This window comes from Lagenorhynchus albirostris, chromosome 16 (assembly GCF_949774975.1).
Source record: "Lagenorhynchus albirostris chromosome 16, mLagAlb1.1, whole genome shotgun sequence".
Classification (NCBI taxonomy): Eukaryota; Metazoa; Chordata; class Mammalia; order Artiodactyla; family Delphinidae; genus Lagenorhynchus; species Lagenorhynchus albirostris.
Window position 1 is genome coordinate 71,239,121 of NC_083110.1, and position 144,179 is coordinate 71,383,299.

Here is a 144,179-nt window from a genome sequence, read left to right on the forward strand (position 1 = left end):
AAGTAGCGAATAAGGAAAAACACTGCCCTTCAGGGAGATACAGGGTTAGGTTCCTGTGATCCACTTCTTCCAACATTTTTGCCAACTGATCAATATATAATCTTGTTTAATTTGTGCTTCTGTTTATAAAGAAACCTTATTTAATATATACATACACGTGTGTGTATATATAGTTATATATATATAGTTATATATATAGTGTGTGTATATATATATTTATATATATATATAGTGTGTGTGTGTGTATATATATATATATATATAGTTGATCTATGTAGGTGATTCACTGACATTGAACTCACAGCCACCAGCACTGTAACTCATGCCTGAATGAAGCTTATCTAACTCTCCATTAGGCACGTCACAGTCTTCTCGAGCTTAGGGGTACCAGACAGAACTATGCTAGGAGGCCTTTTTAAACAGTGAAATCACCAACAAATAGCACAAAAACGTGAAAAACACAGCACGAAATAGACTGCAAAAAAGACATTTATGAACACGCGTGTCCAGTGACTCACACCTTTCACTGTTTTATGCATGTCTGCACATGACGGCAAAAGCACCTGTGAATACTGATTTGGGGGTTACAGATAAATTTTACTGAGGAAGTGAATACAGAATTCACAAGTAATGAGGGTCGATTGTGCTTGCTAATCGAGGTCAGTCCTGCTTCTCAACTGCTACTGGCCTCTGGTCTTTTGTGCTCGACTGTCCCCTGAGAGTCCTGGTTGTATTTATTTAGCATCAGCGCGCTCCCCATGCTGGAGTGGCAAGCCAGGACATGGTGAAGCCCTGGCCCCGGAGGAGAGGAGAGCAACTGGAGTCAACCCTGGACTCACAGTTTGTAACTCATGGGACTTGGGCAAGACGTTTCACCTCTTTAAGCCTCGGCTATCCAATCTGTACAATGGGGTTCGTGATGCTCTATCTTGGAGCCTTGTGAAGATCTAACGAGATGACTTTGCAAAAGGCTGTGGAAGCAGTAACTAATCCACAGATGTGCGCGATTTCCATGCTTTCCTGATACGCTTCGAGCGAGGGAAGGCAGAACGCTGCTGCGTTTGAATCCTGACAGGCACTGACTGCCTACGTGAACTCGAGTGAGTCACTGAACCTCTTAAGGCTTCAGGTCCCGCCCTGTGAGATGGGGATGATACTAACATAGTGTGTACAGGGATGCTGTAAAGATTCAAAGAGACATGCAGGTGAAGCACCTTAACTCCCAATGAGTGTGGCTATTCCTTCCGTAATGAGTGACTGTGCCCCTCCTCTGAACTGAGTGGATTGGGCGTGGGGGAAGTCACGTGAGCCTCAGTTTCTTCATCCTTAAAGTCAGGTAATAGCGCCTCCTCCAGTAGTGGGGTGAGAAATAAATGCCCCAGAGCTTCAGGGCTTCTTTCTCGTCTCCCCTCTTCTGTTGAATCCTTCTGGACCTGCGTCTCCTCACTTGTTAAAGGGGAGTAGAAGCACCTGCTCGGCCAGGTGGTCATGTGATTGGATGAGGTACTTGACCGAGAGCACCAAGCACAGCGCCCAGCACCTGGGGGCGGCAGTGGGGAGCATGGTAAGTCCACCCTCCTTCCTCCGTCTCCCCTACAAGTGGGTCCCACAAACTGCTGGACAGAAATAAACAAAACTTAGCTAACTGGTTTACGGAGAACGTGAATTTCAGGAAGACCAGGCTCAGTGATTCCCAGGAGGACGCCTGGCTTAGGGGAGGAGTTGGGGGGGGCGGTGGCTGGAGCGGGTCACCCTCTGGCCCAAGAAATTTGACTCTCTGGAGAGCTTCACATGTAAACCTCTGGGTCAAACTGGGGCAGACCTGCTGGGTTTGGAGAGCTGGCGGGGTGGTGCCAGGGGTCATTTGTCTTTAGCCTCAGGAGATAGTGAACTCCAGGACTCCTGAGCAACAGGACCGGGGACAGGGAGGGACGTCCCACCATCCTTCTGCTTTCTCTCACCCAGCTTCTAAGGAAATTCCACTGCATTGTATTTACAAGGCGTCCCCAACTGTCAGCTTCCTTGAACACAATGTATTTAATAAAAAGCCATTAGGCCTTGTAAAGCTGTCAGAAATCTAAATGACACTTGTAATAAAATCTTGTCAGTGACCTGTTCCGGTTAATCAGGTCCAGCGACATCATCACCCGCGGATCTGTCTGTTACTCGGGGCTCTAGGTATATTTAGACAGCTTTATGATCCATGCAGATTTGAGTTATTAAAATTGTACAGTTTTGCAAGGAATTTGGGATTTAATAAAGCAGCAGAGAAACTACAAAAGGAGCAATAACCTTCCCAAAGGCCAATCCTCCGAGTGCCGGGGGCGTGTTCTCGGGCTAGTCAGTAGGCACATCTGATGCCAGGCGCTCACAGGGGCGATTTTATGTATCTATAACGTGTGTATCTGGCATCTGCAAGGCTAGAAAATATATTACATGATACCCAATGACTTCAAGGTGGTGAATTGTGCTTAAATGTAAAGATTTATGGATTTATTCAATCACAAGAAGGCATTACCACCGATTGCATATTGGCTCTATTAAACCTTTTTTTCGAGAAAATACAACCGCTAGATTGTAAATATCTTTGGCCCTGCTTACCACCTGGGTAGTTTCTGGGGCTCTCGTGCCTTTAAGGCATAACTTTACTTATCTTGAACTACAAAAGTCAGGCTTCATGTAACAATCAGGATGAGACAGACAGACAGACGCAGACAAGGGTTATCCATTTGCTCAATAATCTATAAATTTAGACTCATGGGGCAGATATCCAAGGAACGTATTGGGCGCAAGACGAATAAATCACACCTGGTCTCCTGGCATACAATGGCACAGCGCTCCTGATATTTCAGTCAAATTATTCCATTTGTTTCTAAAGATATTTTAATCCCACATGACCTCAAACTTCCCGTGAACCAGGGCCTGGACCCAAGGCCGCCCACGGCCTTTGCAATAAATCCGTTGTCTCCCTTCTCGGCCCTCAACCCAGGCCCATAGATCACCTCTCCCTGCATCTTGCTTCAATTACTCAATTAACTGCAGTAAAGTTCTCGTAGGTTTTGCAGATGTTGCTTTATTATCAAGGCCTCAGACGAACAGGAGAGTTCAGGAGCCGAGGTTATAGGAAGGTTGATGGGGGAAGGGCTGGGATGGGGCATAGGGGATATTCCCAGCAATTGCTGGGGGCCGAAGCCCCAGAGAGGAATATTGTCGTCGTCCCCCCCCCCCCACCGCCCATTCCGTGTGCTGTTAAATGCCCTTTACTGCTTGGGGAATTTGTGATGTTATCTCACTGAGAAACTGCTTGAGAGAAGCAGGTATTCCACCTTCCGATGAGATAATGCTGTGATTAACAGATGTTTAATTGGGCCATTTATCAAGAACAGGACCTGCCCCCAAGTCAGTGAGCTAAGTAAATTATTACCCACCCTGCAGGTGTTGGACTGGCAGATCTATTACTCTTCTCGGAACGGTCTTCAGAAGATTTTATATGAAAAGATGATTTATTTCCAAAAGGAATTCTATTGTGCTGTTATTTATCCAGAATGTAGCCTGGTTCTGCCCGGCCCCTCTTCCTTTATGCACAAAAGAGGAATTAGAATCACGGAGAGGGTCAGAGCCAGAAGGATGCTTAGAAATCAACTAGTACAACCCAGCCATTTGACAGATGAGAGCACTGAGGCTTGAGCAGACAACGTCAGACTGTACAGCCAGTTAGCAAATTGGCAAAGGTGTTTCCCACCTTTTTTTTTTTTAAAGTGTGGTTTCTCTAGCTGATGTTAATAGAATTCCGAAAAAGCCAGAATTTAACGGTGAACAAGACATTTTTATACTTTAAAATGGGATTTCTCAACCTTGGCTTCATTGACATTTTGAGGGGATCGTTTTATAGCGGGGGCTGTCCTGGGCATTGGAGGACGTTTACCAGCATCCTGGCCTCTACCCACTAGATGCCAGTAGTATACTCCCTCCCTGATAAGACAACCAAGAACGTCTCCAGATATTGCAAATGTCCCCTGGGAGGCAAAATTGTCCCCCGTTGAGCACCATGGCTTTAAATATTGTCATCATTATCATCATCATCATCATGAAATTAATAATGTGAATACTAGCAGGTAAGATCTGTTGAGTGCTAGACATGGCTGAATGCTTCATGTACATTCTCTCAGTTCATCTTCACACTAACTCGATTCTGTGGGTATTAGTGTTACTCCACTTTACAGGTGAGAAGAGTCTAGGCTCAGGGAGGTTAAGGTTTGCCTAAGTTCACGCAACTAGTAAGTACCAGAGGTAGGGCAAGCCCTGGAACTCCCGTCCACACACTAAACAAAGGATGAGGCTGCCGGATTTGGACTTGTTATTAAGTGATAAAACTGTACAAATTCGTTTCCTATTGTCCCTCGTAGCGAACGTCTCTTTCAGAATGTGTTGGGATAATAAGTCATCGTGTCTCCACATTACAAGGAAAGTAAAATGCACCATGTCGCTTGTCAACGGATGCGCTGGTTTCTCTATAGATTACGGGGTAGCGTCGTTCTGGCAACCAGAGGAAGCACTATGGTCATCCACGTCGTGGACGAAGGCACCCCTGGCTGTAACTACACAACAGAATTAAAAGCATCTGAACGACTATATTTCAGGGAGCACATACCTCTTCTGCTGTGTCCAAAATTTCCAAAGAGGCTCAGCCTGCTCTTTTCCAATAGGCTGAGGCAGGTGGCTTCCCCAGGCCTGGGAGCTGTCCGACACCTGGGAAATCCCCAGGTGAAAAATGGCGAAGGCCACGGCTCTAAAGGTAGAGCTGGTTTCATGCCAGGAAATAAATTATATGTAAAACAGTGACGTGAGACAAGACACCACCAGGTGGGGGATTTGTTATACCGGTAGCCACAAGTGTGTCCGGGCAGCTCTGAGGATGGGATCTGGGGGTAAAGTAAAAGGATGTCTTTGCATGAGTGTAAATAAAGCCCACTTCCCCATCCCACATGTAGCAACTCTTCCAGATTGTATAGGCTTATGCTTGGATTAATCTGATTTTTACTTCTATTTCCCTTTCACCCTGATTTCTTCATCTCTTTATTTTATCCTGTTATGAACTGTATGTGTATGTATGTGTGTGTGTATATATGTGTGTGCGTGTGTGTATAGATCTGTATGTATAATATAGAGAGAGTCTTTGCGGTAAGTCATGCCAAATCCTTCTTAAAGAGGAAAGTATAAATAAGAAAACCGTGACAGTATAACAGCTCCAATGAATAGGTTTCACTACGGAGTTTTAGGGGCCTGATGATCTCTCTGATCACTATGGAATTCCCTCTTTACCAGACTTTCTACCAGTGCTTCCAAAGGCCACCAGGCGCTGTTGGCACCCTGCTGTCAGAGCAGGCGCAAGCCACCGGCAACACCTCAAGCCAGATGCGCACCCCTGGACTGGCGGGGCTGCTGAACCGTCTATTTACTTACTTCCACCTGTTTTGTGTTTTTCATTCCAACAAGACTCCTTGTCTGTCAAGAGAGGCTGTGCATAAAAATGCTGCCGACTCTAAAGCACTTTTCAAAACTCAGGCTCTCTTGTCTGTTCTCATCCTAATCATTTGCTGTAATTTTTCTAGCCAAGCTAAGAAGATGTGCAGGGGAAGTAAATTCTCATATGAATCATACTGAGCTCCAGACTCAAGAAAGCGACGGGAAACACTGGTATGAATCCTAGCTCCGACAGAGGCAGGGGGTGGGGGGGAGAGAGACACCCCATTGAAGGCCATGTTTTCTGCCCAGGGCATACATTTTCTTCATCCCACATGGAAGATCAAGGGAGATGAAATTAGATAAAGCCAAGAGAGATTAAGAGCTTGTTCAGCAAGGGACCAACTTTGGATTTAAACCCCGACCTAACCCCAAACCCAGCATTTCTCCCTTTACGTTTCACCGCTAGAGGAAGCCATCCCAGACCCTTCTGCGTGCCAGGCCTTGTCCCTGGTACTGTGGATGGGAAGAAAAAGACGTCCCCACGGGGTTTTCTGGGAGGCCCTTGGCCTCTACCGCTGGCATCTGGGGTCTCTAGTGGGGACCACCCCCGCCACGTCCCCTCCTTGTAGCAAGACCCCAACGGAAGGCAGGGCTTGGCCCCATCCTTTTCTTTTATCAGTGTTGTTACACTCATTTTTCTCTGCCAGACAGGCATCTCCCTGGTTCCCTGGTCCGGCCGCCTCGCAGCCGCTGTAACAGGCCGGTGGCGGGGCAGGCTTCCTACGTCCCTGCGGATGGGCTGCAGATGGATCTGGCCTCAGCTGTGATGGGTGAGGAGGGACTTGCTAAGTTACCCCTGACAGCTGCCGCCTCTTCCGTCTCCAGGTCCAGCCTGAAGCCACCAGCTCATAACACACCTCCCCACCGACCCGCAGAGAGAGGAGAGGAAGGCAATCATTTCAGGTCCCGAGATGTGAAAACTGCCTGTGTCGGCCTCCCACCCCCTGCAGCTACCCTTTTCTCCAGCCTCCCCGAGGGCTCAGCGGCTTTTTATCTCGAGGGCAGGCTGCTCTGGTGGCTCCTGTATCTGGGGGTGGGAGGGGGTCATGGAGACTGTTCCCAAAGGAGGCGAATGTCAATCACGTTCCCCTCTGGGAAGAGGGAGGGCATTCTATTTTAAGGGAACATTTGCTGGATTTGGCTGCTGTAAAAATCCCTCTTGAACACAGCCCCGAGCTTCTTGTGAGTGAAAGGGGTGGTGGGAACTGAGGCTCTCGTGGTAGGGGCAGAGAGCAGGCGGAGGTGGGTGGCGACGCTCCCATCCGAGCAGACAGAAGTCAAAGCCATTCCTTCCCGGACGTTTGGAGGTCACATATCCTGGGCTTCAGGGTAGAATTGATAACTTGGCCCCAAGCAGCGTTGGTAATCATGCGTATTCACTCGTTTACCAAATCTTTATTGAGCCCCTATTGTGTCCCAAGCACTGGGAGGACTGTAGTGCTCAAATGGCCAGGCGCTGCCTTCGTGGATTGTGTAGATTAGTGAGTGTCAGAGTGTTGATCAGATACTCCCACAAATAGGTATTTGAAGGAGAACTGGGATAAGGGCCATGAAGAAAAAGAACTGAGGAGGGGACCCTGTTTGGATTGGGCCGCCAGAGATGCCTTCTTGGAGGAGGGAGCTGAATTCTGAAGGACTTGAGCTGGGAGTAAGTCGTTAAAGGGGGGGAAGAGGAACGTATGTGAAGGAGCAGGAACAGGAGGGGGCTTGCTTCATTTGAGGGTCTGGAAGGAGGGCGGCAGCGAGGGCCGGGCTCCCCAGGGTGAAGCAGACAGAACTTTCCAGAACTTGCCGAGATGGCAAAGGCTAGCTGTATGCACAGCTGTGAGGTGGCCGCTCTCTGGTGCTTCCCTCTGTGGCAGAGCCCTGCACCCAGACGCCTGGGCTCAGCCCCACCCCTGTCCACCAAGCCTTCTCTCCAGAAATAATCTCAGATCATTGGCTTAAATTAAAAGAAAGAAAAAAGGAAGAAAAGAAAGAAAGAGAGAGAGAGGGAAAGAAAGAAAGGAAAATAGAAAGAGTTGTTGAAGGAAGGAAGGAAAGAAGGAAGAAGGGGGAGGAAGGAAGGAAGGAAGGAAAGAAGAAAGAAAGAAAGAAAGAGAAAGAGAGAAAGAAAGCAAGAAAGAAAGAAAGAAGAAAGAAAGAAGAAAGAAGAAAGAAAGAAAGAAAGAGAAAGAAAGAAAGAAGAAACAAAGAAAGAAAGAAAAAGAAAGAAAGAGGAAAAAACAAAGGTTCCTAGACTATGTACCTGTGAGGAACAGAGATGAGCATGAGGTGATCTCTGCCCCAAGATGCTCAGAGCCTCATTAATCTGCCCCCATGGAACCATCTGCAAAACCCCAGAGGTAAGGGCCCAGCAGAGGGAATTATGGGAATTCAGAGACGACCACGTGGCCACCAGGGGAAGTGGATGGGGAGTTTCTTATTGGAGGTGGATTTTTGCAGATTTACCTGGTGCCAGGTTCAGGGAACCACCTGGAAGGGAAGTCCTGTGTCCCCTCTCCAGGGAGCTCTGTCTTTCAAGCCTGATGTCTGATAGGGAAACAAAAGGAATTTTAGGAGCAGGGAAGAGAGTCTTGGAAAGATTGGAGCCCCTTTATGTGGAAGAGCCCACGCTCCTTGTGAAAACAGAAGGCTCTTCCCTCTGGTAGATTTTTCCTCCTAGCTGTGAGACGTGTCCTGTGCTTTGAGGAAAGCTGTCAGGACAGGACTCAGCATCAGATGGACAAAACCAGAAAAGACCCCCAGATCTTGCCCCTAAAGAACTTCTGGAGGAGAGTGGGACTCAGATCCCACCAAACTGCTTCTTTATAATGTCTTAAAAACTCAGTTCGACTCTCTTTCCCTGGTCTTTAGGGCAGACGATGTGCAGGTCACTCTGCCTGTGCCTCAGTTATCTTATTATGAGCCCATCCATCCCCACCTCAGGGCCTGTGACCAAATATGTGAACGTGATGGTGATATGGCCCTCGAGGGTGTAGTGGGTCCCCGGGTGCAGGCCCTGCACTCTGGTCCCCCACCATCCTGCAGGTGGATTCCCTTAGTGTCCTGCCTTTCCAGGAGGGGGCGCTGACCTGAGAAGGTTCATCCCTTGGCCAAGGTCACACAGTCACCCTAATGACTTTGAGACTCTGACGGCAGAGCCTGTCCTCCCCAAGGCTCTGTGCTACCCTAGATTGTCTCTCCCAGTATTTTTCTGGTGCCCCGAGCAGCAGCTAAAGCGCGGTGTGGCCGGCCGGGTGGAGCCCTCCAAGCAGGTTCCTTCATGAGCCCCCTCAGTCCCATTTTACAGACGGGAAGGATGTCGCCAAGGGCAGGAGTGCGGAGGGAAGTGGGTAAGTGAATTGCTCCAACCCCGGGGGAGCTGGCGGAGGCCAGGATAGTCGGCGGCGGGCGCAGGCCAGTTTCCACTCTGCTGCCTGAGCCTCACTCTTCGGGCCCAGCTGATAATTGCTCGTTATGTCCTTAATCTGGGCACAGCCGGGCCTGGCAGCAGAATTGCATCACATCAAAGCGAGCTCTTCAAAGGAGCAGAAAGCTGGCCCCTGGGGTAATTAGCAGAGGGCCTATTCTCTCCTGCTTAGGACAGTTGGAGGGGTTTCGGGCAAGGTCCAAACAGCACGAAACGAGGCTCAGAATTGTCAACTCTGCTGAACTTGGACGAGCAAGGTGATGCCTCCAATCGCCCAGTGTATGTGTGTGTGTGTGTGTGTGTGTGTGTTTCTTTTATAAGCTGCTAAGACAGTTTTCTGCCCGCCTGCCCCAGATGCCCTGATCAACTGACTGTCCTCTGCTTCCCTGGAACCCCGTGGACCCTTTCTCTAGACTGCCACGTTCTAGAGGAGCTGGAAGAAAACACACATTCACGTGCACATACACGCACACACACACTGATCACCACCACGGCCCCAAAATAAAAGCCTAAAGAAGGCGACACAACCTTGCTCGTGCAGAGAGGTGTTCAGACCGCATCATTGTGACTCATTTCCCCCAGCTGCCCGCACGGAGGAGCCCCGGATGGCAGCCCCGACTTGGGGGGTGTTGGTTCACCCATCAAAGTGGAACTCGGTCAGGGGGCAACAGGCCTGGCACGAGGTCTCCGAGAAAATCAAAGGATACAGCTGCTTGCTGAGCGCGACCCGCCTCCTCCCTCACCCGGCTGGAGGGGACAGGCGAGGTGATGTTCTGTCTGTAATCCCATTTGCAGCCCCTCTTGCACAGCCAGGTAGCCACCAGCACGGCGTGGTGGTGCAGAAAGTGCTAAGAGACGTTATAATGGAGTCCGGTGCCTCTTCATGATGACCTGTGGGGCACTCAGGCTAACAGGTCCAAGTGAGTCTGCTATCTGAGAAACAATGGTGCTGAACTGGCCCGCGGGGGACCAAAGACCCTTTGCATGTCTGGCAGGGGGAGTGCTGATTCCAGGACTGGTTGGTGCCAGAGAAAGAGATGTTTCTTTCATCCCTGCTTTAATAAATGCAAAGTTTCACTTGCTTGAAAGTTTGGAAAAGAATTCATCTTACCCATCTCTTAACCATAATTGAATAATAGATATCTTAAGTAGCGAGGTCATTAAGGTGGCAAAACTCTCCTGAGCTAAATGAGGAAGGCGTTCTCAGACACTGAACAAAATCCATCAGACTGGGGAGTGGCGGGGAATCGTGGTACACGGGTGCTTTGTATTTAACGGAAATAAAGCCATCGGCTTTATATTTGCCGATAATGCAGACTGTAGCCTAACATTGTCTTCATTTATAGTTTCTGAACATGGGGCTTTCTTGTATCAGTTATTTTGCCAACAGTGGGACATAAACGATTGAGCAGACACTTGGAAAGTCAGTAGAGAGTGGACATTATTACTCCCCCATAAGAGGCCCTTGTGGCCCCAGGAACAGACCCAGACACTATTGTTTCTAAAATGACTTAATCCAAGGCCATTCCCTTTTAGATGTCTCTCCCCCCGGTTTCAGGCTCTCTATCCTGCAGCCAGCTCCCATCCACGTTGTATGATTCATGAGCCCCGTGCTGCAAGCATGAACCTTTAAGATTGCTTCACAAAGTACCTGCAGCCTCGCAATCGTCAGTGTGTGAATATACCACACACCGACTCCATGTCCCCTCGGTCTGTGTGTTAACTATATGGGAAGTCACATGGGGCACTTCTGGGAGTGGTGAGACTTCATGGAAAGAGGATGTTAAGACCGGGGTTTGAGTCTCACTGGCCAGCTGGCTGAAACTCGGGCAGGTCAGCCTCACTTTGCTTGTCTCTACAATGGGCTTTGGGTGGTGTGAAGCCATCTAGAGTGGGGATGCGCCTTCCTTGGTGCTGCCTTTCCTTCCTCCACATGTGGGCACTGAGCTGTTTGTCTACAAGACTTTCCCGCTCTTCAGCTGAGTTTCCTAGAGGATAAGATGTGAGCTAACTTCTCTGTGTTTAGGAGCAAAGTGCCTGGCTCACAGCAGGTGCTCAATAAATGCTTAGTAAATAAGAGAGCGCCTACTTGGCCTACCTTGAAGGTGGAAACATGTGGATTAAGGGTACAATCAGGACTGACTAAATACTTCATGGCCCAGCGCAAAATGAAAACGTGGGGTTGCTTGTTCAGAAATTATTAAGAATTTTAAGACGGCAACAGCAGAGCACTGAGACAAGTGCAGGGCCTTTCTGAGCACTGGTCCCTGAGCAATTGCACAGATCATATCACCATCGTTATAACTTAATGGTGCTGTATCAGTCTGCTTGGGCTGCCATAGTGAAGGTCCACAGTGGGCACCTTAAACAGCAGAAGTTTCCTTTCCCACTGTTCTGGAGGCTGGAAGGCCAAGATCAAGGTGTCAGTGGGGTTGATTTCTTCTGAGTCCTCTCACCTTTGTAGATTGCCATTTTCTCCTTGTGTCTTCACATCCTCTTTCCTCTGTGTGCATCTGTGTCCTAATCTCCTTATAAGGACACCAGTCAGAATGGATGACCCACCCCAAGGACTTCATTTTAACTTGATTACTTCTTTAAGGACTCTATCTGCAAACAGGGCCATATTCTGAGGTACTGGGGATTAGGACCTCCACATATGTATTTGGAGGGGGGAGGTGCAATTCAGCCCATGAGAGGTACTATCACATATAGATGCTTTATAGTCATCATTCTGAATTTGGTTTCAACCACATGCTATTTCAACCTACCCTGTAGAGATACGTGTAACACCTGCTTTTGCTGGTTATAAAAGATGAAGAAGTAAAGCTCACCATTATCCCGCCATCCAGAGGTTAATGTTTTGATGTTCATCCTTTCTGTCGTTTGTTAATGTGCATATTGATGGTACCGACTTAGATTGTACCATTTAGGATCTTACTTTTTTAGTTCATCATATGTCCCTAGCCCACCCCACTGAATATTTTGAATCGGTTTTGGGAATTTTAACAGTGACAAATCGTATTGCAGATTCATCCAAAATTCGCAGATGCTGAAGTCACCTCCCAGGTCAATAACTCTGCCCTGGTTCACACAGATGATGCCATCTCTGGAGACACCTTGGGGCACTCAGACCATAGGGCAATAACCCCACCCAATCCTTGCCGGCCAAGGCATTTCTTGGGCCTCTGTTGGCTTGGCAACGTGGAGCAGAGAGGAGGGGGTGAAGAATAGGATTGTGGCTTCAAGGAGGAGTCTCCATCTGTCCACAGTGGTTTCAAAGCTAATTACTACGGATGTAATGGCTCAGCATTCATTCCTTAATATAGTTCCCTCAAGAAAGAACCATTTAGTCCACCAATTATTTTATCTCTTTTAGGGCTACTTTCTTAATTGCAAAAGAATCTAAAAATACAATTGGCATACTTGATATGTGCAGTATCTTGTTTAGAAAGTTAGGCTGGGAGAAAGAATGCAATTAAACTGTCAAAATGTAATTGTGTCTCATAGTTAATTTAAACTGGCTCATTCCCATTTACTTTTCATGGTTTTGGAGTTAAAAGCAAAGAAAGTTACCAGGACAGCTGGTAGTTATGAAATGAAGATGTGGGGCTTTGAGCACGGGTAGCTGCGTAGTTGCTGCCGCTCTCAAATGACTTTGCTTTAATAATACAATCTGATGTTCGATTTCCGAGATACTGGAAGTATGGAATTAGCCAGTTTGGGGCACAATGGACCGTTCTGATTAAAGAAGTACACTCTGAACTGATAGTAACTCCAAATCTCCCCAAAAGAGCAGGTGTGTGTGTGTGTGTGTGTGTGTGTGTGTGTGTGTGTGTGTGTGTGTGTGTGTGTATTTTCCTGGGTTTCTGCTGTGTCTAGGTGGCTCCTGACTTATTTATAAGTATAACTGAAGGATGATTAGTTCAACAGAATGGGCATTCTTAGACAATTTCCTCAAAGGAAAAAGTCCCCCATCCATACAGGCTGGTTATGGAAAGGCCATTTCTTCTGGAAATGCATATGAAGCACTGATGTAATGTCTTGGACTAGGCTCCTGGGAGCTGGAGATGGGCCTGACTTGGTTTCTCTCCTCAAGCAGCTTGAAGACAAGTTGGGGAGACAGAGCATTTTGATTGAATATCGGAAGCACTGAGACAGAGGTAGGAAAGAATACCTGGGAAGCCACTGAAGAGGGAAAAACGCCCTGATGGCCACACACACCCGCTAGGATGTGGCAAAAAGCGTACTTCGATTCAGAAATATTCAGTTGCTTCCTGTGCTTGGGGCATGATCCAAACCTCAGCACAGAGCTTGTGCTCTGGAAAGGTTTGGCCAACGAAGGAGGTGAAATGAAAGAATGAAAAGTGAGCACAGAATTGTAGGTGTTCCAGAAACGTTCGACAAATGAATGAAATGAATTGTAAAAGAGATAAGTACTGAACACTACAAAGAACGTCCAGATGAATAAGACAGGGCCGTGGCTCCTGACCATGGAGGAGACGGAGTGGGGACTGGTGGGGAGTGGGGCTATATTCATTTTTTAAGTCACCTCTTTGTCATAGCATTTTCCCTTTTATTAAAAACCTAATGCATGTTTACAAGGACACAATATCACTTACGTGGTATTCCTGTCCAAGATGCATAACCTGAATCTAATCACAAGAAGATAGCAGACAAGCCCCAACTGAGGGATATTCTGCAAAAAAATAACTAGCATATAATCTTCAAAAATGACAAGGGCAAGAAACACAAAAGAAGGCTAAGGAACTGTTCCAGGTTAAATGGAAGAAGAAATGAATTTCCTGATTTTGATAAATGTACCATTCACATATTTAGGGGTAAGGAGGCACAATGGCTGAGGGAGAGAGAGGGATGGAGGAATGATAGAGCCAACAGGGTCAGATGTAATCATTTGGTGAACCTGTTTCTGGAAGTTTCTTGTACTCTTCTTGCAACATTTCTGTACATTAAAAATAATATCAAACTAAAAAGGTTTTAAAAAATACAAACTAAACTTAGAAATGTTGGAAAATTTAGAAAAGCACATGGTAGCCAAAATAGAATAACTCAATTTCGTCCTCCAGAAACCACCGTGCTCAATAAGTTGTCATTCCCTACCAGTCTTCCCTCTGTGCTTTTGTACAGCGTTTAGAATGTGCTGGATGACCTTTTAACTGTGCACTGCATGACATCTTTTGAGTACTTCTTGTGGTTATGGACACACATCGTCAAAGAGGTCTGCCTTGCTTACTAACGTGTTTGGCTTGGCGATAGGGGTCATAATCCTGATACGTGGGCATTTGACAAAGCGTTTTGGTGGCATCTGCTGACTGCTTTCACCATAACCGGTGGGCGCTGCTTGTGTCCTGACAGTCACAAGCCCTGGACGTCATTCCCACACTGTCCTCTGACGCCACTCCAGCCACTGGTCTTTTTTTGGTCTTTAAAGCAAGGTTTCCCAACTTGGCACTATTGACATTTTGAGCCAGATCATTCTTTGTCGTGGGAGCCGTCCTGTGATTTGCAGACATTTAGCAGCATCCCTAGCCTCCCCGTGACCTGATGCCAGTAGCACCCCCCCCCAGATGTAACCAAAAACGTCCCCAGACATAGCCAATCATCTCCTGGGGGGGCAAATTGGTCCCCATTTGAGAATCACGGCTCTAACATCAGAGACCACAGAGGCAATGGAATTCCTTCCGTAGCTCATGTCCTCATTGGAACTGACAGGGTTGGATCATCGGCAAAAAAGAACCCTGAGTCCAGGGTCACTCCTGCCTCAGCTTCCTCAGTGGTTAAATGGAGGAATTAGCGCACCTGTTCTGCTACCTCTCACGAGATCGAATGATACACGTTATGCCATGAATCTGTGCAGGGTTTGTAAATAGATGGTCTGCAAGATATTTCAAGGTTCTCTCTCGGCACAAGAATAAAATATACAGTAGTCACTGCAAACTCAAAAGAATACTTAACTTGAGGATTTATTATACTCATCTTCAAGTTGCTTGCCAAAATACCTACAGTTATAGAAAACTGTGACAGGGACAATATTATCTGCTTTCACAAAACCTGTTTTAGTTTACTTCTGGGTGTGCAGGAAGACTCCATTTTCCAGCCTCCCTTGCAGCTAGGTGGGCCACGTCACTGAGTTCTGGCCAATGGAATATTGGTAGAAGTGAGGTCGCCACCTCCAGCCTGGTCCCTAAAACTTCCTCTGTGGGCTCCACATACTCTTTTCATTTATCAGTCAGCCAGATTCAGTCCAGTAGAGAACTCTGGGTGCTGGGGGATGATGAAGCCACTAGTCAAAAGGAGCCTTGGTTCCTAAAAAATCTGTGTGGAATGTAGCCCCTCCCCAACAGACTGTGAGAGGAGCAAGACACAAAACTTAGTTGTATTAAGTTACTGAGATTGTTTGTTACACAGCAGGATAGACTTATCCTGACTCACACAGGTAACTAGAGATCAGCACTGAGAAAAACCCTAAGGAAAAGGTAGAGCAAATCAGATGCTATGACCAGTTATTCATGGGAAGAATTCACAGACTTCTCTGAGTAACTAGAGTGTTCCTGCCTCTGTGCCTTTGGTCATCTCATTTCTACTCCTGGAATTCCTCCCTTTACTCCAGCCTCCACTTGGCAATATTGTTTGTTCTTTCCAGTCAAGTCAAGGACCAACTCTTCCAGGAAGCCTTCCCTAACTGCCTAGCCTAGAAGTAGTCTTTCCTTCCCATGAACTCCAGTTCCATCCTGTAATGTCCTCATGGCTTTGTTTTACAGCTATTTGTCAACATTTTCCCTTGAACAGAACTGACCTTTTTAAAGGAATACCCCATGTACCATTCACCTTTGCACCCCACCCCCAAGTCCCTTAAACACAACAGTATAATGAAGTCAAAACACCAGCATACTATTAATCAGGCATAGGTTCAATATACACACCCAGAATCAACCTTAGGAAGCAAATTATATTATTCACATCACAACATTTGTTAACTGCTTACCCAGTGCAGGGCTCCATGACGGTCCCTGCCATTGACATAGACCCGTCTCATATAACCCCCACCAAAGAGCCTGCAAATTTGGTATCTTTATTATCCCTGCTTGGCAGTTTTCCCAAAGCCACACCCCAGAGCCCATGTCCAATGCACCACAGGTGCTCTGCCCCCCAAACTGCCACACGCCAATTACTTCTTTTGCCTTGTCATCTCTGAGAATTATCATCGGACCCAGAGGAAAAGGTGAGAAGTGAGACACAGCCCATCAACTGTAAAACAGTAAAGAGGGTAGAATGAGATAACCAGGTGACTGTGGCTGCCGCTAGACAAACACTCATGATGTGATCATCATGGTTTTGGATACGACCCGACCATGCCTCACCTTAACCAAGAAAAGCAAATGTGGACTTGGTCGAGCTTCCCTGCCACTGACCAAGAAGCCAGACACCAATGGAGACGGAAGGAAGAGACTGTGAAAGAAAGAACCACCACCAGAAGGTGCAATCAGAATTCAATTCAGGACAGAAAAAAACGGATTTTCCAAGGTTGCTTCACACAATTTCCTGCTGTCTAATACTGGGCTTGGAATAGCTCTTCATACAATCCTCAGCATAAAATAAATCCTTCTTTGATGCCCTTTTGGAAACAGCAGCATTGCTTCATGAAAACATGTTTTGTTTTGCTTTTCCTTATACTTACCAGGTATAACTACTTTTGCATTAGAATGTGTATTGCCAGTACTGCCAAGGCAGGTAGACGGCAGCCTGCAAACTGGTTGTGGCCTCACTCTTTAATGGTGAAAAGCAGCCTTGGGCATGTATGCTGCCCTTGGCCATTGAATGGTCTGTGGATGTCAGTGTGAAACATAGGCCCGATTCACTTTCAGATCTTGGGACTCCTCTGGAACGTGCTGGACGTTGGTCCTAACTTACAAACCCTGGCCAACCAGGTGGTCTCTTGTGTTCCACCCGCTCTGCTTGCTTTCCAACTAAGAAATAATTTTGAGGGAATATCAACTGAAAAGAATTTGGACGCTTATAACCTGGGATATTTTTAACAATGGTACCAGCTATTTAGCCGGTCAGATACAGTGCTGAATTCTGGCCTTGCCTCTTACGGCTGTGTGACCTTGAGCAAGTAACTTAACCTCTCTGAGCCTCAATTCCTACCTCTAAAATGGGGAGAATAGTAGTGCCAACTCCACAAGATTATTGTGAAGATTTGGACCATCAAGGCTTACAGCAGAGTGGCCAGCACATAATGAGTGGTTAATAATGACAGTTTTTATTGCTGTTGCTGTTGTTATTAGCACTGCTATTGGTTATGTGCAATAGCACACGTTGCTCTTGTACACTGGAGAGTATATGCATTCGGTCCTTTAGATTGAATAGAACTGCTCGGATGAACACAACACATGTGCTTGTTTGCGCTCTCGTTTATTTGCGCACGTGCGCACGTGCATACACACACTTGGCAGGACATCTTATCCTGGCTCCAGGGCCCCTGGGCTGGGCCACACTGGCCAGCACAGCTCGAGTTTCTCTGTCTTGCTCCTACACATCCGCCCTCCCCTTTGCGCGTCATTACCTTTGAGCCATCTGGTTATTGCAGCCAAGTTTTTACCTCTCCTTCATCACCGGCTCCCTCCTCACTGCCCACTCCAGCTCTCAGCAGCCCATAATCTTCTTATCACACTTCATCCGTCCACTCCTGTCTCCGCACACTGTGCTTTTCCCCAACTCACTCCAATTCTCTTTCTGAAGCTCCCCATTTTCCCCCTGCTGTCTTCTCACTCACTTTATCATTTTAAATCTGGCCTCCGGAAGCCTTTATCTTCCACATCCCTGGCAGGTACAGGAGTCTCCCTTCCAGCTCTTTCGGCTGAGTTTCCCCACCCTGGGCTGTGACGGATCAGGCAGCTTTGCTGGCGGAGGGCACTACCGCACTATCGAGCGAGGGAGTGGGTGTGGCTCCGTATGCAAATACGTAATGTCAACAGCTGAGACCCATGAGCCAGGCGCTATTCCTGCTCATACGCACTGCCTGACTTAATCCTCACCACATCACTCTGCCTATTTTGCAGGTGAAGAAACTGAGCAGCAGAAATCAAATGACATGTTCAAGGTCAATTAGCCAAGAAGGGAAGAGCGAAAGCCAAGTCTAGCTTGGGCAGATGCAAAGCCCATACCACACGGCCCCAAGGAAGAAACAGACAGCCTGGGACTGAAGGGGACAGATGGCATAGCCAGCCCACTGGTGCTCAGATCCCGTCATTGTTAGAAAGCAACAACTTTCTGCTGCTGGGCTGCAAAGTGGCAGTCATCTTCTCTGGGATGGGCTCCATATCTAAATCCCTTCCTTAGTTCAACCCACACAGAGGTGACTTTCTTTGCACCTGCTGTGTGCCAAGGAGTGACAGGGCATCGCTAAGTGGAAACAACATGGTCTCTGCCCTCAACTAGATGGTGGGCTGGAGTAGGAGGTGACAGAGAAGCATGAGCAGAATGTAGCATGTTGCCCCGGCTCTGGGCCCAGAGGAGAGAGGAGCTCATCCTACGGGGGAGGGGAGGCTCTGGGAAAGCTTCTAGGATCTGGTGGCCGTTGAGCTGGGTCCTAAAGAATAACAGGTGTGGGACAGTTTGTTCCAGGGGTCACATGTGACCTGGGACCATTGGCTCCTGGATACACAACTTGGAGGCTCCATGTCAGGAGAAAGGTGACATTTGGGCAAGAACCAGCAATTTGAAGTCTCATGGGTCTTCCTTTCAACAACTCCTCCCTGAAGCACTGTGGGGTAGTGATTATGGGCTCTTGCTAGGGGCAGATGGACCAAGTCCTAAGCCTTCCTAGCTTCCTATCTGTGTGATTCACTGTGCCTCCGTTTCTGCATCTGTAAAATGGGACCAATTCTAGTAGCTCTCAGTTCTAGGGCTTGCACGCAGTGAATGCTCATTCAATCAAAGCCTTAGCATCATGACCGTCGTCATTCACCATTATCATTTCTGTAGTCAGCACCCGGGCAGGAATAGGGAGGTTAAGGTGCTGCGGCAAGAATCCCAGCCTCGGTTTCCTCCACTGGGCCTCTTTAATGCCACAGCGCCTTTTTGCCCGCGTCCTCCCTTTAGCTACCTTCTAGATTTGTAGGGCGGATCGTGTGTCCCGTGAAAGGCTGTGTGTAGGAGAGAGAGCTAAGCGGAATGGAGCTCCATGTGCAGAAGATGCCCGCTTGTCAACCAAGAGGGATTGGGTTGTCTTAAATCTGATCTCAGTTCTGCTGCTTAGTAACTGGGTGGCTTTAGGCAACTTCCGTCATTTCTGTCAGCCTCAGTGTCCTCTTAGCTCATAGGGGATTGAGGAGCATAAAGGAGTTACGGATGCGTGTTTCTGGCGTGGTGCATTGCACCCAGAGAGCCCTTAGTGCGGGCACTATGGTCTTCTTCCCCCTCCTCCCTGCCCCTTCCTTCCTCTTCTTTCTCTTCCTCCTCTGCCTCTTCCTCTCTCCTTTTCTTCCTGTAAGCCTCCCCACTTCCCCTTTCTTGCCTAGACTGGCTAAGGGTTTCAATCGGCTTCTGCGGCATCCTCCCTTGGGTACTCTGGTTAGGACAGCCAGCAGAAAGCATGTATTACAGCCCGCGTGGCTAACCCCCCGGCTAACCATCTGATTATGGCAAGAGGAAAACAAAAGGCCTGTGGGCCTGTGGCTGGGCCCGGAGCTCCTCAGATCTGAAAGCAGGACATCGAGTGTCAACAGGGCTGCATCTGGGTGGCAAGACGCTCCAATCCCATTGGACAGAAACTCCAGGCTGTCCTAGGTGCTAGGCTCCTGTCACAGCAAAGGATGCCTCGAGTCCAGAGCCTGCAGTGGTGCAAGAAGATGACACACTCAACTTGGAATGATCTGTGATTAGAGCCACAAACTGCAACACAGTGATTCCCGGGAAAGCAGAGCTGTTCTCTAGTGTTGGACGTTCTCTCTGTCCTTCAGCAACCTCAGCATGTTGGTTCACTTTTGTATTCATTCAACAAACGTTTATTGGGTGTCTGCTCTGTACCAGGTGCCCTACGTAATGAATATATACTGGGGACTAAAGTGGACAAAAATCCTTCCTCCACCGAGGTTTCTACTTAGACGGGAGACAAAAAAACTCAAGTATACAAACATATAACCATATAATTACAAATAGTAGTAAATGCTGTAAGGAAAACAGGCAGGGTGTGAAACGGAACATAATGGGAGGACACCTCCTTGAAACATTCAAGGAAGGACTCTTGGAAAAGGTGACATTTAAGCCAAACGCTAAGGGATGAGAAGGACCATTGCACAGGAAGTGTGGTGGCAGGAAAGGGCTGCAGCAAAGGAATGGGGTCAGGGAAGGGGTCTGTGTGCTGGGGGGACCCAGGGGACAGGAGAACTGGGGCAGAGGTAGAAGGAGATCATGCAGGGCCTTGGAGGCCGAGGCAAAGCGTCCGCATTTTATCCTGAGTCGGGGCAGGGGGCATTCCTGGCAGGATTTGAAGTAGGGGGTGACATGGATGTTAATGAACAGGGACCACTCTCATAGGCAATAGGAATCACACTTCACCCACCTCTGCCTCACTCTGGCTTTTCAGAACCTACTTGGTAAATGTGTGGGATGTTAAGGCCATTGGACCAGATCTTGGTCTCATCCATCAGAGGATAAGGGGCCTGTGTGGGTGGATAATTGGGCTACCTAACTTGGATGGAGACTTGCAATGCTGAAATTCCAGGGTGTGTCTGTTCATTAAACACTTAAACAGCACTTACTATGGGTTAGAGTGACCCTAAGAGACAGGTACAATTTCTAGGGAATGCCATCATTTCTCTGGGATAAACAAAAATATATCAAACCTCATTTTTGAGCTCCACCCATTTGGAATTTGCTACCTATTTCTGGGCAGTTCTGTGAGGCTAAGATGAGGTAATGAATGCAATGTGCTGACCACATCGTAGTTTCTTAAGAAACAGCCGTTTCTCACCCCTTTGCCTTTTGTCTACAGAAAATAGGTTTCCCAAGCAGGAAAAAAACAACAACAAAAAAAAACCCCACATATAATTAAAATGATAGGCACTTTGCAATTTGGTTAAGGCACACATTTCAATCACTTTGGAAACACCCATTCAGGCACAATTGCTGGGCTAATTATAAATCACTCCTTTTTATTCATTAAGCCAGAGTCCCCGAAGGCGCCCACAAAGGTGTGTTCTGTTGGACTAATTCAAGGCCCTCTTGTTTGACAGCCCTCCTTTGTCATTCTAGTGTTGGGGGACAGGGCTAACAGGTGTCTAACAGCTCAGCAGGGTCATATCAGGTTCTTACTGAAAATGCTTAAATTTCAGAAAACACGCTTGGCCTCACACTTGGCCAAGTCCATATGAGGCGAAGGGGTGTTGCAACGGGGCTCCTCTAAATGGACAGATAAAATGTCTCTTTCTTTAACATCAGTCCAAATTGGAGAGGTTTGAATATTTAATTATTAAAAAGTGTTATTTCTTTGGATGAGAAGTTGCCCCCTTAGAATGGGCCTGATTGGTGAAACTCTGCCACAAACTGGATTTTGTGGTCTGAGAGTATATTCTAAATTGCCTACTTGAAGTTATCCTGTGCAAGTTCCTTGCATTAAAAAAAAATGAGTGCAGTGCTTTTGTTAAGTTATAAACAGTACCTTTGTGGTGGAAAAAAACTACACCCATAAATATTATTTTAAAAATGTAAACATATAGTGAACTCGAATGCTTCTATACATAATCCAGCCAGATCAATTTAAAAGACCTTACATTGGTTGGTCACAATTTTTAAGTCTAAAGGGCACAATTATCTGAATTCAATAATGATTCAAAAAAGAGAGTTTTGAGGTTCTTGGGGGTATTTTTTCCAATTGATACTTATCAATCAATGGAACAGACTCTGGAGTGCAGGAGCAGACCCACACATATGTGGTTAATTGAATTCTGACAAAGGTGCAAAGACAATTCAACGGAGAGAGGATGGTCTCTTCAGTGAACAGCGACAGCGCTGGCATAATTTAATACCCGTATAAACTAAAAATCAACCTCAGTCCATTCCTCACACTCTAGATAAAAACGGACTCAAAATGAATCGTTGATCTAAATATAAAATGTAAAGATGTAAGACTTTTAGAAGAAATGACAAGCGTATTTTGTGACACCGGGTAGAGAATATTTCAAAACCAAACTCCTGATCCATAAAAGAAAAAAATGATAAACTTGAACTCATTAAAATTAAGAACTTCTACTCTTCAAAAGACAGTTGAGGGCTTCCCTGGCGGCGCAGTGGTTGGGGGTCCGCCTGCCGATGCAGGGGACACGGGTTCGTGCCGCGGTCCGGGAGGATCCCACATGCCGCGGGGCGGCTGGGCCCGTGAGCCATGGCCGCTGAGCCTGCGCATCTGGAGCCTATGCTCCGCAATGGGAGAGGCCATAACAGTGAGAGGCCCGCGTACCGCAAAAAAAAAAAAAAAAAAAAGACAGTTGAGAGAATTAGAAAACAAAACAAAACAAAAACAAAACCCACCACACATTAGGAAAAAATATTTGCAAGTCACACATCTAATAAAGGACTTGTACCTATAATTCATATAAAGAACTCTCAAACCTCAATGAGAAAACATTTAAAAATTTCTTTAAAAATGGGCAAAGTATTTGAATAAAAGTCTTCACCAAAGAAGATGTACAGTGCAAATAGGCTTGTGAAAAATGTTCAAAATCATTAGTCATCAGGGAAATGCAAATTAAAACTATAATTTAGAAACCACACATACTTATTAGAATGGCTTTTTTTTTTTTAATCTGAAAATGCCAAATGTTGGCAGAGATATGGAGAATTAACGCTCTCATACATTGCTAGTGGAACGTAAAGTGATACAGTCACTTTGGGAAACAGCTTGGCACCTTCTTATTAAATTAAACATACACTAGACATATGACTCAACAATCCCACTCCTAGGTATTTACTCAAGTAAAAGAAAAACTTACGTTCACACAAAAACCTGTATGAGAATGTTTATAGAGGCCTTATTCATAATAATTATCAAAGCTGAAGACCATTCACATAGGCCTCAACTGTGGAACGAACAAACCTCAGACAGATCCTCACAGTGGCTACTCCATTAAAGGTAACATCACTCTGGATGTCACATGAATCTCATATGATGTCATAAGAGGGGTACTTCACCATTGTAGTATTTTCCCCCAAATCATCATCTAATCATGAAGATAAACTCAAATTGAGAGACATTCTACAGAACACCTGACCACTACTTCTTCAAACTCTCAAGACTATGAAAAACAAGAAAAGACTGAGAAATGGTCACCATTTTTCTGGAACAGGAAAAAGGACATTAATGCGAAAATGGCAGAATCCAAATAGTGCCTGGAGTGTAGTTAATAGTATTATGTCAATGTTGGTTTCTCTGTTTAGACAAATATGTCATGGTGACGAAAGATGGTAACCTTAGCAGAAATGAAACATGGTGAAAGGCAAGTAGCAACTCTGTTCTCTTTGCAGCTTTTCTGTAAATCTATAATTATTCCAAACTGAAAAGACAATATTAGAAAAATAAGAATGCCAGGCACATAGCAAGCACTCAATAAATGATGATTTTTGCTGTTCTTTTGAGGAGAAAGCCCTGGTAGGAAATGTAGATTATAAAACTTCCATTTTAAATTGCAAAACAATTCATAGATGGTAAATGGCTCTTACAAACGTTATTTCTCATCAGTTCAGAGCTGGAAGGGTGAAAATATTATCTGGACCAACCCCCTCATTTTCCAGATAAAGAAACAGAACCCCAAGAGAAAGAAGAAAGAAGAAGAAAAATAACAGTGATTAAAATAATAAAATAACATTAAGAGTTAAAACAAAAAAGCAACAGTCATAGATAACAGTAAATAATACCTACTGTAACTCAGGCACTGTTCTAGGTGCTTATACCCACAATCTCATTCATAACAACCTTATAAGATACATTTTATAATAATCTCTATTTTACAGAGGAGGAAGCTGAGGTCAGAGAGGTTAAATAACTTGCTCAGGGTCACACAGCTTGCAAGGCTGGGCCTCACCATCTGAAAAAGAAAGGGAACTTAGATTCACTGAGCACCCACATGTAGCAGGCAAGATGCCAAATGTCTCCTAAACCTTAACTCATTTAATTCCTCACAAAATTCTGTGATATCTGTACCGATATCCCAAATTCACTAATGAGGAACTCAAGGTTTACATAATTGTCCCGCCACACAGCTGGCAGATGGCAGAGCTGGGATTTGAACTTAGATCCACCAGACCCCATTCCTGTGCCCTCTCTATCACACTGGTCTCCTCTGGATACAGGTAGAATGGTCCAGCAAGAACAAACCAGAGGCTCTGCCCTTTCATTCGCTGTTTATTCCACATTCAGGAAATCTTAGCTTTCCTAGTGGTACAGCTTCTGCTATTTCCTCTTTTACAAGCAGAAAAGACATATTCCATCCATAATTCCTTAAGACTCACGTAGCTGACCTAGAGCTTTCGAGATCCTCAGGACACAGGATGACAACTGTGTCCATTTTAAAAATTCAAATTTCATCCACTACCTAGAAAGTATTAACAGAGTCAGTAAGATGTTAACATATAACAATATTAGCTGAGGCTGATGTCTGATGCTCTCTGGCCAAGCTCTGACTGTCCACGGCTGAGAGGGTATGAAAAGCGTTACATGTATTTAAACATATTGAGGAAAAAAGTACAAAGCGATCATCTGTTTGTATCCCCTCCCACATGTGGCCACAAATGGAACATATTGGAAAGGTTATGAGAGATCAGGAGATTTAGTGAACAGGGCACAATACAGCTTTGTGGTCCGGTTTATTTTCTCATGACAATGTATAAAATATAGATTGAGATGAACTCAAATCCCTCATATTTCGTTTTATAGTTCAAATTCATAAATTCTCTACATTCATTAGAAAGCGATGTACTATCTGCACCCACTTGAAAAGATAGCATCCCAAGGGACAGATACAAGAATATTAAAAAAAATCCTGATCAAAGAAATATTGCTTCTTTCCTCCTTTCATTGAGCAGATGTGCAATGTGTCCAGAGAAAGAAATAGAAAAATTCCTGAGTGATTTATTTGATGAACCCAGTTTTAACTGAGGTTATTGCGTGCCTGATATCATGACGGGGGTTATTAGTTTCTAGTTGAAAATGACCAGAGAGAATCCCGTTCACTTCATCAATATGGTCCATTTATAGGTTGTCAGGGAGGCGACATCATGCAGCCGCAGCACTTTGTCTTAGAGTTATTTCTCTATTAGATGGTTGCCATCTTTATCATGAAGACTTTTGGTTATTTAAGAAAACCCAGACCAGAAAGATATATCTGTTCCATCCCAGCACTGAAGTCATTAAAAGCAGATGCATCACTTAGAAAACTGTCTTCTATTCAAAAGCCCCATTGCCACAGAAAAAGGCATCACAAAAGTCTCATTTGCCACAGAAAAAAATAAAAAACAGACCCTCACACCATGCTTTTTCTAGGAAGAAAGTTGATTTTTGCTTTTGCTAGAAAGAATACTTTGTATAAACCAGGGGTTCCCAGACTTTGTGAAGCAACAAAATTATTTTTAAAAGTTTGGGGTGGGGGTCCCTCTACATAGGATTATCAATTTTTAATTTTGCCAGATAAAATCATTAACAAGTGTTTTTTATTGTCTCCATCATTTCATAAAGAAAGGGCATTTTAAGGCACACACACAAAATTTTAAAATAACATAAACATTTAAAAAGAACACAGTCTCAGAAAGAAGGTATTCCTTCCTAGGAGAGAGAGCCTTAGGCTGCTCTCCCCACAGACTGAAGAAGCTGTAATCACTTATCAGCTTTGGTCTGCAGACCATCTTCGGGAACCACCGGAAAATCTGGTAAAATCAGTGACGAGCTATTGATATTAGAGGTGGAAACCTCTTGTTCTGGAACTTGTTTGTAATGTCTTAATACTTTACTAAATTGTTAAAGCACTAACAGTAAAAGAAATAATGAAAACATAATAATGGTAATAAGTAGGTAACACCATGTATTAGAGTGCAGACTAGATGTCAGCTCTTTATTATGTCCTTGACATGTTGGTATCTCTTAATTTTTACAACAACCTGTACATCGGTATCGTTACTCTCACTTGAGGGACTAGGTAACCATGGCCCAGAGAAGTCACAGAGCTTGCCCAAGGCACCCAGCAGTGAGTGACAGAGCTGGGATTCCACTTCAAGCCCTCTGAGTCAGAAGCCAGTGCACTAAGGACTCGGCATCCTGCCTTCTTCCAGTTACGCTCTGCTGTACTTAAAAGTCTCAGGCTCCGTTTCTCCCCCATGTGCTCAGGTTGCTTTTGTTTTGTTTTGTTTTTTTACATCTTCAAGTCCTCAACACTCAGGCGCAGTGCCTGACAAATAGTAGGCGTCTAATCCCTATTTCTAAACAAATAAATAAATGAAGACTTGCAGTTTGAGAAGTTTGTTTTCAAACATAGGGTGGTGTGAGAATTAAATGAAATCATATATGTAAAACACTTAAAACTATCCCTGATAACACAGGAAGCTCTTGATATATGTGAGTGACTTTCATAACCAGTATTAAGGAATCAGCTCCCCTTTGAGAAAGCTGTCTTGGCTTGGTCTGTTGGAGAAATTCCAGCAGCCTTACAGAGGAATCTTCACACAGGATATCTTCTACAGAAGGATTTTAAAAAAATCAGAAATGACCATTTCTAAAATGCACACATACATCACTTTTTTTCTTCTTCTTTTGCTATATATATTATTATTATAGCATATCATTACATTATATAGCTATCATATATGCCATATGATATATATGTATCACATGCAACATAACGCCCCTTAGCTCATGGATGAAGGATGTGCAACTTAATAATAAAACAAAATCAATCCTTAGGCCCTCCTTTTTTTGGGGGGGGATTCTATTCTGTTATTTTAATTTTTTAAATATCTTTATTGGAGTATAATTGCTTTACAATGGTGTGTTAGGTTCTGCTTTATAACAAAGTGAATCAGTTATACATATACATATGTTCCCATATCTCTTCCCTCTTGCATCTCCCTCCCTCCCACCCTCCCTATCCCACCCCTCTGGGTGGTCACAAAGCACCAAGCTGATCTCCCTGTGCTACGTGGCTGCTTCCCACTAGCTATCTATTTTACATTTGGTAGTGTATACATGTCCATGTTAGGCCCCCCTTGATTAAAGGATTTTTAAAACAAATCTTGCTTTGTTGGGCCCCAAAGGAAAATTATAAGTGGTTGAAAATTGGGGTTCTCCTGTGTATAAGATGGAAATACAAACTCTTCCTTATTTGAAAAGCAGAATTGACCAGTGCTATTTAGAAAGAGCTCCCTGACATTTTTTATGAATGTCATTTATAGATACAGTCTTAAGCTCAAGCTTAGATTTGTTTTTCATTCTCCTCTACGGCGCTGTGAAAGCTGCGTTGCGAGTAGACTATATTAATAGTGTCAGGGGCATTGTATTATTCTCCCAGACCTTTGCTGGAAATTTCCCAAGATGGTAATGAGAAAACGATTACAGCAAGGTCCATTTGTCTCTAATTTCTGCACCCTAAATTACAAGAGGTCCCAGGAACAATCCTCCCCAAGGCAAGCTTTGGGACCAGATAGAAGTGATGTTCTTACTGTTTTTTATTTCAGTTGGTGATACTCCCTGCCTCCCCTGGACAGATGTTTCTCTGAGCAAAGCGACCCTGGCTGCTGAAATGATTTCTAAGTCTCTTGCATCAGCAAGATTGGGGGACAAGGAGGCTAGTTACTCTTCAGCTCTTCAGATGGGTCAAAGTGTTGAAAGTCAGAGTTACCACTATAGCAGCCGGATTTATAAATGCCTCAACAACTTCATTGCATTTAGCCATATAAAATAATTAGAGATTACCCAAGATAAAAAGGACAAGAAAAGAAAATTTGGGATAAGTAGATTTATGTTTGTTTATTTTACCCCAGGCAGAAACAGGCTAATTTCTGGCATGCGGTACCCTGTGTTTGGGCTCAATGTGATTTCAGAGGTTTAGTCTCTGGTGCCGAGAGGTGAGTAACCATTTTCCATGTTTGCTCATAGACAGAGAAATGTAAGTGGCGTCAAAATACTGAACAGTTAGATGTTGCTTGTAATATGTTATCTTATCAGAGAGACAATGTCTGAATGGAGTTTTATCAAAATAGTTTCACAGATAAGTATACACTTTAAGAAGAACTAGAGGTCAATTAAAAGTATCTCTCCCACAGATAATATATAAAAATATAATCTTTCATAGATAGACATATAGAAAAGTGTATCTTTTTTCATCGTTACATATATTTTCCAAAGAGCTAGAAGTCAACTATGGGCATCTTTTTTGCACCTTCTTCATGAATAAATTAGGCAGAAAAATCCTATAGTAGCCTAAACTTTTGCCCATGTAGACCACTTTCTTTCATTCAGGAACCGTATAATACCCCAGATCATCTCAGCCCTCTGCATGCTAAATATCCTTCAGATGGGGAACAATTGGACTTTTATAAACCTCACTTAAACAAGACTGATATTAAGGATGCAGATAGTAAAGATAATGCTTGTTTTATTGTCTTCAAGATCGTCTCAAAGAGTTGATGGCTGACTGGCCCCAGCCCTTTTGCAGCAAATAAAACAATTTAAAAAAAAAAAACAGCAAAAAAAACACCTCTCTTCTATAGTAGATCAGGCCCGGAGGGTTATTTTGTTAAAAATCTTAGTCCAGAATTAGCTTTTCCTCCTTCCTCCCACTGCCTCCCTTTCAGTTTTGCTTTAAAGGTTTTTGTTTTTGTTGTGTTTTCAACCAATTCCGTTTGCACTTGTGAATGATAATGAATTGGTGCTCTTGCAGGAACTTGAACTTCTTGGATAAAAGATGTGTTCGATGTTTAGGTCATTAACATTGACATGATTATCTTCAGAGTTTGGCCCCATTAACTTGATTATTGAGTCACTGTTTATTGTCATAGTCTGTCACAGAGCTTAACGGCAAAAGGTCAGATCAGCACGAAAGGATCCAAGTGATGCGGACAGAATGACTGATCTTTCAATGGAATAGCCGCTGTTATTTGCTCTCGTTTCGGGGTGGATGACACAAAATGCCTCTGACTTCAACACAGGAGAATTATTTTCAAGCTGTGTTGAAAATCTGCAGCTTTGAGCAGGTATCAGTGTCCTTAAAAATGTCCATGCCCTTTCAGCCAGAAATTCTACTTCTACTTCTGCCAAGGGAGCAGTAAAACATACAAAGATTTACGTTCAAAGCTAGTCATTTCAGTCTTGTTTACAATAGCAAAGAATTGATGACCATCTAAATGTCCAGCTATTGGGATGAGCTAACTAAATTATGTTATCATACATAATGCCGTGATTCAAAAGCATAACTTCAAATAATAGTTACTAGATATAGGAAAAATTCATGGCCTATTAAGTAAACTACGGATTAAAAAAATATATATAGAGAAGAAGTAAGCCTGATGGTCCAAGACATTACATATCTGTGTGTAGGTAACAACAAAACCACAGGATTTTTCCCGTGCTTACCACTGGGTGTGTGTGTGGGAAGTATTTTTATTCATTCTTAATATTTTGCCGTGTTTCCTAAATTTTCTGCCATAAACACACATTTCTTTGATAACTAAAAAAAAAAAAAGGAAATGCAATTTTTAAAATACTAGCAAGGATGCAAGCCCTTGTAATTACATATTCATCTGAAGCACGGATCCATGGTCAAGTACACCGGTGAGCAGACATGCAAAACCGCCTCACGGCTCCACTATTCCAGGACCTACATAGAGTTGTCAAAAGGAAGTCCCATAACATGCATTTGCAGCTCCCAGCCCTTTATTAATGCCACATGTGCTCTTGTAAGGTTAAGTTATTAAGTGATATACAATAATTGTCTCTACTCCAAAGTAGACATTTCAATTCACTCAGCTCATGTGGATCTATTTCGGTATCATTTATCACAACCGCTTTTTCAGAATGATCTCAGTGGGCTGCTTCTCTTGTCCTTCTCTTTGAATGCAAGCTGACCTAAATGGCCCCGGTAAGAAATTAAATATAATTACCTATGGCATCGCACAGGGCACAATGAGAGCGCGCCAGCTTCCGAAATGGAAAAAGGCGTTTGGAGGCCCCTCATCTTCATTCCTCCCCAGAGTTAATTTGCCTGTATTTCCTCCCTCGTGGAGAACGCTTACATGTAGCCTCACAATGACCTGTTTAGTTGGCGGTGGAAAATTATGTCATTTGCAAGCAAGCTTTCAGCTGTGATATTTTATAATTGTTAAGATGAAAACCTGATAATCCTCTCCCCCTTCACATAAACTGCAATCCATCTTTAAACCTGTGATAATTCCTAAAACCTGCCGCTTAATAAACTAACAAACCCCAGGCCTATGTGATTTTTACGGGGAGTCAATCTTTGATCAGCCAAGCTGAAATGGGTCTGATAAGGGGACGCCCTTCCACTCTGGGAGTCGCCACTTGAGTGGGTGATTGCTGTTTCCTCCCTGTCCTCAAGTGCCAAATAAGCAGAAGTCTTCCTGAGCTTCTTATCTCTTTCACTTTCTTCTCGAGATCTCTGTCGCTTTAATCCGGCATGTCTGCTGCTGGTTAACAAGGAAATCCTATGTCAATTATCGCCAACAACTTCCTGCTGCGAAGCAGTGGGGAATCAAAGCGTTTGAGAGCCTTTTCACACCAGAGAGTGGTGCAGGGCCTAATTAAATGGCCCTCATATCCTGCAGCCCGGTGGAGGCCATATGATAGATAGCTAATGAAAGATAGCCTAATTTTTCTAAGAACCGTTTGGAGGCTGGTGGACTGTCTGGTGGGCTGCAAGTACACCCCGGGGTGGGACGATGTGAGTTTTTTTTATCCACTTCTGCTAAATTTAGTGAGCCTATTGTCAGCACAGGACAGCAGGATCGGAAGAGAGCCTACCTTTGGGAAGATTGCATCTTATTAGAGTTGCTCTGTACGTCCAAGGTCCAAATGAGCGGGAGAGGGATGTGCAGGAAGATACAGAAAGACGTGAAGTTCAGATCTTGAAGGAGACCACTGCCTATGGAATGATTCACCAGGCCCCAATATCAAGATTCCCCCTCCCGCCGAGGAATTCTCAGCTAATATGATGCTGCTTTAAAAAAATCATTTTACAAGATCACTGCCAATCATTCCTTTCAAATGATTTATTCCCTGGGGGTACACATACTCTATAGACAAATGAAACTAAAAATACACTTTTCATTTTATTACTTTTTTTGCAAGAAATACCTTTGTGACTCACATTTTCTCTCACCACTTTTCTTTATCTAGAGCAGTGATTCTCAAAGTGTGGTCCCAGGGCAAGCAACTTCCCCTGGGAGCTTGCTGGTGATGCAAATTTCTCAGGCCCCACTCTAAACCTCGCGGATCAAACACTCAAAGGGTGAAACCAGTGACCTAGAGTTTAACAAGCCCTCCAGGTGATTCTGAGGCTCCTAAAATTTGAGAGCACTGCTCTAGCACATGTCCAGAAGCTCTTCTGTAGGTGGCCAGTTTGGGTTGTTAATCATAAATATCATCCTTTGTTTAAAAAAAATCCAGCAAGTTACAAAACGGATACCCCATGTTATTTAACCTTGATGTGATGTCTGTCTACCTTTTATCAAAATGCATGTATACAAGACTGGGATCATTTCCTGAGTTCTGACTCATGATGTAGTACCTTACTGAGTGAGGTAACTTTTGTTTTAATTTGTGGAAGTTGGGGGTAGGAGGTAGGGAGTATATCCACTGAAATACTTAAACCTATCTTCTAGATTGTGATTTTTAGGCTTGCAGATTAAACAAAATCAAGGTACCAAACAGGGTTTGTTGCTTTTTATTTTGTTATGAACAACATTTACCCCCTCCGACACTGCATAAAAGAAAGGACATTTTAAAAAATGACAAAAAGAAAATTGTGAGGACATAATTTCAGAATAAATGTCAAGCCTTTAAATGGAATGAGGCTTTGCTTATGAAAAGTTCTTTCTGTTGTTTTTATTTTTCTCTTTTAATTAAAAATTTGGGGCTTCCCTGGTGGCGCAGTGGTTGAGAGTCCGCCTGCCGATGCAGGGGACGCGGGTTCGTGCCCCGGTCCGGGAAGATCCCACATGCCGTGGAGCGGCTGGGCCCGTGGGCCATGGCCGCTGAGCCTGCGCGTCCGGAGCCTGTGCTCCGCAATGGGAGAGGCCACAACAGTGAGAGGCCCGCGTACCGCAAAAAAAAAAAAAAAAATTGGGGGAGTTCTTTGCCATGAAATGGATTGACTTGCTAACTGATGTGTAGAAATGGCTAGTGTAGGTTTTGGTTATGGAAAGAGTGGGCAGGTAACACTTTAACTTGGAAACTTATAATTCCTAACTTAGAAGCAGTCATGTTACTCTCCTGCTTAAGATTATTCAATATATCCTTTTCATGGAATGAAAGTCAAATTCCTCATAACAGCATTTTAAGTGCTTTCTAGTTTGGCTCTCAGCTCACTTTATTATTATAATTGTTACTACTAATATTGTACCTACTACTATTATTACATCTCCTACTATTATTTCTACAGAATGCACCTGTCTTTGACAAAACTTTCACTATATCCAATCATTCTGTAAGGTCATTTGTGTGGATAACCTCATCAACGACCAGATACTATTGTTATCTTGAGTTTTACAGATGAAAAATTGAGGCACAGGAAAGTTAGACTGACTGCTCAACTGCTAAGTGAGGGAACGTGGGCTAGGATTCAAGAGGTTCCAACCGTCACATCTGCGTTCCAGGAAGGAAGAAGGAGGAAGGAAGGCAGCAAAAACCTCACCTAATAACTTTAGCCTACATATCATTCGCATGAACTTAGTCACATGGTCACTCCTGGCTGCAGGGGAGGATGGTATAATAGTTTTGTTTTGTTTTTTTTTTCATTTTGGCACATGGCTTCCCCCAACAAAATTAGAGCTTTGTTATTATGAAAAGGGAAAGGCGAACATTGAGTCAACTACCAGCAGTCTCTGCCCTGAAGCGTGACATTCTCATTCACTATGGGGAAGAATTCCATTAATTCCCATTGTGGCTGAAGGATCCCCTGTAGATCAGGTGGGATTTAGCCTTCCGGTTCCTTCACTGGGACACAGACTTAAGTGGCGTACTGAGGGGCACATGTATCACTCCTTTGGCCGCGGGGGTGGTAATTATAAACTGGCCACAAACATGGTTGCATGATTGGAGTATCAAAAGAAGATGAACCCAACTATGTACATTTTACATTTTAGCTATGATACTATTTGATCTGTGACAGTATAAAAATCATCGACTTTTCATCAAAATGTAAAATGAAAGCTTATCACATTCAAGTCATCTGTGTCCTTTTCCCAAACATTTCACTCATACTCTGTCTGGCTTCTTGGTAAAGAGATACACCAGGGCAGCATCTTCATAGCCTTTGTTGCAGGTCTGTCCACTCATTTACATTAATATGTTGATGTCAGAATAGGCACACAGGGGCATGGCCTCATCCCATGGTCCTCACCAGAATGAAAAAGAAAAAGGATCATGACGTTATAAGACTAACAGTTACTGAGACCTTTAAGATTCTGTTTCCTTTACTTTTTTTCTCAGCACCATTCAGTTGACTTCTGCCCAGCGTTCCAGAATATTCCAAAGATAACAGTAGTGGAGATTTCCTGGGACCCTTGTTCCTACATCGAAATGTGAACTGGTTGCTATTAGAATATTTTAATAGATGAAGATTTGAAGAAAACTTGGAATTTCCTTCAAAACTCTAATTTGGGTGTTTTCATTTTAAATGAATAATTTAAATGTCAAATATCTTTCTTTGTGTGTCTATATTAAATATCATGTTATCAACTTTTAAAAGTTTGTTACAGATTCACAGGGAAGAGGGGAAGCGTGAGAACGACGTTACAACGTATTACTATTTGAATTCTGCTGAATTGGTTTAGCATCCACTATCCCAATGGGGTGAGGGCAGAGGAAACAGAAAGAAACATTTTCCCACAGAGAAGAGCACACTGCTTCGGAATCAGATCAGTGTTTGAAACCAGGCTCAGATGCTTACTAGCAAACTTCCTAAGCTTTTCTAAACATCGGTTTTCTTATTTGTAGAATGGGATGATGTAGATGATGACAATTACAACGATGAACATTTATTGAGGATTTCTCATGGGCCGGATGCTAAACATATTACATATATTATTTCATTAATTCTCATCATGATCCAATAATGTAATTACTATTAGCATTTTCATGATACTATCTGTTTTAGTTATCTATAGCTGCGGAACAACCCCTGACATTTTAGTGGTAAGCGATCACCCTCTCTAGCTCACAGTGAGTTGGAAACTGAGGCTGGGCTCCGTTGAGTCATTCTTCTGGTCTCTGCTGGGCTCCCTCGAATCTCTACAATCAGCTGCAGGTCAGCAAGGCAGCTCTGCCTCAGGGATTTCGCTGCTGGGTGACAGGACTGATTTGGGTCCTATGTCTCTCCTCAACAAGCCTAGGCTTGTTCGTGTGGTGGAAGCAGTGTTCAGAGAGAGAGAGAGAGACAACATAAGCCCTGCTGAAACATTGGCTCAAAACCAGCACATCATCACCTTGCTGTGTTCAATTGGCCTAAGCAAGTCTCACAAACCAAACCCAGATTCAAGGGGTGGGAATGGACTCCATCTCTTGATGGGAAGAGACACAAAGTCTCCAGGGAAGGAGGGTAATGGTAGCCAGTTCTGCAAACAGTCTTGCAAGTCTCTACCTCGTAAGGTTGTTGTAAGGATTCACAAATAATAATAGCTAATCTTATTTAATTCTCACAATGATCCTGTGATATAGGTACGACTATCGTCTCCATTTTACAGACAAGTGAGCTGAAGCAGAGAGATGTTAGGTTTCTTCCCAAAGTTGCAAATTACTAATGAGGAGCCAGACTCAAATGGAAGCAGTTCAGGTGAAATCTGACAAGGGTGGTGCCTGGGTTAATACATTATGCCAGCGTCAGTTTCCTGGTTTCCACAATATGCCATGCTTATGTAAGATTTGATCATTGGAGGAAGCTGGGAGAAAGGTACACGGGAACTCTCTGTACTATAGATTGCAACTTCTTGTGAATCTTAAACTAAGCAAAATTTAAAGAAATATTTTAAAAATTTGAGGCAGTTCAAATACTGAGCTAATGTTCTGCAGGCATATGAGGACCAGAGTGTAGTGCCTAGTCATACAGTAGGTGTTTAATAAATGTTAGCTTCCTCTTCTGAAAGCCCATTACCCATTTAAAAGATTGGAGGTAACATCTCAAGTTCCTAACTCAGTATAAGCATGGGAACCACCTCAAACAGCCTCAGAAATGACCAATCAGATGTGGCCAGGGGAAGTCTGGGATGTAGCAGGGGCTATGGCTGGTCTCCCATTAGGGCAAGCCCTGCAGTTATAGGGCAAAACCGGGTGTGTTTCAGGATTTCTGCTTTTCTAAGATTACTTTATGGAAAATCTTTTTCAGATCTCACAGATCCCTGAGGAGCCTCAACTTGGAACTGAGAAAACTGTTGGGAAGTCTAATTAGAAGAGAACAATATGATATGGGGATTAGTCGAACTTGATAGGGTCAAGCCAGGCACGGTTTCTTACCTCTCCTCCAAGTTAGTGGAGAAAAATCCTGTAACAGAAAAAAATATATTAACAAATGATAGGCTACAAGTAGACCTAGTTAGTTTTTATTTTCACAAAGAGTGAGATAACAAGCTTTGAACAAAATTATAAAGGGAAATTAATAGCCATGTGTTAAAGTCACAGATCTGACAGAACAATAAAAGTAACTATAGTAAGAATTAGCAGGCAGGTGCTGCTGGGCATGGATGTGGCCATGACCCACTGCTGAAGCTATGTCTATGAGCCCAGTGCCTGTGCACTAATGATTCGATGAGAAGCGGTTGATGTCTGGAACACTGGGGGAGGATGTTTTCTGGTAATGGCCAGTTGGTTTTACATGATATCCTGACAGAGGAAAACAAGGAATACTCATAATGATAGTAATAACAATAATCATAGCTAACATTTACTGGGCACTTACTATGTGCCAGGAACTCTTTTAAGTGTGTTACCTCTGTCATCTCATTGAATCTTCACAGTCTTTTATGGGTGAGGAAATTGAGGTCTGGAGATATTAAATAACTTCCCCAGGCATGCAGAAGCTTCCCATGGGGAAGCGGGGATCAAAGCATGCATTGTCCCAGTGTGGCAACAGGCTCATTTTGGGAAAGTATTTTGGGACACAATAGCCATTGCCTTCCCCTTCCCAATGTTGAGCGTCCAGGCTTGGAGCAACGGGGCCTCCTGTTACTCCTCGCTGAGGATGGAACCCAGGGCGCCTGCTTCTCGGGTGGAAAGTATTGAACTTTCTCCAAACTCTTAGTTTTTGAGTATTTCGTCTGGAATTCATTTTTGTTTATGATGTGAAGTTTGAGATCTAGCATTCACCTCCACCCCAAGAGCCAACCAGCTATTCCTGTGTCATTTGGTATATAAACTACCCTCTTCACATTGAATCAAAGTGCCACCTTTTACATGTATTAAGTTCTCATATAGACTGTGATCCATTTCTGGTTCTCTATTTTGTTCTTGATCTATTAATTTATTCCTATATCAATGGCATATTGTTTAGATTATAGTGTAGTATAGCATATGATACACACACACATATATGCATAGTATAGTATAATGAGTTTCATTATGTTGTAGGGGAACCCCTCCAAACATCTTTCTTTTTCAAACTTCTCTTAGTCATTCCCAGATAGTTATTACTCTATATAAGCTTTAAAATAGTTTCATGTACTCCCAGCATCCCCCGCACCTCGACACACAAAGTGCACAGGGATGCTGAACTGAATTGCATTTTATTTCTAAGTTAATTTGAGGACTGATATTTTTATGGTATTAAGCTCTCTTTACTAGGAACATGATACGTTTCTCCATTTCTCTGGGTCTTATTTTAAGATCTTCAATAAGATTTTATAGCTTTCTTTATACAAGCTCTATGCCTTTATTATCAAATTTATTCCTGGTTAATATGGTGAATAGGATTTTTTTGACTTCCATTTTGTAACTGTTTTTTGCTAGTGTAGCAGATATCGTGGTGCTGGCCCACTTCCCCGCAGCCTCCCGGCTTAAGTGCTCCCAGGTTGACACGCTTCTCGAAGTGCCAGTGAAGTAACATTCTCTAAGAGACTGATGGGAAATGAAATATAAATTCCCCAGCTGCCTCCCCTCTCCCCTAGCTCACCCCTATGGCCACATGGGAAGTTCCCTATGTCCAGCTGATGGAGGAGAAAAACCCAGTCTGGGGCTCACAGATGGGTCAATTCACTGTTTTGTGGCAAGCTAGAGATAAATGCTGCCACACTACACACATTCAGGGGTGACACTGAAACCACTGGGAGGGGAAAGCCTCACCGTGGGTGTAGCTTCCAGGAGTAAACCTTGTGTGGAGGAAGACATGACCTGACATGAAGATAAACACAGACTCCTGGGAAGTGGTGAAAGGCCTGGCTGGCTGGATAGGTATGTGAAAAGGTTAAAAGATCAGAGGCAAAGAGGTATAGGAAGAAGTATGTGGGTGGACCCAAGGGAGTAGGTACAGAGTGACCCACATCAGTGCCCACCATCCGTATCCATTTGCAGAGGGGGCCCTAAGCAACAAGTAGATAGTAGGCATCAGTCAGGCCCTGCCCTGGCCACCCTCATGCTTGCACAATGGGTCCACGAATGGAGGAGTCACGGCGGCTCCCTTTCACCATGGCTGATTCATCTACTGCCGTTGCTGCTAACTATGTGACCTGTCAGCTGCAGAGACCAGTGCTGAGCCCTCAATGGGACCAGTCCTTGAAGAAGGAGAGCATGACTTTTGGTGGTAAGCTGATTACATTGGACCCCTTTCACCCTAGAGTAGGTGACAGTGTGTCACTATTGGGATTGAAACATCTTCTGGGCATGGGTTTGTCTTTCCCGCCTGCGCCATCTATGCCAGAATCACTATTCAAGAGCTCGCAGAGTCTCTGTGTTCCCCCCTCCCCACCAAATTCTTATTTTGAAGCCCTAACCCCCAACAAGATTGTACAGAAATACCTCATTTTACTGTGCTTCACTTTATTGCAATTTGAAGATATTGCATTTTTTACAAATTGAAGGTTTGTGGCAACCCTGCCTTGAGCATGTCTGTCAGCACCATTTTTCCAACAGCATTTGCTCACTTCGTGTCTCTGTGTCACATTTTGGTAATTCTTGTAACATTTCAGACTTTTTCATTATGATTATATTTGTTCTGGTGATCTGTGATCAGTGATCTTTGATGTTACTATTGCAAAACTAATTATCATTCACTGAAGGCTCAGATGATGGTTAGCATTTTTTAACAAGAAAGTATTTTTTAATTAAGGTACCTATATTTTTTTAGACATAATGCTATTGCACACCTTACAGACTACAGTAGAGTGTAAACATAACTTTTATATGCACTGGGAAACTAAATAATTTGACTCGCTTTATTGTGGTGGTCTGGAACTGACCACACAATATCTCTTGAGATATGCCTATATTTGGAGATAGGGCCTTTGTGGAGGTAATTAAGGTTAAAGAGGTTATGAGAATAAATTAGCAAAAAAAAAAAAAAAAAAAAAAAAAGAGGTTATGAGGGTGGGGCCCTGATCTCATAGTTTTAATGTCCTTTTAAGAAGCGACACCAAAGAGTTTGCTCTCTCTCTACCCTGTGAGGACATGGCCAGAAGTTGGCCATCTACAAGCCTGGAAGCGAGTTCTCACCAGGATAGAATCAGCAGGCACCTTGATCTTGGACTTCCCAGCTTCCAGAAAGGTGAGAAATAAACTTCTATTGTATAAGCCACCCAGTCTTTGGTGTTTTGTTATGGCGGCCACACAGACTAAGACACTTCTCAAATTCCTTGCCCTCAAATTCTTGTCTCTAGATATGCTTTGAGGAAAATCAAAGTAAGAAAGTCAGTGAGAAGAAAGCTATTGGTTTTTTTTTTCCCTAAACTTTTTATTTTGAACTAATTTTAGACTTTGAGAAAAGTTGCAAAAATTGTTTCTGTATATCCGTCACCCAGCTTCCCTAATGCCAACATCTTACAAAACAGTAGAATGTTGATTAGAACCGGGAATTTAACATTAATTTAATACTATTCACTACACTGAAGACCTGAGTTGAATTTTACCAATTTTTTTTCACTAATGTCCTTTTTCTGTTCCAATTCTATCCAGGACCCCACGTTGCATTTAGCTGTTGTTTCTTCTTAATCTCCTGCAGTCTGTAAGAGCTCTTCATTCTTTCTTTGTCTTTCATGACCTGGATGCTTTTGAAAATTATTAATCAATTATTTCGCCAAATGTTCCTCAACTTGGGTTTGTCAGATGTTTTACCATGGTTGGCCTGAGGTTATACATTTTGGGCAGGAATACAAGAAAAATGATGTTGTGTATCCTTCTCAGTACCTAATACAAAAGAGATTCACGATGTCTCACCACTGGTGCTGCTTACCCTGATCACTAGGTTAAAGAGATTTCTTTTTTTTTTTTTCTCACACACACACACTGTATTTTATTTTTACAAGAGATAAATAAACTGACACCAAGCATGGTAAATGGATGACCACAACAAAAGCAACAATGATTGCAATTACCAAACATGAAACACACTCATACTGTGTCATAATATTGACATTCCGTCCAGGAATCCTCCACTGTAACAGCTCCTTTACTTTGCAGTGAAAATTGATTTGTATATTTTTTGCCTCTGAGTCCTTGTGGGATTTTTTTTTTAATTCAAACAGAAAGTCACAAAAATTATAATCATCCTCATCAGTTCACTCAGTCCCATGTAATTAATGTGTTTTTTTCATCTTGATCTTTTGTTAGCACTTTTATGAATTCATCAGTTTTCCATTAGAGTTCTGAAAATGCTTCTCTACTATAAAGTTACATCTTTCCCTGCATAATTAATAAATATCTTAGGCAAAATACTTTGAGACTATGCAAATTCTAATTTTCCTAAAACTTTTGCCCACTAGTTTTAAAGTTACTGATATTTGCAGATCTATCCTGCATCCAGTCACATTAGCAAATTCTTTTACTAATTTGAAAAGATTTTTAGTAGAATCTCTTGTGCTTTCTTTTTTTTTCTTTCTTTGTGGTACGCGGGCCTCTCCCACCGTGGAGCACAGGCTCCAGATGCGCAGGCTCAGCAGCCATAGCTCACGGATCCAGCCGCTCCACGGCATGTGGGATCCTCCCGGACTGGAGCATGAACCCGTGTCCCCTGCATCAGCAGGCAGACTCTCAACCACTGTGCCACCAGGGAAGCCCATCTTGTGCTTTCTATTACATTCATATCAGATATACATAAAGATAGTTTTAACATTCATATCAGATTACATAAATATAGCTTTATCTCTTAATTTTCATTGTTTATAACAACTATTTCATTTTCTTGTCTTATCACAATTGCCAAACTTAAACCATTTCAGGCAATAATGAGGATAACAAACATCCTGATTTGTATATTTGATGTGAATGATTTCAGTATTTTGCCATTTGCTATAATGGGGTAAGTCTTGATGTAAGTCTAGGGAAAGTGGTATTTTCCATATTTAAATAATTTCCTTTTATTTCTATTTTACTAATTTTTTTGTTGTTCAGAATGGCTGTTAAATTGGCAAATGCTAATATAATTATATCTCCTCCTTTAATTTGTTGATGCAATGAGTTATGTTGTCAGATTTCCTAATGTTAGATCTTCTTTCCATTCCTGGAATGAATCCTACTTAGTCATAATGCATTCATTTTGAAATGTATCACCGGATTCAATATGCATCTATAACCACAAAGGAACTGGGTCTACAGTTTTCTCTTTTGGTTCTATTTTATAAGATTTGGGTTTTGTTTTGTTTTGCTTCATAAAATAAATCAGAGTGGTTTTAATTTTTTCCTATGGTCTGGATCTATTATGATCTTGATTCAAACAACTGAATTTTGAATGCTTCCTTTCATAATTTTTCCCTGATCCAAACATCTTTACAAATAAAAAAAACTCCATCATGGAAGGTGTGCATGTGTGGAGAGGAGGGTATATAGGTATTTTCCTCTTGACTTTGCTGTGAACCTAAAACTGCCATAAAAATAAAATCTATTATAAAATAATTCCATCAGCTGGCAAAACTACTGTAACATTAGGTGGATGCCCCCGAAAGTATCCTGATTCACACTTTTTTCCTCAATCTGAGTGAGAATACTAGAAACAGAAAGAGCAAAGAGTACAAGGTAGGTGGTTAGGTAGGGAAAACTAGTTTCAGTTAATCTGAGTATTAAATTAACAACATGTAAATCATATGCAAAGTAGCATCCGATTACTTGGGGATAAGGACTCTGGCACTTTTTGAAAAAACACTGAGTTACTGTTTATACTATTAACAAAACCCTAAATAAACAGAAGGTTCACCTTGTGGGGTACTTTTGTTGAAGAACTTCTGTGACAAATGTTTAGAAAATGTATTAATCACTTTTCTAACCTTAAAAGTACAGAGCAGCAAACATCACAGCTTCGGTCTCTGACAGTTGAGATTGTCGACCATTACAAAAATTAAGACAGTCTTGGGGATTTTGAAGAAGGGGGGTTTTGAAAAGGGGAAAAGGGGATTTTGTTTTTAGGAACAAATTTCTGATTCACAAAGGTGTTCTTTTCCACTTGACCTGTCTATTTTTTTTTATTGAAGTTTAGTTGATTTACAATGTTGTGCCCAACTCTGCTCTACAGCAAAGTGACTGTTATACACATACATACATTCTTTTTTTTATATTCTTTTCTATCATGGTTTATCCCAGGAGATTGGATATAGTTCCCTGTGCTATACAGTAGGACCTTGTTGTTTATCCATTCTAAATGTAATAGTTTGCATTTACCAACCCCAAACTCCCAGTCCATCCCTCTCCCTCCCCCACCCCCTTGGCAACAACAAGTCTGTTCTCTATGTTTGTGAGTCCGTTTCTGTTTTGTAGATAAGTTCATTTGTGCCCTATTTTAGATTCCACATATAAATGATATCATATGGTTATTTGTCTTTCTCTCTCTGACTTACTTCACTTAGTATGATCATCTCTAGTTGTATCCATATTGCTGCAAATGGCATTATTTCATTCTTTTTATGTCTGAGTAGTATTCCATTGTATATATGTACCACATCTTCTTTATCCATTCATCTGTACTTGACCTGTTTGTTAAAAGTGGATATACAAGATTATAAACAGTTTCATTTACTTTTGTATTCCCCGTACCTCTCACAATGCCTGATATACAGAAGTCAAATATATTTATTAAATGAATAAATAAATGAACGAATAGCAATAATTCAAGTTAATCGAGCATTTTAGTTCATTGAGGCTAGTGATATATTTTGATGAAATATGTTTTTCGTTAAGGAATGAGGTTAAATCATATGAAATTACCATTTTGCAGATCAAAAACAGTCATATATTAATAATTTCATATGGTTCAACCTAATATCTAACCTCAAATCTGAAAATAACATTTACTATTTCAGGCCTGTGACTTAATAGAATATTATTTGATACCCATCTGAACTCCAGCCAGTCTGATCCTTCTTGATGATACAGCACAGTAGCTTTGAGCTCAAGCGTTGGAGAAATAAACCCATGTTCAAATCTTGGTTCTATCTCCTACTAGTTGTGTGACCTTGGGTAAATTCCATAATTTCTCTGAGCTGAAATTTCCTCATCTATTAAATGGGGATAATACTTTCCTCATAGTGTTGATATGAAGACAAACTATGATGGTAAAATGAAGTGCTTGACACAGTGCCTACACATAGTAAATGATCAATAAATGGTTTATATTACTCTTATTATTAATTAATTTATTTATTTTGGTTGCCTCTCTCTCTAGGATATTGAATGTCTTGTCATTTCAAAACCAATTTATAGTGGTAGATAGTTGTGATAGATGTTGCAATGGTGTTTTGGGTGGGAATATTGACTAGGAAGAGGCCCAAAGGAACCACTTTTGGACTGAAACTGTTCTAAGTCATAATCTGAGTGATGGCCACATGAGTGTACACCGGTGTAAAACACCATCATTGTATACTTAGGACTGGTGCAGTTTTCTCTCTGTGTTATAACTCCATAGAATCTTTGCCTATTTGTGGGGTGGTACTAAGATGGGGAAGAAGCCATTTAAATACCCAGCAACACAAATAGAGGGAATTAAGCACTGCATTTTATTTTATGAAAACCTTCATATCTTCATGTAAAATGCCTCCCCCCGCCATCTCCCCTCTCCCTGTGGCCACCCTGCCCTCCAGCCTCTCTGCCTTTAGAATCTGCAGCACACACACAACCCAGCACACCAGGTAGACGTGGTCATGAAAAATGGGAAAAGGGCAGTTTATAGGCAACCTGGTGAATAGCAAAGTACAATTTATATATGGTGTGTGTAAGGGTGTGTGTGTAAGGATGTGTGTAAGGGTGTGTGTGTAAGGGTGTGTGTGTAAGGGTGTGTGTGGAATGGAGATTGAGGGTCAGCACAGGAATTTCTTGTTTCTGGCAAATGAGTTGGTCAATATAGGATGTTGATTTAGTTGAGGGATTGTCATCAGTACACATGACATTTAAAAAAGAGCCAATACTTAATTGGTGCATAACCTCCCCCCCGCCACTGCTCTCTCTCTCTCTCTCTCTCTCTCTCTCCCTCTCCCTCTCTCTCTCTCTCTCTCTCTCTCACACACACACACACACACACACACACACACACTGATATTTAGGACATTCCTTTTATTTAATTCCTCCTACTATAATCAGGGATCTCTCTTGCCATGTTCTCTGTAATATCTTTGTTCCCAGGAGAAATCCCACTGTTCTCCTCTGCTTGCTGTGTTTGTGAGGTCATGTCCACATACATTAGGAGCCTGGACTTTTCTGCGGAAGCCGTCGAAACAAATGCCTACCTCGGCACAAATGAATATGTTTAAAGACTCCGGTTTCCACATGGCCTAAAACATTTCTGAGTGTGGGGAGAAAATGCAGCAGGTTTCCCTTGGATGTACGGCTGAATAAAAATCTATCAACTTGGTCCTCATGGCAGCTGTGCGGATATTACCACGGTTTAAACTTCCTGGAACCTTTTGGAGCCTCCTGGAGCATCATGGAAGATGGTCTTTAATCAGGATGCTCTTCCTAACTGTCCCCTTCACGTTTATCAAAAGCAACACCAGCAGTGAGCCGATCAATCGCCCCAAACTGTTTTTAGACGCGTCTCTTCCTCAGAAGAAAGGGAAGAGTTATTTCAATTCACACCACACACCGCTTTATGAAGATGATTTCAGTCATGATTTCCTATGTGCCTGTGTAAAAGAAAGAGTGGAAATAAAGAACAAAACCAATAAAGACCAAACCAAAAGCACATGTCCTGAAGGGGCGCACACCAGGCGAACAATGGCTGTTCAACAGATGACTCCACCGAAATGTAAAATATTCCACAATGTCATGGCAGCTTTGAAATGCTACACTTTCTGGCGCTCATCTGTTAATCATCTGAGGGGACTTTCTCAGCTAAGCAACAGGGACGGTCTTTTCTTTCTAAGTTCACACAACTGGCAGGGCACGCGATTCAGGATCGAAGTGACAGATAGGACAGAGAGACAGCCAGCAAACCACTACACGAAGAAAAAAACAAAGGAAGAACCAGAGAAAGAGAGAGGGCAAGCGAGCTGTTTTTACCCCCCTTCACTTCCAAATGAAAACTCACTGACTATATTTTTGGCATATAAGCTTTTCTTTGAGTTAGTTTCAAGTCATAAAGCTATAATCATATTAACGATTAATGACACCAGGGAAGCAAAGTGACATAATGAGAAGATTTAAGGTTCTACACAAAAATATTTAAAGAATCTCTCATGAAATCCATCTATTTTAAATAGTATCTTTCAAAGCAAAGAAATCATCAACAGCCCTAAATTTAAAACCATAGATAAAATGCCTCCCCCACCGTTATCCCAGACAGGGTCATTCCAGATACATACGATTTAGAAAGTACTGTTTTCCAGAAAACAATAGTAACCCCAACCAGAGAAAAGATGTGAATCTCATAAATATGACACCTTGAGGACACATTGTATGAGTATGAAATAAACTACATGCACACACCTGTGTACTCTGTATGCATCCCTTCGTGAGCAACTGGATCTCTTGTGACATGGACCCGTGCAAGTGATGGAGAAGTCAGTCAGGGGACCCTGGACTGTTACATTACCTCCAAGGAAGACCATTCTGCTTTTCCAGGGAGATTGTCTAAGTGTCCAAAGACAGACGAGGCTGTCCTCAGGGTGATGAGGTTGCCATTGGCATGACTCAAGCAGAAGCTTGAAGGGCCCCTGGTGGACATGATGGACCAAACCAGTAGTTCTCTAACTTTGCTGTACGCAGAATCGCCTGGAGAGCCATTAAATGGTTAAAGCCATTCCTATTTACTGGCTGCGTGCTCCCGGGATGAAACTCAGGCATCTTTATTCTTTAAAGCTCCCTAGGTGATCGGAATCACCCAGGGGCTAGATCAGTGCTCGAGAGCCCCAGCAGACAAGTGTTTCTCAAAATTCCCTTGCACATGAGCCACCTGTGCATGCGGTTGAAATGCAGATTCTGACCCAGTGGGGCTGGGGTGGACCTGAGAGTCTGGCTTTCCTGACAGTCTCCAGGTGAGGTCCAACCTGCTGGTCCGGGAACCACACTTGGAGTCACGGGTCTCAGATGACTTAAGTCCTCTTGAATCCAGAGTTTCTCTGGGATTCAGCATCATTTGGGGGAAAGAAATAGGGCACTGTGGTCAGATAGGGAGTGGTCCTGCCGCCTTCCCTGGCTGCAAGCTGAAGGCAAGTCACTTTTCTCCTGAGCCTCAGTTTCTCCATTTGAAAAAAGAAGGGTTTTGGGAAGCCCTGCAGGTCCTCCTCCAGCTCTCTGAGGCTCTGGGGAGGGAGAGCCCACAGTTTCGAGAATGCCCCAGGATTTCTAGAATGCAGGTTGCAGGGAGGCCTCTTGGGCTCCAGAATTATACCTGTGCCCTTGTCCTTGTCCTTCACTGATCTGCATTTGTCCTCATATGCATTGATCGGATGGAAATCTAGACGGGACAGTGGCAGTCAGTTCTTCCAGAGGGGTCAAGTCGGGAAGGCTGCAAAGACGAGGTGACTGAGTTGGGAGATGAGTGTGCAGACTAGGGGACAGGGCAGGGAGCAGTATGAGCCCTCGTGGCAGCTTGAGGCCTTTGGATGGGGGGTGCGGGGTATCAGGAGAGAAGTGGCTGAGTCCCGTGGAGAGATGGGGGCAGGACCAATGGAAACATGTGGGCAAGGTGAAGTTTGCTTTGCTTCCAAATCGATAGTCCTTAGTATCTGTTAGGCATTCATTTAGATTAGAGGTTGAGTGTCACAGTGGGGAGATCAAAGAAGGAGAAACCTCCCTCACCTACCTCAGTGGAATTACCTTATGTCCTAGCAATTCAGTGCTGGCCCCAGCTCACAAAAAGCCCGGCAGCTAAATGAACACATCCTTATTAGAGAACAGTTTCAGAAGTGTCTATGGTCCTGGAGCATGGCCCTGGGTCTCTACTCCTCCTTTAGCAGATGCTGTTGGTTCCTCCATCACTAGGGTGGCCAAGCTTCCCAGTTTTTTTGCAACTGAGAGGTTTCAGGATTTGAGACGTTCAACACTAAAAGCCCTAGGAGTCTGGAAATGTAGGGAAGTTAATTCTCTGAATGGATGAATGGCCCAGTCTTCCCTTCTTTGGAGAGACTATTCTGAGACACATTCGACAAGGTTTCTCAGAGCACTGCAGTGAGACGAGCCCCAGTTACATGTGGCAGTAACTTCTTAGGAGGAAGATAAAGAGATATGTCACCAACCTGCTGATTTTGCCCCACATGACTCTGGGGACTCTGGGACCAAGGCCATCCTACGGAGATGGGAGAGTTTTCCTGCAATTGGCCATCACTTCCAATTATCAGCACAAGTGGAAGGCAGCTTTTAGGCTGAAGCTTCACTCCCCTCCCCAGGGCTCAGCGGCATTTAAAATGCAGTCACTGTCATCAGCAAACCCCTCCGAGCAGAAACAATCCCATCATCCTCTCCGGCCTTGCAAAGGTGTTTAAGATATCTAAATATTTTAAAGGTATCTACGAGGACTGGATTCTTTTCTTAGTGGTGACTTGATGAATAAATGATGCCCTAATTTCAGTTTAATTATTGTCTAATGCTCTCTAATTCATTTCAGATTGGTGTTTAACTTCTTTCCAACTTGACAACCTTTCAGGCAAAACTGATAAAAAAAAAAAAAACCTGGAGCTTCCTTTACAATAGGAATGGATTAGTTGTCTCTAGATCCCAACTAAAGAAAAATAGCTGTTCAAATCCCTAATATTTTTGGCACTTTGTAAATTTAAACCCCAACCAAAACACATATGTAAAAACATTTTAAGTCAGGGAGGGATACTTGCTCAGAGCCTGAGACTTTGTTCTGCTGAGTTTCAGCACGGAGCATATTTTTACGGTTGAATTATAAGCCCCTGAAAATAGGTTTATTATGGAAGTGGGAGCACACAACTATAGCCTATAGCAACATGAATGGCCCTGTTATCATAATGCTTAGAGCCCCTTCTTTGTGCTGAATCGGCAAAGCAAGACACCTGCTTTGGCCTTTTTGCTAATACATGTCAATGTCAGTTAACAGCTGTGTCCCTCTTTAGAAATATGCCCCAAAGTTTTTAGTAATCCTTGCATTGCTAGGGACCCCTATGTCTCCATCTCAGGAATGAATGTATCATTTATAGTAGGATACTTGTGACATTAGAAATACATTCTCTCGTGGAAGGAGAAATCAGGAGTTTGGTGAAGTTTTGCTTTAGTGGTGGCTGTGTATTGCTTGGGTATTTAACTGCCTGCTATCGAGCAGGTTTCTCACCAGACAGAAAGGACAGGTGTAAATCCCTCAGGCACGTTCCTTGAGGCCGGGAAAGAGAGTACAGTACGTACAGGAGGAATCTCAGTTTAAGATGCTATCACTTGCCCCAAGTTCAAATGCTCTGCATTCTTTTGGCATCTGAAGTTCTCCTTAAGAAGCCTACAGATTTATTTTCTGTAGTTATTAAACTAAAAAGTAAAACATTTGGAATTCTATTGCATGAAACAGACAATTTCCATAATAGAATTAAAATTACACTCAGCTGCAGGGTAGATCGCCGCTGTGATTGGCTGGAAAAGGCAATCCCCAATTATGGGAGCCTGCTCGCAGAGGCTTGGTCTCCGGGTGAAAAATCGTAAATGCCAAAACTGCCCTAAACACGTGCAGAATTAAGCCGTGTAGAGGAAAGTTAGACATTCGTCAGTTCAACGTAGTCTACTATCAGTAAGCCAGAGCCATACTAGCTAGAACAGTTGACTAAGTCTTGGTTTCCCTCCTTCTCCTCCAGCCCTCCCCGACCTCCAGCTCAGAAAGACTCAAGCGCATTTACTGAGTGTTTACTGTGTGCTAGGCACTGTTGTTAGCACTTTCTATGTATTAATACATAAAATTCTCCCAAGAGCCCTAGAAGTAGGTGCTGTTATTACTCCCATTTCTATGGAGGGAGATTATTATTTCCTAATAAGCTTAGCAGCTGGGCAGAAATGCTATGAACTTTGGCTTTGCTGACACCTCCCCAGGTTTGCATCTCAGCTCTACCAGATATCAGTTGTGTGACCTTAGGCAAGTAAGTTACTTAGGCTTTCTGTGCTTCAACTGCCATTAAAATGTTATTTCTCTAAAATGGGGATAACAATGTGAAATTATAGTTAAGGGTTCTTGAGATAAAAATTTCTCTTTTATTACACAGGAGAATCCTATATTCTGATTGCTAAACAGAATTTTTTTTTTTTGGCGGTACGTGGGCCTCTCACTGTTGTGGCCTCTCCCACTGTGGAACACAGGCTCCGGACGCGCAGTCTCAGCGGCCATGGCTCACGGGCCCAGCCGCTCCGCGGCATGCGGGATCTTCCCAGACCGGGGCACGAACCCGTGTGTCCCCTGTATCAGCAGGCGGACTCTCAACCACTGCGCCACCAGGGAAGGCCTGCTAAAGAGATTTTAAAATTATCTCTTCAGGTTATTTCCCATGAGTTCAGGCTTTCATACTCTTCTCCAAACATCATGACACACGTCTAAGGGATCGTGGTGTATCTGTGTGTGTGCCCAGCATGGAAGTGAGGAGTGGTGTCAGGGAAGGAGATTGGAACCAAGAGCAAGATGGTCTTTCTCCTTTTGAAAGCAAGGGCTGCAAAGACTGCATAAACTCAAAGTTGCCTGAGAGTGAAGCCACAATGGAGGGAAACAGAGGCAAGAAAGGAAAATAGCAAAAACCCCCACAAAGTCCCAAGGATATCATTCTAGCATCTTGATCCAGCCCTACCTGAAGTTACATGACCCATAATTCCCACCCCATCCTGGCCAGTTTGAATTGAGTTTCTGTTACATGAAATTTTTAAAAATACAGTCTATAGGTGGAAGAAGTTAACTGCATGCTGACCACCAACATGTAGTCTCCAGACCAGTTGGAACCAGAAGGTTGATAATTGAGATTCCGGAAACATCACCCTGTTACTTCACCATCAACCAATCAGAAGGATATTCACAGGCTGATTGCACACCCTGCAACCTCACCCCTAATGTTGCCTTTATTTATTTTTTAAAGATTTTTTTTGATGTGGACCATTATTAAAATCTTTATTGAATTTGTTACAATATTGCTTCTGTTTTATGTTTTGTATTGTTTTTGGGGTTTTTTTGGCCACGAGGCGTGTGGGATCTTAGCTCCCCAACCAGGGATCGAACCCACACCCCCTGCACTGGATGGTAAAGCCTTCCACTGGACTGCCAGGGAAGTCCCTAATGCTGCCTTTAAAAACCCTTCCGTGAAAGCCATCTAGGAGTTCTGGTCTTCTGAGCGTGAGCTGCCTGTTTTCCTTGCTTGGCCCCAGGTTGGGCACCTTGCCATAAATGCTGTACTTTTCCTCACCAAAAAAAAAAAAAAAATCTAAAAAAATATCCTACTTTATTTCCCCTTCCCTCTTCTCTTTCATAATTCAAATATAATTGGAGAGGTAGTATCTAGCCATCGATTCTTCTTTCCTTCTATCCATGCACACATCCATCCTTTCAGTTATTCATTCATTCAACAAACATCCACTGAGCACTCACGTAGAGCCAGATGTGAAAGAACAAAGATGCCTCTGTTCCTTGAAGAGCTACAGGCATACTCACAAAACTGCTACTATTCTTTAGAAATGAGCATTGAGAAAGGTAGTCCTGTGAATGGGACGGTGTGACTTCAGAGCAAATTGCTTAATATCTGTGTATCATGTCTTTAAGTTTCTTAAAATATTGTATAGATTATACTTTAGGTTTTAGTAGAGTTCCCACTTTTTCCTTCAATCCCCTAAACTGAATGGTGATGTATGTTTAAATGAAGGAGTGAATTCTTAACCTTCAGAACCCCACCCCCCACACACATCCTTTGCACTGCCCTCAAAAGACTTCAGCCTTGGGCTTCCCTGGTGGTGCAGTGGTTGAGAGTCTGCCTGCCGATGCAGGGGACGCGGGTTCGTGCCCCGGTCCGGGAAGATCCCACATGCCGCGGAGCGGCTGGGCCCGTGAGCCATGGCCGCTGAGCCTGCGCGTCCGGAGCCTGTGCTCCGCAACGGGAGAGACCACAACAGTGAGAGGCCCACGTACCAACAACAACAAAAAAGACATGAGCTTAAAAAACTGAAGAAGAGACTGGCCTGTCCAACTGATAAATTATTTTTCAGCCAATTCTCTCTAGTTAGGGTACGTAAATCTTATCACTAAAATGATCAAACATAATGCAAATTTATTAGGAATGCATCCTTGATTTGTTTTCATTTGAGATTACTGTGGGCTTATTTATTTATTTTGCAACTAAACTATGAAAACCTCTAATGTGCGATATTATTTGGTAACAAGATTGGATTTAGAATTCACGTTGAACATAATAGGCTATCGAAGGAGATGTCACATCAGAATCTTTTGTGTTGTGTGTGTGAAATGTTCAAAGTAATTACAAATGTGACAAAATCTAAATTGTACATTTAAGAAGGAAATCGTGCTAAAAACTCTTGCTTGATGTTCAGATAATACGAGCAGCGTATAAGCCTTTGTGTTTTGTTCTCTGTGTTGTAAATAGTATCAGAAGCATCCCAAAGTCGTGGATTATTTATAAAATACAGATTTAAAAATCTGGTGTTTTTTAAAAAAATAAAGTTATACTTTTCAGTCTGTTCCATATGGCAGTATTGCTTTTCCACATGCTTACCATCCTTTACCAATATTTGTATTTTTCTTAGTGACATAATCAAACATATGATTACATTTCGACACAGGGATGTCAATCACAAGTTTTGGATGGGTGAGAGTAGGAAAAACTCTCATTTTGGTGGTGACCAAAAGATGACCAAAGATGAGAGATAGGAGACCCATCAGTCACTTTTTTATAAAAACATTTTTAGAGAGAGATGGGGTAAAAATTGGGGGTTGTAGAGAAGAAAAGCTCTATTCCTTCTCCCTTTCTCTCTCTCCCTACATCACCATCTTCCCCTAACCCACTCTACAATTCAGGGCTCAAACCTTCCAACTGAATGCATGTCCCCAGCCTTCCAATCCCTGTATAAAAGGGAGGAGAATCTTTTCTCCTTTGGAACTTAGACTCCAAGTGTTTGCTCAAAGGGACAGTGTCAAGGTCAAAATAGGAAAGAGATGTATCCTGGTAGCACTTTCCGTAATGCCATGTTCTGTTGGTATTTTGACCTTGAGCCACCATGGCATTCAAGGCCTCTACAGCAGCACTTCTCAAACTTGAATGTGTGGAAGGTTCACCCAGGGTCTCATGTGTGGATTCTGATTCAGGAGGTCTAGGGTGCGACCTGAGGTTCAGTGTTTCTAACAAGCTCCCAGGTGATGCTGGGGCTATTGGTCCTCGGGCCACACTCTGAGGAGGGAGGTTCTAAAGAACCTTGAATCTTGAATGAAGCATTGCGACAAGTGCGTGTGTGTGTGTGTGTGTGTGTGTGTGTGTGTGTGTGTTGGAATTGAGCTCCTAAGACTTGGCCAGTTCTATGCCAGCCAAATCAGCCCACGTGCTCTGATGAGTAACCAAAACATTTTTGCATCCTTGTGAAGTGCTGGGCACTTCCAGATTCTCACTATTATTGCAATCCCCATTTCACAAATGAGGCCCAGAGAAGTTAAGTTTCTTGTCCAGGGTCACAGAGCTAACAACAGAGGTAGGACTTTTGGGACCCCAGCCCGCCAGGATCTGTACTGTACGCCCTGAATCACAAGGCTATACTTCCTCTGAAAATGTGTTTCAAGCTCTTTCCCTTCCCAGGACTTCTGTATATGCTGTTCTCTCTGCTAAGATTGCCCTTCCCCACATTTTGCCTGACTGTTCACCCTTGAGATTTCAACTGAAATATCACTTAGAGAGGCTTTCTCTGATGGTTGTCTCACTGCAGATTAAACATGTCCTGCTTTTTTCCACATCACATTGCTTTCCCTCATAAGTATGCTCACAATTTTCAATTACTTGATTATTAGCATTAATTTGCTTTCATATCTAGTTCCCTCACAAAACTATAAGCTCTGTGAGGCTGAGGCTGCTTATTTCACCAGCTCCTAGCACTATGTCCAGAACAAAATAGGGGCTGTCTCATTGCTTGACTGACTGATAGAGTGACTGATGCACTAAGTGAATGAACGCATGAATGAATGAAGTGAATTTACGTTCTGCAAATACCTACTAAGCCACTAGGGGGCAAGTATACTCACCACACTTACTGACTAGATGTAAATGTATCGCATATGGTTGACATAACCAAGAAAGTAACTGCAAACAGTATTGCACTTCTTACATGTGCCATTGGCTATACAATAGGTGGAGTAAAAAACTCATCTAAAGTACATTAAAGAATGAGAGTATGGGTTTCAAAAGTCTACTCATTTCTAACTTCCTGATATCGTCCTGACCAGACATTAAAAAAAGAGCCTGAGATGATTTTCAGGTTTTCGGAGCACATGTCTACTTTTATTCCTCTTTGCTCAAGTCCTGCTCCAGACTCAGCGCGTTTTTCTTCCCAAGGTGTGTAGGGAGCTTGGGGAGCTGCCACCCTCGGAGAGGGATGGATATAGGCTGTTACGGAGACACGGTCCATGGATATGGCTCCATGATGAGCCACCAGGACGCCCAGCATGATGATCGGGAGGATAGCTGTCATGGCTTGAGTTCCCCCAGAAGCAGATCCTGATACGAGTATCCTGGGCAAGTTGTCTGTTGAGAAATGAGACAGGGATGTGGGTGCCCAAAGCTTAATCCCACGGGGAGACTCTGGGAAATGTTAGGGTCCCTCCTCAGATATTCCACTCGAAGGATGAGAAGCTCAGACATTCACACCCAACTCCATCCAAGTTAATACGCAGGCATTTCCAGCCTGCCTGAAGGGGGCAAGACCCCTCTCTTCCAGGACCTGAGAGAGGGCCCCTGAGCAGAGGTACAGACAAGTGGCACAGTCATTTGTTAAGGAGGGGGCTTGGTAGGACACTTATGTCCCTGCAACGGCCATGCTGATTCACAACCTAGTCTAGAGGATGAATCTTGGAGATGATGGACCATGAGTCTGACTCAGAATTTATGTCTCAAGTTCCTCAAACCCCTAAGTACCTCCGATGCCCCCAAAAGCCACCGAGAAGAAGAGAATATTATAGCCTAGAGCTGTCACTATCCCAACTTCCACCATTAATGTGGTCATTTGTCATCATGAAGGAAGCCCGTTTTGTCAATGCCATGGTCCCTTCATTTTCAGATTTGTGAGATGACATCTCTTCTGAGTACAGATATACTCGTGGATTTTAGTCTGCCATCCTGTGTGATCTTGGACTTGGGTCTAAAATTTTCTGACCCTATATTGCCTTGTCCATGGAAGGAAGGTGAGGACACCCTTACCATGTCTATTTCACAAGGATGTTATGAGAAGAGACGAGATAGTATCTGAAAACCACTTTGAGTTCTGGAGAAAAGTGCTCTTATGAGCTAAATAAATATAAGTTATTACACAGTATTATTTTAACCTGGCCCAAGTTTAGATTAGTTGTATGAATCATTCATCAACCTTTACTTTGTATAATTAAAAACGTGTGGTTCTTGGAATCTTTGTTTGGGAGGCAAGTTAATGTGGCGGGACTGGGATTGGCAAGTCCTTAGAAGTCGAAGACTTCTGGTCTAAAGACAGATGCACTGATTGATGGGTGAAGTTCTATGATCAGTTCTCATTTGGAGGTATCCTCAGTCAGCCTTTTTAGGAGTCTATGATTCATGTTTTTCCTTATTGGCCTGTTTCATATTGCCAGTCCTCCCATGGTATTTCAGAACGTATTCAAGTGTTGTCTCCAGTTTTTCATTTTACCCCCAAGTAAGTCTATGCCACGTATCTGTTGCCGAGGCTTTCTCTTTGCACAAATGTGTCAATGTTGATTGATTCTGGGAGGCCAGCTGAATAATTCACTCCTTTAGGAGGCAGAACCGTCTCCCCATCTGGGTTTCTCTCCAAATGTGCAAGTGCCTGATTTAAAAAAAAAAAAAGTGCAGATGAACCTATTTGCAAAGCCGAAATAGAGACACAGATGTAGAGAACAAACGTATGGACACCAAGCGGGGAGGGGGGTGGAATGGATTGGGAGATTGGGATTGATGTATGTACACTCCTATGTATGAAATAGATGGCTGGTGAGGGCCTACTGTATAGCACAGGGGAAAGAAAAGAAGGTACAAGCTGTTTGCAGGGCATATATTAAGTTAACCTTAAAAATGCATTCCAATATACATTAGGTACAGACAAATACTGTTTGATTCCACGTATACAAGGTACCTAGAATAGCCAAATTCATGGAGTCAGAAAGTACATTGGTAGATGCCAGGGGCCGAGGGGTTGGGGGGAGGGGAGGGGGAATGGGGAATTAGTGTTTAATGGGGACAGAGTTTCAGTTTAGGCAGGTGAAAAATTTGGGAGGTGGATGATGGTGAGAGTTGCACAACAATGTGAATGTCCTTAGTGCCACTGAACTGTACAGTGAAATATGGTTAAAATAGTATGTTTTACATTATGTGACTTTTACCACAATAAAAAAAATTTTTTTTTAATAAATAAAAGGTGCCCTCCTTAATACGAATTGCATTGACCACAGCAGTGCATGAAGGGACACACCAATATGACAGTTAATTCTTAGAGCCTGTGTGCTTCCTGAGAGCAGTGGCTATGGTTCCCTCATTTTTGTGTCTCTTCCAAAATGCCCAGCACAGCACCCAGCATTCAATGGGCACTCAACAATTGCTAATTGAATGAGTAAATGCTAATAAAGAGGGGGAAAAAAAGAAATAAAAACACAATGAACCACTGAACCCAAGGATATCAGTAGCTATGGGCTCCCCATGTGTTAGTTATTAGCTATTAGTAGTGTGGGTGGTCTGCGAGAGATGGACTAATTCTTCTGTTGGCCACAGTGGTGTCAAACAGTATATTAACTATTGGGAACAAGGGTGTTGACTGGATTTCTGCTGTGCACTAAATGTCCCTAGTGACTCCGATGAATTAGACACATGTCCCCAAGGGCCCAAGCTATTCCTGGCTTGGAACTTACACAGTGGAAGGATCTGGTGGAACAAAAGGATGTCAGGTAAGGTCTGCAGGGATGTCTGCCCCTGCATAAACACACCAGGAAGCAAATTGTTGACAAATCCCACCCAAGTGTCGCTAAGGAGTGGGTTATGGAATAATGGGCAGGAGGGTAATTGACACCTTACAAGGAGCTTAGAGGGAGCTGTTTACCCACAATTTTGCCATTTCCTTCCTTTTAAAGCTTCATCACAAAATTTCTGCCATGATCATGCGCACTTATGATTAAAGAGTTACTGACAACACACACGCAAACTCGATCACAGATAAACCAAAGTGAACAAATGAACCTCTATTACAGATGAATCAATATCTGTAATGATCTCTAGTTTTATTTTTGTCCATTGATCATGTAGAACTCATCCACTTTTTAAACAATTATATTTCCCTTAATTTTTAACTGTAGCCATTTCTTCTTTGTTTCAGCATGGGAAACATGTTGCCCACTTCCTGGATCCAAACTTCAACCAATTTGCACTATGTTTTTTTTCTTTTATTTCAAGATTTAGGAGTTTTGATTCCCTCCTAAATTGTGAAGTGGTTTGTTCTTTAAAAGAAACCAGCAAACTATAGAAGGGTCCTTTAAACTTCTAGGACATCAGTTCACTTTTTCAGGAGAACAGTTTGAAGAGATGGGGTAAATGAAGTAGAAACATTCAGATTAAATTTCCTTTGAAATCCATGGGTTTTAAAATTAAGGGAAAGTGATTGGCAAAACATGTTTTGGTTTTTGCCGAAACTGAAATGTTTGAAAAATAGTTCAAGATGTTCTTCCACACCCCAACCAACCACATCCATCTGGGGCTATCCATCTCTAGTTTAAATCTATTTTTATCCATCCACTATGCAAAGAACAGAGCTCCTTACTGCAGCCAGAGGGCCACCATATTTTTCTAAGGGAGAAGAACATGCCGGAAGTCTGAAGAGTGGATACACAGTCTTATGTCCTACATCCTGCTCACGATATTCTTTTCAGAAAAAGAAAGTTCTAGACTAGGTGGTTGTGAAAAGACAGTTGCTTCTACTAGACTTCGAATCAGACCAGGAATGTGAGAACAGTTACTTTGCTTATGTGTCTATCATCTATCTATCTATTCATTCTCATAGTCAACATTTCCTTCATTCAACAAATATTTATTCAGTGCCTCCCATGTGCCAGAGATTGTAGGAACATAAAAGGAAGTAAAAGACAGCCCCTGGTACTAGGGAGCTGACCATCTTTTACAGATATTTTTGGAGTGTAATGTGTGGAAGGTACCATATTTAGGGCTGAGTAGGGACACGGAAGGAATGAATAGACCTGCTTGGGGATGACAAAGGGGAAGATTTCATGGAAGAGCCACAAAAGCTGACACAAGATGCAGGTGAAAAGAGGAGAGTGGTTGGAAAACCATGAAGCGTAAAGGAAGAGTATGTTGGAGCATTGGTTGGGATGTTATTCATTCTAACAGGTAGACCAAGGAGAGGTTGGGAAAAGCTGGGTGGATGCTCCCTGGGGGTGGAGGAGGGTTGGAGGAGCTATTCCCCTACTGAGGATCCTTTCCTTTCTTTTCAAAATTTGCTTGCTGACTCTCAACCTGTTTGGCAGCCTCCTGGTTGGTGCTGTAAGTCAGAGTCATGGGTTGGGGTTGAGCTCTGCCTGGACACGTGTGAGCCTTCCCTCCTCTCTGGGACTTGGCTAGACTAGATGATCTATAAGGCCCATCAGAGAATAACCACATAGTCCTTGCTCTGAAAATGACCCAAATTGTAGATCCCCCTCCCCTTTTTTTACTCTAATAATCAGAGTTGGGAAAACTTGCTGCAGAAAGTCTTGTCTTCTCTAGTTGCACCTTGCAATTCTGACGCCCGTGGGTCTGTGTTAGCCTCTTCACAAACTGAAGCACCACGAAGGGATTTCTTACTTCAGAGAACAGCCAGGGGCCCTGGAGACATGTCTGCCTTGCTGACTGACAAACAGGCTTGGATGACACTCAGCTGTGACTATAGCTGTTTGGTTATGGTTTTCTTTGGGATGTAATAAGAATTGCAGTTTCCTCGTATTGTACTGAAACTGCCAGTTAATTTGTAGCTGTGCGTTCACCTAATCGTAGGACTGAAAAGCTAGCTGTCCTTTGCATACATGAAAATGGTGATATTAGTAATTGGGTTGTCACGTGTGGCATAATACGTGGTTTGGAAGCCATTATAGGATTAGAGGCAATTTGGAGATTATCGTCTCCATGACATCACCTATGGGTGTTGAGACTGGCAGGTCCGTGCTTTCTGTGATTCAGATGACATGGTTTGAAATATATGTAGGTCAGGTTTTCTGCTCTGTTGCCCAAGGCATTATATATATACGAGAATCTGGATGACTCTATACCAAAGAGTTGCTTGACGTTTTTCCGATGAGCACTGTACTATTCCTAAAGTCAGAAAATATAAAAACAAAGCAGAATACACACGTGTAGGCTGATCCGATTTAAAACTAGCCCTTCCCTTTTTCCAGGTCCAGCTCTAAAGTGTATAGAGGATTTGCCATCATCATTCCTGCAAAGTGTCACGTGGAACTTCTGTTCCAATAATCAGCTCTTAGGAGTCTCAGCCTCTTTCTGAGTTTTGCAATGAGAGAGGAGGGAGTCTCTAAAGCTTTGGGGCTCCATCCCTACTTTGGTCCTTCCTTTGGCTACCTCGCCTCAACAAGGCTTTGTTTTCTCCCCTCCTGAAACCTCCTTCTCCTCCCTGGGTCCCGGCCCTGGACCCTGTCAATGGATTGGAAAAAGCTAGAACAGGATGGCTCTTTCTAGGAGTTAGGAGATACATGTGGAAGGGATCAGCAGAGGCCACTCCGGGGAGCTTTCTACTTTCTGCTCCAGCCTTCTGAGGTCTGTGCTCCTGGACATGCTACTTAACTTCTCTTAGCCACAGATAAGAATGGGAGTGGGAAGAATAATGCCATTTCCACCCAGAATCCTTTTCTGACCCAATAGCCCTTCTAGATTCTTCCCCAGCACCCTTGCTCATGCCTCTCCCAGCACTTGTCTGCCCAGCTCTGTGAGCAAAGGGGACCATGAGGTTGACATGCAGACACACAGCAGTAGGGAATACCTGAGTTAAAAGAAGACTAAATGATTCCTCATGGCACAGGATTTTGTGAGGCTAAATGAGGGACCACATGTGAGCTCCTAGGGCACACGTGTCACCTTATAGGCATCAAGCAAAAGTCAATGTCCTTTATTCATCATTGTGTTCCAGGGGCTCCATCAAAGCTGTAGGGCTCGTTTGTGTAATCATCAAGGTTCCTCAAGGCCCTCTGCATGGCCATGCTCAGAGACACATCGGGAGAACTGGAAATGGTACACTGCCACTCTTCAAGTGTCAAGGAAGTCGTTCCACCTCACCAGGCCACACACCCCCAGAGCCATCCCTGTGAGCAGAGACTTCTGCATGGCAATGGCTGGGCCCCCAGTAACCCACAGACTCATCCGAGTGGGGACATCAAGCTCCAGAAATGAGGGAGGGCACAGGCAAGTCAGAAGTGTGCTATAGAGAGAAATTATGATGAATCTAGAAGCCACAAGACGTATACTTTACGGAGACAGTCAATATAATAATTATGTTTCTTTGCACGCTCGAATCTGTGGACCGACATTCATGCCTGCTACTTAGGTTGGCATTTAGGAGCTGAAACCATCCCTGGATAGGACTCAGACCTTTGCTCCTTCAGAGATCATCTGCCAGGCCCCGGGTGTGGAGTGTGTGTGTGTGTGTGTGTGTGTGTGTGTGTGTGTGTGTGTATGGGCTTTGAGCAATGGGGAAGTCCATGTGTTTTCACTTTGTGACCCAGTATCCCAGAGTCCCTCAAAGTCTTCTTTCAGATGTTGTTAGCATTATCAGTTCTTGAATTTTCTTAAGAAGCACATTTCATGTGGTTCCCTAAATGTTAGAACTCTTTTACCCCCAGACCCAGCAGAAGACTTTCATAGGGTTTCCATTAAATGACCACAATGAAATGCGCATCGTGCCATGTTTGAGAATCCCCACTTTAACAGGGGTCCGCTCTCATGCTGTCTGTTGGCGAGGCCTCCGAATCGCTCAAGTATGTCTCTAATTTGTGCTGCTCTCGGGAGAAGTATCAACAGTAAGAGATCACTTTCATAAGCGATATCATATCCTGATTGAACATTGCCAGGGAGTCTTAGGCCACTTGGTGGTTGCATAGGCCTTAGATCCAATTACAGCTGTAAAAGTGGTTTGCATTAGAAGTTCTGACTCTACGATTTGATCATTATAAGTAGGATAAACCACCAAAAGAATGTGAATTGCCTTCACTAAAAGGATGTAATAGCCCAGAGAATATCTTTCATATTTCAAATTAGGGAAATCCAGCACTGCCCTCTTCCCTGCAACTACTCCTTTAACACTAGTCAAAGCAATGCCAAGTTCTGCATTTGGTGGGTATCTCTGGATCCTCCAGCCAAAGGGGTTTTAGTTCTTGAATAACCAAAAGGGCCTTCCTATAGGACTTCTTGCAGAGCTCACCCCGAGAACTGAGGTTCAAGGGTGCTGTATCAACAAAAGGCAGCTGTCCTACGCTTGTACTAAGTGCCCAGAGACTTTGAAATGGTCCCCTGCCCACCTTCCCCTCCAAGTGACTCCTCCCGAAGGCTGTAATATTCCTGCCTGAAGCTGCCCAACTGTGGAAGCATTTGTGTCCGAGGTGCTGCCTTGAGGAGGTTCATAGGCAATATGTCCATGTTGGATGTTAAAGAAATCAGTGTCTCCAAGGACTTTGAAAGGGCATTATCCTGGCCAGAAGCCATGAAAGGGCCCCAGCCACTTCAGAGTCTGCACACAAATGTGACCTTCAATCCATACCTCGCCCCATCTCAGAGCAATTTACCCACCAACAACGCACATGCCCTTGCTGTTCTCGGAGAAGGAATCCATGGCTAAGGAAGGGCTCAGACGGCCTAGAAGGATGGGTGGGAGCCTCAACATTCCCTAGAGGCCCCTGGTTACCCAAGCACACAAGATATGCCAGCTCTCCGTTCAGCCTGGTTACTGCTCATCCAGCACCCCCTCTGTTATTGCTGTGAAGATGCAGAGAAGCATGAGACAGAAGAAGGGGAAAAAGAGCAGGCAGCCCTTGACCTCCATCTTCTCCACCCCGCTATCCCCCAGCACCCTCCGGCACTCCCCTCCCCCCCCACCCCAGTCATGGGCAGTAAGGACAACCCAGTCACAGCACCTTGGAAATGGGCCTCTCAGAGACCCACTTGACCAGAGTGAGATGTAGTGACGCGTCTTTGGCAGGGAAGGCTATGTCAATTTTCTTTTTTTTAGAAACAAATGTATTTATATAACCAGTTCATGCTGGGACTTCGTTTGCGGCATAGAATTACTTCGAAGAGAAGTCAACGTATAGACCAGTAAAATGGTTTGCAGAAACTCTCAGTAGTGCCTTAACTTTCTGAAAGAAGTTTTATTGGACATACTTGCTGCAAATTAGGGCATTTTACAAAAAGAACAGTAGGTCTCATTTAGTCAATTTTCCACAGCTCTGCAAATGCTCTTTCCTCCCTCCCTCTCATCGTTTTATTTCCCCATCCCTTCCTTCCTTCCTTCCTTCCTTCCTTCCTTCCTTCCTTCCTTCCTTCCTTCCTTCCTTCCTTCCTTCCTTCCTTCTTTCCTTCCTTCCTTCTCTCCCTATAACTTTCCTTTCCGCCCTCTTATTTTTTTTAAGAAAGAAATTACATTCTATCATCTTCCTTCTAAGTAATGACATTATTTTAAAATCCAGAGTTGAGCTGCAAATGAAAATTCTTACTTGCATTCTATATATGAGAACTCAAATGACTCTCCAATGCTAATTAAACTGAAAAATTTAATTGCCAATTACTTTTTTTAAACTACAGAATATCAATTGTTATGAAATGGCCTAAGTCAGTATGTGCGTGCGTGTGTGTGTGTGTGTGTGTGTGTGTGTGTGTGTGTGTGTGTGACTTCCAATTTGCCAAGAGAATTTTTTTTTTTATTTTTTTGCGATACGCGGGCCTCTCACTGTTGTGGCCTCTCCCGTTGCGGAGCACAGGCTCCGGACGCGCAGGCTCAGCGGCCATGGCTCACGGGCCCAGCCGCTCCGCGGCATGTGGGATCTTCCCGGACCGGGGCACGAACCCGTGTCCCCTGCATCGGCAGGCGGGCTCTCAACCTCTGCGCCACCAGGGGAGCCCTGCCAAGAGAATTTTTGATTCTAAAGTTGGATCCACTGATTCTCACATGGAATAATGTCAAGACTGAGAAGCCAACCCATCTGGGACTTCAACCCTAACCAGAGATTCAGCATCAAATAATCCATTGAGTGCGTACCTCTCAGTCTACTTGCACAGTGATAAGCCACTCTCCCTGCCTGTGGAACCCCAGGGATTTCTGATCCTGATAACAGCACTCAGATGACAATGCGGGAGCTCAGGAGAGCCGGTGCCTCTTGCACCTACCAGCTGTAATGCGGAGCGCGTTATACAGACAAATCAGGCCCCCCGAGTAATATGCTTTCACCTCACAGCAAGCAGCATTTGAGTTCAGGGAGAGAAAATGTGTATTAAGAGAGCAGGTTAAAAATCGACATTATCCCAGACTTTCATGAAATCAAAATTATGGCCATGATGCTAAGTTATTATAATGTATTTATTACCGGGATTGCTTTCATATTTAACCAGTTTGGCCCATCTCCAGACCTGTTTTAAAATGCACCACCTTGCCCACCTTTCCCATTTTCATATGAAAAACAGGAAAGCAAAAACTAATTTACTCAGAGAGACACAGAGCCTGTTTGCCCGTTTATCTCTTACAGACCACCCCTCAGTCCAATGTTGACAGTACATGATATTCCATTAATCTGTCTAATGAAAATTTAACCAGTGTTATAAACAAATAATTGGCTATTATCTTCTCAAAGATCCCGAATAAATTACTTCTGCTTATTTTCCCCCCTCTCTCAGTGCTCAAAAGCTAGTCCTTTCTGATGGATGTCACAGGGAGAGGAAAGGGGGAATCGGCACCATCCCGGTTCAGCTTTGCGGGCAACTGCTGTCATTGTCACGGACAGACTCTGGGAACTCGGGGATGGACCACAATGAGGGGTGGGGGAGGGGTGGCAGGAGGGACAAGCCCCACCTGTGGGTCACCGGCTTGGCTCGCTTTTAGGAACCACTTTCTACACCTCTCATTATCTCCACACTCCCCTACCGTTTTTCCTGCTCTAGTTTTTTTTTTTTTTTCCTGCCTTCCATTAGATTTCTCTTTCCTTCCTGCTCCTAAGCCTCTGAGTTCTTTTCTTTTTGAATTTTACTTTATTTTTTTATACAGCAGGTTATTAGTTATCCATTTTATACATATTAGTTTATATATGTCAATCGAACCCTCTGAGTTCTTACAGGCGTCTTCATCTCTCATTCTCAATTCAGCCACACACCCAGTACCCCCATCCGCCTGTAGTTCTCTTACTGCTTTGCTGTTATAATTGTAATTTTCAAAACACAGGGTCTGCTTTAAAATGGAGCGCCTGGTGCCAAAATGGTTGGCACGCCCGACGTTGAATAATTCAACGAAACTATTTGGATAAGGTACAGACCCTGTTTGTAGCATTATGTTGAGTCAGACAAATTGAAGGAATCTATTTCAAGCCATTATTGCTAAAAAGCAGTCCCGCCTCCACAGTTCCACATTAAAATTAGAATGGCTTGGCTAAATGGCAGGGAATTGAAAGGGAAAATCTGAGCCAGTCCTCAGGATACTGCCTTGCCTTTCTTCACTTAGTCATCTATCTTCTCTACTAGATCACAACTTTTTTTAAAGACAGGGATTACATCTTGCTCATCTATTTCATTAACATGTGACACATGGAAAAAGTCCTAAGTGACTAAATGAATGAATAAATGTAAGCGTTGTGGGCTCCTTTAAGAAAAATTCCTCCCAGGAACAAAGGTAACAAAATTATTAGAACGATAATGAAGATATCGTTAGATATCTTCATAGATATGAAGATTTCATTTTTATAATGGGCCTCCTTTCTCAAAGCCCTTAGATTTCCTAATACCCACAAGTCAAGTCCCACAATCTATGCCGCAAACTGCAAAAACGAATTTAAACACCGTTTGCGTTTTCCCTTAAATGCCTAGTAAAAATATCACCACTGTTCATTATGAAACAATAAAAAAAGAGCAGAGAGGGGTCATTCTCACTCTGCGGTTCTCAATCTTCAGAACGAACAAATCATCCAAGAAGCTTATTATATGTAGATCCTCAGGTCCACTCTCAGATTTGGATTCGTGGACCTAGGCTTCTGCTACTGTGTCAAGCACCTCCAGAGATTCTGATGTAGGTGGTTGGTGGACAACTTACTAAGAAATGCTGCTCTGATGAGAGCCTGAGCACCTCTTGGAATCACCTAAAGCTTCTTATTAGGCTGGGACTTCCATGTGCTATGAGTAAGAGGTTTACATCTTCAGAGAAGGCCCATGGGCTCAGTCCTGGACTGGAGGAGGGGAAAGAGGGAGCTGCCATCCCCCCCGCTTGGCCCCAGTGGCTGCTTCAGTCAGTACTCCTTCAACATGAATCTTCACTGCTAATATTTCATCCATGGGCCATTCCAGCTTGCAGGTCAGTCTGGCACTTAAGAGAATGGTTAGGGCTGGAAATCCAGAATTAGAATTCAAGCAAAGTCTCAATAAGTTGAAACTTTCTTCCAATGTATAAGTTTCCAATAAATAGTTGCTCAGATACTCAAGCCTGAGAGCATATCTGTCCCGGTGGAAAGATAACACCAATAACCAACATTGGTGCCGGTGTGTCTCACACTCGTCATTACATTTGATCTACACAATAACCCTCTGAAGATGTGATCAGGACTCAGTTCTTCCCACCCAACAGATGTAAGATCTGAGGCCCAGAGCAACCAGATGAGCTGTAGAAGTTCTTTGATAGGAGCACTGTGACAGAGTCAGATGGAGATTACAGGGCAGGTAGGACATCAGGATATCAGGATGGCCTTGGGGAGGATGCGAAACGGTGAGGATCCCTTCCCAGACACTGAGGGCCAGTGTGAATGGACACCAGTGGGCCCACTGAGTTGGTCTTTACCATCTATGTTAATGGTGCATTACCAGGGATGGGACCTCAGCCTGACATCCCAGCATTGAGGTCTCATCACTACTACTACTGCAAAATTTGCAGAGCTGCCTCTCAGGGTGGTTGAGACAGCATATGTAAAGCACGTGGCCTGACCCGCAGAAGGGGCTGGATTACTGATAGCTGCTATTATGGTAATTACCGTTCTGACCTCAGAAACGTGTACGCTGCCCTCCGGGGTAGTGCAGCCAGGCCCAATGTGAGGCAAAATTGCAAAGCAGGTGTGATCATTCCAGGGCAGAGGGCTTTTCGGTGCCCTCAGACCCCACAGCTGGGATTATGGTCCCAGCACGGCTGCACCATGCCCTGCTCTAATCACCAACAAGGCCACTGCAGGAACTGGTCTTCTCAAACAGGGAGAAAAGTCCTTGAGAGAGAGGGTGTTAGTTTATAAACTTCTGAAGGTGCTTCATGGTTTAGAGAGTGGCTAATGAACAGAAACATATATTTGGCTTGGTCTAGGCTCATAGGAAAGATCTGGATTTCACTGGAAAATAGACTATTTCCTCCAGTGACCCCCAAAGCAATCAAAGACACTGAGTAATTTGATCCCTGAGAATCAGTTTTAAAAAATTAAATAAAATACAGCTTCATTTAGAGAAGAAAAATAAAATAATTCCCTCCAAAGGAGTAATCATTAAATCATTCCCACGGGTATGAGCAAGGGAGAAAGTGGTAACTCATGGATACAATCCACTGCATTTGTAGAGAAACCTGTGGGATTCACTAGCCAGCTTCAGATGCAGACTTCATTAGCGGCCACGGGCTGAAAATGTGTCACCTGTGGTTGCTGTTGTGACAAAGACTGAGCTGGAATGGGCACAAGGAACGGGGACCTAAATGGAATTAAGTTGTCCTGGCTCGTCTCATCCCATCCCTGGTCTGATCAGAACTGCGGGTGGAGGCAGGGCACCGACCACTAGTGATGGTCCTTTCCGTGTAATCCACCAGCCACGTCCACCAGTCTACTGGGGCTTCCTGATACAATGCTGATCATTTGGGGGTGTGTCTTAGATCTAGTACAAATCTGCAGCTGCCTGATGAGAACCCACCCTGGAGAGTCACCCAGGCAGCCCAATTCAAGCCGATTTGAATATCGGTCAAAGGGATGATCCTTGGGAATCTTTCTTCTCTCATCCAGTGACTCCAAAGACCAGGAAAATGTGAGCATCATTGCTCAAGAGCCAGAGGAGGTAGGAAGCAAAGGTCTATGTAACCTTGGGAACTTATTCTTCCAACATGCCGAGTGTTAGCATAACAATAATACTCACAGAGCCAGTGTTGATTGTGTACTTTCCATATGCCAGGCAGCATTCTAAGTCCTTCCATGTATAGTAACTCATTTCCTCCTCACAACATCCTTTTGAGGTAGGCACCGGTACCATCCCCAGTTTACAGATGAGAAAGCTGAGGCACGCATGAAGTGACTTGTCCTAAACTACACAGGGAGTAAGCAGGAGAGTCAGGATTAAACTCAGGCCATCTGTCTTCAGCGCCCATGTGCTTAGTTGCTGCACTGAACTAGGGTTTTCAGTCGCTTTAGACAACATCTCCTTCCAAATGTCTGTGCTATAGCTTCCCCGGGAGAACCACGCTTTCAGAAATGCTTGAGTTGGAGTTTCTCCCTTCCTCTGGTAACGAAGCGCCAAGTATGAAGCAGGGGCGCACGCCGATCGCCCAGAAACCACATGGCCTATCATATGTCCTTCCTCATAATTTATTTTTATGAGAGTAGTAAGTGGTATCAGCATTTTATAAGCATGTATTTATATTTGTTAATTTAATTTATGCAAATGCCTCATTTACGTAAATCATACACAGATCCACCATCAGGATATCTTTAGGGAAATTATATGATGAAGATATTTAGAGATCTAACATATACAATCAGAGAATGCAAATTATTTTTACTGCATGTTCTTTACGCCATTAAGTTCATAAAATGTCAACAGTCTGGTTTTACTAAAGCTCACTTTGCAGTGTTTTGGTTGCTTTGGTCTTTCTTTCCTTCTTGCCTCATTTCATCGCTTCTGGGATGACCAGCTCAGGCCAGGGTGCTGCTGGGAGAGAGGGAATCTCAGCTGAAGCTACACTGGAGAAGCCCCGCTTTTTCGTTCTCTTCTGAGGGATGAGGTTACAGTGTGTAAACACAGTGCTGTATTTCGTAGCTATCCCAGGGCTTTGGGCTTGATCCCTTCTTGATAGTGGTGTCCTCATTACCCATTCATGGCGCTGCAGGCAGCTATCGTGAATAATAAGCTTCCCCCTAAATCTGGACCATCGGTTCTGAGTTTCTGGCATGTTGCTTCAATGAGTGGGGTGGGGGGTAAGATTTTTATCTCACTTCAGGGAGGAAACCCTGTATGTGACTTTATATCCGGTTCTGGGACTGGAGAAATGCCTTTAATACTGTGAGCCTTAAGAATCAAAGATGGCAAAAGGTTGTAGGGATTGATGTTTGCGCCCATACCCATAAGGCAAGAAAATGGGAGTTAGAGCAGGACCTGACGTGATCTTCTGGTCATGAGGACCCAGAACATTCAGCCGTGCAACCTACGAGAGCCAACGCTGCTTTTTACAATGAAAGCTGAGACTGTCATCTTTGTAGTAAAGTAAAAACATTATCGTCACCAGCTGTCTTCCCCACCCCCTGTGTTGCTTACAAGAACCATTGGCCACCACTAAATACATACATAAATCCTTGTTTCTACTTGCCCTGGAGCCTGCTACATAGGATTGCCCGTGTGAGAAGCAGTGAAACACCACCTATGGAGCACGTGTCTTTCCGGCCTTCCCTTTGCAGCTCATAATTGGAAACTCTGCTGGTTTTCAGTCCATGACATCTTCAGGCGTCTGACACGTCTCTATGGGTCATCCAGGTGCCCTGGTTTATATGTCAATTTCAGGGACCCTGGACGATAACTCTGCCCTCAGGACCCAGAAAACTCCAATTTTTTGTACACCTCATGGCCTGTATTTTCAGCCAGTCCATCCCTTACACAGCATCCAAATTTGGAGAAAATCTATCCAACAGTTTAGTGTAAATTGGATTATAGACAGAAACAATTTGAATATAGATCATATCTCTATTAAAGTAAGCATTTAATAGACTTTTAAAGAAAAGTCACTTCACCATCATTTGGGCTATTCACAAAGCAATTTCCGACCCACCCTGAGCTCCTGCTGTGGGGCGGAGGGGGGCAGCTCAGGGCACAGTTACTGGTTCTCCACAGAAAGCAACACAGTATTCATACTTTTCTAAATGGAAAGAGCATCTACTTTTAGCTCAGACACTAAGAGAAATGCAGAATGGTCCTGCTTATCACCATGGTCGCCCAGCACACGGGGACAGGGGACCCTGGGCCATTGGATCAGAGCTGCAGCAAGGGACAGCTGCTCCGCCTAGGAGCCCGAGGCAGGCAGGCAGCCGCCATGTGCAGCACCTAAATGGGGATGACTGGAGCCTTCCCGTCACACTGCCATGGTCCAAGGGTCGTATCCAGAATGATGATTGAGCGTCTGAGAAACTGAAGGTACAGAACTTGGTCTCTGTCTGAATCAGATAAAAAAATTTGCCTTGAACCTCAACTGTTTCTTACATTTGTGCTTTTGTTTCTGTCATGCCTGCTACCTGGAATACCTGTCTTTCCTCTTCACCTGGTCAATTTCCACTTATCATTAACGTGTGCCACGCGCATCTCACTCCCTCCTTTCCTTCCTTCTCTGGGCTGCTCATAACAGTGACCAGACCTCTCAGCACACTCTACCCACCACACTCTTATAATTCCCCATCCGGTGTTGGGCACTTAGAAGATATTTAACAAACATAGATATTAGAAGATACTCCAAACATGGAATAAATGGACTAACATTTCTGTGTTTGTCTCCCCTGACCCCCACGGGGCTGTGGTTTCCTCAACGGCACAGACAGTCTTAGCCAACTCTGTGTCCCCGGAACCCTGCATGTGTTTTGGGCAGAAAATATGTCTCTGAATAACTGAATGAGTTCTCTTAAGACAGTAGGGAGAGTCCTCAGAAAATGTTCATCCACAGTATATTTGGGCTAAAAGGTTTGATTTTAAGAGACTGAAGTGAGAAACATAGCAATTTTTCCTGAGAAAATTGGGACACCGGGAGCTAAGCAATGTTTACACCAGAACTTTAGCAAAAGAGTACATTAAAACAAGGTGTGCCTTGGGAGGGAAGGCAACTTTGCCAGGACCTGTCCCACACTTCAGTGATGATTGTTTGTTATAAATAAACACAAGCATCATTTATTTTTAGCTTTTTATAATCTCCTTTGGGCTCTGCCATTTCAACAAAGGTCAAGAAATAAGGAAATAAATGATATTCTGGAAGCCAGTTCTCTTCCCCGGAATCTCTCTTGAGAGCTTAGGTGGTGAATAGCATCTTACCTTCCTCCAGCCTCTGGCACCTAACCTCTCACTGATTGTTCTGTGGTTCCTTACAAATCAGTGAATCTCGTGAACCAGGTCTAGGCCCAGTTATTATACAGAAAAGTGATTAAATGTGACCAGAACATTTTAATTCAAGGAGACCTATTCTCTAACGCAAAACAAAACAAAACAAAAACAGAATGGTTCACAATTTCCATACTTGCTCTGCATGGTAGATTCATTTCTGAGGGAGGAGCCGGCACTGCCTTGTTGCAGAGCCTCCAACGAGCTGCTCGCAGTTGATGGGCAGCTGTCTTACTCCTTTCCTTTTCCTGTTCACTTTTTTCTTTTTTTTTTTTTTAATGCAGAGAGCTTGCATCTTGCTTCTGCTAACCTTTTGACTTGAGGCTAAAGAGATAATTGGAATTTTAAAATATATGACCAATATGAAGTAATAAGAAAAGTCAGTTTTGACATTAGTCAATGTCTGGTTTTTGTCTGAGTTGTAAAACACCAGGTAAGCGGGTTTTAGAATGCCTGTGCAGCTCACCCAGGGCAGCATTAATCTGGGGGGAGGGAGATGCAAAGTCTAGTCCAAGCACAGGTTTACTCTTGAATCAGTCCCCTCTGCAAAGTGTCCCCCTCTCTTGGACTTGACTAAAACTTCTGAACTGGGTACTGGCATCTAGGTAGGAGCTGTTTAGAAGGAAGGAAGGAAAGGAGGAAGGAAGGAAGGAAAGGAGGAAGGAAGGGAGGGAGGGAGGGAGGGAGGGAGGAAGGAAGGAAAGAAGAAGGGAGGGAGGGAGAAAGAATTCTATTTTCTTTACTTTTAGACCTTTTTTGCAGAGGTGGTGATATTAAAATATTTAACAACAGAATGGCAGGGCACCAGCCAAGCAGAAGGGCTGCAGTATTGTGGCAGGTCTCAGTGGCTCTGCTGAGCCAGGTGTTAACCCTTCTGTGGCTAGGTGGTTGTTAAATATTTTAAAGATTATGTTTGACTAAAGTTATATTAACCCCAGATGGGAAAGGGGAGCCAGTAAGCTCCCCAGGAAGAGGGTTCAAGTGGTTTCTGCTGAAATTATAATCACCGTAATCCCCAGAAGCTTTCTCCTCCACAGAGATCACAACAGGGATGGGTCATTTTGCTGATCTGATAAAAGGATTCTTGGTGCAGAGGGTTGGAGTCCCTGAATGCCCCCTCGTTTGACATCAGTGTTTTACTGCATTGATGTGGCCAGGTTCTCACCTCTGTGTTCATGGAGCTGTGCGCTGATCTGTTCAAACATTCACTGAGTACCTGCTGTGTGCAAAGCACTTTGGAGGAAAAACTGGCCTTAAAAGCTTCCCACTTTTTACAGGTGTCACCAACAGTTGTCCACAGATTTTTTCTTTGTTTGTTTGAACTGCACAGTGTTTAAAAAATAATTGAACAAATATTTTAAAATCATGAGATTTTATTTTAAATTCCAGATTTCTAATCTTTTTGGGGAGAAACCCCTAAATCTCAGAAGCTCTGATGACACTGAGCCCACACGTCCCCCTGGAATTTCGGATTCTCCCACAATCCACTGGGGCAGCCGCTGCCCCATCTATTGATGGTTGTGGATTGAGTCACCACTGCCCGAACCCCTCCCAGCTGTCACACAGCCAAGCTCCCTCAATTATGTCACAGAAACTGTAGGGCAGTGGTGGGGAGGGAAGGCTCTGTGGTGGACAGCTGACCCTTCTCACTGTGTTCCCTTGGGCAAGTTACTGAATCTCTCTCTGCCTCAGTATCTTTACTTGAAAAATGGGGATAATATAGTTCAGACTGTCTAAGTTTGTTGTAAAAATTAAAAAGAGGTCATAAGAATACAGTGCTTACAGCAGTTCCTGGCACATAGTAAGTGCTCAATAAACATGCCTGCCCCTAAGAATACAGAAGATGAGGACGATGTGGATGCTGTCCTCAACCAGCCATAACATGTAAAATGAGCATTTAGAAAACATCTTTGATGGCTTTAGTTCGGAGACTGGCCCCTACAATTCCCTCCTGCACACCCTTTCCCACTATACTCCGTGGGCACCAAATACAAACATCATTTGTGTACAGCTGGTGCTCAGAAGGGCAGAAGCAGAACAGGCAGAAGCAGATTGATTCTCTTCTCCTGATGGGACTGCAGACAGGTCTCTGAGAGGCCATGTTCCACCCACCACAAGAAGAGAACCTAGAGGTCACTGTAACTAGCCCACTCCCCCAGAGCCAGATGCCTTCAGCAAAAAAAAAAAAAAAAAAACCTCCAGAAAAAAAAGCCCTGAATGAACAGTGTTGCACATCAACTAATCTGTGATTCATACATATTCAGAAGGAAAGTGAGTGAAAAACCAGCATTTCAGACAGCTTTACATTTTCAAATTAAGTTAATAAAATAAGATTTCCAATGTAATGACAAATTAATTCTTCTTTTCATAAGTTTATTAAAATAAGCATCTCCTATCTGCTAACTAGCGCTGACATATGCTTACATAGATACATCCCACCCAGTAACCTAATCTCCCAGCAATCTTGAAGCAATTAACTCCTTCTAATCTTGAGCTAACAAAGCCCACCGTGCCAAAGGCCCCTGAGAGCGCCCCTCCAAAGGCCTGCTTGGCAGCCTCCCTCTAGCTCTGCTCAGAACATCCAAGCAGGGAGCACTGAAGTGGTCCAGCCCAGTGATTCCTCTGAAACAACCAGATGAGTCATCACAGATCATAAGATCTTCATTAACTCCTTATTTCTCTGCTAATTAACACAAAAAGAATGAGTTGAACGCCTGACAGTCAATGACTGACCCACTGCTTGGTGGTTAATGGGATGCAAATGACGTCTAATGAGGGTCTCTCCTCGCAGTGTGGGCAGCTGGCCTACTATTTTTGTTGTGGATTTTCAAGTGTGGGAGCTCCATGAAAAGAGTTTACCTAATAATTTAAACTGCAGCTGAGTTTGTAATATAAAGTCCATGCATTCATGTAAGTCCTACACATGGCAGATTTAACAGTTAACTACAAGGTTTAACTGAAAATACCATAATTTAGGAGGGAAAAAAATACAGCTCCACGCCCTTCCAAATGAAGCACAATATTTGTTGATTATGTTAAGTTCTGTGATGCATTTTGGATTTTTTTTTTTTTTTTTGCGGTACGCGGGCCTCTCACTGTTGTGGCGTCTCCCATTGCGGAGCACAGGCTCCAGACGCGCAGGCTCAGCGGCCATGGCTCACGGGCCCAGCCGCTCCGCGGCATGTGGGATCTTCCCGGACCGGGGCACGAACCCGTGTCCCCTGCATCGGCAGGCGGACTCTCAACCACTGCGCCACCAGGGAAGCCCTGGATTTTGTTTTAATATGACAGTGGTAAGCATATTATCGAAACATTGCTTTTTTGTTCATCCTGAGCATAGCCTTTGCAATCTATTAGAATTTTAAAATGCTGGCTACAGAAACCAAAGTTTCATCCTCAAAGATTTGTCTCAGAATACACGTAGAAAAATCAGCCAAAATCTGATTTGTGTGTTGTCAATAAAATGTGGATTCAATAAGGAGATTTGAGCAATGAGGTCAACAACGTAGACAAAAGAAGGAATTTTCCTATCTATCCTATCATCTATTAATGATAATTAAGTGACACACTTATAAACAAGAGTGTAAATGTTTAAAAAGTTTTAATGAAGATGCATTTTTCTTTATTCTACCCACTACCACTCCGTTAACCTGGATGGGGAAGACCCTCTGCAGTTAAAACTCTTGAGTTCTCTTCTCAACCCACATCTTTCAGAACCTTCTTTTTTTTTACTAATAAATTGAATTGGCAGCTCACTCATTGAAGAGACGTAGCATTGCCATGATCAATCTACACTAAAGTCTTTTTTAAGAACAAAGAGCATAGAATTGTTATTGTGAAATTCAAAAGAATTATCACTCTATAAAATAAATTCTCTGAGTTTGGACAACATCCAGACCCATCCCACTTGTACCTGTTTATTTTTTCAACAACTAGAACTTATTGGTGCATATGAGTAGTCGAATTTATGCATTCTTTGAACTTTCAAGTTTAACGACAAATACTTCCTTGCTTTCTAGTGTGGGAGAACCAGTGGAAAAGAGGAAATCATGGTAGTCAAAATTATTAGTTGTTGCTTGACATTTTTAAGGAGTTCTGGAAAGGTGATTTCTCCAAAATTGCAAACTCTTAACTCCTTTTAAATTTCAGGATCAGTTAGTGATACCCTTTCTTCTTCTTTGTTATGGAATTTCTCTTGAGCCCAGTCTTGAAAGGCGTGAAGATATTTATCCTTCTTTCCATTCTTTACACAGGCCTCAGGCCTTTGGAGTAGCTGTTCCTTCCTCCTGGAATCCTTCTCCTGGCTCTGCTTTTCAGGTAGACTCATCACAAGTTGGATGATCGCCTGAAGCAGCCCCTGATCACTTCCACCCTGTCGGCCATCGTTAGCGCATTACCTGTCTTCTTCTGTTTTCTGGTTGCTCTTCATCGTCTGGCATCCCCACTGGTCTGTAAGCTCCCGGAGAGCAGGGACCTTGCCTGTTGCTGCATCCCCAGATGAAGTAGCGCTTGGTATGTAGTAGGGACTCAGTACCTGTCTACAGAATGACAGGGCATTAGATGCTCCCTCCAGAATGCAGGGATGTTCATACCTCTGTGACCTCGATCCTCTGTTTTCTCTGCCAGGTTGCCCTCTATCCTCTCCTCCTTCCTGGGGAAGCCCTGCTCATGCTTCAAAGACTCTGTTTAAGGTGTTCTCTTCTTCACAGCTTTTCCCAGGCCCCCAAAGGAGAATTCAGATCCCCATCTTCACTGGGTTTAAATGTTAGTGCACTGACTCCTGATAGGTTACATGTCTCTCTGTTTCCTATGCTGCCCTCTGAGCTCACAGAGGCTGGAAATCTTATCTCATTCTACTTTGAACCTCTCATACCAAGCACAGTGCCAGGAACTTGAAGGTCCTCAAAAAGAAACGCATTGAACAATGAAGCTATCCTTCTATTTCAAGAAGGCCTGGGAACACTAGTGTAAGTAACCATAACAGAGACGCAGCTACTCAGAGATGGTGGCGTACTTTATCTCTAATCCCCATAATCCTCTCCCAGACACCCCCATTTTACAGATAAGGACACTGAGGCTCCAATAGATTAAGGAACAAGCCCACATGCTCAGGAGCTGTGGTGGGATTAGAACCCATTTGGAAATGAGGACAAACCCCAGGCTCCTTTTGCCAAACTTAAGTATATTTTATTGAATGTTAACACTAACTCACCATTTTGTTGGCTTCTTGTGACAGGTTCCCTACGGGTATTGATTTCTGTATTGACCTTATGTTGGTCGTGCAGCCGAGCAGAGAGCATGTTTTACTGCTAGGAGTAGGCAGAGTTAGTGGGATTGAGTCACTGGTATGCCTGTTATTTTAACTATTATTTCCACAAAGTTTTATGCATCCCAACTCCTTAAAATTGGGCAAGTGGGACAGAAAAAATAAGAGAGGAAGAAAGAGAAAAAAATTGAAAGAGAAAAGAAAAGTAGCTAGTGGTAGAGTGTTAGTAATTTTACAACTTTGTATGAGATCATTGGAGGCCATTGAAACTCTATCAAATTCTATGGCTTTGGGGAAGCCTGCCTCAGTGACCCCATCTACAATAAGGCTTTCCTAGCACCTGCTCTAAACAGCTCAGTGGAAATCAGGAAGTGGGGAAAAAATGACATTTTAAGTAGAAGTTGCTTTAAAAAAGAACATTTTTAATAAATATGGGGGTCCATGGTACCATTATCATTACTTGGCTTGACCTTCCAAAGCTTTCAGCCAGTCTTTGACACTGTTTTTAACCAATTAAACTGCAGAATTCCCTTTGCAGAATCTGTTCCCACCCCACATGTCTCTGGCAATCAGACATCCTGGGGAAGGCAGCTTGGAGTCCTGAGAGAAAGGCCACCTCTGGTGACAGTCTGAGTTTGGCTAGTAAGCCAGTATGAAGCACAGAGGCCTGTGTGATTAGTAAAAGTCGTGGAAAGCTTTGAGCTCTTCTCAGACGACATTTATAAAAGTAGCAGACTTCAGGGGTTCAGGGAAATGCATTTCAGAGTCGGGTACCCTAGCTGGACCAGTTTTAATGATCAGAGAGTCCCAGTGTGCCTACAGAGCCTTGGGTTAGTCATTGTGTCTCTTATTTGCAAACTGGCTAAAGGTATGAACATGGCATCCAGGAGCATGTTGTTCTAGAAGAGATATTCATGGATCCCCCCACCATTTGCTCTTGGCTACCACCATTCATGTGCTGCCATCCCAGGACTTTTGAGCACAAGTGATTTGGAATCCTCTGGGCACCCACTCTGTTTCCTTCTGCCCTTTATGTGCACAAGATCTGAGAGTGGACAAAACGCAGTCAATTTAGTTGCCAGTGGCCTCTCATTAGTTCCCCATCTAAGAAAACCCGTAGCTATAGATGAATAACCAAATAATACACACCAAATATGAGAATGTGAATTATATGAAATTGAAGCACACTGTGCTCGGGGAAGAAAGAAACTAAATATGTGAGAAGGACTAATCCCAAACAACTAAAAATTCTGACAGTTGTTTTTTCAAGCACGGGCTGCTGAGGGAGCTATGAAAATGGCAGAGACTCAATATAAATCTTTTCCCCCTTTTATTTAAGTGAAAACATCCTTGTATATTATGTATACTTAGAATGTCACCAATTTGGGAGGCAATCTTTTAGGTTAAGTATGTTCCCACATTAAACTATAATTATCCTCCCTTCTCTTCTTCTATCCCCCTGACACTCAACATGCTGGATTTTTGCTTCATGTTTTATTTATGGGACAGAATTAAAATGCAGATTCACAAAAACTTAAAAACTCATAATTATTCATAAAGGGCTTTAAGGTTATTTAGTACATTTTTATGAAACTCTGGGTTTGTGGGAACGCGTACTTGAAAGTTGTGGAAGTCGATTAAGGTTGAGTTCTACTATGAAGTAAATCCCAAAATGATCAAAATCTTTGAATAAAAGTATTTGTCAGTGTTCATAATCTATATTTAAGTGAAGTAATGGGCATAAGTATCCTTGAAAATATATTCAAGACTGGCCTGGCAAGAGAAAAGACTTGCATATTCAATGCAAACAATCAATGTAGGACGAAAGGTCTAGTTAGAAATCTTTGATCACTAAGCAAATGTAGCAAACTACAGAGATTTTTCTTGTTTTTTGGCTATCTCTATGATATTACGTGCATTTACAAAAATGCTCAAGTCTAGGAAAAATTAACACCAATTGGAATTGGATGTGTTCTATTTCTTCTGAATAAGCAGAAAGAGTAAAACGGTCACTACTGATGGAGGTGACGGCTACAGTTTTATAGAAGTGACTAAAGAGAAAAGAGCATCTGTGAATAGCTGTGAGGACAGAGTCTCTACCCTTCCCTACCTGATGATGACTTGGTCTCTTCAGTCAGCTCCAGATTAAGAACATTTTGATGGGGAGTGTGGTCCAAAACCGTTGATCAAGGGACATGTGTGTTTTGGGGATTGTTCCTACTGGAAACATCTGAAAATGTAAGATAATCAAATGCAGGGAGTGAGAAGCCCATGGGTTCTTGAGAAATTCTTCTTTACAATAGAGTGGGGCAGGGAGATGGAATAGAAAGAGCATGGACTTTGACCTTTGGTACCTGGACCCAGAATTGAATCTCTGTTCTGACACTCACCAGCTGGATGACCTTGGGCAAGTCAGTTAATCATTCTGAGTGTTGGTTGACTCATCTGTTAAAAAGAGAGAGAGAGGGGGAAAGAGAGAGAGAGATAACATCTACCTTCAAACAGCTGTGAGATAAAACGAGATAATGGACATAAAATATCTCATACAGCACCTGGCACATAGTAGGCATTGAAGAGATGTCAGCTCTTTTTATTATGCCATGTAACTTTGCTCTAGGCTTTCTATTAATATTTTAACCTTAAGTGCACATACGTGCTCATACACAAAGATGAAGATGTACAAAATCACCATGATCTTTGCATTAAATGCAGCGATGGCTGAATGGAATAGGTGCTAATCTATTTTTATCACCTTGTGTACATTACATTATTTTTAATAATATTCTATTTACCAAAGGCTTACAAAACATAAATGTATATGAAAACAGAGCTATCTTCACAATTAGAATCATTCTGCCTGAGAGAAAAAAGAGAAAGAGTAATCCTCTTTTAGCAGCTTTACCATGGCTTCTGAGCACAGTATTTCTCACATGCTCCCTCATGTTTATCTTCAGAGATAATATAATTGCATACTTGATGTACTCGAGGCTTTATCTTCAGGAACACATACTTCTTGGCGAGGGTCAGGGGCCGGGGGGGCAAAGGATGAACTTGGAGAATATTCCCAGTTCTGTTGGGGTTGGCATCTCTCTTCCTAATGATATACAGCTGCAGAAGCCAACTTTTCAAATGACTCAGTAAAAATACTGATAAACATTTAAGCCTCTTAAATACAGACATAACCTGCTGGCATGACAGTTTGAGCAATGAGCTCCATTGATTTCATGAGAGTGAAATATCTGAATAAGCTCTCAGGATCTCACTTGTTCATTGAGCAACAGAAATGTCAGCTATCTGGCTTTTACCTGATCTCCCCTCCTTCCTTTTCCTAATTGGAAATGGCATCTAATGAGGAAGTTTGACTAATTCTGAAGATAATGCTATTGGGTTGGCCAAAATGTTCGGGTTTTCCCATAAGACATTATGGAAAAATCCAAATGAACTTTCTGGCCAGCCCAATATATATGTGCTATATTATTACTTCATGGAGAGGAAACCATGTGGATTTTTTTATGGCTATATATGATTAACCCGTGCAGTGCTGATGTAAAAAATACATACATATGTACGTGCCTGTGTGTATAATATATATATTCCCATCCACCCCCAGCCAATTGAAAGCTTACTCTCATGATAGACTGAAGCCCTGCTCTAGTAGGAAGTTCTATCGACCTTTGAGAAGGCTAGTCTCGTCATAGTTTTGAGGAATTTTACCCCTTAAGCTGTGGGGAAATGACAAATCAACAAATGAAATCAATATCAGCTTGAGTCACAGCACCAGACACTTAGCATGAGTTTAGACCCCATAGTCAAAGAAAAAATGTCCCTTTGTGTTTTCACTATGATCTCGCTGTAGGACATTGCTGATGAAACCCCTTGATCATCCCCCTTCCGTGATTCCTGTCTGTGAGACACATAACTCTTCTCCTGGCTTTGCTGCTGCTACTTCTTGGTTTTCTCACTGGCTTCTCTTTTCCTTCAACTCCCAAAGGCTCCCCTTTCCAACATGGTGGTATTGGTGGCATTAACAGGTTTCCAGGTCTCCTCGATTTAAAACCAGAGTATCATCTCTGAGATACTCTGTCTGGTATCCCAGACAGCTCCCTGGACAACTCTCTCCCACCTTCAATCCTTCCCTCAGCTCCTTCCTACCGCCTGACACAGACTCTCATGAAGTCCTGCCAAGACCCTCTGGGTGGGTTCTTTGATTCCAGCTGCTGCCACAGCTGCTTCTAGAGCCCCTAATCCCATCCACCAGCTCCATCAGACTCCTCTTCTTCTCCACAGGGACCTGCACAGCTTAAGACACCAGAGCTCAAGTGTCTGCTTGGTTTGCAAGCTGCCTTTACAACATCCAGCCAGCTGGAATCCAACACAATGGCTCATCTTTGTCACGTGTTGCAAATTGTAGGCACTACATCTTTTTAAATTTTCTGTAAAACGCAGCATGATGCTGGGTAAAGGGAGGTTTAGACATGAAATGTCCATCTGAAGATCACAGAAAATATTTTTGCAAAGTAATTTTTAATTTCACAACTTGTACCTGAGTCCATTTCCCTTGAGAAAAATGGAAGCGTGAAAAGACCTAAACCCTCTTTGAGCATCATTCCTAACCCAGGTCCCCACCTCCAAGATGGCCACTTTTATATTTGTGTGTTTGTGTGGGTAGGGGTGGGGGGCACTCTGTTTCTTTCAGGGCCTTCCTCTATATATTTGCATATGCGTATATCACACAGGTTTTTGGTGCAGCTGTTTGAAGGGAAATGTCTCCTCTTTCTTCTAAAGTTAAACACTATTGAAGTGATGGATTTCACAGCTTGAGCAACTTCCTGCCTGAAATTTACCAAACTGTTGCTCATGTGTCTTTGTCCCTGTGACCTTCCCTCCAGATTTGCTCTTAACACAGCACACATCTTCATGCAAAGCTTCATAATCTTCAGAACATTATAGCAATAGGTAGAACATTATAGAAAGTGACAAGGGGGCTTTTGTTGTTGTTTGCTTGTTTGGAGGAGCTCTTTTTCCCCTTCAAACACCATCACTGTAAGAGCTGTAAAGCTCCAAAGATGCCCCTGGAAAGGCTGGATTGACTGCAGCCTTGCTCCCTATACCCTCACCCCCCCACTCCCCAACATGTTGTAAGAAGTGACTGGATCCACTTGTGTTTGAGAGAAATTGCTTGTGCCCTGATGAAGTGCTCAATAATTCCGTGGTTGGAAGCAGAACTCTGGATCCCAGAGTCGGCCGGCTCGTATGCGCTCCCCTCTCTAACCAACAGCAGGGTCTTGGAATTTAATATGCTTTCAAGTGAGTTTTAGTATGTGTGACATTTTTGAACCAAAAGCTAAGATCAGAGGAATGACAGTTTGGTGAGACAGTTCTCAAGATGTGCTGTTGTATCTTAATGAGATCCCGATCTCAGAGGTGATGCAGTAGCTGCCTCCAGTTTAAGGATGCAAATCCCTCCATTCCCTTTGGAAGCATGGTGGTTAATGAATTTGGCTAAAGGGAGAGGCCCCCCTGTCCAGACTCAAAGAGTTTCCCCCATCCCATTGGTTAAACTGAGCTATGTTAATAAAAATTACCCAGTACTTTTCCTATCAAAAGTGGTCAAGTTACTTCGAGGGCCCCAGAGCTTTAACTACCCCAAGGGAAGGAGGGACAGTGATAATATCATTCCCCTGAAAGTGTTGGGTTTCTGTTTATTTTCAACACAGGCAGCTGGTAAGTAAATTTATCCTCAAAAGGAGTGACCCTTTCAATGGTTCTCGTTTACCTGAAAAAAAGTAACTCTTTTACACTCACTTAGCCTTAGTTCCCTGTTCCTGGTCCCGACTGATATACCTGGGAAATGGTTTTCACCTGCATTGTCAAGTCTAATTCATTGGTGGGGGGCTGCCCGGATTGAGAGGGGATCTGGGGCCATAGCTGGGCTCTGTGGAAATGTGTGACCTGGTTGATTAGTGGTGTCTGGGGCCATGATTAGTGAAGCCTGCTAAGGAAAGGGCCTGGAAAGGACTGGCTCCTTTATATTAGCTGTTGCTGGTAGTTACCATGGGTTACATTTAGCCCATGAACTTAGGCACCCTCGAGCCCTTCTTTTTGGACAACAGATGACAGTGATCCTGGCATTTCTGAGTTTCTCTAGAAGAGACATCTTAAAAAGCCAGAGATCCAGGGATTTCTAAGCACCGCAGTGATCATTAGAGAAACGATAGAGCTAAGGCAGAAAGAAGGTGTGTTCAGGGGACCTGGGAATGAGGTTCTGGCCTGTTTTTTAGAAAATGCTGGAGCCTTCACATTCTGTGCTCTCAGATCTCAGCTTTTCTTAGGAAAACTTCTTGAAATTCCCTGTGTACACTAAGCGTTAGTGCAAATATTATTCCAAAGGTTGGTCACTTACACTCTGTGCTAGAAATGATGATTCTGAGACCCATGAGGGACCCTCTGAATCAGATGTTCTGGGGCAGGGCCTGGAAATCTACATTTCCCCATGACCCCACCCCCACCCCACCCCTCTGCCCAGGCAGGACCAAATACATAATTTGTGTGGCCCAGTACAAAATGAAAATTTGGAGTCCCTGTTAAAAAATTATTAAGAATTTCATAACAGTAACAGCAAAGCATTAAACCAGGCAGGGGGTCCTTCTAAGAGGAAGCCAGTCCTGCCCCAGAGTTATTCTGATGTGTACCAGTGTTAGAATCCTGAACTAATGCCTCACCCAGAAAGACAGAGGTGAGATTGTTCAGTTCATCCATCCATCCCAAGTGGTGGCTGGAGGCAGAGACAGGCAAGGGCCAAGCAAATTCCCAACTCCCCTCTAATAGAGCGCTGGAAGCCTAGAATTCCCGAGCCCTACTCGGCACCCTGCAAGAGCTCCACCAACAGCAACATTTAAACAGTTTCTAAAATCTCACTTCCCCGCTAAATATTCCCAAGTTGATGACGTAGAAAACTCACAGCTGTTTTCATGGGATCCTCCCTGCCTCTTGACTCACTCATTGAGTATCTAACTAAATACCAAACCAAATAAAGCCTGCAATTCAGTAGACCACCAGAGAATTATTAGAAATCCATTTGTACACCAATTCCCAAGGCTCATTTGTTGAACTACCCGGTACAACCGCCACCACAGAAACCATCCACCACCAATACTGCGTTTGATGCTCCACAAAAAGGTTTGGAATTCAAGGCTCGACTTCTGTGAACCGACCCCTGTGATAAAGATATTGGTTATTAAGTTGGTGTCTTCCTTTATAGAAGCAGCAGATGTAGACTTCTAAGACACACAAGTGTTTTTCTTATTATCTTGCTTTTAATACTCCTATTGCTTTTGTACTCTTTTCTTTTTATTTTTTAAGCACAAAGCTTAGATTTGACCATTACCCTGCTCATATTCTTCCTAGTGCCTACAGAAGAAAATGTTTTCCTCAGTCTGGCTTTTCAGACTCCTGTAGCTTGTATCTTATGGAGGGAGATAGACAATAAACACCTAAACTGCAAAATAATTGCAAATTGTGATTAGAGCTGTTTTCAAAAACCCAGCGTGCAATGAGAATAATGAGAAGGGGCAAGCAGTGGCTCTAGTACTGTAACCAGAGGTGTCCTCTTAGAGGAAGCCCATAGTCCATATTTTTTGGTTTGTAAGTGACAAATACTGAACTCAAACCAGTTAAAGCAAAGAAAGAAAAAAGGAGGAGGGAAGGAAGGAAGGAAGGAAGAAAGGAAGGAAGGAAGGAAGGAAGGAAGGAAGGAAGGAAGGAAGGAAGGAAGGAAGATAAGAAAGAAAGAAGACCCAGTGCACATGAGGCCTTAATCCATGTCACTGGTAGGGACCTGGCTTCTCTGTTCCCTTCTGTTTCTCGCCTCTCCCTTCCTCTCTGTATCCCTCTCTGAGATAGTATATTCCTGTGCTGTCAAAGATAGACATTGGAGGTCCAAGCTTAAGTCCTGCCAACATAACAGACCCAGTGGATGGAGAGTACCTCTATCTCATTGGTTCCAGAAAGACTTCAGAGGCTGATCCTCATTGGCCAGTCATAAGTCACATGCCAATTCTTGAACCAATCAGTGTGGCCAGCGCAAGGTTAAATGCCTTGGAACTTCCCGGAAAGGGTTGGTCCTTTTCCACTAAAACCTCACTGACTAAAGGTGGGACAGGCTGATTTCTCCAAAGGAAAATTTGAATTTTACTACGAAAAGAAGTGGAGAGAAATGCCCAGGAGGCATACATGACAGAAGTCCACCAAAGAAGATGCCAGTCTGAAATCTGATGAGAGGAATCTAGCCATGTGAAGAACTAAATGGGAAGGAATATTCCAGACAGAAGGAGTGGTAGGAAAAATTGACACTTAAAAGAAACTAATAAAAGGTCATTGCGTCTGAAGGGTAGTGAGCCAGAGCACCAGTGACTTGAGATGAGTTTGGAGAGGTCAGCGGGGATTAGATCATTAGAATATTTGAGGCCAAGGGCACAGTATCCATTATGACTCTTCCTTTTCATAATATATGACAGATTTCTTTGGAGACCTTTTAGAAAAATCTCTTATTTCGATTTACTAAATTTGTGAGGTTTTAGCTACTCTGTTCCAAAAGGGACAGACTACCTTAAAAGTGGCAAAACATCACGTCATCACATTTGATTTGGAGATGTTTGATGCTGGTTAATCAACTATTTAAGAAGCTTTTGATTTTAAGATGTAAAGAATCCATCAGGCTGTTACTGTTTAGACCAATTTAGACCTCCAATCTTTTAAGTTTGCAGAAAAATTCTAAATGCGTTACACGCTGCTAAGACTTTTCAGATTCAACCAGAACAGGGGCATTTTATTTCCTGAGGATATGGAAGTTTGCCTGTATTAGCTGTATTTAGAAAATTATTCAAAAACTTTCTAAGTCAGATTGAGCCAATCTGGATTTTGAACATTTGCTATGATTTTAGCGTTTCATCTGTTTATTTCTTAATATCTAGCCAGATTAGACTAAAGTCTTTTCATCTCGGATGGCATGGCTATGCATTAAAATGAATGGAAGGAAAGTGACTTGACAATATGTGTGTGTGTGTGTGTGTGTGTTTGTCACCAAGCAGATCACACTTTTCTTATTAATAGCAAAATGCTTATGTTGAAAACAATGAAGAAAACAAGAAAGAACAAAGTTGACAGCTGTGACTGACATCTGGTTTCCTTGGGAGCTGGCCGTCATGACTTAGAACTTTGCACAAATATGCCAAGCATGAGAGGACTGAGCTAGCAGACCCTAAATGTTGGCATTGCTTCATTCATATATTATTATTTTTGCCCCACCATGTTCCCACTGCAGGGCTTTTGTCAGTTTCCCTTGAACGAAGGCAGAAGCTCCACAATGATTTATTACGAGTTTTTTCTTCACTAGAGATTTATTTGGTTTTGTTGTTGTTATACTTAACATAACAGATGTTCCGGCGTTTTTTCACATAATACCACTTTGAGTCTCATGTTATCCTTAAAACCCTACAAAATTTTAGGCGGTCCCTCTGAAATAATTTCCTCCTCCTTTGGAATTTTATCTTCAAGGAGGCCTTTTTCTCACTATTTGTAATGGTATATTAAAACAAAAGCTATGTAGAAACGGAACTGTTTACTCTTATGTTTTATATCTTTGGAATTAATTGCTGTTCAAAGATAATTACCCCAAAGCTGGAGTCAGAGAGTCTACACATCTACTGAAAGGGAATAAAAACATTCCTTTTGATTTTTCCACTTCTGCCCCCAATTTATAAGCAGGACTCCATAGTGATAGTAGATTCACTTAGGAATATTCTAGAGACCAGTTGCAGGCCAGGTTTTAGTAGAATGTGTTAGAGCCACAGTGAAATGCCTGAAGCACACACTCTATGCTCTTCTGGGAAAGTGAAATTCAGAAGCTCTTATTTAAGGGTCCTTTAATTATTAGACTTAGGAGACTCGGGCCTGGCTGGTTCCCCAGGTTGCCATCATCTCCAAGACTAAGGTTTGTCCAGAGTCAGCATAGCGGTTGACCATCAGGCCCTACATCCCCCAAAGCAGACTAGACAGTTATTGACAGGCTGTCGCCATCTTCCTGAGGGCTAATGGTACATTTTCCTGACTCTTTGCCCTCCTGGGCGAGGTGACGGCCCCTTGTTGTGTTTGCTGTCCTGTCACCAAAGAGAACAGTACAATGTAAAGTATCCTCTAATGTGCTAAAAGCCTCTACGAAGGATGGTTAAACAAACAAAGCATTAAGTTGCCTTTCAAGCCAACTTGGCTCTCTCTCCTAATTGTGTGGAGAGCTGATTGACAAAATTGATGATCCTTAAGGATCAATTTCCTCCTCATCAGGTCATTACTCAGCACAGAATGTCCAAGGGCCACAGGTTAAATTCCAAACTCATTGTTCAGCTAGTCAATGAACTGGCCTTAGCCTATCTCGGATTGATTCCCACCTCTGCCCCCTGGAAGGTCCCCCAGCCACGCTTTTCTATTCACGATTACACCCCAGTGAGCCCGGGACATTCTTTTTCTGCCACCTTCATCTTTGGCCCATATTGACGTTCTATTGACCTTTGGTGTTTATTGCTAACATGCTTTTTATAACGTCTCTGTGTCAGGTAAGGTTCTTTTGATTGCAAGTGACAGAAACTGCAAACCAAACTGACTTAGGAGAAAAAGAAAAGAAAAGAAGAAAAGAATTTGTTGATTCTTGTAATTGAAAGAGTCCAGGGGGGTTGTTAATTTCAGGCAAATCTTGATCCAGGGTTCAAATGCTGTGCCTGAGATCCAGTTTTTCTCTTTCCTTTTACTCAGTTCCACATCTTTGGTGCTGATTTCTTTCCGTGGTCCCGCTTGGAGGTAAGGTGACTGCCAGTGGTTCCCAGGGCTCCTATGCAGTAGGAGATAGGAAGATCTGGGTACCTCACTCCCACTCAACATCTCCTTGACCATGGATAGGACAGTGTGCCCTCATCAGCTTGATCTAAGCCACGTGTTCCAATCCTGAGCAGGGGTTGGAGTCTAATGTACCAGAAGCATGTGGGCTGAAGGGGGAGGGAGGAGCGACTTCACCAAAACAGAGAGAACGGATGCTGTTGGCAGAGAGGCAAATGTGTCCCAGTCATAAGCTAACTCGAGGACAGAAACCTCAGCTTCCACTTCTGTGTTTTCCCCAGGCTTGAGCACCGTACCCTACATTTAGCAGGTGCTTCATGAGGGACATCGATTGATAACTACCTATGTAAACTTTTGGACTAATAGCACCAAAACCAGAAATAATAAACATTTTTAAAAGTTTAAAAGCTAATCAGAACTTTGCCCTGATGCCTCTTGTCTTTTGGCTGGCAGACGCCATCCAGTTCACAGTGATGGTGACTGTAGACACGAGCTCTGTTTAGTTGCCCCGTGTTTTGACAGGTGCCTGAAGCTGCCAAAGCAGATGGCCTGGCGAGATGCTGGCGGTTCCCCAGATGAAGTTTCCTTTTACTACATGAAGTCTTCCATGTCCTTGAGAAGGAACTGTCTTTGGCTTTGCATTGACTTGACTGTCTGCGATGCTGGCTTATTCGTCACCTCTGATCCTGGTAGAAGGATACGTTTCTCTTCCTGTAACGAAAGTCAGTAGGGGGAGAAAAGTACAGTGACTGGGGTTCTAGACGATAGAGCAATACTATTTATTTACTTATTTAACAAAACGTGTCTGAACGGTGGCTGCAAGCAACCCTTGATGTCCCTTGGCTTGTAGACACTTCATTCCAATCTTTGCCTCTGTCTTCAGTGGCCTTCCCTTCTGAGTCTTTGTGTCTCTGATCTGTCATTGGATTTAGGGTCCACCCAAATCCAGGGTTATCTCATCCTGAGATCCTTCACTTAATTACATCTGCAAAGATCCTATCTCCAAGTAAGCTCACATTCACAGGGGCCTGGGATTAGGACTAAGATATATCTTTTGGGGGGAGAGGTCACTATTCAACCCACTCTAGGGAACCCTGCTGAGTCTCACTACCTGCCCTCCTAAGGTTGAGCCCTTGCCCAGTGCCTCTCCACCAGTTTTTTTTTTTTTTTTTTTTTTTTTTTTTGCAGTACGCGGGCTTCTCACTGTTGTGGCCTCTCCCGTTGCGGAGCACAGGCTCCGGACGAGCAGGCTCAGCGGCCATGGCTCATGGGCCCAGCCGCTCCGCGGCATGTGGGATCTTCCCGGACCGGGGCACAAACCCGTGTCCCTTGCATCGGCAGGCGGACTCTCAACCGCTGCGCCACCAGGGAAGCCCTCTCCACCTGTTTTGACATTGTGCCTTTCCTGGCTTCCGTCTCAACCTCACACACCCCAGCCACCCTGGCTCTGGGTCCTGACGCCCTGATCTAGCCAGTTCAGACAGAAGGAAGGGAACCCGATAACCCATGGCCAGTAGTCACTGATTGAATGTCTCTTAAAACTTTTCGAAATAATAGAGTGAAATAAAACTTCCATTGGCAGATACCACCTTGAGACCTTAACAAACTTTAAATGTCTGTGGCTTCAAAGGAGAAAAATAAGATGCTTTAGCAGGGGATGACTAGTCTCTGGTGGATAATTTGACGTTGTGCTACATTTATAAATTAAAAGAGGGCAGACAAAATCTAGAGAATTATGCACAGTTGAGAAGTAGGAAGAAGGCTGTGATCAAATTTCTGAAGCTAAGACTCAACATTGAACTGTCGGATGAATTAGGCACCCACATCAGCTGTGGACCTCTCACCTAATTTAGAAAAGTGATATTCACAAACATTGTCAATATTTCTGAGTTTACAATCACACCTTTGACTGTTGACTTAAAGCATCTAGTTTGGTTCAGGCTACTGGTGATGTTTACACTTCGGAATCTATTATGCATAGAAAAATTAGGGATTATCTTTGACCTGGGTACCACATATTCTTATGCAAAACCAAGTAGGGTTATTTATTCATTTAATCAATTCCATATGTTTGCTATCATCATCACCATGTAGAGCAGATCTGATTTCTGCTGAGGTCAAACCAACATCATCCTGTGCACAGGGATGGTAGGTCTGATTGCGAACACAGGTAGCCTGGTTGGCATTCAGACAGCGTTAAGCCTTCCTGACTCCTGCCACACAACGGTCTCGTTTTTTCCGAGAGGTCACGTGGCATTCAAAGGTGGAATCAAGAGAAGATTTTTCTTCTTTGTGAAAGTACAATTTAGGGCCTAATATGTGGGAAAGATTTGACTTGGCATTTGCATTTTAGTTCAGCCTGGGGTATGTAGAAGGACAGAACATAGACATCGATGAAGAAAGGGCAGTGAGTATTGCAACAGGTGAAACTGACCCAGAGAGATTACATTTAACTTTACAAAATCACACCAGCCTCATTGCTGACTGTGTTCCAGGCACTGACCTCGGCCCTAGTGCTGCAAAGATGAATTTTTACCTATTTATCCCTAAGGGAGTTCTCAGACACACACACACACACACACACACACACACACACACACACACACACACACACAGAAAGGATGTATAAGGGCTAAAGGGATTTGTATGAAGAACCATTGATTCTATGTGGTTGAGCCTGGAATGGGATTGACGAGGGGAATAAAACAAGAAAAAGTTCAGATAAGTTTTCTATCTTCATGTGATAGGTTTAATAAGTTGATTATTTGGGCAAGGTCAACAGAAACAGTCCATGCAGAGGGGACCACGTGAGCAAGGCAGAAAGGTGTGCAAGTACGTGGTGTTCGGGCATTACTGAGATTTTCATGTGTGCGGGGTGCATGGGGCAAAGAACTGGGGGTGAGGGACCAGGGCTGTGATTTGATAAGAAACCCAAGAGGGGAAGTAAGATGGGCTGTGAAGGACCCTTTACGAAAACCTATGGATTTAGGGCTCTTCCCTGCAGTTGATGGAGAATCAGGAAAGACTTCAGAACAACAATGAAATAGTGCTTAAGAAGATGACTCAGGAAAGGGGAACATGGTGGAGTAAGGAGAGGCTGGGGCAGGTGGGCCCATTTGGAGGCTGTTCCGATCATCCAGGCATTGGGAAGTAGGGAGGGAGAGACTGGGGCAGAGGTGGAGACGTGATAAGTTTGAACCTGGGGCGAGATGAGGTTCGTCTGCCTGAGGGGGATCCGGAGTCCATGACCAGAGAGCAGAGGCACAGAGCCCTGGAACTCAGCGGGCACGGGCTCCACCAGATCCATCCGTGTCTCCTTGACCTTCATTCAACCCACTCAGCAAACATTTGTCCAGCATCCAGTATGTGCCAGGCATTCTGCTAGGCACCAGGGATTCCAAGATGAAGAATGAATGAATTCCCATGAAACTTAATGGAAATCCAGAAAAAGTAAAGGGGAAAAATGGTCTCTCTCTCTCTCTAATGGTTAAAAAAGAACAAAATAAATTGAGATACCATTTTCTAAATATTAATGTAGCTTTTAATAATTTTCCAAATGACAAAACTTTCCGCTGACCGGGCGGAGCCTGACCTGTGTGCTTCTGTGAGGCGCTGCATCAGGCACCCAGGTAGCCTCTACTCGACAGGGGCCATGTTCCTCCCTGCCTGCCAGTTTGGGTACAGTCTTGCTGGCTTTGGGAAATTCTCAGCACATGGGACCTGCTTTCCCCAGCAGATGCCAGACACTTCAGCCCTACCTCACCCGCTCTCCACCGCAGTTGGTCAAGCCTGGTCCTGAGCACCTGAGCAGGTGGGCCCATACGTCCATGTGGCTGGTGAGAGGGTGGCAGCAGTGCCAGGCCAATACTGGAGCAAAGCAGGCACTAGAGGGGCCGCAGCAGGGTACAGCGGAGGTGATTCCCCTTCGGGCCGGTTCCTGGTGGCTGAGAAGCTGCGTGTTCAGTGGGGTTTAGGCAGCTCCATTTCATGAGGCCAAACAAGACAAGTGTCCTGTGTTTGGGGAATGCCTCAGGAAATTATGGTCCATCCACATAATGGGGGTCTCATGCAGGATTGAATCTTGAAAGCTGTGTTGCAGTGTGGAAGAGGTGTGTCAGTGGTAGGTCTAGTGTGTCAAATATATTGGAACAATCAGCATACCATCCTGTAACATGCAAAATGGACATCTGTGAAAGGTTTTTTTTTCCAAATCAAGGAATTAGCTCTCTTGAGATAGTAGAGCTGTCCTTTTCATTTAAAAACACACTTAAAGATGCCCTCCCTTGGCCGTCCCCCCTGCGTTGGCAGTCAGCTGCTGGCTGCGCTCGCCCCCATTCCCAGGCCAACATCTCAGCCCAGCCACCACCACCTTCTGCCCTGGAACTTTCAGGACCCATCTCCCTGGGCCTTTTTCACCTGTTTACTCGTTTGCCACATGAGCCCAGGCTCCCAGGTTTCCCTTTAACCCCTAGGACCTCATCCTGGGGGTCCAGGGCAGGTACCGTCCAGCCTCAGGAGCCCTCTGCATCCTCCAAGTCTCCCTTAACACCCTCCATTTTCTTGCCCCAAGGACCCCCTTCTCCCGTAGTCTCTCAAATAGAGGCTCCTTCCTCTTCCACGACCTTTAGACCAGTGGGCCCCAAACAGGTAAGTTGGTAGATTAGGCGGCGAGGATGGGGTACATTCTCTTCTGATGGCTTCTATTTTCTCAGCAGGCGAAAGTAAAGGGGGGATGTGTTGGAGGTTTGAGCGGAGGAGAAGTAAGGGGAGGTGTGGATCTTCTCCCCAAATAAACACTTGTTCTGACACATATTCACACTGATGTGCGCGCACGCGCACACACACACACACACACACACACACACGCACACACAGAGTTTTGCTCAATTTCAGGAAATCTTCAGAAACCCTGACATTCAAGGGTGTTTGAGAGCTAAGACTAAGGATTCCTGTCCTAGAGGAAAAAAAGACCAGCCAAACAGAGTTGAAACAACAAAAGTCAGAGCAAAAAGAAGCTTAAAAACAAGCATGAACTGGTGATGCAGGTATGGTACTGTGCAACTCAAACCAGTAATAAATGAATGTGTTTAACACCTTAATGAAACGTAAAGCCCCTGATTGGGTTTAAAAAAATCCAACTCTCTTCTTTTATGACACATATACCATCATTTCTTCTCCCTTCCCTCCTACAATTTGATTAAATATAAGAATAGAAACAAAATGTAGCAAGTAAATATAAAATAAAACAAAGCAAGGATAGACATTTTAGCCTCAAAGTCCAATGGAAACCAAAAAAATTCAATGAGTCAGAGAGGTCATTCTATGTTGACCAAAGTCACAATCTGTAATGTTCTTCTGAATTCTATATTTTTCCTCCCAATAAGCTTCCTGTACTAGAGAGTCAAGAAAAAGAATTTTTAAAGCCTTCATATTTTGCAAAATATCTATCTTCAAGATTTTTTAAAATCCACAATGCATGATAAAGATATATCAGTTTGTGTATATTTAAATGTTAAAAATTAAAATTAGAGAACACAACTTATTAAAAATACAATAAGAAATTGATAGACTGATTTTTGAACTGGGTATTTTTTTTAACATCCCATTCTTGGTCCTTGTCTGATTAAGTTCATTAAAAATCAATAAATAGAGTATTAGAATAATAAACTAAAGTTGAATCAACAGCTATAAATCTTGCACCTTAAACACAGAATTCAGCATAATAAAATTTGAGTTAAAATGCATGCTTTTTATGCATAGAAAAAGTGTTGGAAAATACACAGCAAAATGTTAATATTTATCATTTTGAGCAATGTGATTACTGGAGAAGCATTTTCCTTTTATTATTTTCTGTATTTGTAAAGTCTTTTTACAACGTTTAGGTCACTTTTACAATCAAATAAAAACTAAATTTAAAAACAAAACAGTTACAGAGGACATCCTTTAATATCTCTCTTCTCAAGAGCCGTCAGTGTAAACATTTTTTCTTTCAGCACCAGGAATCATGTGAAAGTTGTATGAAAATTTTTGCCAAAACACCTGCACTGGAGGGCTTAAGATGTTTTCCAGTTTATTTTTCCTCTTTGTGGCGTGTCCACTTGTACTTAGAAAATTCTTCATTTTCGTCTGATGCAGAAATTATTAAAAGATGCCAATTTCATGGAACTGCTCTCTCTTTCTAGATCCCGGGCAGAGTTTTTCAAAACCGTACATAGCCAACCAAAAGAGGAATGCTGTTTTTTAATCATCAGGCAGTTTGCAGGTGGATGCTGGGTTCCAGGTCTAGGGAAAATTCTTGTGGGTGAAAGAGCTCTGCAGGGTATCGTATGGCATAACCAATAGTTATAGTGTAAGAAAATTCCAGAGACAGAGGAAAGGGTAAGTAGGGGAGAGCACTGAGAATTCTCCTCCTTATACTTGGTTCCTTTGTGGCCAGTCTTTATCAGAAGAAAAGAACAGGTGCAGAGGGAGTGTCCCCTCAGAATATGCTGGTTTTATTCCACATATTTTCAACCAGCACCACTGAAAGGAACTGGCTTCAGGGTGAATTCAAAAGCAGAGAGAAAGTAACGTGACAGAACATTTCTCAAAAGATTTAAGAACAAAAATCCTCACTTCCCACTCTTCCCAAGCAGGAACCATAAATTACAGGTGGACATTCAGAAAGTAGTAACTTCTAAATTCAACTGAATTTTTACCAAGTTGGCCACAAAAAGTTAGGAATATTAGCTACTTAGCTACAACTGATTTCAGTCAAAAGGTACAAAGAAAAGTTACTTATTTCTTCACAATAAAGAGTTTTAGTGCCTCTGCTACATTGCAATTTCAAAGGCAACTCTATATTCAGGTATACCGTGGAGGGGTGGAGAATTTGATGAATGAAACTATCATGTATAATTTATATGGTAGCAATGGTAATAGATGGATTGGAGGTGGAGTGTATATCTCAATCAACCCCTTCAATATTCATGAAACATTTGTTTCAGCATCATCATGCAACCTAAATTGAGAAGGAAATTACCTAAGAAAGTCATCTGGCTGACTCACAGCACTGAATTAGGTCAATAGTTAATTCAGTGGCTCCCAACCTTCTCAAACACAAGGACATTTCTCTTAACTTCAGAAACCTTGTTCAATTTAATATTAGTTGTAATTTTAATGCAAGTTCTTTGAAAACAAATACTTCAAGGGTAAAAGCTACTATGAATTCAAGAATAATTTGAAATTCAGTAAAACACTTCTATAGCTATTCTAAATAGAACTACATTTGTCCAATATATAGTAATTTGGGGGTCTTTAGACAGTGCTTTTAGCCAATATGGAATCATAGACCCCTGGAAGTATTGCTGTGGCCCTCCAGAAGTCTGTGGCCTCAGGGAAACTCTGGGCTAAATCCTTGTGGTAGTTATTAGTGCTGTTTCTCCCAAATATCTAATTCTCTTCCTCCTAGGTACAGGGTAGAACTGCACTTCCCTCAACTTTAGAGCCTAATGACTTGCCTTGGCCAGTCAAATGTGAGTGGAAGTGACATGTGTAATTTCCTGGCAGAAGCCTTTAACAGCCAGTATGTGGTTTGCCACTCCCCTTTTCAACTGACACTGACTGGCAAAGCCCCAGATGGTTGAGGTTCCATCAACCAGTCTCTGACTGAGAATGACATGCAGGAAAGCCCCCAACCATGCTGGTCATACGAAGAGAACTACGGAACATTAGCTAGAAATAAACCTGTGTTTTTTTAAAGTCACTGAGATGTTAGAGTTGTTTGTTACTGCAGCAAAACCTGGCTGATCCTGACTTGCCCTGTTTAGGATGGAGAGTTACTGTTTTTATGGGCAAATCGTCTAATCCAGTGTGCCGATTACTTATTCCAAAGTAGTATGTATTACCCAGTTAATCTAAGATCTTCTTTGTAATCTTCTACAAGATCATAGAAGATTCCCAAATGTACTTCTGTTTACTGAACTGCCATCTCCTATGGTTCAGGAATTTTTTTCTCTTTAGAAATCATCTATCTTAGCCAGAAAGGTTTTTGGCTAAGTAAATTTTTCTAGAGGACAGAATGTGGAGAAAAAATGATTAACAACAAAAATAAAACATGCTGGGCTGAATATGGAGGCCAAAGGGAGGATGAGAATGCCTCAGCTACTCAAATGGAACTCAGGAGAGTAGCTTGATCTGGAATCAAGACTTTACCAGGAAGGGTCTGGCAACACCACTCCTTCAAGTTCATTCAACAGTCCCCAGACCTCCCACCAGAATTTCTCTAGGCTGCTTCCTTTCACACATCACTCCAGCTCTGTCCTGGCAGGCCTGGCATTCTCTCCCCATTCACTTAGTTATTGCATTAGCTTAGCTTTTTTTTCCCCTTGGCTGCACCCAGAGGGATCTTAGTTCACATGCAGGATCTTAGTTCCCGCACCAGGGATCGAACCTGTGCCCCCTGCTGTGGAAGCAAAGAGCCTTAACCACTGGACAACCAGGGATGCCTCTGCATTAGCATTTCTGAAGTCCACTTTGACTTAAGACACTTTACCTTCAGAGAGTAGACTTTAATACTATCTGCAATCAATGGAGGAGGAGCGTATTTCTTCTCACGGAGAAGCCCAGCGGCTGTCAACCCAGCACAGCACGTTAGAATCTCCTGGGCAACTTTGAAAAGCACTGATGGGACTTCCCTGGTGGTGCAGTGGTTAAGAATCTGCCTGCCACAGAAATAGCAATATAGATCAATGGAACAGGATAGAAAGCTCAGAGGTAAACCCACGCACCTGTGGTCAACTAATCTATGATAAAGGAGGCAAGGATATACAATGGAGAAAAGACAGTCTCTTCAATAAGTGGTGCTAGGAAAACTGGGCAGCTACATGTAAAAGAATGAAATTAGAACACTCCCTAACACCATACACAAAAATAAACTCAAAATGGATTAGAGACCTAAATGTAAGACCGGACACTATAAAACTCTTAGAGGAAAACATAGGAAGAACACTCTTTGACATAAATCACAGCAAGATCTTTTTTGATCCACCTCCTAGAGTAATGGAAATAAAAACAAAAATAAACAAATGGGACCTAATGAAACTTCAAAGCTTTGACACAGCAAGGGAAACCATAAACAAGACAAAAAGACAACCCTCAGAATGGGAGAAAATATTTGCAAACAAAGCAACTGACAAAGGATTAATCTCCAAAATATACAAGCAGCTCATGCAGCTCAATATCAAAAAAACAAACAACCCAATCCAAAAATGGGCAGAAGACCTAAATAGACATTTCTCCAAAGGAGATATACAGATTGCCAACAAACACATGAAAGGATGCTCAACATCACTAATCATTAGAGAAATGCAAATCAAAACTACAATGAGATATCATCTCATACCAGTCAGAATGGCCATCATCAAAAAATCTAGAAACAATAAATGCTGGAGAGGGTGTGGAGAAAAGGGAACCCTCTTGCACTGTTGATGGGAATGTAAATTGATACAGCCACTATGGAGAACAGTATGGAGGTTCCTTAAAAAACTAAAAATAGAACTACCATATGACCCAGCAATCCCACTACTGGGCATATACCTTGAGAAAACCATAATTCAAAAAGAGTCATGTACCACAATGTTCATTGCAACTCTATTTACAATAGCCAGGACATGGAAGCAATCTAAGTGTCCATCGACAGATGAATGGATAAAGAAGATGTGGTACATATATACAGTGGAATATTACTCACCATAAAAAGAAATGGAATTGAGTTATTTGTAGTGAGGTGGATGGACCTAGAGTCTGTCATACAGGGTGAAGTCAAAAAGAGAAAAACAAATACTGTATGCTAACACATATATATATGGAATCTAAAAAGAAAAAAAGCTTCTGATGAACCTAGGGGCAGGACAGGAATAAAGATGCAGACATAGAGAATGGACTTGCGGACATGGGGAGGGGGAAGGGTAAGCTGGGACGAAGTGAGAGAGTGGCATGGACATATATACACTACCAAATGTAAAACAGATAGCTAGTGGGAAGCAGCCGCATAGCACAGGGAGATCAGCTCGGTGCTTTGTGACCACCTAGAGGGGTGGGATAGGGAGGGTGGGAGGGAGATGCAAGAGGGAGGGGATATGGGAATATATGTATACATATAGCTTGTTCACAACTAACACAACAAGGTAAAGCAATTATACTCCAATAAAGATGTTAAAAAAAAAAAAAATCTGCCTGCCAAGGCAGGGGATATGGGTTCTATCCCTGGTACAGGAAGATCCCACATGCCACGGAGCGACTAAGCCCGTGCGCCACAACTACTGACCCTGCGCTCTAGAGCTCGCAAACCACAACTACTGAGCCCGCGTGCCCCAACTACTGAGCCCGTGTGCCTAGAGCCCGGGCTCCGCAGCAAGGGAAGCCACCGCAGTGAGAAGCCCGTGCACCGCAATGAAGAGTAGCCCCCGCTCGCCGCAACTAGAGAAAGCCCATGTGTAGCAACAAAGACCCAACGCAGCCAAAAATAAATAAATTTATTTTAAAAAGAAAAAGAAAAATACTGATGCCCAGATAGGACCTGAAATCAATTAGACCAGACTCTCCGGAGATGAGAGTCTCTAAAAAAAAATTAGTGAAAATACCTTTTTGTTTTATTATCTGTAGTCTTAGAAAATAACTAATTCTGTTCCTATAAATGTTTTATATTTATAAGTAAAGTTGAAGAAAGAATTATGCCCCAGCATTCTCTGTAACAGCTAATCCCAAATTCATGACCAAATTCCCAGACAAAACCTCTCACCTTTATATTATTTGGTCCTTTGTATAGGTATCTATCACTATGTAACAAATTGCTACAACAGTTGTGACTTAAAACAACATGCATGTATTATTTCACGGTTTCTATGGCTCAGCCATCTGGGTCCTGTGCTCAGGATCTCAAAATAATGTGATCAAAATGTTGGCTAAGTTGTTTTCCTTTGTGGGCCTCAGAGACTTCCTCGAAGCTCATGAGTTGTTGGCAGAATCAGGTTCCATGCTACTGTTAAGACTGATGTCCTCATTTCTTGCTAGCTCTCAGTGTCTAGAAACCACTGCAGTGTCTTGCCATATGGCCCCCTCACAGGACTGCCTACAGTATGGCAGCCGACCTCTTCATGGCCAGGAGGAGAATGTCTTCTAAGCCTTTCACCTGATTCAGTCAGGCCCACACAGGACAATCTTGCTTCTCATTAAGTTAAAATCAGCCATTTTGGAACTTTCATTACATCTGGTAATTCCCTTCACCTTTGCCATATTCTATGGACTAGAAGCAAATTACAGGTCCAACCAAACTCAGTGGGAAAGGATTTTAGAGGGTCTGGCTCACCAGGGGTCATTTTAGCCACATCATTTTTTAAAACCATTATAATTTTTGCATAGTTTCTTAATATTATGATGGCTCAAACTAGACAGTATCATCATCATCAACATCATCATCACTATCATCATCTTCATCCTCACCCAAATCATTCTCTGAACAATGGAGAAAGTACTGTAAAGATAGATGAGCCCCTCTTTCCCTGCCCCTGGTCTAGTTCCCAGCCCATTGTAGTGGGTTTATGGTCAACAGCTGTACATTTCTGGCTCATTTTCAGCCTGTTCCCAATTATGACCACCACCTCCCCCCAGTCTTCTGAAAGTTTATATTTAAGATCTATGCACAAGAATCAAAATTGTTTCCTCCAACTAAGAAGAACTTGCTCGCCTGATGATACCCTAACAGATGCCCACATCCAATCGATGTTAGAAATCAGTCTAAGTTAAATAACACAGATCCTAAAATGATATTATCTCCTAAAATAACAAAAAGCTGATGGTGACTACTAGGCAAAGAAGATATTAGTAATTTGATGTGGGAAGGCCCTGGATAAAGATTAGGAAAGATCTCAATGGACAGATTTTAGACACTAAGTAGTAAGAAGAATATTCTTCCTGGTTTCTTTTCAGCCCAAATTTCTGTTTTCCCACACAATACAAAACAAAGGGGGGAAATATGAGATACTGATTATTTCATACTTTAGTAGCAGTCATGAAATAGATTGCAACCTCTTCTCTGTCCAGTAAATGAGCAGGCAGAGTGAAAACAAAAACAGAGCAGTGTGGTAGAGATATTAGATAGAATGCTAAAAAAATTAACACCCAGGGGAATTTTTTTTATAAGTTTCTACTTTTCTGAGATTCAACATTGATATGTTTTTCTCATTTAGGTTCACTAAGTTATGTTTATTATTAATTCAAACTCACAATATTGAAGGGGAGATATTTCCCATATGGTTGACATGTTGCTCTGGAGGTTCATAAATTTGGAGGAGTTTTGATTAACACTGACAGAAAATCCTTTGAAAACATATGGCTGTATATACATCATGTCATTTCTAATAAGATGACACATCCTTCTTCACTTTTCCCTAATAAGATGAGTTCAGTTGTATTTAAGAAACATGATAATACTTTGTTGACTTTTCTTTATGGGGAGAAAAATTGAGTAAAAATAAACTATTTTGTTGTTGCAGCAGACACTGAAAACATAGCAGATACTTTGTGGGAATTAAAAAAAAAAGAGTGCTATCTCTAAATACTTTTTATAGATGCAATTAATATGTTGTAAACTTGGAGTGATTTTTGACACTCCCCTGCCAATTTCCTTCTTGGTGACTCTGGTGGTGCATTCCACCTAGCTGACTGGGGATTCATCTCCTTCTCACCAGGTTTTGGAACTGCTCTCTGCCGTCTTCGCTGATCACAGCTTTCATACCATTTTGGCTCCAAAAACATTCTCGTCCTTGGTAGCTTACATTTTCAGGTGAACAATTATCTTTGTTTCTTGAATTGATTTGTTTCCACTTCTTCTGAAACCCATTGCAACAAATTCGTTTTTGAGAGTTCGGACATTAGCTGTTGGAAGTATATTTTAAAATACAACAAATATGGAAAGCAAATTGGCAACTTGTATCAAGAATCTTAAAAAAAAAGTCTAAGCTGTTTGACCAAGTAATTCCCCTTTTGGAAACCCACCATAAGGAAGTAATTTAATATGTGAAGAAAAATTTATTATCAAGGATGTTTATAATAGTATTATTTATTATAATAAAAAATTCAAGAAAAACTTACATGGCCAAAAAGTGGAAGATGGTTCAATAAATATGGATGATCCGCTACAAATCATTTACAGGCTGCAGGATAATAGTAGAAAATTAAAACTAACTCACTAAAGCATATGCAACCCAGTACCTAGTGAAATGTACACAATTAGTTTATATAAAAAGATAAAAATTCAGCAGCAGCAATTAAACAAGAAAAAAGTTCATGTCATAAACTACTAAAGTGGTGGCTAAAGAAGGAAATAAATGATTTTGCTGTGCCAGTACTGACAACACCCCCACACAGTTCTGAAGAAAGAAAGCGAGTTAGTGAAATGCTGAGATGTCTCATTAATACCTTTCAATTTGGAGAAAAGACTGAGGAAGTGAGTAGGTGACCTGGAGAAGACCTTAGGAAAACTCATTTCTTATTGCATCCCCTACATATCACATGGATGTCAGCAGAGGCAGGACAGGGTGCCAAGGCCTACCATTTCTACAGTGTCAATTTGGGAAACAAGCTAGTGTATAAGATCCTTAGCAGGACCTCGGAAGAAAGAGCAGAGCTAAGTTCCCTCTAATGAGCTTCCTGCATCTCCTTGTTCCACTCTATACTGTTAAGGTGAGGGAAAAAAAGAAACAGTTAAGAATACCCTCAAACTCAGAGAACACAGAGAGGCCCCAGAAAAACTAGGAACATTATGAAGGAGAAATTACCACACCATACTGTGGCATAAAGAAGGTCTGGGCAACCGTGCAAATGTCCTTTAGGAAGGAGAGGGTATAAATTTTCTGCTATAAGATGAATAAAGTCTGAGGATCTAATGTAAAACATGGTGACTATAGTTGATAACACTGTATTATATGATTGAAATGTACTAAGAGAGTAGAAATTAAATGTTATCACCAAAAAAGGGATAAGTATGTGAAGTGATGGATGTATTAATTTGCTCAATGGTGGGAATCCTTTTACACTGAAAGAGAAAGAAAGAAAGAATGAAAGAAAGAAAGAAAGAAAGAAAGAAAGAAAGAAAGAAAGAAAGAAAGAAAGGAGGGAGGGAGAGAGGAAGAAAGAAAGAGAGAGAGAAAGAAAGAAAGAAAGAAGGAAGGAAGGAAGGAAGGAAGGGAGGGAGGGAGGGAGGAAGGGGAGAAAAAGAGAGAGAGGGAATGAAACAACAAAACATAGATGAGAAATCCAGTCTGGATGAAAACAGTTTAAAAAACAGAAGAAATCATTCCAAGAGATTGTTTCATGCTATAGAAAAACTTACAAAGTCAATAAAACAAAACAGCAAAATGAGAATAATAAAATAACAGTGAGAAGAAAAACATTAGTGTGATAATTAAAACATTGAGAACTAAAACAATAACATTACCATAAATTAAAATTAGCAAGGAAAAGAATAGATGTAAATAAAAATTAAATTGCTGGAATGGAGAAACTCTTGGGATCACCATAGTGAACACAGAAGTAAAAGTGGAGAGTAAAGCAATTTAAAAGAAGATGGAAGATGAGGATAATCCAACATAAGGATAATTGGTTTCCCTGAAGTGATACTTCAGAAGAACAGGAAAAGTTCTTTTGAGATATAATAGTGAAAACCAAAAATTTTTGAAAGGAAGAACCAGATCTACACACTATGTTTCAGAAGAAAATTGACAGAGGAGTCCATGTGGAGATGTGTCTTGGTTCAAATAGTAAACTCAAGAGGAAAGATTTTTTTAAATATATTTTTTATTGAGGTATAGTTGACTTGCAAGATTATATTAGTTTCAGGTGTACAACATGGTGATTTGATATTTTTATAAATCACAAAATGATCATCATGATAAGTCTAGTTACCATCTGTCACCATACACAGTTATTATAATACTATAGATTATATTCCCTAAGGAATAAAGAATTCTTCAGGCTATAAGGGAGTAAACACAAGCCACCAGCAAAGGGAAATTATGAGGTTGGTCTTGGACATGCTATAGATTTTCAATGTCAGAAGGTGATGGGGAATTTTTACAAGATTCTAAGGAAAACAAAATGATTTTCTAAGACATGAAGCCAAGACAATTTATTGTTTAAATATAAAGGTCACAGGCAGATATTCTCAAACATGAAAAAATATGGTGAAATATAGCATCCATAATCCATTTTTAAAACAATTTCTGACAGAGGGAATCAGCCAACCAAGAGATGAATCAAATACAGAATTTAAGCATAAAAAAGTTGTGGTTTAAAAGGCTGGTGACAAAACATGAATCCAACTAAATATAGTCTAAGATCTAAAGTGAGAATTTAATTGCAGAACAGAATGTATACATTATTAATCTGGAAAAAGTCTGCAAAGCTATATAACCAATGAAATTGGGGGGTGGGTTTTGGGGAGAGAGATGGTAAGAAATATAAAAGAAATAATTTTATTTTTTTAACAGATGAATAAAATGTGTAATTAAAAACTTAATGACTCCAACTTCTTAATTTTTTTCATAATATTTATTTTAAAATTTAGAGTAGGGGCTTCCCTGGTGGCACAGTGGTTAAGAATCCACCTGTCAATGCAGGAGACACAGGTTCAAGCCCTGGTCCAGGAAGATCTCAAATGCCGCAGAGCAACTAAGCCTGTGCGCCACAACCACTGAGCCCACGTGCCACAACTACTGAAGCCCGCATGCCTAGAGCCCATGCTCTGCAACAAGAGAAGCCACGGCAATGAGAAGCCCGTGCACCGCTACGAAGAGTAGCCCCCGCTCACTGCAACTAGAGAAAAGCCCGTGCACAGCAATGAAGACCCAATGCAGCCAAAAAAAATTTAGAGTGATCATTTAGGAGACAAATCTTTATGGTAGAGAAACATTAATCTGTGGTTTAAGATTTCTTTATGTTTATTCAGTTTCTTTTATTCTGTTAAAAATAAATAACACTTATCTATAGTGTGCTAAATCCAGCATGGTACCCTGCATTGGATTGTGAAATGTAAAAAAGGACAGTAGTGGAAAACCTGGTAAAATCCAAATACAATTTGAAGTTTAGATAATAGTAATGTACTGATGTCTATTACTTAGATGTGACAAACTTACCATGGTAATATAAAATGTTAATAGTAGGAGAGTTTGGGTGAGGGTGTGCTACCTTTACAACTTTTCAGTAAATTTAAAATAATTGTTGGGCTTCCCTGGTGGTGCAGTGGTTGAGAGTCCGCCTGCTGATGCAGGGGACGCGGGTTCGTGCCCCAGTCCAGGAAGATCCCACATGCCGCGGAGCGGCTAGGCCCGTGAGCCGTGGCCGCTGAGCCTGCGCGTCCGGAGCCTGTGCTCCGCAACGGGAGAGGCCACAACAGTGAGAGGCCTGCGTACCGCAAAAAAAATAAATAAAAATAAAATAAAATAATTGCAATATAAAATGTTTCTTTAAAAATATTATGCATCATATCCATATACCCATATACTACATCTTTATGAAAAATGAAGTCTAGGATAAGGTTTATAAAAATTCAACACTGGCTATTTCTAGGTCGGTGGCTTCACGGTGATTTCTTGCTTTTGTTTTGTATACTTTTTGTATTGTTTGAAATTAACACAGATGAATATCATTTTTATTACAAATGCTATTAATATTCCAAAGTTTTTAAAAGAAACAAACAAAATAGTGTTATAGATGAATATTAACATAGGGAATGTTTATGATAAAATATGTCATGAAAAAGGCAGAAGACAAAACATATAATAGTAATAATTTTATTTCAAAAAATATATTTATGAAAAAAATGACCAGAAAGAACTACATTAAATTATTGCTACTGATTGATTTGGGATTAGTAAATTTTAATTCTTTCTTTATACATTTTCAACTTTTACAGTGGTTTAAACAATGAGTACACATTCATAATAACTGAAAAATAAACGTTACAGTTTTACTGTTGTCCAATGAAGTTGGAACTGGCAGCTGGCAAGTCAACTGGAAAAGTTAATTAAAGCAGTGAATCATAAAATGTGATACATACATACCTTAAAGATTTAATTTTAACCTAAAACATATGGGTGCTCATTCAGTTGCCACTCTTTTGAAGTCATGCCAAGGCCCTTTCTTTGTGTTGGGGTCTGCTGATCAGAGTTCCAAGCCGTCTTACTTTCAAAACCACCCATAATGCATCACCCAGAAGTTCCAGTTTTGGTTTCCTTAAGGCAGAATGAGACCTTTAAGACACTCACAAAGCAATTTTTCTACATTTTTGCTCTTCCCCCAGTCTTTTCTGTGTGTTTTACATACGCCTTATTTGATAGCAATTTATTATAGCAACTTGTCATCATCAAATCTTTCATCACTTTACACAATAGTTGTGTAAATAACAAGCATATAATATTTGCATATTACAGTTGCCAGCACAACTAGCATAAATAGGTTTGGGAACACACATGGCTGACTTTTGGTCATCACAACTGGTGGGCAGTATGGGGGCTTAATAGAGAGTAGTCTAAGCTGTAAGAACTCAATGTGCAGCGGGCATTTTTGGGGAGGTTTTACTGGGGAAAGCAGGACCCATACCTTGTCTGACAAATTGATGAAGTTGAGGAAGGTTATGAGAGTTCCTATAGATAAACATAAAAATGGCAGACTCTAATATAAGTCTTGCTACCTTAAGTGTAGCAGGAAGAGGCTAGCATCAGATTTCTTCTTGATCTGCTATTCTCTCCACTTCTTACACTGGATAGCTAGGATACCCTCTTACGGTCCTTTCAACATAAGGTACTGATGAAGGACAAATAGGTCATTTGGGCCTTTTCTAGTTGGCCCACTCTGTAAGCTGGTAATGGTATTCCATGGTACAGATGAGGAAACTGAGGCACTTAAAAGTGCCCAAGACTATGGTTACTCATTGACAGCTCCAGGATTCACACCTAGATCTGTGTTCTGACTCTAAAGGTACTGCTGTTAACACTCTACCACAGTGACCTTCTTCAATGGTACAGACAGTCCCCGACTTAACAATAGTTCAACACGATTTTTTGACTTTATCATGGTGCTAAAGCTATACACAGTCAGTAGGAACCATACTTCAAATGTTGAATTTTTTCTAGTGATGTGCGGAGTGATACTCTGTTGTGTTGCTGGGCAGCAGCAGCGAGCCACAACTCCCAGTCAGCCGGGCCATCACGAGGGTAAACAACTGACACACTTATTACCATTCTGTAACCGTACAACCATTTCTGTTTTTCCCTTTCAGTATAGTGTTCCATAAATTACATGAAATGTTCAATACTTTATTAGAAAATACGTTCGATGATTTTGCCCAACTGCAGGCTAATGTAAGTGTTGTGAGCACATTTAAGGTAGGCTGGGCTAATGTGTGATGTTTGGTAGGTTAGGCGTATCAAATGCACTTTCGACTTACAATATTTTCAATTTAAGATGGGTTTATCGGGAAGTAACCCCATTGTAAGTCGAGGAAGATCTATATAGGGTTAATGATTAAATAAAGACATGAAATCACACAAAGAAGGACATTTTAAAATTGTCACTTACATTGCCAGTGTAGAAAAGCTTTGTTCTTATAGTAGCTGATAACATCTTAATTTTCTGAGGTCTTAAAATCATCAGTGATATAGAAATAATGTGCATGCTATGCCATATACCTCTGTCCTATATATTTAGAATAATTCATCTCTATCTTTCTATTTGGGGCCCATCCCACAGGAATCCTATTCTCTTTAGGGCCGTCCATATCCCAGATATCCTTAATTTCACAAGCACTGTCTGGAGTTCCAACTTCCATTCTCAGCCTGAAGATGTGCATGGGAGTACTCGATCCCTTCATTAAGCACTGCATCAACTATCCACGGTTTTCCTGGATTGGCAGGTCTGATCTTTTCTGCATCACACGTTACATCTTTTTACCCTCTTACCAGCTTATGTCAATTTTCATAGATTTCTTTCTCAGTATCATTTCTCCATATTATTCCTCCTTTTTACAGCTAAGTTGCTCCAAGGAGTGACCGAAATTTGATCTCCATTCCCGTGCTTTGTCTCTGTCATTTCCAGCATTTAAGATCACCAATGGCCACCATTTTTCCAAATCCAACACTTTTCTGTTCTCATATTTCTTGACCTCTCGGGAGCAGGCAGTCGACATGTTTGTCCACTCCTTCCTTCTTCAAAGACTTTCTTCTCCAGAACTCCAAGACATCATATTTTCCAGGCTCTCCTCCCACCTCACTAAACTACTTTGTCTCCTTTCCTGGGCTCTCTTCTGTTCAACCTCTAGATGTTGGAGGACTGCAAGGTTCTTTTCTACATCCTAAATTGATCTCATCTAGCCACTGGCTTCAAATACTGTCTCTATACTGATTACTCCTACATTGATTTTTTCTGCCCCTTCCTTTCCACTGAGCTCTAGATGGATACGTCCATCATCCTAATGGGTATCTCCACTCGAGTGTATAACAGCCATCTCAAATGGAACTTATACCAAATGAACTCTTGATTACTCCCAGTTAGAATCTACTCACTATCCCACATCTTGCCCAGTGGGTAAGTGACTTCACAATTCACCAGTTGGTCACGTTAAAAATTTAGATGACATCCTTGATTTCTCTCTTTTCCTCACCCCCAGTCACATTAGTTCATCAGCAAAGTCTATCAGCTCCACCTCTAAAATGTCAAACGAATTCCTGCCTCTCCCCATAGCCAGAGCTATCTCTCTTGTTCAGGTCAATATCATTCTCTCCTGGCCTGGTGTGGTGCAAAACCTAAAGGTAAGACCCTATATTATGAACCGCCTTGACATATGGTGAAACCAGAGAGCCTCAGATGGCATAACCACAGGTTTTCCCTCCCAGCTCTGCTCCTGCAGATAAGTTCTATCCAGACAACTCTCCTTATCCAGGGAACAAGGTTCCTGCTTTTCCCCAGGTAGCGGGTTTCAGTCCCCTGCCAATCCTCGGAATTATTCAAACAAGCCAGTTACATCCTCCTGCAGAAACCCAGGATCACCTCACCCTCTTAGTACTACAGGGCCTGCCTTCCACAGCCCCTGGCTGTTTACTCTGCTCCCCAGTACAAGTCCTGTGTGGCCTGCATGATGTCCTCCTCTCCCAGGCTGTAAGTATATGTAACTAATAAACTTCCATCTCATGTGTCCAGTGTTCAGTGTCATGTGTTGGACTATCCTTATAGTCTAGGATGGGAATTTCTTCCTAACCACTGGTGTAGGAAAAAAGGCGATTAAAACACTCAGCTGTCACTGACATCTCATTTCAGATGGTTTCTTCTCTCTCTTGACCACCCTCATTCCCAGCATTCTCTCTCATTTTCTACATGGCACTGGTCACTGTGTGAATTATTTATTTACTTAGCACATGTTTCATCTCTGACACATTCCACTAGACTGTGAGCTCCACTTCCAACATCAGAAATCTATCAATCAGATCCACTTTAAGTGTAACTGTGGGAAGAGACTTCTGCCACCAATCTAGCCTTCATCTGAGCCCAAGCCATCACCACCTCTCACCTGGATTATTGCACTCACATCCTCGTCACTCTCCCCGCTTCCACTCTTGCCCCATTCCCCTCGTAGTATCCAGAGGGACCCTTTAAAGATGTGAGTTAGCTCATGTCACTCCTCTGCTCTACAGCTCTGCCCCACTGCCTCTGGGCTCCCACCTCACTCAGAGTCAGTACCTGAGTCCTTATCATCACATACAAGTTCTGCTCAGTTAAGCCCTGCTGCCCACTTTGCCCTTCTCTCCTAATATCTCCCCTTCATCACTGTGCTCCCAGCACCACGGTCTGCTTGGTATTTAGAGTTTTGTACTTAGCTTGTCTGGTTCCCCCACCTAGAAAGCCCTTCCCCCAGATACTTATATAGTGGCTCCCCACTTCTGCTCAAATGTTACCACATCAGAGAAGCCTATGGTTCCTACACTCTTCACTCTCCATCCTGATACCCTACTTTAACCTTCTTACTTTTATCACTCATATTTTTGCTGATTTGTTTATACTTTGTCTACTCTGCTAGACTGCAGGGAGGAATAGAGGCTCTCTTTGACTCAATACTGTGTCCCCAGAGTCTAGGACTTCAATTAGGGGCTTAAAATATATTTGTTTAATTAATAAGTTTGTGTCTTGCTTACCATTGTAGCCCTAGAGCCTTGAACAACATGTGGCACACAGTAATAATAATAACACTAAAAGAATTTTTAAATAATAAGGAGAGCTAACACTTATCTAGCATTGGCTATGTGACAGACACTGTTCTCAGCTCTCAATATATGCTATTATTTAGTCCTCACAACTATAGGGCAGGTACTACTATTATCCCTGTTCACAGATTAGGAAAATTAAGCTTAGAGAGTAGAAGTAAGTTGCCCCAAGTTACATATACAGTAAGTAGAGTAGTCAGGATGCAAAACTAGGTGGTATAATTTCAGAGCATGTGATACTAACCACTTAAATAAATAAATGACTTATAAAACGGTCATCAGTAACCTCTCCTTGTGACATCATCCTCAGGCCAATCAGTGCATGAGGATAAGATACTTGTAGACTTCTCTATTTACTAGCAGACAGCAGTGGATAACAGTAGGAGAAAGCATTAACCAATATTATATTCTATTAAAGTACTACCTAAGACATCAATAAATATTATACTAGGACTTGGGAAATTTTTTAAAATAAAGATTATATATTTTAATTGCTTTCTTAACTCTCAGAAGGGTTAAAAGCCACTGATTTTCAAAAAGGAAACTTCTATATCCTAATTTATGCATATCTATCAACTGTCAGTAAGAATGTAAAAGGTCACCTCAGCCTGCACCAAAAGGTGTTTCATAAGTTAAATGGTGATAAAGAATTAGATCAGCCCCAAAGCCAACCTAGAATGGAAATGAATATGCACTTTCAACAAGCCATTCCTCACAGGATATAAATTATAACCACTTCAAGATATAGTAGGTGTTCACTCAAGTTTCTCTCTGGGTTTTCATAGTCCTTAGACCATTACGTTTGAAGTAAAAGTTAATAAAAGTCCAGAAACAAATTTGAAAAGGTATTGGTACCAAGAGATTAATTCAAGGGTTTTTAAAGAAAGCACCCTCCACCTTGAATAGCTTTGCAATGAAAGAGGAGCGTCATTCCACATATGGTCTCAGGAATGCCCTAATGCAGAGTCAGTCACAGCACTTGTGGCCTTTACCACCTTCTCCCACAGGAGAGAAAGAAACCCTGAGCTCTGTTATCGGCTCTCGGCAGCAGGTAAAATCAGCTTAAGAGTCCCTTATGCCACCAAGAAGGCTCTGTGACCTGCAGTCCATCTGGAAAATCTATCTTTCAAACACAATCAGGCCCACAAAGGTAAGAGTCAAGAGGCAATGCTTTTGACCTTAAAGACCTGAAGGATATATCAGTGGGTTTTGTCCACAGAGACCTAATGCAGCGAGGGGTTAAGACAATTGCCAAGATCACTCCAGCCAAAAGCAACCCTCCTCTTTGAATTCTGACCAACAACACTCTTCCCCCCAAAAACAAAACCCAAAACTTATGAAGAAAAAAAATACTGACCAGCATGATTGACGTGATGTATATTGGTTGACTTCACTAGAAACTCTAGGGGAAAACAGCCTCAGGGATTCCTGGGCCAGGGACCTAAAGATTACTAGAATGGCAGTGCTGAGTATTTAGGATGAAGCCCAGTGGAGTGGCTGAGGCCTCACAGGGACGGTCACCGCCAGTAGGGTTGACATTAAAATTGGACCAGTCTGGAAGAGTCACATTATAGCTTGGAGCCAAGCAGGTAACCCCAATAACAAATGAATCTTCTATGAGAGGCAAAACCCAGCAATTTTCACTTCATTCTTTTCCGATATATAACAAATATTCCAGCCTGATGTGACATTTAAACCTCGCGATACAATATTATGGAAACATGTTTGAAGCACAGCAAGGAATTTTCGAAGGGGCTGCTGGGACGTTGACTTTGGAGTTTTCGAGTCAAGCTGGTTTACAGTTAGCTAATTACAGAAAGAAACCCCAATCGCTATTCCTTGAGCCCAAAACTTGGCTCTGCTCAACTTTGAGGGAATTCATTGGCGCTCTCAAGGTGCACAGTGGGCAATCAGTAAAGTTCTATGGAATTTTGCCCACATTTAAGATAGAGTAAAACAAACCCAGAACTTAGTTTCGGGGGGGGTGACTCTAAATTTAAAATCTGGGTGACATTCTGATACGAGCTCAGAATTTAGATTCTACTCTAATGAGCTCTGTGAATGCCAGTGAGAGGGGGCCTAGCTCACCTGCCCTTTCCACTGATCCCCAGATCTCTAGTTCCCACCAGGTCTCAATGTGACGGGAGCCTCGCACTGCCACGTGGACCCTAAGATGAGAGCCACCACCGAGGAAAGCCCAGCTGAGCGGACGTTTATGCTGCACCATGCCGCATCTCCTTCGCCCACCTGTTTCTAGTGCAGCTGTAGTGGACCCTCATACCCTGTTGCAGGGTCCCATGTCAGGTGTACCCTAGAAGGCCACCCAGGCACAAGAAGGCACAATCCAGAAGTAAGGGGGGGGGGTTCCTAATGCCCCTGGGAGCAACCCTCAACCAGTGGGAGACAGGGATCTGTGGATGTGTCCTAGCCGCCCCTGTCCTCCACTGTGGAAAATTCTGTAGAAATTCTGAATTCTATATGGTTCTTCAGAGGTACCCCAGCAGGACTGAGGCCTGGTTGCCCCCAGCAGGACATAGTCAGCTCTTTACTGCAGTACCTGCGGGCTCTCCTCCTTTCTCCGTCTCTTTCCCTCTTCCTCACTTCCACTTCTGGGGTCCCCTTCCAGATAAATTAGTTGAACCTCGGTCCTTGTCTCAGACTCGCCTTTCAAGGGAACCCAAATAGGATGTCAGCCAAAAGAGATGAAGCAGGAAAACACACCTACACACACACACGCGCGCGCGCACACACACACACACACACACACACACACGCATGCACACACACACAATCCCCTGCACCCAGCAGTACTTATCCCTCAACATTTCTGTCCTTTGAGCCAATAAATCCCCTCCTCTTTTTCTGTTTTATACAAGGCAGTTGGCATTAGGTTCTTCATCACTTGAAACTACGCAAGTCCTGAATAGGACAAGCACTTGGACTTCGAAAACAGATGATTATTCTTTCCTACTAGCTCTTCATTGGCAACATCTTTGTGTGTCTACCACTTAGTGCGATGCCTGGCGCCCAGTAAGGCTCAGAGATCATGCATTAGATTAATGAATCTCTCGTATATGTTTTTACTTCCATTGTTAAGAAGAGGTAAAGAGAGAGCTTGGCATTTTTATGTGTCATATAGTGAGAGATCACACACTGGTACAGCCATGCTGTAAACAGCCAGCCCCCCTCCCCGAGTCCCCAAATAGCCCCCAGCACCTCCAGTCACCCTAGCATCCCCAGAAATCCCTGGACCTCCCCATGATCCAGCAAGCGAAATGTTAACACCTGGCACAGCGTCTGCTCTGATTGGTCAGTTCCGGCCTTGCCGATTGTATAATATTTGGAATATTACCCTTGTGTAAGGCCTGATTTTTTCACTCCCTGTGCTCTTTTAAAATTAATCCTCATAAAGCTTGAAAGTAATGCAGCACAAACTCCTTAACACAAAAGAAATGATTTTCCTCCAGACCTACCATACTGCTAAAAATACAGAGGAAACAGCTTTCTTGATAGTCTCCACATGAATATTAATACTAGTACAATACGCCTGCAGATGTAGTCGTTGGCTTTTCATCTGGCCACATGATTCACTGAGAAATCAACTGTTCTGCAAAACTTCCTTCCTTCCTTAATACAGCTCCTCCCGTGAGCGGCAATGGTGATTCTGTTGGATTTTCTTTGCCCCACAGCTGGTGCCGTTCAAGGGATTTTTTTGGCACAAGAGGAAGTCCCATCTGTGTCCCAAGTCCAAAGTGATCAAGAAGTTTTAGAGTTCATTTTCTTCATGGCTTTTCCTTCCTTCATCTTCTTGAATTTTCAGAAGTGAGGTAGTTCTTCAACTCTAGAAGCCAAGTCTAATTATGGCCTCTTTGGAGGCAACACAGTATATTTTCTCTGTACGGTAGAAAGAAATGTCTCCGATGGGTTCAAAGTCGAGTGATCATACTAATTGGACCCCGGGTGGGATGCTACAGTAGGTGAGCCCAGGGATGGAAGGGAGCGTGTGGAGGACCCTTCCAAGTATGCCGCTAGGAAGCCTCCAGAAAATCTGGAGGAAGACCAAAAGACCACTCTTAAAACTACCCTTCCATGGACAAGATACGGGAAAACGCAGAACAGGAATGGCTGTTTTAGACATTTCAGCTAAGGACAGAGCTGGGTCCAACCGTCAAGTGCAGATGAAGCTATTGAGAAAAAAATTCTGCAAGAGATTTTGCAGAACGTAGGGAAATGGGAGAGGAAGAAAACAGGAAGTCAGGGGCTTCCCTGGTGGCACAGTGGTTGAGAGTCTGCCTGCTGATGCAGGGGACACGGGTTCATGCCCCGGTCCGGGAAGATCCCACGTGCCGTGGAGCGCCTGGGCCCATGAGCCATGGCCGCTGAGCCTGCACGTCCGGAGCCTGTGCTCCACAATGGGAGAAGCCACAGCAGTGAGAGGCCCGCGTACTGCAAAAAAAAAAAAAAAAAGTCAGGGTGGTGTTGAAATGGATCTCAATTTCAGATGAGATTACCCACCACACACTCACCGGCTCTGTTTCTTCTCTATCTACCAAAGGATATTCCTCTTTGAAAGAGTCTTTTCTTCCTAGGACCCTCTATGTGTTTCCTGGGGCTGCTGTAACAAACAACCATAAACTTGGTGGTTTAAAAGAGCAGAAATTTATTCTTTCCTGGTTCTGGAGGCCAGAAGTCCAAAATTGGTATCAATGGGCCAAAATCGAGATGTCAGTAAGGTTACATTGCTACCCACCTGGGTCCTTGGACTGTTTCATCAATAGAAATTGATGAGAGGTCAGATGAGAAATTCTGGCAAGCCTTTACTGGGGCTCTTGCTGCAGCACAAGGGAGAGAGAACAAGTGACAGGTGCCCTTGCCAGCTCCTGGGGGGCGGGGTTGGTGAGCTCGTCCCTTAAGTGGGGCGAGGGTAGGCACCGATCAGTGAGTCGGGCCAGAGGGGCAGCTTAGGTGCTGTGCCCACCGCTTGGTGGCGCTGTGCGCAGGGATCATGCACGGCACCCTGCTTTTGCTCCCGATACCTCAGAAGTGGCAGGTGGTTTGGGGCCTTTTTGTAATTTTTGTAGCCCAGCTGCACATGTGTGCAGTTATTTTTAGCCCCTTTATAGTGTTTTTTGTATTTTGTTGCTGTAGATGTTTGCCCAGGTGCAAGCTCTGCAGAAAAAGGTCCCAGGTCCCAGGTCCCAGCCTGTCTCAACACTCCCTTCAGAAGCTCAGGGAAAGAAAGAGTCCAGCCTTTGCCTCGTCCAGCTCCTGGCTGCCAGCACTCCTTTGCTTGTGACCACATCCCTCCAAGCTCTGCCTCTAAGGTCACATTGCCTTTTCCTCTTCCGTCTGAAGTCTCCCTCTGCCTCCCTTATAAGGATACTTGGAGTTGCATTTAGGTCTCAGTCAGATAATCCAGGATAATATCCTCATTTCAAGAGCCTTAATTTAATCACACCTGCAATGTTTTGGCCCTATGAGGTAACAGTCACAGAGTCCAGGGATTAAGACATGGACAATTTTGGGAGGGTTCAGCCGATCACAGACTGGATGGTAGAAGGCCTGTGTTCCCCACCTGTGACTTCAGCCCTAACCATTCTAGTCCGTGCCAGTGGCATTTGACTGCAAGTACGAAGACTTTGCCCCTTGGGTGTTTTCTCCGGGCCAGAGGACCAGGAGGTTAATGTATCAGAGAGTAGCCTTCAGGCAAATCCAGATGCGGAGTTAGAGGATAAATACCAGACTTCCCCTCTCCTCGGGTGGGGCAACTCAGAGATAGTCTACACTGTCTGTCACTGTTGCGGGTGAGATGGAGAGCTAGCTGCCCCGGGGCAGCCTGCTTATTGGTCATGCACCTTCACTAGCTTCTTCTCTCCCTGTGCCACTTCCCTTCCCCTGGCCATGCTTCCTAGGATGGCCTCTCTCACAAACTCCGTGCACTCACATCCTTGTCTCAGGATCTGCTTCTGGAGGGAACCACCCTAAGATAGATCTCCTGTCCTTACCTGGTGATTCAAGACCATTTCCAGGCACCTGGGCTGTGCGCTCACGAAAGGCAAGACTTCGACTTCAACAACCTTTCCCTTCTCTTGCCCAGGCCTGCTGAAATGAATGGCAGACGAATAAAAACCATCTTCACAAGTCCCAAGTCTGAGAACCGTGGGGGCCAGGGCTTGGGAGTCATGTGACTGGGCCCCTGCGAGGCAGACCAACCTAGAACTAGGTGAGAATCAAACTCTTTTCTAGTAATATCCTACAAGGGGAATTGTCATATTAAGAATTCAGGGCGTTCTCCCCCGGTTCCTTTCACGCTGGAGGATTTCACTGTTCCCTCTGAATGTAGACCATGGTAGTGTTAATCTCATATAAATAGAAAACAGCCCCCAAATGTATAATAATTGCGTACACCACTCCTTTTGTCAACTTTTTGATTTAGTGCCGCTGCTGCAGAGCCGGGTTTTATTGTATTATGATACGACAGTAATCTTTCCGAGGCTTCCACTTTATTTTGTTACATTTATCTAGCGCGCCAGATTCACACTCCCACAGTAACCATATGGGGAAAAGCCACAAAAGCTGTTAAGTACATTTAATTACTGTTTTGATGAGCTCATATTTTAATTATGTTTATTGATTCTGTGTATATTGAAATAGTTTGAGCATTTCCAGAAGAAAAAAACAGAATCAATACGCGGCAATTACTGAACATTTCATGATTGTGTGTGTAATTAAAACTTTCATAAACTACTTTTGAAGACCATTTCCCCTCTAATCCTATAGTGGTGATTAACTAGGTTTCTGACTGTGTTTAGGTAAGCTTTGGTTTTTCTTCTATGTAGAAGGAAAATAGGGTTCAGTGAGAAATATGTTTACAGTCAAATATTTCTGACTTAAAACGTCTCCCTTCCAAAACAGCAGAACGCACATATTGTACCTTCCACGATTTGCTAAAACACCGCTAACAATGATAAAACACAAATTTAAACTTCCTAACAATTCAATGTTGCCAGCTCAAAGATTACTCCGACTGTCAGCCATACATATGCTGTTGCTAAGTGACAGATTAAAACAAAGAAAAAACCCCGCAATTCTTCCATGCCTGCCTCTATCCTTTCCTCATGCTCGTAGACATTTTTACAGATCTTAAGAAATTTGTACTTGAAAAAATAAAACTGCACAAACCCCACATTTTCTTCAGAGAATGAAATTAGTGTCATTTTCATTTTATACATTTTACTACTCTCAGTCTGTCCGTGAGAAAATGATGCAAAATAGGGAGTTGTCTCTTTAAAAGGTGATGACAGATTGTCTATCCAGGAACTAATATTTCTAGCTCAGTTTCTAATTCACCTGGGCCCAAAGCACCGTGCCTCCAGCCACCTGCATCAGCGTAGCCTGGAGCCTCTGGAATGTCACAGATTCCTTGGCCTCACTGAAGGCTACTGAATCAGTCTCTAAAGTAAGCCCCAGGGATCTGAATTTTAAATACCCTTTCCAGCTAAGGTTTATGAGTCTTTGACCAAAGAGGCTTCTACTGACCTTAACTTTCTCATTCTAAAGTGGACCCTTAACAATGTCCTCCAAAAACAGTCCTGGTATTGAGCTGCCTGATGACAGGTCATTCACTAAGACAGCGGAGTAGGGCAACTTCCTTCCCCAAAGGGGCTCAGCCTGCCTTGGCCCCTTCTCTCCCAGCGCGGGGCTGCCTGCCAGCAAACGCATAGAACATCTGTCCCCTAGGAACTCACCTCAGAAACGAATTGTCTAGGATCCAACCTTACCAAAAGCCTGAGTGAGGTAAGTCTATTTCTTTCCTGGGCTGCCGTAAAAAATTCCATTATTCTCGCACAGGTCTGGAGGCTAGAACTCTGAAATCAGGGTGTCAGCAGCGCGGGTTCCTTCTGGAGGTGCTGAGGGAGAGTCTGTTCCATGCAGCCCTCCTAGTTACTGGGGGCTGTTGGCCGTCATTGGCTTGTAAGATGCCTTACTCTCATCTCTACTTCCAGCATCACGTGGTGTTCTCCTTGTGTGTCTCTGCGTCCAAACTGACCTCTTCGTATAAGGACACCAGCCATTGGTAGGGCCCACCCTACTCCTGACCGTATCCTCATGTGATTACATCTGCAAAGACCCTGTTTCCAAATAACATCACATTCACAAGTACCAAGGTCAGGATAGGAACATATGTTTTGGAGGGCTACTATTCACCCCACAACAATGAGTGATGCTTACCGAGGGTTGTTTGAAGACTGTGCCTTCTGTTCAATCTTCTCGAGTCTCCCTTGTACCCCATTTTGTCTTTAGATCCAGCCAGCCCATCAAAAAGCCGCATGCCCAGATCCTATTGCTTTGGGGCCATGCAGAAAGGCTTTCCTGAAATGTATTTTGGTCAGCTCCTACTGGCCCTTGCTGAGGGTGCTGGGGTAGAGGAGTGCTACTCCTAGTGTGGCTTGTAGATGGAGCCAGTCCCCGTACTGCAGGGTCACTGGTGCCCAGAGATGGGGTTGGGGTCTGGTCTCTCCTGCAGCTGGTCGAGAAATACTGTCTGCATTACTCTGGTTCCCAGCGATGCTCCTTGGAAGAATTTTCTTTTACTGTTTAGTTCTAGTTAAGTCCTTCCCAGTTGAGGAACTGGGATGTTTATTCCTCTTCAACAGCTGACCACGTGTCCCTTTTCCATCTGACTTTAGGAATCGTAATTAGAGTAATAAGGCAAGCCAGGCAGGGAATTAAATGAACAGCCTGAGACTGTGGCAACAGGGTTGAGGGGTAAGAAGGGTGGCGGGTGGAGACTGTATTGAGCTAAAAAGCACATCATTCACCTCCAGACAGTCATAGTCTAAATTTTCTAAATATTCATGATGGAAATTTTCAAACATAGATAAAAACAGAGAGGTGTAAAAAAACCTCATATACCCATCATTCAGATTCAAAAATTATCAACATTTTGCTAATCTTGTTTACCTACCCCATTTAGGGTTTTTTGTGTGTGTTTTTGTTTTTGTTTTTGTTTGCGGTACACGGGCCTCTCACTGTTGTGGCCTCTTCCGTTGTGGAGCCCAGGCTCCGGACACGCAGGCTCAGCGGCCATGGCTCACGGGCCCAGCCGCTCCGCGGCATGTGGGATCTTCCCGGACCGGGGCACGAACCCGTGTCCCCTGCATCGGCAGGCGGACTCTCAACCACTGCTCCACCAGGGAAGCCCCCATTTAGTTTTTTATTTTTGCTTGTGTATTTTAAAGTAAATCTCAGATACCTTGTGGTTTTACTGGTATGTATACCATTATCATACCTAACCAAAAGAACAATAATTCCTTAATATCCTCGGGTACTTAATGCATATTCAAAATTTCCAAATCCAAAACCAAAGCTGGTTTTACAGTTGGACTACAGAAAGTCCACACATTGCATTTGGTAGTTCCAGCTCTTAAGTCCCTTTTGTTCTGTGTTAGTGTCTCCTTCGACTGATTTGTGAAACAGGCTAAAATGTAACTTCAGTTGGGTTTGTCTCAGGGGCTGCCCTTTTGCAATCTCCAGCGCAGTCTCTTTGGGGCCAGATACTCGCCTTCCATTTTTCTCCTGGGTTTGACTTCCTGTTTTAAGTTCTACTTTCCCTGGTTCAGATTTTTAAATCTGACTCTTAGGTTACCAGTTCATGATACGTGTTTTTGCCATAAGCCCTCAAATCCTTGACAGGATGATTTGGGATATAAAGAAGTTGAATTACATTCATAAATAAGATAAACTCAACATTTTCTTTCTAAGTGTGTTTGAGATAACAAAGTTCCCAGTAAGTTGAATCTCACTGTTTAAAATTTAGAGATAGTAAGCAGATTCTGGAGTTTGGCACCTGCCCAAGAATTCAGCAGTGTGTCTGATATAAAATTCTACTGAAAGCAACAGAGTTAGGATAAAGAGCTAAGATCTCTGGCTTTTTAATGGCATTTTTTGAAGCTCTTCATGTAGTACTAGACAGAAAAAAGAAAAGAATGAAATCAAAACAAAACAAAAGCAAAGTAAGACTTGTCAGCAAAACATCTGTGGTATTTCTTATTTTGAGAACTGGGAAACTTCCAGGCCTACTTAGAATACCTTTGCTAAAAGGTTTCCTTATAAAAAGATTTATCACCTTCTCTCTCTCAGGATTCATACGTAACATGTACGTGTAGGGCAACAGCTTATGATTCACTCATAAGGGAAGAGCAATTAACACGTGCATTATTTTGACAGCATGTGCTCATTGGGCTCCTGCTGTGTGTTCAGCATTATCCCGGTTTTGGGGGCTTTGAAAAAGTATGAGGCAGTTTCTGAAATGCTTTCTCCAAGGATGCTACGCTTTTCCCTTTCTGAATGGAGGACCAACCACTGTGATATAAAAAACGAAAAAAGCTCTGGATCCAAACAGTCCCGAGTTTGAATCTCCATCATTTATGGGCTGTGTGACTTTAGGTAATTCATTTCGATTCTCTAAGCCTCAGTTTACCTATCTATAGAAAGAGGATAAAAATGATACCCACTCTCAGAGTTGATAAGATAGGACATTTGTGATGTGTCTATGGTGTGGCCACCTGTGGCCCTCAACTCGGTAGCCAATTTGATACTTCTGGACTAATTCGATCAACCTCACCCTCTCACCAATCTGGGTGAAAATTCAGGAGCATAGCTTGAAAAAGAATGGGGGGGGGTCCCAGCCCTAAGGAGTCCAAGCAGATGACCAAGTCAGGGACTCTGGGAGCAAACTGGAAGCTGAGGCAGCAGACAGGGTCCAGGGTCAGAACCAGGACGAGATGCTTGATCAGCGCCCCAGCCCCGGGTGCTGGCCTCCACTTTCCTGGCCTCCTGGCTCTTCCCCTCCCCCAATCCCAGATGGGGCCATCGGAGACTAACCAGAGCTGCCTCACCCAGCAAACGATGCTCACTCAGGACTGAGGCTGTTGACAGCCACTGACTTTGCCACTTGACTCCAGCTCTTTAAAAGTCCGACTTCATAAGAGAGTGTTGTGATCCCGGTGGCATCTGGGAGGTGCGGCTGCGGGTGTGTAACCAGGCCCAGACCAGCTCAGTGTGCGTGGCAGCGATTCTGGTCCAAATGTTTTGAAAGTTTGCCCAATGCCATCAGTCTAAAGAGTAAAAGGCCACAACACTGAAAGGCTTGAGGGTCCAGATAGAGGGAGGCGATGACAGGGAGCTCAACCAAGAAATTGAATACGGGCTGAATAACTGTTCTGCGCTCAGAGACTCGACATGTCCCCCGTCCCCCCACATACACCTTAAGTTCCTGCAGATCAGTGTGTATCCTGACACAACAAATGCAGTATAGACAGCTAACCATACTGGGCAGCTCTCCTTCTGTGACCTGGCTCTGAGAATCCTCTTTCTGGTAATGGCTAACACACTTATGTTCAGACACATAGAGCTTCCTTCAGAAATGATGAAAGCCATGAGAAACAGAATTCAGGGCAGCGCTGGCCCATGACTCTGGGCAGACGAGGGTGCCTGAATTTGGACCTGTAACAGAATTAGTATTTGAGACAGAAGAGAACCAGGGACCTCTGTATGGCTCAGCCATCCTACTCCCTTTCTGAAGTCATTTTCATCCCACAGGTGGTCCAACTGGCCCCAAATTTGGTCAAAGAGCTGGCCCAATTTCTCCCCAATACACAAATGGCCAACATCCTTCGTATAACTGTGTTCTGCTCAACAGGGTTCAAGGACCATGTTCCTCTCATTACCAAGTGTTTTTCTATAATAAACACGGCAGCAGTCATTTACTGAGCATATAATATATGTCAAGCCCAGTACTAAGGGCCTTATATCATTGCATTTAAGTTTAATGACAGGATTATATTAATTATATTAATTATACTATATTATATCCAAGCAAAAATTGTTATTATTAACGTATTACAGATGAGAAAGCCAAGTTTATGGAGGCTAAGTAAAGGGCACACAGATAGGAAGAGGAGGAGTTTGGATTTCGAAGGACACTGTCAGTTTCCTTGAAGCCCAAGCACATTCATTCTCTTGCTACCCACGTGACGCTTGGCTTCACCACCTTGGAATTTCCCAAAGTGGGCATGTGTACGTCCACTAATATGACATACTAGGAAGACCGCAGCTTCACTAGGCCATGGAAGAACTCGGTCCCCAGTTAAGTTCCACAAGTTAGATGTGTTCGCAGAAAAAGACCCCTCGTGTTTACCTGCCTGGCCTCCTGATCCAGCACCTTGCCACTCCTGCTATTCGACATTGTCACTGCTGACTGGGTGTCACCTGCCTATGCCAATGACTGCCCCTAACACCGGCATGATGGCCCTGGGGAGAGTGCCCTGCCCTCCCCTCTCCCTTCTATCCCAAGTATGAACCAGGCTGTATTAATTTCTGAGGGCTGCTGATTATAAAGTACCAAAGACTGGGTAGCTCAGGCAACAGAAATTTATTTTTTTACAATCCCAGAGCTAAGAAGTCTGAGATCAAGGTATCGCAGAGTTGTTTTCTCCTGAGGCCTCTCTCCTTGGCTTGCGGATGTCTTGTTTTCTTGTGTCTTCACTCCGTATCACCTTCCACGGTCTTCCTCTGTGCATGTCTGTCTCCCAATCTCCTCTTCGTATAAGGACACCAGTCATAGTGGATTAGGGTTCACCCTAATGACCTCATTTTAACTTACCTCTTTAAAAACGCTATTTTCAAATAAGGTCATATTCTGAGATGCTGGTGTGGGGGTGTGGTGGTTAAGACCTCATTGTAACAATTTTGGCTGAATTTTGCAATTCAGCCCCTAACACAGGCCCTCCCTTTAATGTCTGCAATAGAACTGCTACCGTTTCACAACTTTTAATATGACTTCACTGATAGTTTGGAGAAAACGATAGCGAGCACAGCTATAACCACTCCTGCACAGGGGCGTCCTCAAATCTCACAAGCCTATACCAAATCCCCTGGCTACTTGAAGGACACTAGCTTGCTTAACTCCTGCCCTGTTACTTGGCAACAGCTTCTCTCTTAAGCCATTGAGATGGAAATCACATCTGCATCTTCATCCAGACCCAACCAGGACAACCCAGAGGGAGAAAGATGTTTCCCCATCTCTTTGGTCTGAGACCACTTCTCCCGCCCTCCTTTCCTCTCCCAGGAGCAGCCTCTTTCAGGGTGACTGAGAGTGTGAATATTCATTACCTGATGGAAAAAACACACACTTCTTTTCTTGCTGCTCCAAGTTGGACAGTTTTATCAGAACATAATGTCCATTGTCAGTACATTTCCCAGTCTAGACTACTGAGTCTTAAAAACACAGTGTGTTGGACACTACGGCAGAGGCTGCTGGCTGTTCCCCAAAGATTTCTCTTTCTCCTTCCTTAGTGCAGAGACATGTACCATTTCCCTTCCACCTAGGTAAGACAACAGGGCTGATCGTCCCCTGTGGAATGTGAGTGGAAGTAACAAATCCCTTTGGGGCCACAGTGGTTAAGGAGTAGGCGTGTCTTCTCCAACATTTTTCCCCCATTGACTGGCCATATGCGAGGTACTCCAGGGCCCTAGAAAAGGGCAGAGTCACAAGATGGAAGGAGTCTGGTTCCCTGAATCATCATGTAGAATGTCAACTGCCAAACTGGCAGCTGGTAAATTGCATGATTGCTGTATAAGTAAGAAATTGACCTATGTTGACTTAGGCTACTGGAATTCAGGGTTGTGTTAGCTAGCAGATATTCTTTACTTTAATGGACATAACTACCCAGAGGACAACCCAGATGGAACTTCATCAGGTCGGGTTCAGTTTCTTTTCTTGATCCTCCTATCATCATGATGACCAGCCCGCATACCCTCCATGTAGTCTTGCATAATGGCAGCCATGATAGCCTGTGAGCTTGCCCAGGATACACGCATGTCTCCAAGAACAAGCAGTAAGTTAAAGGTATACCCATTCTGTGAAAAGAAACATGTCTCAGAGAGATTTTAATATATCAGTTGTAGTCAACATTTAATGTCTACCTCCAAGGAAAATTAACCTACTTATAGTTTTAAATAACTACTCTGTTTTACTCTCATTTTTGCCCATCAATCCTTCAAAAATCTTGCTGGACTGAATGTTTGTGTCCTCCTTCCAAATTCCTATACTGAAGTCCTAACTCCCAATGTGATGGTATTTGGAGACGGGTCTTTGGGAGGTAATTAGGTTTAGGTGAGGTCATGCGGGTGGGGCCCCATGATGAAATTTGTGTCCTTATGAGAAGAAGAAGAGGTCAGAACTCTCTCTCTCTCCACCATGTGAAGACACAGGAGAAGGTGGCCACCTGCAAGGCAGGAAGGGGGCTCTCCACAGGAACCGAATCAGCTGGTACCTTGAACGTGGACGTCCCAGCCTCCAGACAGTCTGATCATGAGAAATAAATGTCTGTTATGACTATAAGAAATAACTATCTGTTGTTTAAGTCATCCAGTCTATGGTATTTTGTTATAGCGAACTGAGCTAAGACAAATCGTCAGATGAAATCTCGGCAGAACTCTGATTCATTCTGTTCTTGGTGATGTTCTCATCATGGCAGGCTTCTCTCTTCACCAGCTCTGTGAGTGTATCAGTTTTCCATGGCTTCTGTAAGCAATTAGCACAGACATGGTGGCTTAAACAACAAAAATTTATTTTCTTACAGTTCTGGTGGTCAGAGTCTTACAAGAATCTCATTGGGATAAAAGGTGTTGGCAGGCCTCTGTTCCTCCTGGAGGCTCTGGGGAGAATCTGCTTCCTTGCCTTTTCCACTTTCTGGAGGCCTCCTGCATTCCTTGGCTTGCATCTTCCTCCTCCATATTCAAAGCCAGCAATGTTGGGCCAAGTCTTTCTCAAACTGCCTCTCTAGTTCTCTGGAGCATGGAAGATTCTCTTCTTTAAGGTTAATGAGAAAACTATCAAGACAATTAAAAACAAATATTTGGGGGAAAAAAAGGACTCACAGGGTTAGATTAGGCCCAACTGGATAATCCAAAATTATCTCCTCATCTCAAGGTCCTTGACTTCAATCCTATCTGCAAAGTCCCTTTTGCCATATGACGTATCATACTCAGGGGTTTTGACGATGAGGATGGGAACTCTTTTGGGGTGTAACTGTCATTTTGCCCATCATGGGAGGTTCTACACGCTCGCACACCTTCCTAAATCAGTTTGTAAAACATAACGAAACAAAGCAGAAAACTCCTGCATCTGTTTTTCCTGCATCTGTACTTCTTCCCTTGAGTCAGTATTTGTGCCTCAATATCTCACAGAACCTCTAGTCTCATTTCATTGTTTGTGGCAAATGGAGACAGAATCCATGTGCATCTAATTCTCCAGCTGTTCCTCTGTGTAGGTGCAGAAAGAATTGGGCTGGGGCTTCAGGAAGCACGGCCTGATGAACAGAAAGGAGACCCCAGAAGTGAGCTTTGGGTTGGTAAGGATTGATCGTTGCATCTCCTCGTTTGTAAGACAGGGAGGAGAAAGGGTTCATTCAACGCTTCCAAGACCTCCTTCACTTTTCCCTTTTTCCAGAGTCTGTGGCTGTGTGTTTCTGCTCTGTTCTCTCCTACCCCTCCTTCAAGTTGCCTGCTGCTATGGAAACGCGCCCTCAGGGTCCTGCCTCTATCATTCTATTCTCATCTCTCATTTTTCAATTCTTTCTTAAACTCACCTCCTGCCATCTATTTCAATATTGTCCTCTGGATTCATTCCTTGCATTTTTGTTCTCAGAATCACCCCTAGGATTTAGACATTCACTCATTTCAGGTGCCTGGCTCATTTGAGACATGATCCCCCTATAATTGTAACGTGGCTGGGCTTGCGCTTTCTGTACGATTAATCAAGCTATGACCTCGGCAACACAGGCCTGTTTCAAACTTTTATAAGATGCCTGGGAGTTCCAATGCTATTTAAGGGAAGATGTAAGTAGGAATTGTTCATTTAAAAGTCCTCCCAGGTGTTGAAAAGCAATCACCTGGTAACACCAAGGTACAGTAGTAATATTTTTTCCAGAAAGACCCTATTTCTACTTGCAGATTTACAGATTTCATACTTTGCAAGGCTGGATGCAAGTCTTCCTAGGCCCCTCAATCAACACTTATCTTTCAAACAGCCTTCTGGACCTGAGTCAGGGGAAAATTAATTTCATAATAGAACCACAGCTTTCTTCTTAGGAATTTGAGATGTTTGTTCATTGCCAAGAGCACAGGGCTATAAAAGATAGTCCCTCGTGTAACAGATATTACTTCATAAATGTGAGATCAGGGTAATCCTTTAGAATTTGGGGAGACTTTTCCAAAGTGGTGGAGCTAAAGGCCACAGGGGTATCTGTGTCTTTGGGTGGTTGCCCCAGGCAGTGTCATAGCTCTTTGATTGAGAGCCAATCATGTGCTCAAGCTGGTCAAAGTCTTGAGCATCTGGCCGAGAAGTCCTGTGACCTTTCCCCTGAAACGTCCCCATGTCTTCACCTCTACCATCCCACCTGATCTCCTTGACTTGCAGCTTCAATTGCTCCGGCAAATTAAATCAACATACCACCTGCTACCAGAGTGATCTCCTCCAAACACTCATGCGATAAAATTGGTTTAAAGTCTGTCGTTTGCCCATATCCTGCTAGACAATATCAAAACTCCTGAACACGGCCCCTCACTCCTACCCATCTGGTCTCCCCTGCTCGCAACACCCATCTTAAGCCCCAGCTATAACTCTAGGCTTAAGCAGTAAGAGAAACTTACCTGAGATACTCTTCCCTCTTTTCTACCTTCCATACTCTGGTTGTCCTTCAAGACTAAGTTCAGTTTTTTCCTCCCCAACGCGTTGATTGTTGGAGGATCAAGGAAGATGTAGAAGGTTGCACATCAATGTTTGCTTTAACATCCCAGAAGCAGGATGGGCAGGAGGCTGGGAAAAGAGAGAGAAGTAAACCAAAAAAAGCGTTACTGTTTATATATTTTTTTAAATATAATATATATTTCCAGGCATGTTTCTCTTCAATAAGAGATGAGTGGAAGTATGGCCACCAAAATAGGACTATCTCAGGGTGGCGGGAGTGCAGGCGATTTTCGCTGTCCACCCCCCTCTTTTTCTGAACTGTTCCCCTTGATTTCAATGAGTGTGCATTGGTGGTGCTGAGTCACAATGTTGACCAAAGCACAGAGGCATTTCCTCTGTGTTCTAGATGCTTTACATCTAGTACCCCATTGGAGCCTCACAACTGATACAGGATGACATCAGTACTACCGTTGCCCTCAGTTTGCAAGGGGGCGCAGAGGCCCAGAAAAGATCATCAACTTGCCTGAGTCATGTGGCTCGTATGTGGCAACACCAGTCTTGATCCAGGTTTAACCATGAGGCAAAACTGCTTTGCTAATTTAAAAAAGACATTAATGCCATCTTCACGCTGGGAAAGTGAAGGTCCTCCTTTCTGGGTGTTCTTTTCATGATCTGCCCTGCAATCCACCTGCCAGACACCTCTGTGTTGCCAGAGGGCATCTTCATCGCACCTTTGTCCTCCCATCCCGGTCCTGGGCACAGAACCGGCTCCTAGGGAAAGTTTACTTGAGGAAGATTGCTAACCCTTACTCTCTCTTTCCAACAAAATGATGAAGCCAGAGAAAGAGTTTGAAACACAGTATCTCTTGGTTTATAAAATGCTCGTGTGGATATAGAGAAAAAAAAAAACACACCCTGATCTCTAATATGTACCTTATTTAAGTTATTACTGGGTTTTAAATTGCATGTGAAGACTGAATTTAAAGACTAGAAAAAGCTATTAAGCCTTTAATATAGAGCGGAAGTTGTTGTTTTTAAAAATGCACCTCCTGTGTAATATACACCCTAAATTAGACCTGCCAGAGAAATGGACTATTTTACAGTTATCATTCATGCAGACTTCAAGGGAAAGCTGACTGACTGAAGTTCCTGCTTGCTCAAGGGTCATATTTCACACTGCAAACTTTTAAACATGCTTTTGCAAGTCATAATTAATGTTAAAACGAGCCTTAAATTATCACAATTTTTATGGTGGTGAATTAGGGAAACCCATGAGTAGCTTCACCACAAACATTAGGTAGAACCATATTTTGTATTAGTCACTGAATAATGTGCCCATTAGAAAGCTGCTTGGGATAAACTGCACTTTATTTGCACCCTCATCATTTCATGAGCTGCAGCAGACTGCAAGAGTCAGGTCAACTTGCAGGTCGAGCTGCTTGGGAAGTTCTTTTCACACCGTGCTGGGACCTTTAACGATGGGTGTTTTTAAAGGGCTAGTGTGATTAGGTGATGTTCTCTCAAGATAATCTCCTTTTTTAATTAATTCAAAGTTAACTGATAAGGGACCATAACTGTATCTCAAAACCCCTTCAATTTTGTGTGTGTGTTATTCATTTTTATTAATTTATTTTATACAGCATGTTCTTATTAGTTATCTATTTTATACATATTACTGTATATATGTCAGTCCCAATCTCCCAAATCATCCCACCACCCCACCACCCACCGCTTTCCCGCCTTGGTGTCCATACATTTGTGCTCTACATCTGTGTGTCTATTTCTGCCTTGCAAACTGGTTCATCTGTACCATTTTTCTAGATTCCACATATATGCGTTAATATACAATATTTGTTTTTCTCTTTCTGACTTACTTCACTCTGTATGACAGTCTCCAAGTCCATCCACATCTCTACAAATGACCCAGTTTCATTCCTTTTTATGGCTAATATTCCATTGTATATATGTACCACATCTTTATCCACTCATCTGTCGATGGGCATTTAGGTTGCTTCCATGACCTACCAGGCTATTGCAAATAGTGCTGCAATGAACATTGGGGTGCATGTGTCTTTTTGAATTATGTTTTTCTCTGGGTATATGCCCAGTAGTGGGATTGCTGGGTCATATGGTAGTTCTGTTTTTAGTTTTTTAAGGCACCTCCATACTGTTCTCCATAGTAGCTGTATCAATTTACACTCCCACCAACAGTGCAAGAAGGTTCCCTTTTCTCCACACCCTCTCCAGCATTTGTTGTTTGTAGATTTTCTGATGATGATCATTCTAACTGGTGTGAGGTGATACCTCACTGTAGTTTTAATTTGCATTTCTCTAATTATTAGTGATGTTGAGAAGCTTTTCATATGCCTCTTGGTCATCTGTATGTCTTCTTTGGAGAAATGTCTATTTAGGTCTTCTGCCCACTTTTTGATTGGGTATTTTGTTTTTATAATATTGAGCTGCATGATCTATTTATATATTTTGGAGATTAATTTTTTGTCCATTGATTCGTTTTCTGCCATTCTGAGGGTTGTCTTTTCGTCTTGTTTATAATTTCCTTTGCCATGCAAAATCTTTTAAGTTTCATTAGGTCCCACTTGTTTATTTTTGTTTTTATTTCCATTACTCTTGGAGGTGGCTCAAAAAAGATCTTGCTGTGATTTATGTCAACGAGTGTTCTTCCTATGTTTTCCTCTAAGTGTTTTATAGTGTCCAGTCTTACATTTAGGTCTTTAATCCATTTTGAGTTTATTTTTGTGTATGGTGTTAGGGAGTGTTCTAATTTCATTCTTTAACATGTAGCTGTCCAGTTTTCCGAGCACCACTTATTGAAGAGACTGTCTTTTCTCCATTGTACATCCTTGCCTCCTTTATCATAGATTAGTTGACCACAGGTGTGTGGGTTTATCTCTGGGCTTTCTATCCTGTTCCATTGATCTATATTTCTGTTTTGGTGCCAGTACCATGTTGTCTTGATTACTGTAGCTTTGTAGTATAGTGTGAAGTCAGGGATCTGATTCCTCCAGCTCCGTTTTTTCCCTCAAGATTGTTTTGGCTATTCGGGGTCTTTTGTATCTCCATACAAATTTTAAGACTTTTTGTTCTAGTTCTGTGAAAAATGTCATTGGTAATTTGATAGGGATTGCATTGAATGTGTAGATTGCTTTGGGTAGTATAGTCATTTTCATAATATTGATTCTTCCAATCCAAGAACATGGTATATCTCTCCATCTGTTTGTGTCATCTTTGATTTCTTTCTTAATTTCTCTTTCTGATCTTTCATTGTTAGTGTATAGGAATGCAAGAGATTTTCTGTGCATTAATTTTGTATCCTTCAACTTTACCAGATTCATTGATTAGCTCTAGTAGTTTTCTGGTGGTGTCTTTAGGATTCTCTATGCATAGTATCATGTCATCTGCAAACAGTGAGAGTATTACTTCTTCTTTTCCAGTTTGTATTCTTTTATTTCTTTTTCTTCTCTGATTGCTGTGGCTAGGACCTCCAAAACTATGTTGAATAATAGTGGCAAGAGTGGACATCCTTGTCTTGTTCCTGATCTTAGAGGAAATGCTTTCAGTTTTTCACCATTGAGAATGATATTTGCTGTGGGTTTGTCATATATGGCCTTTATTATGTTGAGGTAGGTTCCCTCTATATATATAATTTTGACAAAATTCAGCACCCGTTTATGATAAAAACTCTCCAGAAAGTGGGTGTTGAATTTTGTCAAAAGCTTTTTCTGCCTCTATTGAGATGATCATGGCGGGGGGGGGGGGGGGTTCTTCAATTTGTTAATATGGTGTATCACACTGATTGATTTGCATATATTGAAGAATCCTTGTATCCCTGGGATAAATCCCACTTGATCATGGTGTATGATCCTTTTAATGTGTTGTTGGATTCTGTTTGCTAGTGTTTTGTTGAGGATTTTTGCACTTATATTCATGAGTGATATTGGTCTGTAATTTTCTTTTTTTGTAGTATCTTTGTCTGGTTTTCGTATCAGGGTGATGGTGACCTCGTAGAATGAGTTTGGTAGTGTTCTTTCCTCTGCAATTTTTTGGAAGCATTTAAGAAGGATGGGTGTTAGCTTTTCTTGAATGTTTGATAGAATTCACCTGTGAAGCCTTCTGGTCCTGGACTTCTGTTTGTTGGAAGATTTTTAATCACAGTTTCAATTTCATTATTTTTGATTGGTCTGTTCATATTTTCTATTTCCTCCTGGTTCAGTCTTGGAAGGTTATACCTTTCTAAGTATTTGTCCATTTCTTCCAGGTTGTCCATTTTATTGGCATAGAGCTGCTTGTAGTAGTCTCTTATGATGCTTTGTATTTTTGCAGTGTCTGTGGTAACTTCTCCATTTTCATTTCTAATTTTATTGATTTGAGTCCTCTCCCTCTTTTACTTGATGAGTCTGGCTAAAGGTTTATCAATTTCCTTTATCTTCTCAGAGAACCAGCTTTTAGTTTTATTGATCTTTGCTATTGTTTTCTTTGTTTCTATTTCATTTATTTCTTTACGATTTCTTTCCTTCTACTAACTTTGGGTTTTGTTTGTTCTTTCTCTAGTTCCTTTAGTTGTGAGGTTAGATTGTTTATTTGAGATTTTTCTTGTTTCTTGAGGTAGGAGTGTATTGCTATAAACTTCCCTTTTAGAACTGTTTTTGCTGCATCTCATAGATTTTGGATTGTCGTGTTTTCATTGTCATTTGTCTCTAGGTACTTTTTGATTTCCTCTTTGATTTCTTCAGTGATCTCTTGGTTATTTAGTAACGTATTGTTTAGCCTCCATGTGTTTGTGCTTCTTATGCTTTTTTCCCTGTAATTGATTTGTAATTTCATAGCGTTTTGGTCAGAAAGATGCCTGATATGATTTCAATTTTTAAATTTACCGAGGCTTGATCTGTGACCCAAAATGTGATCGATTCTGGAGAATGTTCTGTGTGCATTTGAGAAGAAAGTGTAATCTGCTGTTTTTGGATGGAATGTCCTATGAATATCAATTAAATTAAATTAAATATCGGTTAAATTAAATATCAATTAAATCTATCTGGTCTATTGTATTATTTAAAGCTTTCATTTCCTTATTAATTTTCTGTCTGTATGATCTGTCCATTGGTGTAAGTAACGTGTTAAAGTCCCCCACTATTATTGTGTTACTGTCAATTTCCTCTTTTATAGCTGTTAGCAGTTGCCTTATGTATTGAGGTGCTCCTATGTTGGGTGCATATATATTTATAATTGTTATATCTTCTTCTTGAATTGATCCCTTGATCATTATGTAGTGTCCTTCCTTGTCTCTTGTAACATTCTTTATTTTAAAGTCTATTCTGTCTGAGTATTGCTACTCCAGCTTTCTTTTGATTTCCATTTGCATGGAATATCTCTTTCCATCCCCTCACTTTCAGTCTGTATATATGCCTAGGTCTGAAGTGAGTCTCTCGTAGACAGCATGTATATGGGTCTTGTTTTTGTATCCATTCAGCGAGCCTGGGTCTTTTGGTTGGAGCATTTAATCCATTCATATTTAAGGTAATTATTGCTATGTATGTTCCTATTGCCATTTTCTTAATTGTTTTGGATTTGTTTTTGTAAGTCCTTTCTTTTCTTGTGTTTCCCACTTAGAGAAGTTCCTTTAGCATTTGTTGTAGAGCTGGTTTGGTAGTGCTGAATTCTCTTAGCTTTTGCTTTTCTGTAAAGCTTTTGATTTCTCCATCAAATCTGAATGAGATCGTTGCTGGGCAGAGTAATCTTGGTTGTAGGTTCTTCCCTTTCATGACTTTAAATATATCGTGTCACTCCCTTCTGGCTTGTAGAGTTTCTGCTGAGAAATCAGCTGTTAACCTTATGAAAGTCCCTTCACTTTTGCCATATAATGTGCACTCATCACAGGAGTGAAATCCCATCATATCACAAGTCCCGCCCACATTCAAGGGGAGGGGATTATACAGGACATGTACACAGGAGGCAAGAGTCTTAGGGGACATGTTGAAATTCTGCCTCCCAGTCACCCAGTAGGAAGTGGCATTTCTGTGACATGAAGGCCCATACACTTGACATCAAGATCTGGGTTCAGAAACACTCTGGAATATCTAAAAGATGAAAGAATGGTTATGAAAGCACACTGCAGGCTGCAAAAGGCTAGGAGAATGGGGGTTAGTATTACTGTTTTTCATCCATCAGGGTCCCCTCTTTTTCCTCCATCTATGCTATAAAGACCTTACTGATCTCTGGAGCTTAGCTCACCTGATCCCTGCCTTCTCTGAACGTTGTTTCCCTTCCTTAGTTACCTTCATGCCAACAAGTTTACTTTTTCCTTTGTTGATTTTTTCTCATTTGTCCATTTAGTAGGCTGGATAATGCCTCCAGAGATATGAGGTCTTAAACCCTGGAATCTGTAAATGTTACAGATTTGGAAAGGAGGTGTTTGCAGATATGAGTAATTTAAGGATTTTGAGAAGGGGAGATTATCCTGGATTATCCAGGTGGGCCCTAAATGTAATCACAAGTGTCCCGTAAGTGAGAGGCAAAAGATTTGACACCCAGAAAAGGAGAAAGCTATGTAAAAACACAACAGAGAGAGATGTAAAGATGCTGGCCCTGAAGACTGGAGTGATGTGACCATAAGCCAAGATATGCTGGCAGCCACTGGAAGCTGGAAGAGGAAAGGAACTCATTCTCCCTTTGAGCCTCCAGAGGAAACATAGCACGGCTGACACTCTGGTTTCAGCCACTGATATTGATTTTGGATGTCTGGTCTCCAGAACTGTAAGAGAATACATTTCTGCTGTTCCAAGCTGCCAAGTTTGTAGTAATTTGTTATAGCAGCTACAGGAATCACAGTCTGTAGGAGCCTTGAGAGATTTCCTAGAATGTTGTGTAGTCATTAAAAATATTCAGTGAGACTTTGTAACCACATGAAAAACATTCATGCTGCAATGTTCTCAAAAAGCAGGGTTAAAAATAAAAGTTGCTGGTGTAGTAAGCACAGCTATGTAAAAATGCAGAGAAAAGAGACTGGAAAGAACAGGGAGTAGTACTAGAGCTGATGATGTTTCCTCTTTCTATGTTTATTTTTCAAAATCTAGTGAGCCCTATTGCTTTTGTGCTGGGAAACTTTGTAATTTTTTAAGACAGGGTGCCTCTGGTAGCTTCTGAAGTGCTGTCTACTGCTTGGTTATCATGCTGGGCAATAACAAAGATGCCAAGGTCTAGACTCTCCACTGTGGACTGAGTTAGAGTGAGACAGGGACTGTGTCTGCCTCGTTCACTGCTGTACCCTCTGTACAGGGATGGTGCACGTTTGTTGACTGACAATGAGCAGTTGGACAAGTGTTCAGGGCCCTGCGCACAGCACTAACTTCCTTTAAACAACAGAGGTGAGCAGAAGGATGCCTTGAACAGAGCTGGCTTGCATACAGAAGGCACTCAGCATTGGATGGATTAAACCACAAGGTAGGAAGTTATCCTGGGCAGGGCATGAGTGCACTGCAAACATGCAATGGAACATGACTGGGATACTGGCCACATCCTCCAGATTAGGAAGGTCAGTGTCTTAGTGCATTCAGGCTGCTGTAACATAAGACCATAGAGTGGGTAGCTTATAAAAACAGAAGTTTATTTCTCACAGTTCTGGGGGCTGTAAGTCCAAGTCAAGGCATGGTCAGATTTGGTGTCTGGTGAGAGCCCACTTCCTGGTTCATAGAGGGTCTTCTAACTGTGTCCTCGTGTGGCAGAAGGGGTGAAGGAGCTCTCTGGGGTCCCTTTTATAAGGACACTAATCCCACTCATGAGGGCTCCATCCTTATGACCTAATAATCATCCCCAAAGCTCTACCACCAAATACCATCACACTGGGGGTTAGGATTCAACACATACATTTTGGGGGGACATAAACATTTAGCTCATCACAGTCAGAAAGGAAGAGATTTTGGTGGGGGGGCAGAGAGGATCCTTTCCTGATGCTTAAAATTCACCCCAGCCCTGGAGGGTACGTGTGTGTGAAAACATAAAGGTACCTCCTCCTTCCTTCAGCTCTCTCTGAAAATCAAAGATTAGGTGCTCCCACAGTGACTGGAGAGTAAACTGAAGGACTGGAATTAATGAAAGAATAAATGGCCAAAATTCTGAGTTTTACAGAACACATGAGCGTAATGAACATGTCTGTTCTCCTACTATATCCCTAGCATTTATCATAAGGCCCAGTACTTGGAAGACACTTGGCAAATATTTGTTAAATGAATGAAAGAAAACCCAGGAAGTCCCCTGAGCAGTGATGGGAAAGAGGATTCTCCTCCATCCCCTTCCCCACTCACCGGGTGACAGGCACTAGCACATCTGGGAGAGCCCAGAAGCACAAGAAGAAGTCAGGCAGGGGAGAGCCAGAGCCTAGCAGCAGAGGGCTGAGCCCTACACTCCCCCGCAGCCTCTCCTCCTCGGGAAGGAAAGTGCCCAGGGATCCTGGGAAACCCTTGAAACTTTGGCTTCTGGATTTCCTCACTCAAGGAGTGAAATGGGGAAATTAATAGTGACCTCCATTCCCCAAGATTATGGGGATTAACTCAACAAGACTTGCAAAGTGCTTTTAAAATTCAATTTTCAGGGCTGAGGAGGCAGGCTGCTGCGGTAGAGGAGATGGGCTTTCCTGCTCGTGGGGTCACATCTGGGGCCTTTTTCAGGAAGGAAAGTAATTTCAAGATAGTGATCAGCAAAGGTCAGACCAAGGACATCAGAGATCGAGGCAAGGGAAGGAAGGGGGCGGTCAAGGGACAGCGAGAGGAAGGCAAGGACCTTGTTTTGAGCAGTCCCCAAACAATCTCTACAATGGTGAGAGGGAGGCAGGGTACCCAGGTCCTAATCCAGTCAGCAACCTTGAACCTCAGCTTCCCGTCTGGGGGAAATGAAAGTGGTTGGATTCAACATGGCTAAGCGCCCTTTCCGATTTGTCAATTGATGACATTTCTAGCTTCTGGGGTGCACATTTTCCAAGAATAAAGGGGAACAGAGTTTTGAGCCACACCACACCCTACATTGATAACCTCATCTTTGATTGGATAATTTGAGTTTTCCAGAACTAGAATTTGGAAACATGAACAATTTTGGAAGCAAACTGTTGTTGAAAACACAGACCTAGAACTTACGACGTTAAGCCCCTTCAAATTCATTACCCTTTTCTTTTTGTTTAAACAAAACCAAAAAAACCCCAACAGAAGGGGAACCAATAACTTTAACTCCCTCTTTTTGAATCACAAGCTTGAAAACTACCTGGCTGATGAAGCTCTGTTGAAGTTTCCAACATTCTCCCTTGGATAGCGTCATGTGGTGGAAGGACGTGGCTTTGGAGCTCCCTCCACGGACATGAATGAACTGCGTTGGATGAGCAGGTCACCAAACCTTCCTGACTCACTGTTGTCACCTCTGACATGTTGGAGTATGACGTGGATTAGAACTAAGTTAGGCAAAAGTGTCTCACTCTGTATTGGCCCAGGGTAACTCCTCAATCCATTAATATTATTATTTTGGAATTGTAATTAACAATTAAACATTTGAAGTATGTGATGCTCTAAGTATTACAAATGTAAAAGATAGAAATTCCTTTGTAGATACTTCCAACTCTTCTAACTACTAAGACAACAAAGGCATTAAAACAAAACAGAACCCCTGAATGTCCACACAGGGTTCTGATCACCCAAAGAGCACAAGTTGCAAAAGACCACTTTTTTCCCCAACATCAGTAGAGTTTAACTCAAAGCATGGTAGCATCTTCAGAAAGCTCACAGCATGGCAGAAAAGTGCTATCAGCCTGCAAGTGCCTAGATGTCCCCCCCAGAGTGCCAAAATCTGTGATACGATACCATGATGTGTTGGTGCGAAAGGGCAAAATGCTTTTCGTTGTTATTGCAATGTGTTGTGTGTGTGTTTCTTTTGCCCCCAGTTCACATACCATCAGCAGAGCTGAATAACTATTCATATTACCTGGAGGTCACTTTTCCTCCCAAGAAACTCAGAGCAGGTTACTGAAGGGAAAGGGAAATAAGAGTGTTCCTGATGATGGGAGAAATCAGAGAGGATACACAATTTCACTCAGCATGGCCCTCGGAGGGGTCTCGGCTCGGAGGGCAACCTGATAGCGAAGCTAGAATCTCCATCTATCGATGTACTAAATTGATGGCAATGAAAAGAATCCTCCCCAGACACAAAAGTACACTTGTTTTCAGATTAATGTATCCTGAATGTAAGCTTTTCAGCCCCTTCTCTGAAGGAGTTAATGCGTGCTTGCTTCAGGGAGAGGCAGAGCCTTGGTAGTGTTATTTTTTAAAGTATTTGCTTGCAGGAGTGACCTGACCACTTGCTCGTTAATACACAGAAGGACTGTTCTTTCCTAACATCTCAGGATACAAATTCATGAGGACACTAAATAGTTTGTTTAAACTGGTGGCGACAGAGAGACAAGCCATGGTGCACGCTGGATAGAGGTGACATGCTTCCCCCTGGCAAAGTCTAAAGTTGTCTCTACTTGGCCCCCATTTCCTCCTTCCACTTGCTACAGAGGATCTCAGTTACCTGCTGTTAAGCATCTTGGCCTTATCTTTGTGTAACCAATGCCCATTTCTCTTTTCAAAAATGACTAACAGGAATCCAGGGTATTGTGTTGAATTTTAATGGGTTATTTTGTTCCTGGTGTGTTGGTTTCCAAAAATTCTGAGAGTGGTTTCCTCTCTCCTGGTCCTTTAAAAATAAGACTAGGAATCCTCATCTCTGATGATGTTGAGAGTCGACGTCTTTCTAACGGCTGGGAAAGCTCAGTGGTATAAGATTTTGGAGAAAAAAAATCATATGGGGACCTATATTTTAGGATCTTTGAAATTACAATACAGAATTTGCTTGAAGTCTAAAGTGAGAGAGGCCAGGGAGTATAGACATTGCCCCCTGGATGTGTGCAGTTGTGGGACCCTCTCTCTCAAAAAATGATTAGATTGACTTCTCACAAGTAACAAGATGAATAATTCCATACTCTTTATTAAAGCCATCTCTCAGCGTTTGAACATTGGAGGAGTACAGGTGTACTTTATGGAAATGTGTAAGACTAAGGGGTTTTCTTTTCTTTTTTCTCCCTCCCTTTTTTCTTTCCTTCCTCCCTTCCTTCCTCCCTCCTTCCCTCTCTCCCTTCCTTCCTTCTTTCCTTCCCTCTCTTCCTTTCCTCCTTCCGTCATTTCCTTTTTATTTTTATTTTTTTGAGAAAATAAATCCAGAATTTTGTCTTTAGAGTTCAGTAATTCCCTAGATGTCATGTCATGGAAAAGGTTCTGTACCCGATGACGTTGGCTTAGGTTGAACTGGTAAGTCATGCTGCAGTTTCCATGGATACCCATCACCTTTTCCAAGGTCACTAGGAGGGACTGTGCTTTTTACAGTGCACATGTAGTACACCTTTCCCCTAAACAGAATTTGGTCTCAACCTGAGTATAAACTCCTTCAATTTTTTTTTAACATCTTTATTGGAGTATAATTGCTTTACAATGGTGTGTTAGTTTCTGCTGTATAACAGAGTTAATCAGCTATGCATATACATATATCCCCATATCCCCTCCCTCTTGCATCTCCCTCCCTCCCTCCTTATCCCACCCCTCTAGGTGGTCACAAAGCACCGAGCTGATCTCCCTGTGCTATGCGGCTGCTTCCCACTAGCTATCTATTTTACATTTGGTAGTGTATATATGTCCATACCACTCTCTCACTTCGTCCCAGCTTCCCCTTCCCCCTCCCCGTGTCCTCAAGTCCATTCTCTACGTCTGCATCTTTATTCCTGTCCTGCCCCTAGGTTCTTCAGAACCATTGGTTTTTTTTTTTTTTAGATTCCATATATATGTGTTAGCATACGGTATTTGTTTCTCTCTTTCTGACTTACTTCACTCTGTATGGCAGACTCTGGGTCCATCCACCTCACTACAAATAACTCAATTTCGTTTCTTTTTATGGCTGAGTAATATTTCGTTGTATATATGTGCCACATCTTCTTTATCCATTCATCTGTCGATTTGACATTTAGGTTGTTTCCATCTCCGGGCTATTGTAAATAGAGCTGCAATAAACATTGTGGTACATGACTCTTTTTGAATTATGGTTTTCTCAGGGTATATGCCTGGTAGTGGGATTTCCGGGTCGTATGGTAGTTCTATTTTTAGTTTTTTATAAACTCCTTCAATTTTTAGAGAAGCTATAATGTCCTGGTTTTGAAAGCTGGGAGCAGTAGAATTAGCTCTTCTACATACAACAATTGGAGGCTTTTTGCACAGTTGGGATATACCATATACCTAACGGTCTTCTATAACGTCATTTTAACACATGCATAATTTTTCTTGTTGCTCAAAATCTTGTTTGGATAACTAATAATTTGGACAAATGCAAGCCTGTTTCAAGAAACACATCTTTCATTCATTAACAGATGATTCATAGGAGTATTCAACTCCCAGGTCCTATTTGTCATTCTTCCTCTTTCTCATGAAGCTATAATGAGTTAGCACCCATCACACACAAGTAACGAAGAAAAGGCTGCTTACCTGGGTTGTCATAGCAACCAATGTTCTCTCCCTGCCCCAGTCCAAGAACCATGTCACGCCCCATGCCAGCTATATATTCCCAAGTCGAAAGTATATCTAGTCCATCTTGTGGCCAAAAGTTCTCATTTTGGTTCCATCTATTCCTAGAATATTAAGTAGAAAGACTTCTGCTTGCCTTTCAAAGCCTTCGTACATGCTCGCAAACCACCTTCCCATCATCTTCCCCCTCCTCTTCCACTCTGAAACTGGATGCTTTGTGTTGTCTTGAACACTGTGTACTTTCTATCTGCGAGTTCTGTTTACATTGTCCTTTCCATCAGAAGCCCCTTCCCCACTCCCAGCTCCCACCTGCTGAAATCTTCCTATTCGTTACCAAATCCCACTGGTCCACGGAGACTTCCTAATTCCCCTCACAGATGTGACCTTTGCCTACTTAGCCAATAGAGACCTTCCTTGATCACCCTTATTACAGCCATTTATTCACTGGAGATCCCACTCCTACTGGACTGTACATTTGCAAAGGCAAAGTCAATGTCACCTCTGCAGCCAACAACACTTTGCACTTAGGAGGCCCTCACTCTCTGTTGTAATGAACTAAAGGACTCGGTGCTTCCTTTGAACCCATTGTAGATATTTGCATACGAAAGGACCCTAAGCTGGCCCAACTCTTGATGCGCCAACTGGATAGAATCACCTGGGGCTTTTGTGACCAAGGATTGGGCAAAGTCTTCTTAGACACGGATATCTCAGCCATGATATCAAATGCACGATCCATAAAAGAAAAAATAGATAAACTGGACTTAACAAAAATTAAGAATTTTGCTCTTCAAAACACCCTCGTAAGAAAATAAAATGATATGCCTCAGACTGGAATAAAATATGTGCACATCGCATATTTGACAAAGGACTTGTATCCAAAATATATAAAAACTATTCTAAATTCAACAGTAAGAAAACAAACCACCCGATTAGAAAATGGGTAAGACTTGTACAGATGTTTCACAAAACAGGACATATAAATGGCAAATGAGCACATGGAAAGGTGTTCAACATCATTAGCCATTAAGGTTACATACATAAAAGTAGAGGCATAATGAGACACCGCTCCACACCTATTAGAACTGCTAAAATAGAACAAACACACAAACACTGTTGACACCAAGTGCTGATGAGGATGTAAAGCAACTAGACCACATCTCATACTCTGCTGGTGGGGATGTAACATGGTACAGGCTTGCTAGAAAGCAGCTTGGCATACACCCTTTCAGTCACACTCCTGAGCATTTATTCAAGAGAAATGAAAATGTATGTTCACGCAAAAACCTCTACACGAATGTTCATGTAAGTTTATAGTAATAACCCTAACCTGGAAACAACCCAAATATCCTTGAACAGATGAATGGATAAACAAACTGTGGTACATCCATACCAAGGAATATTACTCAGCAGTAAAAGGGATCAAATGATTGATGGATGCAAACAACCTGGATGGACTATGCTGAGTGTGAAAAGCCATTCTTAAAGAGCTACACACTGTATGATTCCATGTACATAACATTCCCAACGCGTTGTAAAACTGCAGTAATAGAGAACAGGTCATTGGTTGCCAGGGGTTAGAGCTGGAGAAAGGGTGTGGCGATCGAGGGAGTTTCTTTGTGCTGAAGGAACAGCCCTGTACCCTGATTGTAGTGAGAGTTTCTAGAATCTAAAATTTCAGAAATCAACACACAATATTCAAGTAAATACTGTTGAAATCCAAGTTAAGATTTTTACCTGAATTAATAATATTGCACCATGTCGGGTCCCGGCTTTGACAATATACTGCATTTATATCCCATATTATCACTTATGTTATCAGCAGAGAATCTGGGTGAAGAACATACAAGAATTCTCACTACAACTTTTCCAAAATCTTGTGAGTTTTTACTTCAAAATAGAAAGTTATATGAGAAATAGCGCATAAATACGTATAAAATTACAATTATGTTGAGTGCTGCAAAGGAAAGGTACATGATGTGATGGAAACGTGCGCTAGCGGGATTGACCTTGTTGTGAAGGTCAAGAAAGGCTTGAAAATGAGCTGAGATCTATAGGAAGGGTAGAGGTTCATGAGGTGAAAAGAGCTAGGAGGTTGTATCCAACTGCCTTGACTTCGGAAAAACTCAATAAGGTAGGAAGATAGTTCTTTTCATGAACCTCCAAGGCTGAAACACATAAACATACAGAAAAGCAGTGATGCCTCATCTAAGGTGGGTTGGGAAAGAAGGCTTCTGGGGCTTAGAAAACCCCTAAGCTTCTGGGAAAATTAGAAGGGCAGGGAGAGGGGTAGAGGGGGTGAGCGCATACCCCAAGAGTTCAAGTTAGGAGCCCTCAGAGCGAGACCCCAAATCACTGCAGGGCTGCTGAGGTAGGTGCCAGCCCCAGCCATTACCGGCGAAGGGCTTTGCCCATTTACAGGTGTCTGTGGCAGGTTTACCGAGGGGAACTGTACGAGTGTGTGCCTGTGAGCTTCTTCTACAAAATGTTGTAGGGTATTCGAGAAGAAAGAGTAAAAGACTGCTTCATATGCCTCCCCTTTCAGCCTGGACCATCCAGTAAGGCACTTGACCTCTTTGGATTACAGCCTTCTCATCCATAAAGTGAACTAGAGCAAATGACCTCTCCGTTGACTTAGCCTCTGCATTTGGTGATTCTAGTTTCTGATTTTGACCTCTGTATTCAAATGATACTTTCATTTTTGCCTAACAGCTCACCCTTATGAATACTTAGCTAAATACAGAGAGAAATTGTCATGTCTATATTATGGAAAGACACTTCCTTTTAAAGTCATCCTTTTGCTTGAGAGAGTTCAGTGGTGATCTGGAAGTTCAGCTACAAGGCACAGACTGCATCTCTGGATCTCTGGAAATTATCTCGTTGGGTCAAATACAAAGAACCGTTCACTCACTAAGTTCCAATGAAAACGAGAAACGGGATGTGTTACGATATAGCCTTCCAACCAAGAGAGGATTTACATTTTCTCTTAATAGTAATTTGACTGAGCTAATATTTATACATTTAATAAAATTTTCAACATTTTAGTTAAAATGCTATTTTTATGTAGTCCTCCAATCAGGAAGATTTAAATTATATTCATTAGTGATATCATGTTCAGTGGCTGAAGCCATAACATTAGAGAGAGTCCATCTGATGGGCAGAAATATATTTGCTTAACAAAAACAAGAGAGAATAAGACAAAGGCAGATGTGACTAGGAAGAGATTTCTTTTGGAAGGCTGACATTTTTCTACTAATCCTCCTTCAAAGAAAATTATTACTTACCTTTCCACCTAGTCTGATAAAATAATCACAAATATTTTGAATGACTGCATTGAAAGGTGGAGTTAGAACATTTAGTGCTCACAATGGTCAGGTCTAGGGATGCAGAATGGTTATGTATGGTTTCATTTTAACTCTCAACCAACCAAAACATAGGTGTTTATCTTTAAGCCTGTGGAGCAGAAGCATCTAATTGATCCCACTTGGGAGACAGACAGTGAATAATGGGCCATTATATTTTGACAGACACACAATTGCCTTGAACTTGTCAGGATTTCAGGTGTGGGGATCCAGCTACCTGGGGCAGTGGCTGGAATGTGATGGTTTCTGAGCTCCTGATCACGCATCTGCCCGCTGCAGCCCTTGTAGGGCCCAGCTCCATTTCACAGGAATAACTCACCTATTCATGAACAATGAGGTTCAAATTGTACTTTCCTTTAACACAACATTAACTCTCAAAGAGCTGGAAATTCGGCACTCGGATCCGTGAGCTTAGATTGCAAATCAGTCACTGAGAACATTATATGAGCAGTAATCCCATTAAATATATCATCTTGCAAATATCTAAATCCAGTTAATTAACTTGTATTGCAAAAGAGCTCGGAGATATAGTTTTCAGAGAGCAACCATACATTTTAGGGCCCTAATTATACTTAAAGCAAATTCCAGGCCTTACTTTTTGTACAAAATAGGTGGAAAAATGCCTTCTAAGGAAAAAATGGGTGGATGGAGGGTTCCATTTATGAGATTTGAACAGAAATGATATCCAAACATCTAAAAAATTAACTGCTTTCTTGCATAAACTTTTTATTTGCATTGTAGGGAGATTTTTTAATAAAAGGATTAAACAAAGCCTGCCATTTTAATTAAAATGCATAGCAATACAATGTCATCTTTACAATGGTCATAGAAAATAACTAGATCCTGGATTTAGCGATCCTTCAGAGTTCAGAATAATATGACTTTAGTGTGATACCAAAACCCTCAAGATGTATAAACTTTAAAATAATCATAGCAAGGACTTAAAAATAAATAATAATAATTTCACCTAATGAAAATCCCTTTACTGAGTTAGAAATGTATGACAAAAATGCTGAATTTATTTTTAGTGGTCAATAATTATCTGGAATGTGTTTATATGTAGTTATACCACTGTCCGAGATGTATATATAAATGTATATTTGCATATGTGTATTTTGTGTAAAATTTGCATAAAGAGAGAGAAAGTGTATGTGTGTGTGCTCTGATGACACCCACTCCCCTTCATGCTTGCTTTGTACCAGCCCCAAACCACTCACCACAGTAGATCTTGAGTAGTATTTGTCAGTACAATAAATCCTCCCAATATATGCTTTTCATTATGTGTCATGAAAAATCCACACCTTCTAAGTGTGAAATTCAGGACTGACTTATTTTGAAATAGTTTAAATTGTGGTTTCTCTAGACTATTGTTCAATACAAACATATATATGTTTGCTATCCTAAGAAGAATAGCGATGAAGTATAAGAATACTTTTAATATAAATAGTGCTTTTCTTCCCAATAGCTTAAATTCTCATCCTACGCATTAAATCCATTTATATGTATGAAGAATATATGAAATAAAATGTTTTTTAGAATCTCAGCTTCATCTGAAGGCTGGGGGTAGACACAGTTTTTAAAAGATGTCAACAGTGTCGGATTTATTTATTTATTTTTAATTAATTTTTTAATTTATTTTTGGCTGTGTTGGGTCTTCGTTGCTGCATGCAGGCTTTCTCTAAGTTGCGGCGAGCGGGGGCTACTCTTTGTTGCGGTGCACAGGCTTCTCATTGTGGTGGCTTCTCTTGTTGCGGAGCATGGGCTCTAGGCGCGCAGGCTTCAGTAGTTGTGGCACGCAGGCTCAGTAGTTGTGGCACACGGGCTCTAGAGCACAGGCTCAGTTGTAGCCCACGGGCTTAGTTCCTCTGCGGCATGTGGGATATGCCTGGACCAGGGTTCGAACCCGTGTCCCCTGCATTGGCAGGCGGATTCTTAACCACTGCGCCACCAGGGAAGCCCAGGACCGGATTTATTCATGCTAAAATCCATGACCCCATTTGGGGTTCAGTATCCTGAATAAAGTCCCCTAGGTAGTCAAAGATTCTTCCTAACAATATCATTCTCGCTATCCAAACGTCACCAACATAAAGCATGCTATCTTATTGGGAAAATGTGTCTTACCGGGTGCTTATTCCAAAACAGTTTTGAGGAGCTTGTGGTATTCAAAACAGACTTAGAAAGTAAAGACTTTAGTTCACCAACCAGCCTTCTTTAGGCACTTTGCAACTGGAATCTACAGAAAGTCACTTAGCCCTTAACCTCAGAATAGGTTTCTTCATCAAAAGGCTATCAGGTACTTCTGATAGATTGATAATTTCTGGGGAAAGTAGACTCACTTTAAGAAAACTTTTTAAAACTACCACTTCACAACCATCCTCTTAAGTGTTTGCTACACATTTTCCAAGTACTGTTTAGCAGTGTATGTGAACTATCATGTATTCCAAATAGCTCTGTGAAGTAGGTACTATAATGAATCCCCGTTTTACGGCTGAGGCAATCTACTCTTAGAAATTTGTAATCTATTCAAGGCCAAAGATCTAGCAAGTTAACAGGCTGAGATTCAAATCCAGATCCATCAAACACCAAAGCCTATACTTTCCCCCTCTGAGCTGCACCCTTCTGAGGACAGACACATTGCCCTATACCCTTAACTCTGCAGTACCCAGTTTTGCTTTTGTAAACACACATGAGAATTAAGAATACTAAAGCACTGTTGCTTGGTCATTTGTTATCCAGTGGTGCAGAGGTGGTTAGATCAATACGTTCCACAGTAAACAAGGTGTCTGTTGGCTGAGCTTGGGCGGAACTTTGGGACATGAGAGAATGGAAATGCCACGTACGATATGGGTGATGGCTGTTTGAACATCCCCTCACTGATAACGTTTTCTTACAGCAACACATGTATCACTTGTTTGGACCCATTTTACACGTCAGGTGGCAAGGACGCTCTTGGGTTCCATGATTTGAGGATGTAAGCCGTGTGCATCTAGTGAAAGGGTTAAGTGCCTTCCAGGCCTCCCCGCTTTCCCCGTCTCCTGGATCATGTTGTCTAAAGGCAAGGCTCCCAGCCCCACAGCAAACCGAAGACATATCCTAATGACAGTATAATTAGAAGTATCATTGTGGTAATGATTCTTTTCATCTGGAGCACAGGCTGCACAGAAAAGGCCTCCCATTCAGCTCATTCCCCCGTCCATCCCTTTGCCTTTCCCTAGGTCAGTAGCACAGGGTTAATACCAGGTGTTTGACAAGTCCTCAGACTTGGGGCTCATCAAATTAATTAAAGAGAAACACATCCAAATTCTAGTGAATTATTTTACTTGAAAAAAATGCCTCCCATTCATCTGGCTTGGTGGGTTTGATTAATGAAGATGACAAAGAAACTCTTGTTTCTGCAATCCACAGCCACTTGGTTCAGGTTCAGTGGGCCCAGGGAGAGGCATCCAGGCCTAAATCTGGTCTTTCTTTCCTACTTAAAAATCCAAAGAGTTGAGAAGTTTCTGATTTTATCAGACCCGCCAAGGCAGGAAAAGAAAGACAAAAACATCTTGATTCACTAACTTGACGTAGCTAGAATTTATTTGCTTAACTTAAATACCCCTTAGAAGACTTTTCTTTGTTTTTGTCACACATAGAATAATCCAAAACATTAGGAAAGCATTAGATTAATCAGTATATTTTAATATCCCTAAAACTAACAAACCCTAGAAGGATGCCCTTCAGAGAAACCCTCGCAGTACCTAGCCCCAGGCTCCGTCTCAGGGCTTTCCCACCGTGTCCCCATCCCCCGGGAAAATCCCCACTGGTGGTAAATATAATGAACAAGGATATGTCAGGGTGTGAATTTAGGAGAGAAAAACAGAGGGTTTGATTCTTAATGGGAGTGATTTGTTTTAATCAAATAATTTTTAATTCTTATGGATAATTAGGCATCCAAAGTACATCTTGCATAGAGTTGTTTGCTACATTAGCAAGATATGTCTGCATAATTAACTAAGTAAAGCATTGGAAGATAAATTTGAGCATTTAGATTAAATTTAGATTAAAATGCATATGTTCCTGCCAGGTTAAAAATAAAATCCAACAGACAGCTGTACTAATAAACTTAATATATTAACTAAAGAATAGATATTTAAGATGTGGTTTTTAATAACATTAACCAAATTCATCACGAGATTTCGGTTTTAAAGCCCATAAGCTGTAAATACCTTCTTCAATTCTCCAAAACCCTAAAACGCCAAATTTTCCAATCCAGTATCTACCCATTTGGTATTGAGACATTAAATGACATTTTATGATTATCTTTAAAATAATTATTTAGGCATTTGAACATCATTTTTAATTTCATCATTTATTTGAACCTAAAATTTAAAAGACATTTTCTTTCACCAAGTTACTCTTAAAATTTTGAATTTATTTCTGGGAACTTAAATGTAGTGCTGATTAAAGCTGTTTAATGAAAAACATCT